The 144179-nt window shown below is 45.9% G+C and overlaps 19 non-coding genes across 19 annotated transcripts; 2 read left to right on the forward strand and 17 right to left on the reverse strand.

Annotated features, from left to right (window-relative positions):
* The first annotated feature begins 28217 nt into the window (after positions 1 to 28217).
* On the forward strand, positions 28218 to 28289 carry trnae-cuc (transfer RNA glutamic acid (anticodon CUC)). The gene has a single exon. It is a non-coding gene; the product is annotated as a tRNA-Glu (tRNA).
* Positions 28290 to 30906: 2617 nt separating this feature from the next.
* trnaq-cug (transfer RNA glutamine (anticodon CUG)) lies at positions 30907 to 30978 on the reverse strand. The gene has a single exon. It is a non-coding gene; the product is annotated as a tRNA-Gln (tRNA).
* A 2638-nt stretch (positions 30979 to 33616) lies between these two features.
* On the reverse strand, positions 33617 to 33688 carry trnah-aug (transfer RNA histidin (anticodon AUG)). The gene has a single exon. It is a non-coding gene; the product is annotated as a tRNA-His (tRNA).
* Positions 33689 to 34293: 605 nt separating this feature from the next.
* Positions 34294 to 34365, reverse strand: trnaq-uug (transfer RNA glutamine (anticodon UUG)). Its single transcript has one exon. It is a non-coding gene; the product is annotated as a tRNA-Gln (tRNA).
* A 597-nt stretch (positions 34366 to 34962) lies between these two features.
* Positions 34963 to 35034, reverse strand: trnaq-cug (transfer RNA glutamine (anticodon CUG)). The gene has a single exon. It is a non-coding gene; the product is annotated as a tRNA-Gln (tRNA).
* Positions 35035 to 35640: 606 nt separating this feature from the next.
* Positions 35641 to 35712, reverse strand: trnaq-cug (transfer RNA glutamine (anticodon CUG)). Its single transcript has one exon. It is a non-coding gene; the product is annotated as a tRNA-Gln (tRNA).
* A 1959-nt stretch (positions 35713 to 37671) lies between these two features.
* trnaq-uug (transfer RNA glutamine (anticodon UUG)) lies at positions 37672 to 37743 on the reverse strand. Its single transcript has one exon. It is a non-coding gene; the product is annotated as a tRNA-Gln (tRNA).
* Positions 37744 to 38340: 597 nt separating this feature from the next.
* On the reverse strand, positions 38341 to 38412 carry trnaq-cug (transfer RNA glutamine (anticodon CUG)). The gene has a single exon. It is a non-coding gene; the product is annotated as a tRNA-Gln (tRNA).
* A 2638-nt stretch (positions 38413 to 41050) lies between these two features.
* On the reverse strand, positions 41051 to 41122 carry trnaq-cug (transfer RNA glutamine (anticodon CUG)). The gene has a single exon. It is a non-coding gene; the product is annotated as a tRNA-Gln (tRNA).
* A 2641-nt stretch (positions 41123 to 43763) lies between these two features.
* trnaq-uug (transfer RNA glutamine (anticodon UUG)) lies at positions 43764 to 43835 on the reverse strand. The gene has a single exon. It is a non-coding gene; the product is annotated as a tRNA-Gln (tRNA).
* A 1285-nt stretch (positions 43836 to 45120) lies between these two features.
* On the reverse strand, positions 45121 to 45192 carry trnaq-uug (transfer RNA glutamine (anticodon UUG)). The gene has a single exon. It is a non-coding gene; the product is annotated as a tRNA-Gln (tRNA).
* A 605-nt stretch (positions 45193 to 45797) lies between these two features.
* Positions 45798 to 45869, reverse strand: trnaq-cug (transfer RNA glutamine (anticodon CUG)). The gene has a single exon. It is a non-coding gene; the product is annotated as a tRNA-Gln (tRNA).
* Positions 45870 to 51218: 5349 nt separating this feature from the next.
* Positions 51219 to 51290, reverse strand: trnaq-cug (transfer RNA glutamine (anticodon CUG)). Its single transcript has one exon. It is a non-coding gene; the product is annotated as a tRNA-Gln (tRNA).
* A 7379-nt stretch (positions 51291 to 58669) lies between these two features.
* trnaq-uug (transfer RNA glutamine (anticodon UUG)) lies at positions 58670 to 58742 on the reverse strand. The gene has a single exon. It is a non-coding gene; the product is annotated as a tRNA-Gln (tRNA).
* Positions 58743 to 59348: 606 nt separating this feature from the next.
* On the reverse strand, positions 59349 to 59420 carry trnaq-cug (transfer RNA glutamine (anticodon CUG)). Its single transcript has one exon. It is a non-coding gene; the product is annotated as a tRNA-Gln (tRNA).
* Positions 59421 to 64098: 4678 nt separating this feature from the next.
* Positions 64099 to 64170, reverse strand: trnaq-uug (transfer RNA glutamine (anticodon UUG)). Its single transcript has one exon. It is a non-coding gene; the product is annotated as a tRNA-Gln (tRNA).
* A 28949-nt stretch (positions 64171 to 93119) lies between these two features.
* Positions 93120 to 93192, reverse strand: trnak-cuu (transfer RNA lysine (anticodon CUU)). Its single transcript has one exon. It is a non-coding gene; the product is annotated as a tRNA-Lys (tRNA).
* Positions 93193 to 103487: 10295 nt separating this feature from the next.
* On the forward strand, positions 103488 to 103560 carry trnav-cac (transfer RNA valine (anticodon CAC)). Its single transcript has one exon. It is a non-coding gene; the product is annotated as a tRNA-Val (tRNA).
* A 3154-nt stretch (positions 103561 to 106714) lies between these two features.
* trnak-cuu (transfer RNA lysine (anticodon CUU)) lies at positions 106715 to 106787 on the reverse strand. The gene has a single exon. It is a non-coding gene; the product is annotated as a tRNA-Lys (tRNA).
* Between the last annotated feature and the right edge of the window lie 37392 nt (positions 106788 to 144179).

Genomic DNA, 144179 nt, shown 5'->3' on the forward strand with positions numbered 1-144179 from the left:
ACTCACTCTCTCACACACTGTCTCTCTCAGACTCTCACACTCACACACCATCTCTCTCAGACTCACTCTCTCACACACTGTCTCTCAGACTCACTCTCACACACACTCTCTCTCAGACTCACTCTCACACACTGTCTCTCTCAGCCTCACTCTCTCACAAGCTCCCTCTCAGACTCACTCTCTCACACACTGCCTCTCTCAGACTCACTCTCTCACACACTGTCTCTCTCCGACTCACTCTCTCACACTTTCTCTCTCAGACTCACACTCTCACACACTGTCTCTCAGACTCACTCTCACACACACTCTCTCTCAGACTCACTCTCACACACTGTCTCTCTCAGACTCTCTCTCTCACACACTCTCTCTCCGACTCTCTCTCTCTCACACTGTCTCTCTCACACACTGTCTCTCAGACTCACTCTCACACACACTGTCTCTCTCAGACTCACTCTCTCACACACGGTCTCTCTCAGACTCACTCTCTCACACACGGTCTCTCTCAGACTCTCTCTCAGACTCACTCTCTCACACACTGTCTCTCTCAGACTCTCTCTCACACACTGGCTCTCTCAGACTCACTCTCTCACACAATGTCTCTCTCAGACTCACTCTCTCACACATGGCCTCTTTCAGAATCACTCTCACAGTTTCTCAGAGTCACTCTCTCACACACTGTCTCTCAGACTCACTCTCTCACACACTGTCTCTCAGATTCACTCTCTCACACACTGTCTCTCTCAGACTCATTCTCTCACACACTGTCTCTCTCCGACTCACTCTCTCACATGCTCCCTCTCAGACTCACTCTCTCACACACTGACTCTCTCAGACTCACACTCTCACACACTGTCTCTCAGACTCACTCTCTCACACACTGTCTCTCAGACTCACTCTCTCACACACTGTCTCTCTCAGACTCACTCTCTCGCACACTGTCTCTCAGACTCACTCTCTCACACACTGTCTCCCACAGACTCACTCTTTAACACATGGTCTCTTTCAGACTCACTCTCTCACACAGTCTCTCAGAGTCACTCTCTCACACACTGTCTCTCAGACTCACTCTCTCACACACTGTCTCTCTCAGACTCACACTCTCACACACTGTCTCTCCCTGACTCACTCTCTCACATACTGTCTCTCCCTGACTCACTCTCTCACACACTGTCTCTCTCAGACTCACTCTCTCACACACTGTCTCTCTCAGACTCTCTCTCTCACACACTGTCTCTCTCAGACTCACTCTCTCACACACTGTCTCTCTCAGACTCACTCTCACACACTTTCTCTCTCAGACTCACACTCTCACACTGTCTCTCTCAGACTCACTCTCTCACACACTGTCTCTCAGACTCACTCTCACACACACTCTCTCTCAGACTCACTCTCACACACTGTCTCTCTCAGACTCACTCTCTCACAAGCTCCCTCTCAGACTCACTCTCTCACACACTGCCTCTCTCAGACTCACTCTCTCACACACTGTCTCTCTCCGACTCACTCTCTCACACTTTCTCTCGCAGACTCACTCTCTCACACACTGTCTCTCAGACTCACTCTCACACACACTCTCTCTCAGACTCACTCTCACACACTGTCTCTCTCCGACTCTCTCTCTCTCACACTGTCTCTCTCACACACTGTCACTCAGACTCACTCTCACACACACTGTCTCTCTCAGACTCACTCTCTCACACACGGTCTCTCTCAGACTCACTCTCTCACACACTGTCTCTCTCAGACTCTCTCTCACACATTGCCTCTCTCAGACTCACTCTCCCATACAATGCCTCCCTCAGACTCACTCTCTCACACACTGGCTCTCTCAGACTCACTCTCTCACACATGGCCTCTTTCAGAATCACTCTCTCTCACAGTTTCTCAGAGTCACTCTCTCACACAGTCTCTCAGACTCACTCTCTCACACACTGTCTCTCAGATTCACTCTCTCACACACTGTCTCTCTCAGACTCATTCTCTCACACACTGTCTCTCTCCGACTCACTCTCTCACATGCTCCCTCTCAGACTCACTCTCTCACACACTGTCTCTCTCAGACTCACACTCTCACACACTGTCTCTCAGACTCACTCTCTCACACACTGTCTCTCAGACTCACTCTCTCACACACTGTCTCTCTCAGACTCACTGTCTCGCACACTGTCTCTCAGACTCACTCTCTCACACACTGTCTCTCAGACTCACTCTCTCACACACTGTCTCTCAGACTCATTCTCTTGCACACTGTCTCTCTCAGACTCACACTCTCACACACTGTCTCTCCCTGACTCACTCTCTCACATACTGTCTCTCCCTGACTCACTCTCTCACACACTGTCTCTCTCAGACTCACTCTCTCACACACTGTCTCTCTCAGACTCTCTCTCTCACACACTGTCTCTCTCAGACTCACTCTCTCACACACTGTCTCTCTCAGACTCACTCTCTCACACACTGTCTCTCTCAGACTCACTCTCTCACACACTGTCTCTCTCAGACTCTCTCTCACACACACTGTCTCTCTCCGACTCACTCTCTCACACACTGTCTCTCTCAGACTCACTCTCTCACACACTGTCTCTCTCCGACTCACTCTCTCACACACTGTCTCTCTCAGACTCACTCTCTCACACACTGTCTCTCTCAGACTCACTCTCTCACACTCTCTCTCAGACTCACTCTCTCTCACACACTGTCTCTCTCAGACTCACTCTCACACACACTGTCTCTCTCAGACTCAATCTCTCACACACTGTCTCTCTCAGACTCACTCTCACACACACTGTCTCTCTCAGACTCAATCTCTCACACACTGTCTCTCTCAGACTCTCTCTCTCTCACACTGTCTCTCTCAGATTCACTCTCACACACTGTCTCTCTCAGACTCACTCTGTCACACACTGTCTCTCTCAGACTCACTCTCTCACACACTGACTCTCTCACGACTGCCTCTCAGACTCTCTCTCTTGCACACTGTCTCTCTCAGACTCACACTCTATAAACACTGTCTCTCTCAGACTCACACACTGTCTCCCTCAGACTCTCTCTCTCACACATGGTCTCTTTCAGACTCACTCTCTCACACACTGTCTCTCTCAGACTCACTCTCTCACACACTGTCTCTCTCAGACTCACTCTCTCACACAATGTCTCTCTCCGACTCACTCTCTCACACATTGCCCCTCTCAGACTCACTCTCTCACACACTGTCTCTCCAGACTTCCTCTCTCACACACTGTCTCTCTCCGACTCACTCTCACACACTGTGTCTCTCAGACTCAATTCAATTCAATTCAAATCGCTTTATTGGCATGATAAGGTACATCTTATGTTGCCAAAGCATCGAAAAACATTCATGGTTGAACATATAAATGCAGATCTATCCATACAGTGTATAAACAGATATATCCCTGAGTGTATAAATATACATTCGTATAATTTGTATATACTCTTTTCTTAGGTTTACTGGTTGTCCCTCTGTTTATGCCAAGCTGTAACATAGTGTGCCGCTAAGGTTACACAATTTCTCTGTTCCCCTAGTAGGTATGGGAGTTTTTGGTCGTCATTCAAATTTCTGAATTCAGGGCATATTTTTGTGAATTTTGGGTAGAAATTCTCCCTTAAGCCCTGATATTTTCCACAAGCTGTGAGGAAGTGCATCTCTGTCTCCACCACTCCCTGACTGCAGTGAGAGCATATCCTGTCCTCTCTTGGCAGCCGGGTCTGTCTGTGTCTGCCTTTTTCGATGGCCAGGCTATGTTCACTAAGTCTGTACCTTGTCAAGGTTTTTCTCAGTTTGCTATCCTTTACCACGGTCAGGTATTCAGCCATGTTGTATTGTCTGTTTAGGGCCAAGTAGCAAATGAGTTTTTTGGGTTTTTGTTGTTTCTGCCCAAAATGACAGGTATTTTTCCTTTTGCTCAGTGACAATTGTGTTGGGTCGAATTCTCTGCGCTACGATGTCACTCTCCTGGGGCTGGCTAGTGTTAGTAGTGTTAGTAGTTACTTCACTGAGTCCCAGGACTAGTTGACTGAGGGTATTCTTCTTTATGGTCCTCTCTTGGCATTTCAGGGCTTCGTAATGATAGCAGTGGGAGTTGCTCATTTTTAGGCGTTTCCAAAATTTGGTGGCTCTTTTTTGGATAGTAATTATTAATGGATATTGGCCTAGTTCTGCCCTGCATGCATTGTTTGGTGGCTCTTTTTTGGATCGTAATTATTAATGGATATTGGCCTAGTCTGCCCTGCACGCATTGTTTACGGTTTTCCTTTGAGTCCGGAGGATACTTTTACAGAATTCTGCATGTAGGATCTCAATTAGGTGTTTGTCCCATTTTCTAAATTCTTGTTGTGTTAGCGGTCCCCACACCTCACTGCCATAGAGTGCAATTGGTTCAATTACTGATTTAATAATTTTGAGCCAAATGCTAATCGGGATTTCTATTTGGATTGATTTTTTTATGGCATAGAAAGCCCTTCTAGCTTTCTCTTTCAGTTCATTCGCAGCCAGATGAAAATTTCCCGTAAAGCTGATTTTTAAGCCCAAGTATGTGTAGTTAGTGGTTTGTTCAATTTTAGTTGTTCCTAGTGTGAAATTTATTCTGGGTCCCTGATGTCTGGATCTTTGCTGGAACACAAGGACTTTGGTTTTTGGGGGGTTTATTGTCAGGGCCCAGGTCTGACAGAATGACTCTAGCAGATCCAGGTTCTGCTGTAGACCCTCCTTAGTTGGTGAAAGCAGAACCAGGTCATCTGCATAGAGGAGGAATTTAACCTTGGATTAACATAGGGTGAGGCCGGGTGCTGTAGATTGTTCAAGTAGTTTTGCCAATTCATTTATGTAAATATTAGAGTGTCGGTGAGATGGGTGAGCCCTGCGTCACACCACGCCCCTGTGGGAAGTATTTTGTTTGTTTGTCTCCAATTTTAACTGCACATTTATTGTTTGTATACATTGATTTAATTACATCATATGTTTTTCCCCCTACACCACTTTCAATAAGTTTCAAGAATAGACCGTCGTGCCAGATGGAATTGAAAGCCTTCTGGAAATCTATAAAGCAGGCAAAAATTTTGCTTTTGTTTTGATGAACATGTTTGTCAATAAGGGTCCGCAGGGTGAAGATATGATCTGATGTTCTGTAGTTTGGTAGGAATCCAATTTGGCTTTTACTCAAGACATTGTGCTCCTCAAGGAAGTTTATAAGTCTTTTGTTTATGATACTACAGAAAACCTTCCCCAGGTTACTGTTTACACAGATGCCTCGATAGTTATTTGGGTCAACTTTGTCTCCACTTTTGTATCTGGGCGTTATGAGTCCTTTGTTCCAGATATCAGGGAAGTAACCGACACTCAGAACCAAGTTGAAGAGTTTCAGTATAGCCAATTTCATTTTATCGTCCGTGTGTTTAATCATCTCGCTTAGGATGCCGTCTGCACCGCAAGCTTTTCCTGGTCGCAGGTCCTTGAGTTTTTCAAATAGCTCTTTTTCAGATATTATGGGGTCTATCGGGTTTTGGTTATCTTTTATGGCAAATTCGAGCTTTTCCAGTTTTTCGCATATTTGGTATTGCTCTGGGCTTAGTGTGTTTTTCTGGTATAATTTTTCAAAATGGTTTTCCCATGTGTCTCCATTTTGAATGGCCAATTCGTTGTGTTGTTTTTTGTGTAATGTATTCCAGTTGTCCCAGAAACAATTGGAATCAATGGATTCCTCAATGGAGCTGAGTGTATTCTTAATATACTGCTCTTTCTTGGTTCTGAGTGTGTTTTTGTATTGTGTTAGTGCCTGACAATAAGTAAGGCGTAATTCCTCGTTTTCTGGTTGTCTGTGTTTTTGGTTTGATGTTTTTCTGAGTTTTTTCCTCGTGTTCTGGCAATCGGAGTCAAACCATTTTTCGTAGTTTTTTGTTTTGGGTTTGTTCTTGTGAACTTTCAAGTTTGACATTGATGCCAAATTATCAAAAATATTTTTTAGGTCATTCACTGCCCGGTTTACGCCTTCTTTATTGTGTGTGTATGTATTTTCCAGAAAGGTGTCCAAGAGAGCTTGAGTTGATTGATTGCTAATTACTTTCTGGTATTTTTCCATGCTGTTTTTGGCCCATCTGTAGGATTTTTTAATGTTGTACAGCTTACTGGGTTGTGTTTCTGTGTTGGTTGTTTCTGTCCTTTTAAGATATGCAGTAATTTGACTGTGATCTGACAGTGTTGTTTGTGGTTTGACTGTGAATGCTTTGAAAGAGGATGGGTCCAGATCCGTAATCATATAGTCTACGGTGCTGAAGCGAAGAGGTGAGCAATAGGTGGATCTTCCTAGGTAGTCTCCCATGAACCTACCATTGACAATGTACAGACCCAGGCTTCGACAGAGCTGCAGGAGCTGTTTTCCATTAGCATTTGTCTGTTTGTCGCAGTTATGCCTGTGTGGATGGGAAGGGAGATCAAAGTGGTTATTCCCAAATATGTAATTATTCCCCTGTCTCTCAGACACACTCTCTCTCACACTGTCTCTCTCAGTCTCACTCTCACACGCTGTCTCTCTCAGACTCACTCTCTCACACACTGTCTGTCTCCGACTCACTCTCTCACACACTGTCTCTCTCAGTCTCACTCTCACACACTGTCTCTCTCAGACTCTCTCTCACACCGTCTCTCTCAGACTTACTCTCTCACACATTGTCTCTCTCACACGTTGCCCCTCTCAGACTCTCTCTCTCAGACTCTCTCTCTCTCTCTCAGACTCTCTCTCTCTCTCAGACTCACTCTCTCACTCTCTGTCTCTCAGACTCATTCTCTCACACACTGTCTCTCTCAGACTCTCTCTCTCACACCGTCTCTCTCAGACTTACTCTCTCACACACTGTCTCTCTCACACACTGTCTCTCTCACGCATTGCCCCTCCCAGACTCACTCTCTCAGACTTTGTCTCTCTCAGACACTCTCTCTCTCTCTCTCTCTCTCTCTCTCAGACTCACTCTCTCACACTCTGTCTCTCTCAGACTCACTCTCACACACTGTCTCTCTCAGACTCACTCTCTCTCACACTGTCTCTCTCAGGCTCATTCTCTCAAACACGGTCTCTCTGAGATTCACTCTCACACACTGTCTCTCTCAGACTCACTTTTTCACCCACTGTCTCTCTCAGACGCACTCTCTCATACACTCTCTCTAACTCAGTCTCTCACACACTGTCTCTCTCAGACTCACTCTCACACACACTGTCTCTCTCAGACTCACTCTCACACACATACTATCTCTCTCAGACTCACTCTCTCACACTGTCTCTCTCAGACTCACTCTCACACACTGTCTCTCTCAGACACACTCTCTCACACAATGCCTCTCTCAGACGCACTCTCTCACACACTGTCTCTCTGAAACTCACTCTCTCACATACTGTGTCTCAGACTCTCGCACACACTCTCTCAGACTCACTGTGACACACACACTGTCTATCTGACTCACTCTCTCACCCGCTGTGTCTCTCTGACTCACTCTCTCAGACTCACTCTCTCACCCGCTGTGTCTCTCTGACTCACTCTCTCATATACTGTCTATCTCAGACTCACGCTCTAACACCCTGTCTCTATCAGACTCACTGTCTCACTCAGACTCACTCTCTCACACACTGTCTCTCTCACACTCACTCTCGCACACACTGGCCCCGATTTTCGGGCAGCTGTCGGGCGGCTTTTCATGCGGCCGTGGTCCGAAAATCGCGGAAAAAGTGAGTCGGGACCCCTCCCCCGTCTGATTCCACGCACCCCGCTTCAGTCCCGCCCGCCGCTGGCGGGACTGCTCGTCGGAGCACTAATCACCAATGATCACCTTGTTAAGGACGATTTTCCGGGGCCGTTGCGACTTTGGGGCTTTCCCCACCTGAAACCCGCCTGCGGGGAACCCCGCCGATGAGAGCTGGCGTGAAAACAGCTGGCTTGCTTGCTTGCAGCAGCAGGTCGCTGAGGGCTGAAGATATTTAAAGAGGCAGCATTTGCAGGCTGCAGGACCTTGTTGATCAAGGCTTGGGGGAACTATTTGAAGCCTTAGGAGCAGCTGCAGAAAGTTGGAGCCTCACACACTTCTCCAGTGTGAGCTCCTGGGAAGCCCCTCTCACCACCCTAACTCAGGACCTCCTCAACCGAGGCATCTGCTAGAAGCATGGGAGGCCTTTGGCATCTTCCCTTCCTGGCATTAGAGGATCTCCAACAGCAGAGGCGGCAGCAGCAGAACCAGGAACAGCAGAATGATTACCAGGAGCACCAGGCTGCTACTCACTCACCTGAAGCTGCACAAGCCAGAAGGGGCCAGCGCTTGGAAGTGGCTTGAGAGCACCTTGCTGCGCTTTAGGGGGCCAGTGGGACCCGTATCTGCACTGGCAGTCCTACTCAGAAGGACTTCCATGAAGATCTGGTTTCTCTGTTCAACAGATGGCCAACGCTCCTCAAGAGATGTCATTCTCTTATGAGCACTCACCATGTTTCCATATGCTGGCGAGTTATCTCCTCCATGGAGGTTGCCAACCTTTCCATGGTGCTGCGTTCATGCACCAGTGACTCCACAAAGGCTCTGCTCATGGTCGCTATGGACTCCTCCATTCGCTCCACATTCGCAGCGACCCTGGAGACAAAACCTGCCAGAGACTCCTGCATCTGTGCATGGCGATCCATCAACTCTTCTCTTGCGGATGGACCCAGAGGCAGAGGGTCGAGATGCAGCGCAGCTGAGCTGAGCTGGCAGAGCCCTGTGCCCTCCGACGAGGACTCTCCACTGCTGTCCCTGTCTCCAGAATCTGCTGAGGCTCACTTGTCAGCTGTGAAACACCAGGTGACAACACTACTCTATGTCCCAAAGGTCCCCCCGAGGTGTGAGTGTCTGCGCTGGTGCTGGGTGCGCTTACTTCTGCTGACGCTGCACCCTCAGAGGTTGGAGCTTCCTCTGAGGAATCTGGCTGCACAGCCTCTTCCTCCTCCATAGTGAGGACGGGGGCTCTGGATGGTACTGTGGGGGAGTCAAGGAAGGAGTTACAGATGTAATGCCAAGGTTCCTCTGGTGACTCCCAGCGAGTTGGCATCTGCTGACACCTGCATCCATGCAGCATTGGTCTCAGTGGGAGGCCTCTTCCTCCCTGACCTAGGGAAGAAGACCTCCCTGTGGGCCCTAGCCCCATCCAATAATGCCTGCAGTGAAGCCTCCTCGAATTTTAAGGCAGCTCGGGGTCTGGCACTGGCCACAGCTGCTGCAGGCTCCTCTGCCATCCTGTATGGTTCATTTGGAAGCCTTCAGAGGATGCAGTGCTTACCATGGACCTTGAAAGCACCACGAATGATGACATCATACTGTGGGGATTTCTGACTCGATTTAGACAATTAGCAAGGCTTCCCACATGCTTGGAATTAATTGGCCAATTGAGGGAAAATTGCATGGGGCGGGCTGACACTTTATTATGTGTGTCAGAAACCCCACATTCGGGGAAATCCGACCATTTCCCACACAAGCCGAAAATCGGGGCCACTGTCTCTCTCAGACTCACTCTCTCACCCACTGTCTCTCTGACTCACTCTCTGATACACAGTCTCTCTGATACACAGTCTCTCTGACTCTCTCTCTGATACACTGTCTCTCTGACCATCTCTCTCTCTCTCTCTCACACTCTCTCTCAGACTCACTCTCTCACACACTGTCTCTCTGACTCACTCTCTCACACACTGTCTCTCTCAGACTCACTCTCTCACACACTGTCTCTCTCAGGCTCACTCTCTCGCACACTGTCTCTCTCAGACTCACTCTCTCACACACTGTCTCTCTCAGGCTCACTCTCTCACACACTGTCTCTCTCAGACTCTCTCACACACTGTCTCTCTCAGACTCTCTCACACACTGTCTCTCAGACTCACTCTCTCACACACAGTCTCTCTCAGACTCACTCTCTCACACACTGCCTCTCTCAGACTCACTCTCTCACACACTGTCTCTCAGACTCACTCTCTCACACACTGTCTCTCTCAGACTCTCTCACACACTGACTCTCTCAGACTCTCACACACTGTCTCTCAGACTCACTCTCTCACACACAGTCTCTCTCAGACTCACTCTCTCACACACTGCCTCTCTCAGACTCACTCTCTCACACACTGTCTCTCTCAGGCTCACTCTCTCATACACTGTCTCTCTCAGACTCACTCTCTCAGACACTGTCTCTCAGACTCACTCTCTCACACACTGTCTCTCTCAGACTCACTCTCTCAGACACTCTCTCTCTCAGACTCACTCACACACTGTCTCTCTCAGACTCACTCTCTCACACACTGTCTCTCTCAGACTCACTCACACTGTCTCTCTGACTCACTCTCTGATACACTGTCTCTCTCTCACTCTCTCTCAGGCTCACTCTCTCATACACTGTCTCTCTCAGACTCACTCTCACACACTGTCTCTCTCAGACTTTCTCTCACACTGCTTCTCTCAGACTCAATCTCTCACACTGTCTCACTCAGACTCTCTCTCTCTCACACACATAGAAACACAGAAGCTAGGAGCAGGAGTAGAACATTCGGCCCCTCGAGCCTGCCCCGCCATTCAATGAGATCATGGCTGATCATCCAAATTCAGTACCCTGTCCCTGCTTTCTCCCCATATCCCTTGATCCCTTTAGCCTTAAGAAATATATCCAACTCCTTCTTGAATATATTTAATGAATTGGCCTCCACTGCCTTCTGTGGTAGAGAATTCCACAGGTTCACCACTTTCTGGGTGAAGAAATTCCTCCTTATCTCAGTCCTAAATGGCTTACCCCTTATCCTTCGACTGTGACCCCTGGTTCTTTACTCCTTGGCCATCGGGAACATCCTTCCTGCATCTAGTCTGTCCAGCCCTGTTAGAATTTTATATGTTTCAATGAGATCCCCTCTCGTTCTTCTAAATTGCAGCGAGTATAAGCCCAATCGATCCAATCTCTCCTCATACGTCATTCCTGCCATCCCAGGTAGCAGTCTGGTGAATCTTCACTGCACTCCCTCCATGGCAAGAACATCCTTCCTCAGATAAGGCGACCAAAACTGCACACAATACTCAAGGTGAGGTCTCACCAAGTCCCGGTACAACTGCAGCAAGACATCTTTGTTCCTGTACTCGAATCATCTCACTACGAATGCCAACATACCATTTACCTTCTTAACCGCATGCTGCACCTGCATGCTTACCTTCAGCGACGGGTGCACAAGGACACCCAGGTCTCGTTGCACTTCCCCTTCTCCCAATCTATTGCCATTCAGATAATCTGCCTTCCTGTTTTTGCCACCAAAGTGGATAACCTCGCTTTTTTCCACATTGTACTGCATCTGCCATGCTTCTGCCCAATCACCCAACCTGTCCAAATCATACTGGAGATTCTCGGCATCCTCCTTACAGCACACATGCCCACCCAGCTTTGTGTCGTCTGCAAACTTGGAGATATTACATCTAGTTCCCTTGTCTAGCTCATTTATATATATTGTGAATAGCTGGTCTCTCACGGTCTCTCTCAGACTCACTCTCACACACTCTCTCTCTCAGACTCACTCTCTCACACACTGTCTCTCTGACTGACTCTCACACACTGTCTGACTCTCTCTCACACACAGTCTCTCTCAGACTCTCTCTCTCATGCACTGTCTCTGTCAGACTTACTCCCTCACACACAGCCTCTGGGTCTCTCTCTCACACACGGTCTCTCTCAGACTCTCTCTCTCACACACGGTCTCTCTCAGACTCTCTCTCTCTCACACTGTCTCTCTCAGACTCTCTCTCTCTCACACTGTCTCTCTCAGACTCTCTCTCTCTCACACTGTCTCTCTCAGACTCTCTCTCTCTCACACTGTCTCTCTCAGACTCTCTCTCTCTCACGCACTGTCTCTCTCAGACTCTCTCTCTCACACTGTCTCTCTCAGACTCTCTCTCTCTCACACTGTATCTCTCAGACTCTCTCTCTCTCACACTGTCTCTCTCAGACTCTCTCTCTCTCACACTGTCTCTCTCAGACTCTCTCTCTCTCAGACTCTCTCTCTCTCACACACTCTCTCTCTCAGACTCACTCTCTCACGCACTGTCTCTCTGACTGACTCTCACACACTGTCTGACTCTCTCTCACACACAGTCTCTCTCAGACTCACTCTCTCACACACTGTCTCTCTGACTCTCTCTCACACACAGCCTCTCTCAGACTCACTCTCTCACACACTCTCTCTCTCAGACTCACTCTCTCACGCACTGTCTCTCTGACTGACTCTCACACACTGTCTGACTCTCTCTCTCACACTGTCTCTCTCAGACTCTCTCTCTCTCACACTGTCTCTCTCAGACTCTCTCTCTCTCAGACTCTCTCTCTCTCACACTCACTCTCTCACGCACTGTCTCTCTGACTGACTCTCACACACTGTCTGACTCTCTCTCACACACTGTCTCTCTCAGACTCACTCTCTCACACACTCTCTCTCAGACTCACTCTCTCACACACTGTCTCTCTCAGACTCACTCTCTCACACACTGTCTCTCTGACTCTCTCACACACAGCCTCTCTCAGACTCACTCTCTCACACACTGTCTCTCTGACTCTCTCTCACACACAGTCTCTCTCAGACTCACTCTCTCACACACTGTCTCTCAGACTCTCTCTCTCTCACACAGTCTCTCTCAGACTCTCTCTCTCATGCACTGTCTCTGTCAGACTCACTCTCTCACACACAGCCTCTGGGTCTCTCTCTCACACAGCCTCTGGGTCTCTCTCTCACACACGGTCTCTGTCAGGCTCTCACTTCTTCTTAGGCAGTCCCTTGGAACAGAGGATGACTTGCTTCATTACTGATAATTAGTTCTCAAGTGACTGATGAGTCCAATGCAGGACCTACAGTCTCTGTCACAGGTGGGGCAGACAGTGCTTGAAGGGGTGGGTGGGTGTGTGTGGTGCCTGGGTTGACGTGCACTCCTTCCACTGTTTGCTCTTGGCTTCCGCTTGCTCCCGTCGAAGAGACTCGAGGTGTTTGGCGCCTTCCCGGATGCTTCTCCTCCACTTTGTGTGGTTTTGGGCCAGGGATTCCCAGGTGTTGGTGGGGATGTTGCACTTTTTCAAGGAGGTTTTTAGGGTGCCCTTGAAGCGTTTCCTCTGCCCACCTGGGGCTCTCATGCCGTGTTGGAGCTCCGAGTAGAGCGCTTGTTTTGGGAGTCTCGTATCGAGCATGCGGACAATGTGGCCCATCCATCGGAGCTGATCGAGCGTGGTCAAAGCTTCAATACTGGGGATGTTGCCTGAGCGAGAGCACATACATTCATGCGCCTATCCTGCCAATGGATTTGCAGGATCTTGCGGAGGCAGCGTTGGAGGTACCTCTCCAGGGCTTTGAGTTGCCTGTTGGACATGGTCCATATCTCTGAAGCATACAGGAGGGCGGGAATCACGACTGCTCTGTAGACCATGAGCTTGGTGCCGGGTTCGACGCCCTGGTCTTCAAACATGCTCTTCCTCAGGCGACCGAAAACTGCACCGGCAAACTGAAGGTGGAGTTGGACTTCATCACTGCCTCTGAGTCTCACTCTCTCACACACCGTCTCTCAGACTCACTCTCTCACACACTGTCTCTCTCAGACTCACTCTCTCACACACTGTCTCTTTTAGACTCACTCTCTCACACACTGTCTCTCTCAGACTCACTCTCTCTCACAGTCTCTCTCAGACCCACTCTCTCTCAGAAGGTTGTGATTTCAAGTCCCATTCCAAAGACTTGAGCACATAAAGCTATGCTGACACTCCAGTGCAGTGCTGAGGGAGTTCTGCACTGTCGGAGGTGCAGTCTTTCAGATGAGACGTTAAACCGAGATCACGTCTACTCTCTCAGGTGGATGTAAATGATCCCATGGCACTGTTTCGAGGATGACCAGCGGTCTTGGCCAATATTTATCCCTCAACCAACATAACAGAAACAGATTATCTCGTCATTATCACATTGCTGTTTGTGGGAGCTTGCTGTGCACTAATTGGCGGCTGCGTTTCCCACATTACAACAGCAACTCCACTTCAAAAGTACTTCAAGGTACTTTCATTGTTATTATTGCTATTGTCATATATTCCTATCGCACTTTTACCCTGAATTACATTGAATTTACAGCACGGAAACAGGCCATTGGGCCCAACTGGTGTATCGCGGTGTTTGTGATTGACACAAGCCTCCTCCCAGCCCTCTTCACCTCACCTTTCAGCATCTCCTTCTATTCCTTTCACCCTCAGCTGCTGATCAAGCTGCCCCTCAAATGGGCCTGTGCTGTTCACCTCAACTACTCCTTGTGGGAGCGAGTTCCACATTCTAACCACTCTCTGGGCAAAGAAGTTTCTCCTGAATTCCTGGTGGGATTTATTAATGGCCGGCTTGTATTTATGGAGCCTAGTTCTGGTCTCCCCCCACAAGTGGAAGAACCTCTCCACGTCTACCCTATCAATCCCTTTCATAATCTTATAGAACTCTGAGCTCACCCCTCAGCCCTCTCTTTTCTACAGGCCTGTTCTGCCTTTCCTGATAATTATAACCTCTTAGTTTTGGTATCAACCTTGTAAATCTTTTTTGCATCTTCTTCAGTGTCTCTCCATCCTTTTTATAATATGGAGACCAGAACTGTGAAATTAAAGTTAAATGTGGTCTAACCAAGGTTCAATACAAGTTTAACAAACCTTGTCTGCTTTTCAATTCGATCCCTTTAGAAACAAACTCAAGGGGTTGGTTTGCTTTTTTTGGCCTTATTCACCTGGGTCGCTACTTTTAGTGATTTGAGTATCTGTCCCCCAGATCACTTTGATCATCTGCCCCAGTTAAACTGTTAATTTCCAAGCAGTCTGTGGCCTCCTTATTCTTCCTATGAAAATGTAAAATCTCTCACTTATCTCTGTAGAAATTTGTTTGCCAATTACACGCCCATTCTGCAAGTTTATTAATGTTCTCTTGTATTTTGTCGCAGTCTTTCCCAGTATTAACTAAACTCCCCCAATTTGGTGTCATCTGCAAATTTTGAAATTGTATTTCCGATTCTCAAGTCCAAACCGTTTGTGTAAATTGTGAACAGTGCTCCCAGCACCGATCCTTGTGGAACACCACTTCCCAACATTTTCCAGTCAGGGTAGCTCCCCTTAACCCTGACTCTCTGTTTTCCATTCTGCAGCCAGCTTGCTATCCATTCTGCTACCGGTCCCCTGACTCCACATGCTCTGACCATAGTCATGAGTCTACGATGCGGTACCTTATCGAAGGCCTTTGGAAAATCCTAATCTATTACATCTACTGTATTATCCTTGTCTTCTCTTTGTTACTACTTCACAGAATTGAATAAGGTTAGTCATGCATGACCTTCCCTTTTGAAATCCATCCTGACTATTCTTTATTACATTTTCTGTTTCCACATGTTTTTCTACTGTGGGTACATTGCAGGATATTGTCATACATGCTTAGTGGCCGCATGTGGGGGTATCATAGATATTGTTGACATGAATCAACTGAGCGGCCTGCAGTTGGCGCTGTCCAGGGAGAGTATGAAAACTCGGGCACGGGCCCAACTTGCGCAGGACATACTTAACAGGAACTAATGAAGGACACAACTGGACCTTCATCTTGTAAAACATTTGATTAAAGCTTTGTTTAATGCTTAGACCAAGTGCCCAGTAGTTTTCTTACGTCTTTCCCTGTTCTGTGGAGGTATTGTATGATATGGGATATACCTCAAACATCCATTGCCTTTATTACCGCTACAATTGATGATTTCAACGCTCTCCTGGCCAGCGTCCCACCTTCTCCATTCCGTAAACTGCAGGTCAACCAAAACTCTGCTGTCCGTGTCCAACTCGCACCAAGTCCCGTTCACCCATCACCCCTGTGCTCGCTGACCGACATTGCCTCCCGGTTAGGCAATGGCTCAATTTAAAATTCTCATCCTTGTTTTCAAATCGCTCCAGGGCCTCGTCTCTCCCTATCTTTGTAATCTCTTGCAGCCACACAAAACTCCCTCCGAGGTATCTGTGCTCCTCTAATTCCGACCTCTTGAGCATCCCTGATTTTAATCACTCCTCCATTAGTGGCCGTGCCTTCAGCTGCCTCGGCCCTAAGCTCTGAATTTCCTCTCTAAACCTTTCTACCTCTCTTTCCTCCTTTAAACCTTTGAACAACATTTTGGCAATCTGCCCTAATGTGCCTCGTTGTCAAATTTTGTCTGAAATGCTCCGGTGAATCATCCTGGGACTTCTTACCATTTTTAGTACATTAAAGACGCTATATAAATACAAGTTGTTGTTGTATTACCCTCATGTCGAAGCTTTGTAGGACAATGTCACATATCCCTATTGCCCTTATTGAGGTACTGTAGGATATTGTCATATAAATCTCTATTGCCCTTTTTGAGATATTGGAGGATATTGTCATATATTCCTATTGCCCTTATTGAGGTATTGTAGGATATTGTCAGATATCCCTATTGCCCTTATTGAGGTATTGTAGGATATTGTCATATATTCCTATTGCCCTTATTGAGGTATTGGAGGATATTGTCATATCACACAGACAGAATATCCCTATTGCCCTTATTGAGGTATTGGAGGATATTGTCATATATCCCCATTGCCCTTAGAGATATTGTAGGATATTGTCATATATCCCTATTGCTCTTATTGAGGTATTGGAGGATATTGTCATATATCCCTATTGCTCTTATTGAGGTATTGGAGGATATTGTCATATATTCCTATTGCCCTTATTGAGATATTGTAGGATATTGTCATATATCCCTATTGCCCTTATTGAGGTATTGGAGGATATTGTCATATATCCCTATTGCCCTTATTGAGGTGTTGGAGGATATTGTCATATATCCCTATTGCCCTTATTGAGGTATTGGAGGATATTGTCATATATCCCTATTGCCCTTAGAGATATTATAGGATACTGTCATATATCCCTATTGCCCTTATTGTGGTATTGGAGGATATTGTCATATATTGCCATTGCCCTTAGAGATATTGTAGGATATTGTCATATATCCCTATTGCTCTTATTGAGGTATTGGAGGATATTGTCATATATCCCTATTGCCCTTATTGAGGTATTGGAGGATATTGTCAGATATCCCTATTGCTCTTATTGAGGTATTGGAGGATATTGTCATATATCACTATTGCCCTTATTGAGGTATTGGAGGATATTGTCATATATCCCTATTGCCCTTATTGAGGTCTTGGAGGATATTGTCATATATCCCTATTGCCGTTATTGAGGTATTGGAGGATATTGTCATATATCCCTATTGCCCATATTGAGGTATTGTAGGATATTGTCATATATCCCTATTGTCCTTATTGAGGTCTTGGAGGATATTGTCATATATCCCTATTGCCGTTATTGAGGTATTGGAGGATATTGTCATATATCCCTATTGCCCTGATGTGGAATATGAGAAGCACAGGACATAGAAACAGGAAGAGGCCCTTCAGCCCATCGAGCCTGTTCCTTCATTCAATGAGATCGTGGCTGATCTGTGTCCTAACTCCATCCACCCGACTTAGCTCCAGATCCCTTAATAATCTTAGCGATGATAAATCTATCGAACTCAGATATGAAATTATTATTTGAGCTGACTTCTACTGCTTTTTGTGGGAGAGGGTTCCACACTTCTACCACCCTTTGTGTGAAGAAGTGTTTCCTAAATTCTCTCCTGAATGGCCTGGCTCTGATTTAAAGGTTATTACCCGTTGTCCGAGACTCCTCCACCAGTGGAAATAGTTTTTCTCTATCTATCCTATCAATTCCTTTCAAAATCCTGGAAACCTCAATCAACTCACCCCTTAACCTTCTATATTCCAGGAACAGAAGCCAGGTTTATGTAATCTCGCCTCATACTTTAACCCTTGGTCCCAGTTAACATGCTCCAAGTCCAGGATATCCTTTACAAGGTGCGGTGCCCAGAACAGTACACAGTGCTCCAGATGAGATCTAACCAGGGCTTTGTAAAGCTCTAGCAATCCCCCTTGTATTCTGGCCCTCTCGATATAAATTGGGTGAGTAGCGCCACCTGTTAGCACCTAAAGAGGCAGGCAGTGGCTGTAGCGCCACTGGCTGCACCTCCCGCGATATTCAGGAGGGGCGCTAGTGGTGGCGTTAGCCTGTTGCTCTGCGCCGCCACCGATGACGTCATCGATGTGCGCAGTGCCCCGTTCGCGATATTTGGTAGCGAACGGCGCAGTTGCGCCGTTCGCTACCCGCGCCCGGTTCACGGGGCCTTACTGTGCCAGCAGCGGCGCAAGTTAAGGTGGAGGTGCAGGGCGGCCGCCTGTCAGCACCTCCGTCCCTGGCCTCCTAACCCCACCCCCCGCGGCATTGCCGGCTGTTTCCTGAGAGCCCGGCACTTCTCCTTGGTGCCGGGCTCATTTCCCAGCACTCGCGATTGGTGTTCGCGCTGTTGCAGGCACCTCCCCCTTAACAGTGGGAGGAAGGCCTGCAGTACCGCAACGTGCTGTGCTGCAGTGTGTGGCGCTGCGGCACGTTGCGCTGCGATAATCAGTTTCAGCGCCCTAAGAGGGACGCGGAGCGCCTCGAGTCTCGCCCCGTGTCCCTCGAGGGGCACTGAAACTGAATTTCTGGCGATCGGTAGCACTCCGACCGCTGCGCTAAATCCTGCGCTCAGGCGACTTTTGCGCCACTTTGGTGCCACAACCCAATTTCTAGGCAAAGGCTCACATTCCATTGGCTTTGTTGATTATTTTTTGTACCTGATCACTATATTTTAGTGATCTCTTCACACAAACCCCTAAATGTCTTTGGACCTTCACTGCTCCCAGCTTTCCACCATTTAAACAATACTCACATCTGTCTCTCTTTGGTCCAGAATGGATGACCTCACATTTAACTGTGTTGAAATCCAGCTGCCACAGTTTTGCCCACTCAGTTAATCGATCAATGTCTCTTTGTAATTTTATGCTCCCCTCTGCACTACTTACTGTGCCACCTATCTTTGTGTCATCGGCAAACCTGGATATATGGCTCGCTATTATGTTATCCCTGTCATTAATAAATATAGTGAATAGTTGACCCCCCAGCACAGATTCTTGTGGACACCACAAGGCACTTCCTTCCAATTCGAGTACATTCCCATTATCCCTACTCTCTGTCTTCTACCACCTAACCAATCTCCTAACGAGCCCAATAATTTGCCTTCAATTCCATGACCTTTAATTTTAGCTAACAGTCTCTTATACGGAACCTCATTGAATCCATTCTGGAAGTCCATATACAACATATCCACAGACATTCCTCTGTCTACTACTTCAGCTAATTCCTCAAAGTTCAATGAGGTTCGTTAGACATGACCTTCCCTCTACACATCCATATTGCCTCTCTCTAATCAACTCACATTTCTCTCAGTGCTCAGTCACTTTGTCCTTGGCTGTAGGAGATTGTCATATATTCCTATCTCCCGTGTGGATGTATTACAGGATATTGTCAAACATCCTTTATCTCCAATACAAGTTCGAGGTGAAAGGAAACAGTGAAAAAACCTTTGACTTCGTTCAATAAAGTTATAATCAATCAGATACTGAAATATAACCCCTTCCATGCAGTGTATATGTGATATCGGTACCAATAAAACTCACACACCCCAGAGATACCGGCTTTGCTCCTCAAAGAGTCGATTTGAAGAGTTCCCCTTTTTTTATTACTCTGAGCTTCAGATTGCTGCATTGTTATATTTTTCATATTGGGACACGTGTGGGAATCATAAACCATCACTCCCTCCCTGTGTGTATCCTGATGATACAGTGGTTCTCATTTGTTCTGGAAGCCTTGGATGTTTGATCGCTTCCAACCTTTATTGCAAAGACAACGTTTGTCTCTTCTCCACACGAGCAGTCGAAATTCCTGCTTCACACTCCCCCCTGCTGTGATAAAAGTCTGTCCCTTTCAGTGTGTGTCTTTCTCTCGTGTGTTTTAAACTTGCTCCATCCGGAGGGACCATCTGGCATCGACCTCGGCACCAGCTAAGAACAGGGCAATGGCACACCCAGCCCCGTCGACCCTGCAAAGTCCTCCTCACCAACATCTGGGCAATTGTGCCAGAATTGGGAGCGCTGTGACACAGACTAGTCAAGCAACAGCCTGACATAGTCATAATCACAGAATCCTACCTTTCAGCCAATGCCCCAAACTCCTCCATCACTATCCCTGGGTATGTCCTGTCCCACTGGCAGGACAGACCCACCAGGGGTGGCGGCACTGTGGTATACAGTCGGGAGGGAGTGGCCCTGGGAGTCCTCAACATTGACTCCGGACCCCATAAAAGTCTCGTTGCTTCAGGTCAAGCATGGGCAAGGAAACCTCCTGCTGATTACCACCTACCACCTACCTCCCACCCTCAGCTGATGAATCAGTGCGACTCCATGTTGAACACCACTTGGAAGAAGCACTGAGAGTAACAAGGGCACAGAATGTACTCTGGGTGGGGGACTTCAATGTCCATCACCATGAGTGGTTCGGTAGCACCACTACTGACCGAGCTGGCTGAGTCTGGAAAGACATATCTGCCAGTCTGGGCCTCCGGCAGGTGGTGAGAGAACCAAAATGAGGGAAAAACCTACTTGACCTCGTCCTCACCAATCTACCTGTCGCAGATGGATCTTTCCATGACAGCATTGGCAGCAGCGACCACCGCACAGTCACTGAGGAGACGAAGGCCCGTCTTCACACCAAGAACACCCTCCATCATGTTGTGTGGCACTACCACCGTGCTAAATGGGACAGATTCAGAACAGATCTAGCAGCTCAAAACTGGGCATCCATGCGGCGCTGTGGGCCATCAGCAACAGCAGAATAGTATTCAACCACAATCTGTACCACCAAGGCCTGGCCTGGTTCAATAAGGAGTGCAGAAAACCATGCCAGGAGTAGCAGCAGGCATACCAAAAATGAAGTGCTAAAAAGCGGAAGCAGCATGTTATAGACAGGGTGAAGTGATCCCACAATCAATGGATCAGACCAAAGCTCTGCAGTCCTGCCACATTCAGTCGTGAATGGTGGTGGACAATTAAACAACTAACGGGAGGAGGAGGCACCATGAATATCCCCATCCTCAATGATGGCGGAGCCCAGCACGTGAGTGCAAAAACACGGCTGAAGCGTTTACCACCACGTTTATCACCATCTCACCCCCTCTCACTCTCTCTTCGCTCTCTCTCTCTCCCTGCCCTCTCTCTCTCCCTCCCCTCTCTCTCTCTCCCTGCCCTCTCTCTCTCCCTGCCCTCTCTCTCTCCCTGCCCTCTCTCTCTCCCTGCCCTCTCTCTCTCCCTGCCCTCTCTCTCTCCCTGCCCCCTCTCTCTCCCGCCCCTCTCCCGCCCCCTCTCTCTCCCGCCCCCTCTCTCTCCCGCCCCCTCTCTCTCCCGCCCCCTCTCTCTCCCGCCCCCTCTCTCTCCCGCCCCCTCTCTCTCCCGCCCCCTCTCTCTCCCGCCCCCCTCTCTCTCCCGCCCCCCTCTCTCTCCCGCCCCCGCTCTCTCCCGCCCCCCCTCTCTCCCGCCCCCCCTCTCTCCCGCCCCCCTCTCTCCCGCCCCCCCTCTCTCCCGCCCCCCCTCTCTCCCGCCCCCCCTCTCTCCCGCCCCCCCTCTCTCCCGCCCCCCCCTCTCTCCCGCCCCGCCTCTCTCCCGCCCCCCCTCTCTCCCGCCCCCCCTCTCTCCCGCCCCCCCTCTCTCCCGCCCCCACTCTCTCCCGCCCCCACTCTCTCCCGCCCCCCCTCTCTCCCGCCCCCCCCTCTCTCCCGCCCCCCCTCTCTCCCGCCCCCCCTCTCTCCCGCCCCCCTCTCTCCCGCCCCCCCTCTCTCCCGCCCCCCCTCTCTCCCGCCCCCCCTCTCTCCCGCCCCCCCCTCTCCCGCCCCCCCTCTCCCGCCCCCCCCTCTCCCGCCCCCCCTCTCCCGCCCCCCCTCTCTCCCGCCCCCCCTCTCTCCCGCCCCCCCTCTCTCCCGCCCCCCCTCTCTCCCGCCCCCCCTCTCTCCCGCCCCCCCTCTCTCCCGCCCCCCCTCTCTCCCGCCCCCCCTCTCTCCCGCCCCCCCTCTCTCCCGCCCCCCCTCTCTCCCGCCCCCCCTCTCTCCCGCCCCCCCTCTCTCCCGCCCCCCCTCTCTCCCGCCCCCCCTCTCTCCCGCCCCCTCTCTCTCCCGCCCCCTCTCTCTCCCGCCCCCCCTCTCTCCCGCCCCCCCTCTCTCCCGCCCCCCCTCTCTCCCGCCCCCCCTCTCTCCCGCCCCCCCTCTCTCCCGCCCCCCCTCTCTCCCGCCCCCCCTCTCTCCCGCCCCCCCTCTCTCCCGCCCCCCCTCTCTCCCGCCCCCCCTCTCTCCCGCCCCCCCTCTCTCCCGCCCCCCCTCTCTCCCGCCCCCTCTCTCGCTCATCCTCTCTCTCACTCCCTCCCCACTCCCTCTCTTTCTCTCCCTCCCCCCTCCCTCTCTTTCTCTCTCTCTCCCTCGCTCCCCCCCTCTCCCACCCTACGATTCACACTGTTGTCTCCCTATTAATGTGTCCAGTTTTAGATGTGGCCGTGTAATAATACTGTGTAATGTCGATGTAATGAGTACAGACTCTGAACACAAAGCTTCCTGTGGGTAATTGGGGAGAGGAACACCAGCAGACTCTGCAGGAATTCCCACTGGGAGCACAAATTCATAACATCAACTAGTTTATGTCGATTAGATTTGATTGGCTTTCAGGGAAATATTTTTACATCAATTTAAACATCAACCCACAGCTGTACGATGGGGTTAATTATGAGGTCATTGTGATGAAATATTCCATTCATCACTGCCTGTGACTGTGGTTGGTTTCAGGTTCCCCCTTACCATTGTATTGCCTGTGACTGTGGTTGGTTTCAGGTTTCTCCTCACCATTGTATTGTGTATTGGAATGTATTGAATGTGTTGTGTGTAGGGCTCCGCCCATACCTGGCCTCTATGTAAGCCAGCTCAGTCTGGCCTCACAGCCAGTACTGCAGACCTCCAGGGAAGATACCTCTCTCCACTGCGTGTTATCTTCTAAGTTAATAAAAGCCTTGTTTTGTTTTGCTAACATCGAGTCTCGGGATTATTGAGGCACATCAATTTTATTAACTTATTTTTCAACACAATGGATCAACTCCTGAAACCCGAACGTTTGGATTTGGATCAGCATGCTCCGGACGCATCAGCACGCTTCGGACACTGGTTTATGTGTATGGAATTCTTCCTGGACAATTCCGCAGCCGTCAAAGACGCTACGGACGCTGCGAGTATGAAACTCGGAATTCTGCGGAATTGGGTAAGCCACCGGGTTTACCCCCTCATCCAAGACGCCGACACGTACCTGGCCGCCTGCGACATCTTAAAGGTGCATTACCAGCAGCCTACGAATGAGGTGTATGCTAGGCATCTGCTCGCCACTCGCGCACAGCGACCTGGGGAATCGGTGGAGGAGTTCCTAGGCAACCTGAAAATGCTTGGCAAAGACTGCAAGTGCCGAGATGTAAAAGCCGCAGTGTACACCGACGAGCTTGTTCGCGATGCCTTTATCACAGGCCTCAGCTCCACTTACATCCGGCAAAGACTGCTGGAAAAAACGGGATTGGACCTGAAACAGGCTGCGGACACCGCGCGATCACTGGATGTGGCCCAGAGAAACTCGGACGCCTACTCTTCAGCCCGTGCCGTCCACGCCGCCACGTGTGCACCAAGGGCGCCGCCATCTTGGAAGGCATCTTCCCCGCCCGGCAGCCCGACACCGTCGGGGCCCCGCTCTCCCCCCCAGAAGCCCTACGACAGCCGCGACGCGTCGGGGACCCAACTGCTACTTCTGCGGGCAGCCAAAGCACACCAGAAACCTGTGCCCGGCGAAAGGCACCACCTGCTTTAAGTGCGGTAAGAAGGGGCACTTTGGGATGGTGTGCAGAGGGAACCCCGCTGGAAAACCAAAACCCGCCACCGCCGCGTGTGCGCCGTGGGAGCGGCCATCTTGGACGCCATCTTGCCCGACCTCGTGGGGTCGCCATCTTGTGAGCAGACAGCGCGGACGCCATCTTGTCTCGATCAGGGCCCTACAGTGGCATCGGTCACAGTGGACCAGACCAGACCCCACCCGCTATCCAAATCAATGGTGGACATCGAGGTAAACGGGTGCGGGGTTAAATGTTTAATTGACAGTGGAAGCACGGAGAGTTTTATCCACCCGGAACTGGCACGACAACTCTCCCTAAAGGTGGTCCCTACTCGGGGTACCATCTCTATGGCTGATAAAACCCAGACATCGACCATTCTGGGTTACTGCACGGTACAATTGTCCGTTAACGGGACTGTATACGATAATTTTAAAGTATTAATCATGAAGAATTTATGCGCGAGCGTGATCTTGGGCCTGGATTTCCAGTGCAACCACCAAAGCATCACGCTCAAGTACGGTGGGTCCCAGCCGCCCCTCACAGTGTGTGGCCTGGCTACCCTGAAGGTAAAGCCACCTTCGCTATTCGCGAACCTCACCCCTAACTGCCGGCCAATAGCGACCAAAAGCAGGAGGTACAGCTGGGAGGACAGGCGGTTTATCGCAACCGAGGTAGACAGGCTCCTGAAAGAGCGCATTATTGAATGCAGCAATATCCCGTGGCACGCCCAAGTGGTGGTGGTAAGGGGTAGCGAGAAGAAATGGATGGTGATCGACAATAGCCAAACGATCAACAGGTACACCCAACTAGACGCCTACCCGCTACCCCGCATATCAGAAATGGTGAACCAAATCGCCCAATACCGGGTGTTCTCCACCATCGACCTCAAGTCAGCGTACCACCAGCTCCCTATCAGACCAGAGGACCGCCCGTACACCGCCTTCGAGGTGAACGGACGCCTCTACCAATTCCTCAGAGTCCCCTTTGGGGTGACGAATGGGGTCTCGGCCTACCAGAGGGAGATGGATCGCATGGTCGATGACCACCACTTGCAGGCAACCTTCCCCTACCTCGACAACGTCACCATCTGCGGTCACAACCAGCAGGATCACGACTCGAACCTCGAGAGGTTCCTGAAAACCGCACAAAAACTCAACCTCACCTACAACGAGGACAAGTGCGTTTTCAACACCACGCGCCTCTGCATACTAGGCAGCGTGGTGGAGAATGGGGAAATCGGACCAGACCCCGACCGATTGCGCCCCCTACGGGAGCTGCCCCTGCCCAACACTCCCAAAGCCCTGAAAAGGTGCCTGGGGATATTTTCTTATTATTCCCAATGGGTCCCCAACTACTCCGACAAAGCCCGCCCCCTCTTGAAAGCATCCTCTTTTCCGCTCTCTGCTGTGGCCCACGCCGCCTTCAAAAGCATTAAGCAGGATATTGAGCGGGCCACGCTACAGGCAGTGGACGAGAACACTCCATTTCAAGTGGAAAGTGATGCGTCTGACTTTGCCTTGGCGGCCACCCTCAACCAGGCGGGGCGGCCCGTAGCTTTCTTCTCGAGGACCCTCCAAGGGCCCGAGATCAGACACTCCTCCGTGGAAAAGGAGGCCCAAGCCATCGTGGAGGCAGTGCGCCACTGGCGCCACTACCTAGCCGGCAAACGCTTCACCCTACTTACCGACCAGCGGTCGGTAGCGTTTATGTTCAATAACAAACAGGGGGAAGATCAAAAATGATAAGATTCTTAGGTGGCGGATCGAGCTCTCCACCTTCGAGTATGACATCATTTACCGGCCAGGGGCCCTTAACGATTCCCCAGATGCCCTCTCACGAGGGATGTGTGCCAGCGCCACCGGGGATCGGCTACAGACCCTCCACAACGACCTCTGCCACCCAGGGGTCACGCGGCTGTTCCACTTCATAAAGTCCCGCAACTTACCCTACTCGATTGAGGAAGTTCGGTCTCTGACCAGGAACTGCCGCACTTGCGCCGAGTGCAAGCCTCGGTTCTACCACCCTGATAGAGCCCACTTAATCAAAGCTACACGGCCCTTTGAGCGGCTCAGCTTAGATTTCAAGGGCCCCCTCCCGTCCGTCGACCGCAATGTTTACTTCCTGAACATTGTGGACGAATACTCCCGGTTCCCATTCGCCTTCCCCTGCCCAGACATGACCAGCGCCACGGTCATTAAATGCCTCAACAGCCTGTTCTGCCTGTTCGGTATGCCGAGCTACATCCACACAGATAGGGGGGCGTCCTTCATGAGTGAAGAGCTACGCCAGTACATGCTGTCCAGGGGTATCGCCACGAGCCGTACCACCAGCTACAACCCCCGGGGTAACGGTCAAGTGGAGCGAGAGAACGGGACAGTATGGAAAGCAGTCACTCTAGCTCTAAGGACCAAGGGCCTCCCTATCTCCCGCTGGCAGGAAGTCCTCTCATATGTGCTCCATTCGATACGGTCGCTATTGTGTACTGCCACTAATGCCACGCCTCATGAACGAATGTTTAGCTTCCCCCGGAAATCCACCTCAGGCGTATCCATGCCATCATGGCTCTCCACCCCGGGTCCGGTATTCGTGCGAAGGCATGTGGGGGGCCATAAGACGGACCCTCTCGTGGAGCCAGTGCACCTACTCCACACCAACCACCAATACGCGTATGTCCGGCACGCCGACGGAAGGGAGGACACCGTGTCAATAAAAGATGTCGCCACAGCCGGTAACAACAACAACCACGGCAATAGCAGCAACAACGACCACAGCAACTCTTACCCACCCACTACTCATTCATCACCCCCGGAAGAACATCGACCAACGGCACCCCCACCAACTACCCCTTCAACAACCCTGGCGGCACCCCCGGCAGAGACCCAGGAGGCCACCGGGGACACCCAGCCGACACCCGCGACACTACAACAGCCACGACGGTCGCAGAGGACTACCAAACCCCCGAACAGACTAAATCTATGGAAGGGGTGAATGTGATTAAATATTCCATTCATCACTGCCTGTGACTGTGGTTGGTTTCAGGTTCCCCCTTACCATTGTATTGCCTGTGACTGTGGTTTCTTTCAGGTTTCTCCTCACCATTGTATTGTGTATTGGAATGTATGGAATGTGTTGTGTGTAGGGCTCCGCCCATACCTGGCCTCTATGTAAGCCAGCTCAGTCTGGCCTCACAGCCAGTACTGCAGACCTCCAGGGAAGATACCTCTCTCCACTGCGTGTTATCTTCTAAGTTAATAAAAGCCTTGTTTTGTTTCGCTAACATCGAGTGTCGGGATTATTGAGGCACATCAGTCATCATCAGCAGTGAGGTCATCAGCTGGCAGGTCAGGTGACCGCTTGAGCCACAAGGCATCACAACCCGATCTGTGACTGGATTCAGAGCCCAAACCCTGTCACAATGGCCTTTTCAAATCAACTTACTGGCTGCTGGAAAACACAGCAGGTAAACTTTGTGTTTGACCGCGAGGAGAGCGAGTGAGAGATTTACAAAACACAATCAACTCTTGTGAAGATCAGTGAGTAAAGGCTGAGAGCTCTGTGCTCGAGCAGACCGTGAGTTTATCAATAGGAGATAGGCCGAGAAATTCCTTTCCCCGAGAATGGGTGCGGGGATCGGGATGGGCTCGCAACACAGGTCCGTTCGGAGGACTGCAGGCAGTTTGCCAACTTCGTGCTGCCGACTCTGCTGAGCACTGAGCACGGGGGGGGTGAATAACGCCAAGGGCGCGGGTCCGATCCCCGTACGGGCCATCAGCCTAATTTTATGGTCTTTCCGAAAATATAAAATACAAACTTTAGAAGGAAGCCAATGCAGACAGAATCTCACGGGGGATTTATTTGGATTAACATCCACTGCACCTTTGCCACAGGGGCTGAGAGAACACATCTTTCTGTTTATTTGTCTTTCTGGGTTTGCTGATGAAATTGAACAGGCGGCCTGTTCCCGATAATGGTCACAAGCAGGTAAGAGACAGACAGAGCGGCTCTGACCCCGCGAGATGGGCAAAAGGCTTCAGTTCAGGAGAAATGCATCAATGAATTGTTCGCCCAGCACCGAGAGAGACAACATCCAGAGAAAAACACAGGAGGACATCGATTTCAAGTGGATGCCTACCCGCACTTGGTGCCGTGCTTTTGTGAACACGTCTTTTGTGTGCTCGTCTAAAAAATGTCATTTTGTCCGAACAGTTTGCCTGTCGCGAAAGGATCTGAATTGCAAAGGAGCAGGCAGGAACAACTGCATTGCTGTGCTTGCTGCAGCTTCCCTGGTGGTCTACTGGTTAGGATTCGGTGCTCTCATCGCCGCGGCCCGGGTTCGATTCCCGGTCAGGGAACAGTGCGTTTTGGGGCTGTTTGAATTGCCCGATTTGTAGAGCCTCTCAATCGAGCTTGAGCGCACCACAGTCCGGAAGGGTCAGCGCGCCACCTGCTTCCAGCACGATTCGCTGGAACCACAGTCTCTCCCGCAATTCTCCAAACACCGATGGATTCTTTGGGCGGTTGCCCTCGGTCGGCGCCCGTTGCTCAGACTACGACCTTCCAGGACCTTCCTTTCAGGTGAGATCCCCATGAGATGATGCCACACTGCAGGTGAGTTCGAACTTACTCGTCGCCACTGTAAAGTCTGCACCTCAATAATACACGCACTTCGGGAGAACAGTTTAACAGGTACTTTACTGAACAAGAGGGCAGCTTGAAACTGAAACTACAGAAGCCTGCTAGGGCCTTTTATACAGGGGTGGTCACTGCCAGTACTGCAGTCTAAGACCAGTTATTCCCTTAAAGGTACATACACAACAGAGAACAATAAATCAACCGTCATTGATTCAGGCAGCAAACGGTCCAGCAACCGTGGTTGGTACGCAGATGCCTTCACCCTGTATGTCCAAAATTTCCAGCAACTGGGACAACAAGAATTCAGGTTCCACCGAGATTTGAACTGTAATTGCTGGATTCAGAGTCCAGAGTGCAAACCATTACACCATGGAACCGTTGCTGAAGATTTCATTAGCTCTTTTCTCAAAATCAACAACATTAACGTCTCCACCATTCAACTTTGTCTCGGCCTGGTCTCATCCTTAACTTCAGCTTGCCCAATTGCCCCTCTGCTAAGCCTCGGTTCTGAGCAAATCACACAGCCGCCTTGATGGATCTTGGTTCTCAAAACGCTGCTTCTTTCTCACACTGCTCAGAGCAGCTTGTATTACAGTCCTGCCTGATAAAATGTGTATAAACCTTGCAAGGCACTGCTGCACTAAAGAAAAGCAATTGTTAACTTTTTTCGAGAATACGAAGTGCAATGCCTACGTTTCAAGAAGCTCTGCTTTCAATTACAACAAGTATGCCAGCCGAATGCAGCTTGCAAAGAAAATGTTGAGCAATCTGCTGTGGAATCAAATGAAGCACTGAACAACACATCTCTTTCTGCTCCGCTCATTTGGAACAGGGAATGAGAGGTTCAGCCTATCATCTAATGTTGAGAACAATAAATCAACCGTCATTGATTAAGGCAGCAAACGGTCAGGTAACCGTGGTTGGTATGCAGATGCCAAGCTTGTATGTCCCAAATTTCAGCAGCTGGGACAACAAGAATTCAGGTTCCACCGAGATTTGAACTCGGATCGCTGGACTCAAAGTCCAGAGTGGTCACCATTACACCATGCAAACGTCGCCGAAGAATTCATTAGAATCTTTTCTTAAAATCAACAACATTACCGTCGCCACCATTATACTTTGTCTCGGTCTGGTCTCATCCTTAACTTCAGCTTGCCCACTTGCCCCTCTGCTAAGCCTCGGTTCTGAGTAAATCACACAGCTGCCTTGATGGCTATCGGTTTACAAATCTCAGCTTCTTTTTCACACTGCTCATGGCAGATTGCATTGCAGTCCTGCCAGGTAAAATGAGTATAATCATTGCAAGGCACTGCTGCACGAAAGATGAGCAATTGTTAACTTTTTTCTAGAATATGAAGTGCAATGCCTACGTTTCAAGAAGCACTGCTTTCAATTTCAGCAAGTATGCCATCCGAATGCAGCTTGCAAAGAAAATGTTGAGCATTCTGCTGCGCAGTCAAACGAAGCACTGGACAACACACATCTTTCTCCCCCTCTTATTTGGAACTGGGAATAAGAGGTTGAGCCTATCATCTGATGTCGAGAACAATAAATCAGCCGTCATTGATCCAGGCAGCAAACGGTCCCATAACCGTGGTTGTTATGAAGATGCCAAGCTTGTATGTCCCAAATTTCCAGCAGCTGGGACAACAAGAATTCTGGGTCCACCGAAATTTGAACTCAGATCGCTGGATTCAGTGTCCACAGTGCTTACCATTACACCATGGAACATCTCCTGAACAGTTCCTTAGATTCTTTTCTCAAAATCAACAACATTACCATCTCCACCATTATACTTTGTCTCGGCCTGGTCTCATCCTTAACTTCAGCTTGCCCACTTGCCCCTCTGCTAAGCTTCGGTTCTGAGCAAATCACACAGCTGCCTTGATGGCTATCGGTTCACAAATCTCAGCTTCTTTTTCACACTGCTCATGGCAGATTGCATTGCAGTCCTGCCAGGTAAAATGAGTATAATCTTTGCAAGGCACAGCTGCACGAAAGATAAGCAATTGTTAACTTTTTTCGAAGGATACGAAGTGCAATGCCTACGTTTCAAGAAGCACTGCTTTCAATTTCAGCAAGTATGCCAGCCGAATGCAGCTTGCAAAGAAAATGGTGAGCATTCTGCTGTGCAGTCAAACGAAGCACTGGACAACACACATCTTTCTCCCCCGCTTCTTTGGAACTGGGAATGAGAGGTTGAGCCTATCATCTGATGTCGAGAACAATAAATCAACCGTCATTGATTCAAGCAGCAAACGGTCCCGTAACCGTGGTTGGTATGCAGATACCAAGTTTGTATGTCCCAAATTTCAGCAGCTGGGACAACAAGAATTCAGGTTCCACCGAGATTTGAACTCGGATCACTGGATTCAGAGCCCAGAGTGCTTACCATTACACCATGGAACCTTCGCTGAACCGTCCCTAGATTCTTTTCTCAAAATCAACAACATTACCATCTCCACCATTATACTTTGTCTCGGCCTGGTCTCATCCTTAACGTCAGCTTGCCCACTTGCCCCTCTGCTAAGCTTCGGTTCTGAGCAAATCACACAGCTGCCTTGATGGCTATCGGTTCACAAATCTCAGCTTCTTTTTCACACTGCTCATGGCAGATTGCATTGCAGTCCTGCCAGGTAAAATGAGTATAATGTTTGCAAGGCACAGCTGCACGAAAGATAAGCAATTGTTAACTTTTTTCTAGAATACGAAGTGCAATGCCTACGTTTCAAGAAGCACTGCTTTCAATTTCAGCAAGTATGCCAGCCGAATGCAGCTTGAAAATAAATGTTGAGCATTCTGCTGTGCAGTCAAACGAAGCACTGGACAGCACACATCTTTCTCCCACTCTTATTTGGAACTGGGAATAAGAGGTTAAGACTATCATCTGATGTCGAGAACAATAAACCAACCGTCATTGATCCAGGCAGCAAACAGTCCCGTAACCGTGGTTGTTATAAAGATGCCAAGCTTGTATGTCCCAAATTTCCAGCAGCTGGGACAACAAGAATTCAGGTTCCGCCGAAATTTGAACTCGGATTGCTGGATTCAGAGTCCAGAGTGCTTACCATTACACCATGGAACCTTTGCTGTACAGTTCCTTAGATTTTTTTCTCAAAATCAACAACATTACCATCTCCACCATTATACTTTGTCTCGGCCTGGTCTCATCCTTAACTTCAGCTTGCCCACTTGCCCCTCTGCTAAGCTTCGGTTCTGAGCAAATCACACAGCTGCCTTGATGGCTATCGGTTCACAAATCTCAGCTTCTTTTTCACTCTGCTCATGGCAGATTGCATTGCAGTCCAGCCAGGTAAAATGAGTATAATCTTTGCAAGGCACAGCTGCACGAAAGATAAGCAATTGTTAACTTTTTTCGAAGAATACGAAGTGCAATGCCTACGTTTCAAGAAGCACTGCTTTCAATTTCAAAAAGTATGCCAGCCGAATGCAGCTTGCAAAGAAAATGTTGAGCATTCTGCTGTGCAGTCAAACGAAGCACTGGACAGCACACATCTTTCTCCCCCTCTTATTTGGAACTGGGAATGAGAGGTTGAGCCGATCATCTGATGTCGAGAACAATAAATCAACCGTCATCGATTCAGGCAGCAAACGGTCCCGTAACCGTGGTTGGTATGCAGATACCAAGCTTGTATGTCCCAAATTTCAGCAGCTGGGACAACAAGAATTCAGGTTCCACCGAGATTTTAACTCGGATTGCTGGATTTAGAGTCCAGAGTGCTTACCATTACACCATGGAACCATTGCTGGTAAATTTATTTGAATCTTTTCTTAAAATCAACAACATTACCGTCTCCACCATTATACTTTGTCTCGGCCAGGTCTCATCCTTAACTTCAGCTTGCCCACTTGCCCCTCTGCTAAGCCTCGGTTCTGAGTAAATCACACAGCTGCCTTGATGGCTATCGGTTCAGAAATCTCTGTTTCTTTATCACACTGCTCATAGCATCTTGTATTGCAGTCCTGCCAGGTAAAATGTGAATAATCTTTGCAAGGCACTGCTGCACGAGAGATAAGCAATTGTTAACTTTTTTCGAGAATACGAAGTGCAATGTCTACGTTTCAAGAAGCACTGCTTTCAATTTCAACATGTATGCCAGCCGAATGCAGCTTGCAAAGAAAATGTTGAGCAATCTGCTGTGCAGTGAAACGAAGCACTGAAAAACACACATCTTTCTCCCCCGCTTATTTGGAATTGGGAATGAAAGGTTGAGCCTATCATCTGATGTCGAGAACAATAAACCAACCGTCATTGATCCAGGCAGCAAACAGTCCCGTAATTGTGGTTGTTATGAAGATGCCAAGCTTGTATGTCCCAAATTTCCAGCAGCTGGGACAACAAGAATTCAGGTTCCACCGAAATTTGAACTCGGATCGCTGGATTCAGAGTCCAGAGTGCTTACCATTACACCATGGAACCTTTGCTGAACAGTTCCTTAGATTCTTTTCTCAAAATCAACAACATTACCATCTCCACTATTATACTTTGTCTCGGCCTGGTCGCATCCTTAACTTCAGCTTGCCCACTTGCCCCTCTGCTAAGCTTCGGTTCTGAGCAAATCACACAGCTGCCTTGATGGCTGTCGGTTCACAAATCTCAGCTTCTTTTTCACACTGCTCATGGCAGATTGCATTGCAGTCCTGCCAGGTAAAATGTGAATAATCTTTGCAAGGCACTGCTGCACGATAGATAAGCAATTGTTAACTTTTTTCGAGAATACGAAGTGCAATGTCTACGTTTCAAGAAGCACTGCTTTCAATTTCAGCAAGTATGCCAGCCGAATGCAGCTTGCAAAGAAAATGTTGAGCATTCTGCTGTGTAGTGAAACGAAGCACTGGACAACACACATCTTTCTCCCCCTCTTATTTGGAACTGGGAATGAGAGGTTGAGCCTATCATCTGATGTCGAGAACAATAAATCAACCGTCATTGATCCAGGCAGCATACGGTCCCATAACCGTGGTTGTTGTGAAGATGCCAAGCTTGCATGTCCCAAATTTCCAGCAGCTGGGACAACAAGAATTCAGGTTCCACCGAGATTTAAACTCGGATCGCTGGATTCATAGTCCAGAGTGCTTACCATTACACCATGGAACCTTTGCTGAACAGCTCCCTATATTCTTTTCTCAAAATCAACAACATTACCATCTCCACCATTATACTTTGTCTCGGCCTGGTCTCATCCTTAACTTCAGCTTGCCCACTTGCCCCTCTGCTAAGCCTCGGTTCTGAGTAAATCACACAGCTGCCTTGATGGCTATCGGTTCACAAATCTATGTTTCTTTTTCACACTGCTCATAGCATCTTGTATTGCAGTCCTGCCAGGTAAAATGTGAATAATCGTTGCAAGGCACAGCTGCACGATAGATAAGGAATTGTTAACTTTTTTCGAGAATACGAAGTGCAATGTCTACGTTTCAAGAAGCACTGCTTTCAATTTCAGCAAGTATGCCAGCCGAATGCAGCTTGCAAAGAAAATGTTGAGCATTCTGCTGTGTAGTGAAACGAAGCACTGGACAACACACATCTTTCTCCCCATCTTATTTGGGACTGGGAATGAGAGGTTGAGCCTATCATCTGATGTCGAGAACAATAAATCAACCGTCATTGATTCAGGCAGCGAACGGTCCCGTAACCGTGGTTGGTATGCAGATACCAAGCTTGTATGTCCCAAATTTCAGCAGCTGGGACAACAAGAATTCAGGTTCCACCGAGATTTGAATTCGGATCGCTGGATTCAAAGCCCAGAGTGCTTACCATTACACCATGGAACCTTTGCTGAATAGTCCCTAGATTCTTTTCTGAAAATCAACAACATTACCATCTCCACCATTATACTTTGTCTCGGCCTGGTCTCATCCTTAACTTCAGCTTGCCCCTCTGCTAAGCTTCGGTTCTGAGCCAATCACACAGCTGCCTTGATGGCTATCGGTTCACAAATCTCAGCTTCTTTTTCACACTGCTCATGGCAGATTGCATTGCAGTCCTGCCAGGTAAAATGAGTATAATCTTTGCAAGGCACAGCTGCACGAAAGATAAGCAATTGTTAACTTTTTTCGAAGAATACGAAGTGCAATGCCTACGTTTCAAGAAGCACTGCTTTCAATTTCAGCAAGTATGCCAGCCGAATGCAGCTTGCAAAGAAAATGTTGAGCATTCAGCTGTGCAGTCAAACGAAGCACTGGACAACACACATCTTTCTCCCCCTCTTATTTGGAACTGGGAATGAGAGGTTGAGCCGATCATCTGATGTCGAGAACAATAAATCAACCGTCATTGATTCAGGCAGCAAACGGTCCCGTAACCGTGGTTGGTATGCAGATACCAAGCTTGTATGTCCCAAATTTCAGCAGCTTGGATAACAAGAATTCAGGTTCCACCGAGATTTGAACTCGGATCGCTGGATTCAGAGCCCAGAGTGCTTACCATTACACCATGGAACCTTCGCTGAACAGTCCCTAGATTCTTTTCTCAAAATCAACAACATTACCATCTCCACCATTATACTTTGTCTCGGCCTGGTCTCATCCTTAACTTCAGCTTGCCCACTTGCCCCTCTGCGAAGCTTCGGTTCTGAGCAAATCACACAGCTGCCTTGATGGCTATCGGTTCACAAATCTCAGCTTCTTTTTCACACTGCTCATGGCAGATTGCATTGCAGTCCTGCCAGGTAAAATGAGTATAATCTTTGCAAGGCACAGCTGCACGAAAGATAAGCAATTGTTAACTTTTTTCGAAGAATACGAAGTGCAATGCCTCCGTTTCAAGAAGCACTGCTTTCAATTTCAGCAAGTATGCCAGCCGAATGCAGCTTGCAAAGAAAATGTTGAGCATTCTGCTGTGCAGTCAAACGAAGCACTGGACAACACACATCTTTCTCCCCCTCTTATTTGGAACTGGGAATAAGAGGTTGAGCCTATCATCTGATGTCGAGAACAATAAGTCAACCGTCATTGATCCAGGCAGCAAACAGTCCAATAACCGTGGTTGTTATGAAGATGCCAAGCTTGCATGTCCTAAATTTCCAGCAGCTGGGACAACAAGAATCCAGGTTCCACCGAGATTTGAACTCGGATCGCTGGATTCAGAGTCCAGAGTGTATACCATTACACCATGGAACCTTTGCTGAACAGTTCCTTAGATTCTTTTCTCAAAATCAACAACATTACCATCTCCACCATTATACTTTGTCTTGGCCTGGTCTCATCCTTAATTTCAGCTTGCCCACTTGCCCCTCTGCTAAGCTTCGGTTCTGAGCAAATCACACAGCTGCCTTGATGGCTATCGGTTCACAAATCTCAGCTTCTTTTTCACACTGCTCATAGCATCTTGCATTGCAGTCCTGCCAGGTAAAATGTGAATAATCTTTGCAAGGCACTGCTGCACGATAGATAAGCAATTGTTAACTTTTTTCGAGAATACGAAGTGCAATGTCTATGTTTCAAGAAGCACTGCTTTCAATTTCAACAAGTATGCCAGCCGAATGCAGCCTGCAAAGAAAATGTTGAGCAATCTGCTGTGCAGTGAAATGAAGCACTGGACAATACACATCTTTCTCCCCCGGTTATTTGGAACTGGGAATGAGATGTTGAGCCTATCATCTGATGTCCAGAACAATAAATCAACCGTCATCGATTCAGGCAGCAAACGGTCCCGTAACCGTGGTTGGTATGCAGATGCCAATCTTGTGTGTCCCAAATTTCCAGCAGCTGGGACAACAAGAATTCAGGTTTCACCGAAACTTGAACTCGGATCGCTGGATTCAGTGTCCAGAGTGCTTACCATTACACCATGGAACCTTTGCTGAACAGATCCCTAGATTCTTTTCTCAAAATCAACAACATTACCATCTCCACCATTATACTTTGTCTCGGCCTGGTCTCATCCTTAACTTCAGCTTGCCCACTTGCCCCTCTGCTAAGCTTCGGTTCTGAGCAAATCACACAGCTGCCTTGATGGGTTTCGGTTCACAAATCTCAGCTTCTTTTTCACACTGCTCATGGCAGATTGCATTGCAGTCCTGCCAGGTAAAATGAGTATAATCTTTGCAAGGCACAGCTGCACGAAAGATAAGCAATTGTTAAGTTATTCGAGAATACGAAGTGCAATGCCTACGTTTCAAGAAGCACTGCTTTCAATTTCAGCAAGTATGCCAGCCGAATGCAGCTTGCAAAGAAAATGTTGAGCATTCAGCTGTGCAGTCAAACGAAGCACTGGACAACACACATCTTTCTCCCCCTCTTATTTGGAACTGGGAATGAGAGGTTGAGCCTATCATCTGATGTCGAGAACAATAAATCAACCGTCATTGATTCAGGCAGCAAACGGTCCCGTAACCGTGGTTGGTATGCAGATACCAAGCTTGCATGTCCCAAATTTCCAGCAGCTGGGACAACAAGAATTAAAGTTCCACCGAAATTTGAACTCGGATTGCTGGATTCAGAGTCCAGAGTGCTTACCATTACACCATGGAACCTTTGCTGATAAATTTATTTGAATCTTTTCTTAAAATCAACAACATTACCGTCTCCACCATTATACTTTGTCTCGGCCAGGTCTCATCCTTAACTTCAGCTTGCCCACTTGTCCCTCTGCTAAGCCTCGGTTCTGAGTAAATCACACAGCTGCCTTGATGGCTATCGGTTCACAAATCTCTGTTTCTTTTTCACACTGCTCATAGCATCTTGTATTGCAGTCCTGCCAGGTAAAATGTGAATAATCTTTGCAAGGCACTGCTGCACGATAGATAAGCAATTGTTAACTTTTTTCGAGAATACGAAGTGCATGTCTACGTTTCAAGAAGCACTGCTTTCAATTTCAACAAGTATGCCAGCCGAATGCAGCTTGCAAAGAAAATGTTGAGCAATCTGCTGTGCAGTGAAATGAAGCACTGGACAACACTCATCTTTCTCCCCCGCTTATTTGGAACTGGGAATGAGAGGTTGAGCCTATCATCTGATGTCGAGAACAATAAATCAACCGTCATTGATTCAGGCAGCGAACGGTCCCGTAACCGTGGTTGGTATGCAGATACCAAGCTTGTATGTCCCAAATTTCAGCAGCTGGGACAACAAGAATGCAGGTTCCACCGAGATTTGAATTCGGATCGCTGGATTCAAAGCCCAGAGTGCTTACCATTACACCATGGAACCTTTGCTGAATAGTCCCTAGATTCTTTTCTGAAAATCAACAACATTACCATCTCCACCATTATACTTTGTCTCGGCCTGGTCTCATCCTTAACTTCAGCTTGCCCCTCTGCTAAGCTTCGGTTCTGAGCCAATCACACAGCTGCCTTGATGGCTATCGGTTCACAAATCTCAGCTTCTTTTTCACACTGCTCATGGCAGATTGCATTGCAGTCCTGCCAGGTAAAATGAGTATAATCTTTGCAAGGCACAGCTGCACGAAAGATAAGCAATTGTTAACTTTTTTCGAAGAATACGAAGTGCAATGCCTACGTTTCAAGAAGCACTGCTTTCAATTTCAGCAAGTATGCCAGCCGAATGCAGCTTGCAAAGAAAATGTTGAGCATTCAGCTGTGCAGTCAAGCGAAGCACTGGACAACACACATCTTTCTCCCCCTCTTATTTGGAACTGGGAATGAGAGGTTGAGCCGATCATCTGATGTCGAGAATAATAAATCAACCGTCATTGATTCAGGCAGCAAACGGTCCCGTAACCGTGGTTGGTATGCAGATACCAAGCTTGTATGTCCCAAATTTCAGCAGCTGGGACAACAAGAATTCAGGTTCCACCGAGATTTGAACTCGGATCGCTGGATTCAGAGCCCAGAGTGCTTACCATTACACCATGGAACCTTCGCTGAACAGTCCCTAGATTCTTTTCTCAAAATCAACAACATTACCATCTCCACCATTATACTTTGTCTCGGCCTGGTCTCATCCTTAACTTCAGCTTGCCCACTTGCCCCTCTGCGAAGCTTCGGTTCTGAGCAAATCACACAGCTGCCTTGATGGCTATCGGTTCACAAATCTCAGCTTCTTTTTCACACTGCTCATGGCAGATTGCTTTGCAGTCCTGCCAGGTAAAATGAGTATAATCTTTGCAAGGCACAGCTGCACGAAAGATAAGCAATTGTTAACTTTTTTCGAAGAATAAGAAGTGCAATGCCTCCGTTTCAAGAAGCACTGCTTTCAATTTCAGCAAGTATGCCAGCCGAATGCAGCTTGCAAAGAAAATGTTGAGCATTCTGCTGTGCAGTCAAACGAAGCACTGGACAACACACATCTTTCTCCCCCTCTTATTTGGAACTGGGAATAAGAGGTTGAGCCTATCATCTGATGTCGAGAACAATAAGTCAACCGTCATTGATCCAGGCAGCAAACAGTCCAATAACCGTGGTTGTTATGAAGATGCCAAGCTTGCATGTCCCAAATTTCCAGCAGCTGGGACAACAAGAATCCAGGTTCCACCGAGATTTGAACTCGGATCGCTGGATTCAGAGTCCAGAGTGTATATCATTACACCATGGAACCTTTGCTGAACAGTTCCTTAGATTCTTTTCTCAAAATCAACAACATTACCATCTCCACCATTATACTTTGTCTTGGCCTGGTCTCATCCTTAATTTCAGCTTGCCCACTTGCCCCTCTGCTAAGCTTCGGTTCTGAGCAAATCACACAGCTGCCTTGATGGCTATCGGTTCACAAATCTCAGCTTCTTTTTCACACTGCTCATAGCATCTTGCATTGCAGTCCTGCCAGGTAAAATGTGAATAATCTTTGCAAGGCACTGCTGCACGATAGATAAGCAATTGTTAACTTTTTTCGAGAATACGAAGTGCAATGTCTATGTTTCAAGAAGCACTGCTTTCAATTTCAACAAGTATGCCAGCCGAATGCAGCCTGCAAAGAAAATGTTGAGCAATCTGCTGTGCAGTGAAATGAAGCACTGGACAATACACATCTTTCTCCCCCGGTTATTTGGAACTGGGAATGAGATGTTGAGCCTATCATCTTATGTCCAGAACAATAAATCAACCGTCATCGATTCAGGCAGCAAACGGTCCCGTAACCGTGGTTGGTATGCAGATGCCAATCTTGTGTGTCCCAAATTTCCAGCAGCTGGGACAACAAGAATTCAGGTTTCACCGAAACTTGAACTCGGATCGCTGGATTCAGTGTCCAGAGTGCTTACCATTACACCATGGAACCTTTGCTAAACAGATCTCTAGATTCTTTTCTCAAAATCAACAACATTACCATCTCCACCATTATACTTTGTCTCGGCCTGGTCTCATCCTTAACTTCAGCTTGCCCACTTGCCCCTCTGCTAAGCTTCGGTTCTGAGCAAATCACACAGCTGCCTTGATGGGTTTCGGTTCACAAATCTCAGCTTCTTTTTCACACTGCTCATGGCAGATTGCATTGCAGTCCTGCCAGGTAAAATGAGTATAATCTTTGCAAGGCACAGCTGCACGAAAGATAAGCAATTGTTAAGTTATTCGAGAATACGAAGTGCAATGCCTACGTTTCAAGAAGCACTGCTTTCAATTTCAGCAAGTATGCCAGCCGAATGCAGCTTGCAAAGAAAATGTTGAGCATTCAGCTGTGCAGTCAAACGAAGCACTGGACAACACACATCTTTCTCCCCCTCTTATTTGGAACTGGGAATGAGAGGTTGAGCCTATCATCTGATGTCGAGAACAATAAATCAACCGTCATTGATTCAGGCAGCAAACGGTCCCGTAACCGTGGTTGGTATGCAGATACCAAGCTTGCATGTCCCAAATTTCCAGCAGCTGGGACAACAAGAATTAAAGTTCCACCGAGATTTGAACTCGGATTGCTGGATTCAGAGTCCAGAGTGCTTACCATTACACCATGGAACCTTTGCTGATAAATTTATTTGAATCTTTTCTTAAAATCAACAACATTACCGTCTCCACCATTATACTTTGTCTCGGCCAGGTCTCATCCTTAACTTCAGCTTGCCCACTTGTCCCTCTGCTAAGCCTCGGTTCTGAGTAAATCACACAGCTGCCTTGATGGCTATCGGTTCACAAATCTCTGTTTCTTTTTCACACTGCTCATAGCATCTTGTATTGCAGTCCTGCCAGGTAAAATGTGAATAATCTTTGCAAGGCACTGCTGCACGATAGATAAGCAATTGTTAACTTTTTTCGAGAATACGAAGTGCATGTCTACGTTTCAAGAAGCACTGCTTTCAATTTCAACAAGTATGCCAGCCGAATGCAGCTTGCAAAGAAAATGTTGAGCAATCTGCTGTGCAGTGAAATGAAGCACTGGACAACACTCATCTTTCTCCCCCGCTTATTTGGAACTGGGAATGAGAGGTTGAGCCAATCATCTGACGTCCAGAACAATAAATCAACCGTCATTGATTCAGGCAGCGAACGGTCCCGTAACCGTGGTTGGTATGCAGATGCTATTCTTGTATGTCCCAAATTTCCAGCAGCTGGGACAACAAGAATTCAGGTTCCACCGAGATTTGAACTCGGATCGCTGGATTCAGAGTCCAGAGTGCTTACCATTACACCATGGAACCTTCGCTGAACAATCCCTAGATTCTTTTCTCAAAATCAACAACATTACCATCTCCACCATTATACTTTGTCTCGGCCTGGTCTCATCCTTAACTTCAGCTTGCCCACTTGCCCCTCTGCTAAGCTTCGGTTCTGAGCAAATCACACAGCTGCCTTGATGGCTATCGGTTCACAAATCTCAGCTTCTTTTTCACACTGCTCATGGCATATTGCATTGCAGTCCTGCCAGGTAAAATGAGTATAATCTTTGCAAGGCACTGCTGCACATAAGATGAGCAATTGTTAACTTTTTCGAGAATATGAAGTGCAATGCCTACGTTTCAAGAAGCACTGCTTTCAATTTCAGCAAGTATGCCATCCGAATGCAGCTTGCAAAGAAAATGTTGAGCATTCTGCTGTGCAGTCAAACGAAGCATTGGACAACACACATCTTTCTCCCCCTCTTATTTGGAACTGGGAATAAGAGGTTGAGCCTATCATCTGATGTCGAGAACAATAAATCAACCGTCATTGATCCAGGCAGCAAACGGTCCCATAACCGTGGTTGTTATGAAGATGCCAAGCTTGCATGTCCCAAATTTCCAGCAGCTGGGACAACAAAAATTCAGGTTTCACCGAAACTTGAACTCGGAGCGCTGGATTCAGTGTCCAGAGTGCTTACCATTACACCATGGAACCTTTGCTGAACAGTTCCTTAGATTCTTTTCTCAAAATCAACAACATTACCATCTCCACCATTATACTTTGTCTCGGCCTGGTCTCATCCTTAATTTCAGCTTGCCCACTTGCCCCTCTGCTAAGCTTCGGTTCTGAGCAAATCACACAGCTGCCTTGATGGCTATCGGTTCACAAATCTCAGCTTCTTTTTCACACTGCTCATAGCATCTTGTATTGCAGTCCTGCCAGGTAAAATGTGAATAATCTTTGCAAGGCACTGCTGCACGATAGATAAGCAATTGTTAACTTTTTTCGTGAATACGAAGTGCAATGTCTACGTTTCAAGAAGCACTGCTTTCAATTTCAACAAGTATGCCAGCCGAATGCAGCTTGCAAAGAAAATGTTGAGCAATCTGCTGTGCAGTCAAACGAAGCATTGGACAACACACATCTTTCTCCCCCTCTTATTTGGAACTGGGAATAAGAGGTTGAGCCTATCATCTGATGTCGAGAACAATAAATCAACCATCATTGATCCAGGCAGCAAACGGTCCCATAACCGTGCTTGTTACGAAGATGCCAAGCTTGTATGTCCCAAATTTCCAGCAGCTGGGACAACAAGAATTCAGATTCCACCGAGATTTGAACTTGGGATCGCTGGATTCAGAGTCCAGAGTGCTTACCATTACACCATGGAACCTTTGCTGAATAGCTCCTTCTATTCTTTTCTCAAAATCAACAACATTACCATCTCCACCATTATACTTTGTCTCGGCCTGGTCTCATCCTTAACTTCAGCTTGCCCACTTGCCCCTCTGCGAAGCTTCGGTTCTGAGCAAATCACACAGCTGCCTTGATGGCTATCGGTTCACAAATCTCAGCTTCTTTTTCACACTGCTCATGGCAGATTGCATTGCAGTCCTGCCAGGTAAAATGAGTATAATCTTTGCAAGGCACTGCTGCACATAAGATGAGCAATTGTTAACTTTTTTCGAGAATATGAAGTGCAATGCCTACGTTTCAAGAAGCACTGCTTTCAATTTCAGCAAGTATGCCTTCCGAATGCAGCTTGCAAAGATAATGTTGAGCATTCTGCTGTGCAGTCAAACGAAGCATTGGACAACACACATCTTTCTCCCCCTCTTATTTGGAACTGGGAATAAGAGGTTGAGCCTATCATCTGATGTCGAGAACAATAAATCAACCATCATTGATCCAGGCAGCAAACGGTCCCATAACCGTGCTTGTTATGAAGATGCCAAGCTTGTATGTCCCAAATTTCCAGCAGCTGGGACAACAAGAATTCAGATTCCACTGAGATTTGAACTCGGAATCGCTGGATTCAGAGTCCAGAGTGCTTACCATAACACCATGGAACCTTTGCTGAACAGTTCCTTAGATTCTTTTCTCAAAATCAACAACATTACCATCTCCACCATTATATTTTGTCTCGGCCTGGTCTCATCCTTAACTTCAGCTTGCCCACTTGCCCCTCTGCTAAGCTTCGGTTCTGAGCAAATCACACAGCTGCCTTGATGGCTATCGGTTCACAAATCTCAGCTTCTTTTTCACACTGCTCATGGCAGATTGCATTGCAGTCCTGCCAGGTAAAATGAGTATAATCTTTGCAAGGCACAGCTGCACGAAAGATAAGCAATTGTTAACTTTTTTCGAAGAATACGAAGTGCAATGCCTACGTTTCAAGAAGCACTGCTTTCAATTTCAGCAAGTATGCCAGCCGAATGCAGCTTGCAAAGAAAATGTTGAGCATTCAGCTGTGCAGTCAAACGAAGCACTGGACAACACACATCTTTCTCCCCCTCTTATTTGGAACTGGGAATGAGAGGTTGAGCCTATCATCTGATGTCGAAAACAATAAATCAACCGTCATTGATTCAGGCAGCAAACGGTCCCGTAACCGTGGTTGGTATGCAGATACCAAGCTTGTATGTCCCAAATTTCCAGCAGCTGGGACAACAAGAATTAAAGTTCCACCGAGATTTGAACTCGAATTGCTGGATTCAAAGTCCAGAGTGCTTACCATTACACCATGGAACCTTTGCTGATAAATGTATTTGAATCTTTTCTTAAAATCAACAACATTACCGTCTCCACCATTATACTTTGTCTCGGCCAGGTCTCATCCTTAACTTCAGCTTGCCCACTTGTCCCTCTGCTAAGCCTCGGTTCTGAGTAAATCACACAGCTGCCTTGATGGCTATCGGTTCACAAATCTCTGTTTCTTTTTCGCACTGCTCATAGCATCTTGTATTGCAGTCCTGCCAGGTAAAATGTGAATAATCTTTGCAAGGCACTGCTGCACGATAGATAAGCAATTGTTAACTTTTTTCGAGAATACGAAGTGCATGTCTACGTTTCAAGAAGCACTGCTTTCAATTTCAACAAGTATGCCAGCCGAATGCAGCTTGCAAAGAAAATGTTGAGCAATCTGCTGTGCAGTGAAATGAAGCACTGGACAATACTCATCTTTCTCCCCCGCTTATTTGGAACTGGGAATGAGAGGTTGAGCCAATCATCTGATGTCCAGAACAATAAATCAACCATCATTGATCCAGGCAGCAAACGGTCCCATAACCGTGCTTGTTATGAAGATGCCAAGCTTGTATGTCCCAAATTTCCAGCAGCTGGGACTACAAGAATTCAGATTCCAACGAGATTTGAACTCGGAATCGCTGGATTCAGAGTCCAGAGTGCTTACCATAACACCATGGAACCTTTGCTGAACAGTTCCTTAGATTCTTTTCTCAAAATCAACAACATTACCATCTCCACCATTATATTTTGTCTCGGCCTGGTCTCATCCTTAACTTCAGCTTGCCCACTTGCCCCTCTGCTAAGCTTCGGTTCTGAGCAAATCACACAGCTGCCTTGATGGCTATCGGTTCACAAATCTCAGCTTCTTTTTCACACTGCTCATGGCAGATTGCATTGCAGTCCTGCCAGGTAAAATGAGTATAATCTTTGCAAGGCACAGCTGCACGAAAGATAAGCAATTGTTAACTTTTTTCGAAGAATACGAAGTGCAATGCCTACGTTTCAAGAAGCACTGCTTTCAATTTCAGCAAGTATGCCAGCCGAATGCAGCTTGCAAAGAAAATGTTGAGCATTCAGCTGTGCAGTCAAACGAAGCACTGGACAACACACATCTTTCTCCCCCTCTTATTTGGAACTGGGAATGAGAGGTTGAGCCTATCATCTGATGTCGAGAACAATAAATCAACCGTCATTGATTCAGGCAGCAAACGGTCCCGTAACCGTGGTTGGTATGCAGATACCAAGCTTGTATGTCCCAAATTTCCAGCAGCTGGGACAACAAGAATTAAAGTTCCACCGAGATTTGAACTCGAATTGCTGGATTCAAAGTCCAGAGTGCTTACCATTACACCATGGAACCTTTGCTGATAAATTTATTTGAATCTTTTCTTAAAATCAACAACATTACCGTCTCCACCATTATACTTTGTCTCGGCCAGGTCTCATCCTTAACTTCAGCTTGCCCACTTGTCCCTCTGCTAAGCCTCGGTTCTGAGTAAATCACACAGCTGCCTTGATGGCTATCGGTTCACAAATCTCTGTTTCTTTTTCACACTGCTCATAGCATCTTGTATTGCAGTCCTGCCAGGTAAAATGTGAATAATCTTTGCAAGGCACTGCTGCACGATAGATAAGCAATTGTTAACTTTTTTCGAGAATACGAAGTGCATGTCTACGTTTCAAGAAGCACTGCTTTCAATTTCAACAAGTATGCCAGCCGAATGCAGCTTGCAAAGAAAATGTTGAGCAATCTGCTGTGCAGTGAAATGAAGCACTGGACAATACTCATCTTTCTCCCCCGCTTATTTGGAACTGGGAATGAGAGGTTGAGCCAATCATCTGATGTCCAGAACAATAAATCAACCGTCATCGATTCAGGCAGCAAACGGTCCCATAACCGTGGTTGGTATGCAGATGCCAATCTTGTATGTCCCAAATTTCCAGCAGCTGGGACAACAAGAATTCAGGTTCCACCGAGATTTGAACTCGGATCGCTGGATTCAGAGTCCAGAGTGCTTACCATTACACCATGGAACCTTCGCTGCACATTCCCTAGATTCTTTTCTCAAAATCAACAACATTACCATCTCCACCATTATACATTGTCTCGGCCTGGTCTCATCCTTAACTTCAGCTTGCCCACTTGCCCCTCTGCTAAGCTTCGGTTCTGAGCAAATCACACAGCTGCCTTGATGGCTATCGGTTCACAAATCTCAGCTTCTTTTTCACACTGCTCATGGCATATTGCATTGCAGTCCTGCCAGGTAAAATGAGTATAATCTTTGCAAGGCACAGCTGCACGAAAGATAAGCAACTGTTAACTTTTTTCGAAGAATACGAAGTGCAATGCCTACGTTTCAAGAAGCACTGGTTTCAATTTCAGCAAGTATGCCAGCCGAATGCAGCTTGCAAAGAATATGTTGAGCATTCTGCTGTGCAGTCAAACGAAGCACTGGACAACACACATCTTTCTCCCCCTTTTATTTGGAACTGGGAATAAGAGGTTGAGCCTATCATCTGATGTCGAGAACAATAAATCAACCGTCATTGATCCAGGCAGCAAACAGTCCCATAACCGTGGTTGTTATGAAGATGCCAAGCTTGCATGTCCCAAATTTCCAGCAGCTGGGACAACAAGAATTCAGGTTTCACCAAAACTTGAACTCGGATCGCTAGATTCAGTGTCCAGAGTGCTTACCATTACACCATTGAACCTTTGCTGAACAGTTCCTTAGATTCTTTTCTCAAAATCAACAACATTACCATCTCCACCATTATACTTTGTCTCGGCCTGGTCTCATCCTTAATTTCAGCTTGCCCACTTGCCCCTCTGCTAAGCTTCGGTTCTGAGCAAATCACACAGCTGCCTTGATGGCTATCGGTTCACAAATCTCAGCTTCTTTTTCACACTGCTCATAGCATCTTGTATTGCAGTCCTGCCAGGTAAAATGTGAATAATCTTTGCAAGGCACTGCTGCACGATAGATAAGCAATTGTTAACTTTTTTCGAGAATACGAAGTGCAATGTCTACGTTTCAAGAAGCACTGCTTTCAATTTCAACAAGTATGCCAGCCGAATGCAGCTTGCAAAGAAAATGTTGAGCAATCTGCTGTGCAGTGAAATGAAGCACTGGACAATACACATCTTTCTCCCCCGGTTATTTGGAATTGGGAATGAGATGTTGAGCCTATCATCTGATGTCCAGAACAATAAATCAACCGTCATCGATTCAGGCAGCAAACAGTCCCGTAACCATGGCTGGTTTGCAGATGCCAATCTTGTTTGTCCCAAATTTCCAGCAGCTGGGACAACAATAATTCAGGTTGCACCGAGATTTGAACTTGGATCGCTGGATTCAGAGTCCAGAGTGCTTACCATTACACCATGGAACCTTTGCTGAATAGCTCCTTCTATTCTTTTCTCAAAATCAACAACATTACCATCTCCACCATTATACTTTGTCTCGGCCTGGTCTCATCCTTAACTTCAGCTTGCCCACTTGCCCCTCTGCTAAGCTTCGGTTCTGAGCAAATCACACAGCTGCCTTGATGGCTATCGGTTCACAAATCTCAGCTTCTTTTTCACACTGCTCATGGCAGATTGCATTGCAGTCCTGCCAGGTAAAATGAGTATAATCTTTGCAAGGCACTGCTGCACATAAGATGAGCAATTGTTAACTTTTTTCGAGAATATGAAGTGCAATGCCTACGTTTCAAGAAGCACTGCTTTCAATTTCAGCAAGTATGCCTTCCGAATGCAGCTTGCAAAGATAATGTTGAGCATTCTGCTGTGCAGTCAAACGAAGCATTGGACAACACACATCTTTCTCCCCCTCTTATTTGGAACTGGGAATAAGAAGTTGAGCCTATCATCTGATGTCGAGAACAATAAATCAACCATCATTGATCCAGGCAGCAAACTGTCCCATAACCGTGGTTGTTATGAAGATGCCAAGCTTGTATGTCCCAAATTTCCAGCAGCTGGGACAACAAGAATTCAGATTCCACCGAGATTTGAACTCGGAATCGCTGGATTCAGAGTCCAGAGTGCTTACCATAACACCATGGAACCTTTGCTGAACAGTTCCTTAGATTCTTTTCTCAAAATCAACAACATTACCATCTCCACCATTATACTTTGTCTCGGCCTGGTCTCATCCTTAACTTCAGCTTGCCCACTTGCCCCTCTGCTAAGCTTCGGTTCTGAGCAAATCACACAGCTGCCTTGATGGCTATCGGTTCACAAATCTCAGCTTCTTTTTAACACTGCTCATGGCAGATTGCATTGCAGTCCTGCCAGGTAAAATGAGTATAATCTTTGCAAGGCACAGCTGCACGAAAGATAAGCAATTGTTAACTTTTTTCGAAGAATACGAAGTGCAATGCCTACGTTTCAAGAAGCACTGCTTTCAATTTCAGCAATTATGCCAGCCGAATGCAGCTTGCAAAGAAAATGTTGAGCATTCTGCTGTGCAGTCAAACGAAGCACTGGACAACACACATCTTTCTCCCCCTCTTATTTGGAACTGGGAATGAGAGGTTGAGCCTATCATCTGATGTCGAGAACAATAAATCAACCGTCATTGATTCAGGCAGCAAACGGTCCCGTAACCGTGGTTGGTATGCAGATTCCAAGCTTGTATGTCCCAAATTTCCAGCAGCTGGGACAACAAGAATTAAGGTTTCACCGAAATCTGAACTCAGATTGCTGGATTCAGAGTCCAGAGTGCTTACCATTACACCATGGAACCTTTGCTGATAAATTTATTTGAATCTTTTCTTAAAATCAACAACATTACCGTCTCCACCATTATACTTTGTCTCGGCCAGGTCTCATCCTTAACTTCAGCTTGCCCACTTGTCCCTCTGCTAAGCCTCGGTTCTGAATAAATCACACAGCTGCCTTGATGGCTATCGGTTCACAAATCTCTGTTTCTTTTTCACACTGCTCATAGCATCTTGTATTGCAGTCCTGCCAGGTAAAATGTGAATAATCTTTGCAAGGCACTGCTGCACGATAGATAAGCAATTGTTAACTTTTTTCGAGAATACGAAGTGCAATGTCTACGTTTCAAGAAGCACTGCTTTCAATTTCAACAAGTATGCCAGCCGAATGCAGCTTGCAAAGAAAATGTTGAGCAATCTGCTGTGCAGTGAAATGAAGCACTGGACAACACACATCTTTCTCCCCCGCTTATTTGGAACTGGGAATGAGAGGTTGAGCCAATCATCTGATGACCAGAACAATAAATCAACCGTCATCGATTCAGGCAGCAAACGGTCCCGTAACCGTGGTTGGTATGCAGATGCCAATCTTGTATGTCCCAAATTTCCAGCAGCTGGGACAACAATAATTCAGGTTCCACCGAGATTTGAACTTGGATCGCTGGATTCAGAGTCCAGAGTGCTTACCATTACACCATGGAACCTTTGCTGAATAGCTCCCTCTATTCTTTTCTCAAAATCAACAACATTACCATCTCCACCATTATACTTTGTCTCGGCCTGGTCTCATCCTTAACTTCAGCTTGCCCACTTGCCCCTCTGCTAAGCTTCGGTTCTGAGCAAATCACACAGCTGCCTTGATGGCTATCGGTTCACAAATCTCAGCTTCTTTTTCACACTGCTCATGGCAGATTGCATTGCAGTCCTGCCAGGTAAAATGAGTATAATCTTTGCAAGGCACTGCTGCACATAAGATGAGCAATTGTTAACATTTTTCGAGAATATGAAGTGCAATGCCTACTTTTCAAGAAGCACTGCTTTCAATTTCAGCAGGTATGCCATCCGAATGCAGCTTGCAAAGAAAATGTTGAGCATTCTGCTGTGCAGTCAAACGAAGCATTGGACAACACACATCTTTCTCCCCCTCTTATTTGGAACTGGGAATAAGAGGTTGAGCCTATCATCTGATGTCGAGAACAATAAATCAACCGTCATTGATCCAGGCAGCAAACGGTCCCATAACCGTGGTTGTTATGAAGATGCCAAGCTTGTATGTCCCAAATTTCCAGCAGCTGGGACAACAAGAATTCAGGTTCCACCGAGATTTGAACTCGGAATCGCTGGATTCAGAGTCCAGAGTGCTTACCATAACACCATGGAACCTTTGCTGAACAGTTCCTTAGATTCTTTTCTCAAAATCAACAACATTACCATCTCCACCATTATACTTTGTCTCGGCCTGGTCTCATCCTTAACTTCAGCTTGCCCACTTGCCCCTCTGCTAAGCTTCGGTTCTGAGCAAATCACACAGCTGCCTTGATGGCTATCGGTTCACAAATCTCAGCTTCTTTTTCACACTGCTCATGGCAGATTGCATTGCAGTCCTGCCAGGTAAAATGAGTATAATCTTTGCAAGGCACAGCTGCACGAAAGATAAGCAATTGTTAACTTTTTTCGAAGAATACGAAGTGCAATGCCTACGTTTCAAGAAGCACTGCTTTCAATTTCAGCAATTATGCCAGCCGAATGCAGCTTGCAAAGAAAATGTTGAGCATTCTGCTGTGCAGTCAAACGAAGCACTGGACAACACACATCTTTCTCCCCCTCTTATTTGGAACTGGGAATGAGAGGTTGAGCCTATCATCTGATGTCGAGAACAATAAATCAACCGTCATTGATTCAGGCAGCAAACGGTCCCGTCACCGTGGTTGGTATGCAGATACCAAGCTTGTATGTCCCAAATTTCCAGCAGCTGGGACAACAAGAATTAAAGTTCCACCGAGATTTGAACTCGGATTGCTGGATTCAGAGTGCTTACCATTACACCATGGAACCGTTGCTGATAAATTTATTTGAATCTTTTCTTAAAATCAACAACATTACCGTCTCCACCATTATACTTTGTCTCGGCCAGGTCTCATCCTGAACTTCAGCTTGCCCACTTGTCCCTCTGCTAAGCCTCGGTTCTGAGTAAATCACACAGCTGCCTTGATGGCTATCGGTTCACAAATCTCTGTTTCTTTTTCACACTGCTCATAGCATCTTGTATTGCAGTCCTGCCAGGTAAAATGTGAATAATCTTTGCAAGGCACTGCTGCACGATAGATAAGCAATTGTTAACTTTTTTCGAGAATACGAAGTGCAATGTCTACGTTTCAAGAAGCACTGCTTTCAATTTCAACAAGTATGCCAGCCGAATGCAGCTTGCAAAGAAAATGTTGAGCAATCTGCTGCGCAGTGAAATGAAGCACTGGACAATACTCATCTTTCTCCCCCGCTTATTTGGAACTGGGAATGAGAGGTTGAGCCAATCATCTGATGTCCAGAACAATAAATCAACCGTCATCGATTCAGGCAGCAAACGGTCCCGTAACCGTGGTTGCTATGCAGATGCCAATTTTGTATGTCCCAAATTTCCAGCAGCTGGGACAACAAGAATTCAGGTTCCACCGAGATTTGAACTCGGATCGCTGGATTCAGAGTCCAGAGTGCTTACCATTACACCATGGAACCTTCGCTGAACAGTCCCTAGATTCTTTTCTCAAAATCAACAACATTACCATCTCCACCATTATACTTTGTCTCGGCCTGGTCTCATCCTTAACTTCAGCTTGCCCACTTGCCCCTCTGCTAAGCTTCGGTTCTGAGCAAATCACACAGCTGCCTTGATGGCTATCGGTTCACAAATCTCAGCTTCTTTTTCACACTGCTCATGGCAGATTGCATTGCAGTCCTGCCAGGTAAAATGAGTATAATCTTTGCAAGGCACAGCTGCACGAAAGATAAGCAACTGTTAACTTTTTTCGAAGAATACGAAGTGCAATGCCGCCGTTTCAAGAAGCACTGCTTTCAATTTCAGCAAGTATGCCAGCCGAATGCAGCTTGCAAAGAATATGTTGAGCATTCTGCTGTGCAGTCAAACGAAGCACTGGACAACACACATCTTTCTCCCCCTTTTATTTGGAACTGGGTATAAGAGGTTGAGTCTATCATCTGATGTCGAGAACAATAAATCAACCGTCATTGATCCAGGCAGCAAACAGTTCCATCACCGTGGTTGTTATGAAGATGCCAAGCTTGCATGTCCCAAATTTCCAGCAGCTGGGACAACAAGAATTCAGGTTCCATCGAGATTTGAACTCGGATCGCTGGATTCAGAGTCCAGAGTGTTTACCATTACACCATGGAACCTGTGCTGAACAGTTCCTTAGATTCTTTTCCCAAAATCAACAACATTACCATCTCCACCATTGTACTTTGTCTCGGCCAGGTCTCATCCTTAACTTCAGCTTGCCCACTTGCCCCTCTGCTAAGCCTCGGTTCTGAGTAAATCACACAGCTGCCTTGATGGCTATCGGTTCACAAATCTATGTTTCTTTTTCACACTGCTCATAGCATCTTGTATTGCAGTCCTGCCAGGTAAAATGTGAATAATCTTTGCAAGGCACTGCTGCACGATAGATAAGCAATTGTTAACTTTTTTCGAGAATACGAAGTGCAATGTCTACGTTTCAAGAAGCACGGCTTTCAATTTCAGCAAGTATGCCAGCCGAATGCAGCTTGCAAAGAAAATTTTGAGCATTCTGCTGTGCAGTCAAACGAAGCACTGGACAACACACATCTTTCTCCCCCTCTTATTTGGAACTGGGAATGAGAGGTTGAGCCTATCATCTGATGTCGAAAACAATAAATCAACCGTCATTGATCCAGGCAGCAAACGGTCCCATAACCGTGGTTGTTATGAAGATGCCAAGCTTGTATGTCCCAAATTTCCAGCAGCTGGGACAACAAGAATTCAGGTTTCACCGAAACTTGAACTCGGATCGCTGGATTCAGTATCCAGAGTGCTTACCAGTACACCATGGAACCTTTGCTGAACAGTTCCTTAGATTCTTTTCTCAAAATCAACAACATTACCATCTCCACCATTATACTTTGTCTCGGCCTGGTCTCATCCTTAATTTCAGCTTGCCCACTTGCCCCTCTGCTAAGCTTCGGTTCTGAGCAAATCACACAGCTGCCTTGATGGCTATCGGTTCACAAATCTCAGCTTCTTTTTCACACTGCTCATAGCATCTTGTATTGCAGTCCTGCCAGGTAAAATGTGAATAATCTTTGCAAGGCACTGCTGCACGATAGATAAGCAATTGTTAACTTTTTTCGAGAATACGAAGTGCAATGTCTACGTTTCAAGAAGCACTGCTTTCAATTTCAACAAGTATGCCAGCCGAATGCAGCTTGCAAAGAAAATGTTGAGCAATCTGCTGTGCAGTGAAATGAAGCACTGGACAATACACATCTTTCTCCCCCGGTTATTTGGAATTGGGAATGAGATGTTGAGCCTATCATCTGATGTCCAGAACAATAAATCAACCGTCATCGATTCAGGCAGCAAACGGTCCCGTAACCGTGGTTGGTTTGCAGATGCCTATCTTGTATGTCCCAAATTTCCAGCAGCTGGGACAACAATAATTCAAGTTCCACCGAGATTTGAACTTGGATCACTGGATTCAGAGTCCAGAGTGCTTACCATAACACCATGAAACTTTTGCTGAATAGCTCCCTCTATTCTTTTCTCAAAATCAACAACATTACCATCTCCACCATTATACTTTGTCTCGGCCTGGTCTCATCCTTAACTTCAGCTTGCCCACTTGCCGCTCTGCTAAGCTTCGGTTCTGAGCAAATCACACAGCTGCCTTGATGGCTATCGGTTCACAAATCTCAGCTTCTTTTTCACACTGCTCATGGCAGATTGCATTGCAGTCCTGCCAGGTAAAATGAGTATAATCTTTGCAAGGCACAGCTGCACGAAAGATAAGCAATTGTTAACTTTTTTCGAAGAATACGAAGTGCAATGCCTACGTTTCAAGAAGCACTGCTTTCAATTTCAGCAAGTATGCCAGCCGAATGCAGCTTGCAAAGAAAATGTTGAGCATTCTGCTGTGCAGTCAAACGAAGCACTGGACAACACACATCTTTCTCCCCCTCTTATTTGGAACTGGGAATGAGAGGTTGAGCCTATCATCTGATGTCGAGAACAATAAATCAACCGTCATTGATTCAGGCAGCAAACGGTCCCGTAACCGTGGTTGGTATGCAGATACCAAGCTTGTATGTCCCAAATTTCCAGCAGCTGGGACAACAAGAATTAAGGTTCCACCGAAATTTGAACTCGGATTGCTGGATTCAGAGTCCAGAGTGCTTACCATTACACCATGGAACCTTTGCTGATAAATTTATTTGAATCTTTTCTTAAAATCAACAACATTACCGTCTCCACCTTTATACTTTGTCTCGGCCAGGACTCATCCTTAACTTCAGCTTGCCCACTTGTCCCTCTGCTAAGCCTCGGTTCTGAGTAAATCACACAGCTGCCTTGATGGCTATCGGTTCATAAATCTCTGTTTCTTTTTCACACTGCTCATAGCATCTTGTATTGCAGTCCTGCCAGGTAAAATGTGAATAATCTTTGCAAGGCACTGCTGCACGATAGATAAGCAATTGTTAACTTTTTTCGAGAATACGAAGTGCAATGTCTACGTTTCAAGAAGCACTGCTTTCAATTTCAACAAGTATGCCAGCCGAATGCAGCTTGCAAAGAAAATGTTGAGCAATCTGGTGTGCAGTGAAATGAAGCACTGGACAATACACATCTTTCTCCCCCGCTTATTTGGAACTGGGAATGAGAGGTTGAGCCAATCATCTGATGTCCAGAACAATAAATCAACCGTCATCGATTCAGGCAGCAAACGGTCCCGTAACCGTGGTTGGTATGCAGATGCCAATCTTGGATGTCCCAAATTTCCAGCAGCTGGGACAATAATAATTCAGGTTCCACCGAGATTTGAACTTGGATCGCTGGATTCAGAGTCCAGAGTGCTTACCATTACACCATGGAACCTTTGCTGAATAGCTACCTCTATTCTTTTCTCAAAATCAACAACATTACCATCTCCACCATTATACTTTGTCTCGGCCTGGTCTCATCCTTAACATCAGCTTGCCCACTTGCCCCTCTGCTAAGCTTCGGTTCTGAGCAAATCACACAGCTGCCTTGATGGCTATCGGTTCACAAATCTCAGCTTCTTTTTCACACTGCTCATGGCAGATTGCATTGCAGTCCTGCCAGATAAAATGAGTATAATCTTTGCAAGGCAGTGCTGCACGAAAGATAAGCAATTGTTAACTTTTTTCGAAAATACGAAGTGCAATGCCTAATTTTCAAGAAGCACTGCTTTCAATTTCAGCAAGTATGCCAGCCGAATGCAGCTTGCAAAGAAAATGTTGAGCAATCTGCTGTGCAGTGAAACGAAGCACTGGACAATACACATCTTTCTCCCCCACTTATTTGGAACTGCGAATGAGAGGTTGAGCCTATCATCTGATGTCGAGAACAATAAATCAACCGTCATTGATCCAGGCAGCAAACGGCCCCGTAACCGTGGTTGTTATGAAGATGCCAAGCTTGTATGTCCCAAATTTGCAGCAGCTGGGACAACAAGAATTCAGGTTTCACCGAGATTTAAACTCGGATTGCTGGATTCAGAGTCCAGGGTGCTTACCATTACACCATGGAACCTTTGCTGAACAGTTCTTTAGATTCTTTTCTCAAAATCAACAACATTACCATCTCCACCATTATACTTTGTCTCGGTCTGGTCTCATCCTTAAATTTAGCTTGCCCACTTGCCCCTCTGCTAAGCTTCGGTTCTGAGCAAATCACACCGCTGCCTTGATGGCTATCGGTTCACAAATCTCAGCTTCTTTTTCACACTGCTCATGGCAGATTGCATTGCAGTCCTGCCAGGTAAAATGTGAATAATCTTTGCAAGGCACTGCTGCACGAAAGATAAGCAATTGTTAACTTTTTTCGGGAATACGAAGTGCAATGTCTACGTTTCAAGAAGCACTGCTTTCAATTTCAACAAGTATGCCAGCCGAATGTAGCTTGCAAAGAAAATGTTGAGCAATCTGCTGAGCAGTCAAACGAAGCACTGGACAACACACATCTTTCTCCCCGGCTTATTTGGAACTGGGAATGAGAGGTTGAGCCTATCATCTGATGTCGAGAACAATAAATCAACCGTCATTGATTCAGGCAGCAAACGGTCCCGTAACTGTGGTTGGTATGCAGATGCTAAGCTTGTATGTCCCAAATTTCCAGCAGCTGGGACAACAGGAATTCAGGTTCCGCCGACATTTGAACTTGGATCGCTGGATTCAGAGTCCAGAGTGCTTACCATACAGCATGGAACCTTTGCTGAACAGTTCTCTAGATTCTTTTCTCAAAATCAACAACATTACCAACTCCACCATTATACTTTGTCTCGGCCTGGTCTCATCCTTAACTTTAGCTTGCCCACTTGCCCCTCTGCTAAGCTTCGGTTCTGAGCAAATCACACAGCTGCCTTGATGGCTATCGGTTCAAAAATCTCAGCTTCTTTTTCACACTGCTCATGGCAGATTGCATTGCAGTCCTGCCAGGTAAAATGAGTATAATCTTTGCAAGGCACTGCTGCACGAAAGATGAGCAATTGTTAACTTTTTTCGAGAATATGAAGTGCAATGCCTACGTTTCAAGAAGCACTGCTTTCAATTTCAGCAAGTATGCCAGCCGAATGCAGCTTGCAAAGAAAATGTTGAGCATTCTGCTGTCCAGTCAAACGAAGCACTGGACAACACACATCTTTCTCCCCCTCTTATTTGGAACTGGGAATAAGAGGTTGAGCCTATCATCTGATGTCGAGAACAATAAATCAACCGTCACTGATCCAGGCAGCAAACGGTCCCCTAACCGTGGTTGTTATGAAGATGCCAAGCTAGTATGTCCCAAATTTCCAGCAGCTGGGACAACAAGAATTCAGGATCCTCCGAGATTTGAACTTGGATCGCTGGACTCAAAGTGCAGAGTGGTCACCATTACACCATGCAACCTTCGATGAAGAATTCATTCGAACCTTTTCTTAAAATCAACAACATTACCGTCGCCACCATTATACTTTGTCTCGGTCTGGTCTCAGCCTTAACTTCAGCTTGCCCCTCTGCTAAGCCTCGGTTCTGAGTAAATCACACAGCTGCCTTGATGGCTATCGGTTCACAAATCTCTGCTTCTTTTTCACATTGCTCATAGCATCTTGTATTGCAGTCCTGTCTGGTAAAACGTGAATAATCTTTGCAAGGCACTGCTGCACGAAAGATAAGCAATTGTTAACTTTTTTTCGAGAATACGAAGTGCAATGTCTACGTTTCAAGAAGCAGTGCTTTCAATTTCAACAAGTATGCTAGCCGAATGCAGCTTGCAAAGAAAATGTTGAGCAATCTGCTGTGCAGTGAAACGAAGCACTGGACAATACACATCTTTCTCCCCCGCTTATTTGGAACTGGGAATGAGAGGTTCAGCCTATCAACTGATGTCGAGAACAATAAATCAACCGTCATTGATTCAGGCAGCAAACGGTCCCGTAACCGTTGTTGGTATGCAGATGCCAAGCTTGTATGTCCCAAATTTGCAGCAACTGGGACAACAAGAATTCAGGTTCCACCAAGATTTGAACTTGGATCGCTGGACTCAAAGTCCAGAGTGGTCACCATTACTCCAAGCAACCATCGCTGAAGAATTCATTAGAATCTTTTCTTAAAATCAACAACATTACCTTCGCTACCATTATACTTTTTCTCGTTCTGGTCTCATCCTTAACTTCAGCTTGCCCACTTGCCCCTCTGCTAAGCCTCGGTTCTGAGTAAATCACACAGCTGCCTTGATGGCTATCGGTTCACAAATCTCTGCTTCTTTTTCACACTGCTCATAGCAGCTTGTATTGCAGTCCTGCCAGGTAAAATGTGAATAATCTTTGCAAGGCACTGCTGCACGAAAGATAAGCAATTGTTAACTTTTTTCGAGAATACGAAGTGCAATGTCTACGTTTCAAGAAGCACTGCTTTCAATTTCAACAAGTATGCCAGCCGAATGCAGCTTGCAAAGAAAATGTTGAGCAATCTGCTGTGCAGTCAAACGAAGCACTGGACAACACACATCTTTCTCCCCGGCTTATTTGGAACTGGGAATGAGAGGTTGAGCCTATCCTCTGATGTCGAGAACAATAAATAAACCATAATTGATTCAGGTAGCAAACGGTCCCGTAACCGTGGTTGGTATGCAGATGCCAAGCTTGTATGCCCCAAATTTCCAGCAGCTGGGACAACAAGAATTCAGGTTCCACCAAGGTTTGAACTCGGATCACTGAACTCAAAGTCCGGAGTGCTTACCATTACACCATGGAACCTTTGCTGAACAGTGCCCTAGATTCTTTTCTCAAAATCAACAACATTACCATCTCCACCATTATACTTTGTCTCGGCCTGGTTTCATCCTTAACTTCAGCTTGCCCACTTGCCCCTCTGCTAAGCTTCGGTTCTGAGCAAATCACACAGCTGCCTTGATGGCTATCGGTTCACAAATCTCAGCTTCTTTTTCACACTGCTCATGGCAGATTGCATTGCAGTCCTGCCAGGTAAAATGAGTATAATCTTTGCAAGGCACTGCTGCACGAAAGATAAGCAATTGTTAACTTTTTTCGAGAATACGAAGTGCAATGCGTACGTTTCAAGAAGCACTGCTTTCAATTTCAGCAAGTATGCCAGCCGAATGCAGCTTGCAAAGAAAATGTTGAACATTCTGCTGTGCAGTCAAACGAAGCACTGGACAACACACATCTTTCTCCCCCTCTTATTTGGAACTGGGAATGAGAGATTGAGCCTATCATCTGATGTCGAGAACAATAAATCAACCGTCATTGATTCAGGCAGCAAACGGTCCCGTAACCGTGGTTGGTATGCAGATGCCAAGCTTGTATGTCCCAAATTTCCAGCAGCTGGGACAACAAGAATTCAGGTTCCACCAAGATTTGAACTCGGCTCGACTGCATTCAAAGTACAGAGTGCTCACCATTACACCATGGAACCTTTGCTGATAAATTCATTTGAATCTTTTCTTAAAATCAACAACATTACCGTCGCCACCATTATACTTTGTCTCGGTCTGGTCTCATCCTTAACTTCAGCTTGCCCACTTGCCCCTCTGCTAAGCCTCGGTTCTGAGTAAATCACACAGCTGCCTTGATGGCTATCGGTTCACAAATCTCTGCTTCTTTTTCATGCTGCTCATAGCAGCTTGTATTGCAGTCCTGCCAGGTAAAATGTGAATAATCTTTGCAAGGCACTGCTGCACGAAAGATAAGCAATTGTTAACTTTTTTCGGGAATACGAAGTGCAATGTTTACGTTTCAAGAAGCACTGCTTTCAATTTCAACAAGTATGCCAGCCGAATGCAGCTTGCAAAGAAAATGTTGAGCAATCGGCTGTGCAGTCAAACGAAGCACTGGACAACACACATCTTTCTCCCCGGCTTATTTGGAACTGGGAATGAGAGGTTGAGCCTGTCCTCTGATGTCGAGAACAATAAATCAACCATAATTGATTCAGGCAGCAAACGGTCCCGTAACCGTGGTTGGTATGCAGATGCCAAGCTTGCATGTCCCAAATTTCCAACAGCTGGGACAACAAGAATTCAGATTCCACCGAGATTTGAACTCGGATTGCTGGATTCAGAGTCCAGAGTGCTTACCATTACACCATGGAACCTTTGCTGTACAGTGTCCTACATTCTTCTCTCAAAATCAACAACATTACCATCTCCCACATTATACTTTGTCTCGGCTTGATCTCATCCTTAACTTCAGCTTGCCCACTTGCCCCTCTGCTAAGCCTCGGTTCTGAGTAAACCACACAGCTGCCTTGATGGCTATCGGTTCACAAATCTCTGCTTCTTTTTCACACTGCTCATTGCAGCTTGTATTGCAGTCCTGCCAGGGAAAATGTGAATAATCTTTGCAAGGCACTGCTGCACGAAAGATAAGCAATTGTTAACTTTTTTCGAGAATACGAAGTGCAATGTCTACGTTTCAAGAAGCACTGCTTTCAATTTCAACAAGTATGCCAGCCGAATGCAGCTTGCAAAGAAAATGTTGAGCAATCTGCTGTGCAGTGAAACGAAGCACTGGACAATACACATCTTTCTCCCCCGCTTATTTGGAACTGCGAATGAGAGGTTCAGCCTGTCATCTGATGTCGAGAACAATAAATCAACCGTCATTGATTCAGGCAGCAAACGGTCCTGTAACCGTGGTTGGTATGCAGATGCCAAGCTTGTATGCCCCAAATTTCCAGCAGCTGGGACAAAAAGAATTCAGGTTCCACCAAGATTTGAACTCGGATCACTGAACTCAAAGTCCAGAGTGCTTACCATTACACCATGGAACCTTTGCTGAACAATGCCATAGATTCTTTTCTCAAAATCAACAACATTACCATCTCCACCATTATACTTTGTCTCGGCCTGGTCTCATCCTTAACTTCAGCTTGCCCACTTGCCCCTCTGCTAAGCCTCGGTTCTGAGTAAATCACACAGCTGCCTTGATGGCTATCGGTTCACAAATCTCTGCTTCTTTTTCACACTGCTCATAGCAGCTTGTATTGCAGTCCTGCCAGGTAAAATGTGAATAATCTTTGCAAGGCACTGCTGCACGAAAGATAAGCAATTGTTAACTTTTTTCGAGAATACGAAGTGCAATGCCTACGTTTCAAGAAGCACTGCTTTCAATTTCAACAAGTATGCCAGCCGAATGCAGCTTGCAAAGAAAATGTTGAGGAATCTGCTGTGCAGTCAAACGAAGCACTGGACAACACATATCTTTCTTCCCCGCTTATTTGGAACTGGGAATGAGAGATTGAGCCTATCATCTGATGTCGAGAACAATAAATCAACCGTCATTGATTCAGGCAACAAACGGTCCCGTAACCGTGGTTGGTATGCAGATACCAAGCTTGTATGTCCCAAATTTCCAGCAGCTGGGACAACACGAATTCAGGTTCCAGCGAGATTTGAACTCGGACTTGGTGGATTCAAGAAGTCCAGAGTGCTCACCATGACACCATGGAACCGTTGCTGAAGATTTCATTAGATTCTTTCCTCAAAATCAACAACATTACCGTCTCCACCATTATACTTTGTCTCGGCCTGGCTCATCCTTAACTTCAGCTTGCCCATTTGCCCCTCTGCTAAGCCTCGGTTCTGAGTAAATCACACAGCTGCCTTGATGGCTATTGGTTCACAAATCTCTGCTTCTTTTTCACACTGCTCATAGCAGCTTGTATTGCAGTCCTGCCAGGGAAAATGCGAATAATCTTTGCAAGGCACTGCTGCACGAAAGATAAGCAATTGTTAACTTTTTTCGAGAACACGAAGTGCAATGTCTACGTTTCAAGAAGCACTGATTTCAATTTCAACAAGTAAGCCAGCCGAATGCAGCTTGCAAAGAAAATGTTGAGCAATCTGCTGTGCAGTCAAACGAAGCACTGGACAACACACATCTTTCTCCCCGGCTTATTTGGAACTGGGAATAAGAGGTTGAGCCTGTCCTCTGATGTCGAGAACAATAAATCAACCGTCATTGATTCAGGCAGCAAACGGTCCTGTAACCGTGGTTGGTATGCAGATGCCAAGCTTGTATGTCCCAAATTTCCAGCAGCTGGGACAACAAGAATTCAGGTTCCACCAAGGTTTGAACTCGGATCACTGAACTCAAAGTCCAGAGTGCTTACCATTACACCATGGAACCTTTGCTGAACCGTGCCCTAGATTCTTTTCTCAAAATCAACAACATTACCATCTCCACCATTATACTTTGTCTCGGCCTGGTTTCATCCTTAACTTCAGCTTGCCCACTTGCCCCTCTGCTAAGCTTTGGTTCTGAGCAAATGACACAGCTGCCTTGATGGCTATCGGTTCACAAATCTCAGCTTCTTTTTCACACTGCTCATGGCAGATTGCATTGCAGTCCTGCCAGGTAAAATGAGTATAATCTTTGCAAGGCACTGCTGCACGAAAGATAAGCAATTGTTAACTTTTTTCGAGAATACGAAGTGCAATGCGTACGTTTCAAGAAGCACTGCTTTCAATTTCAGCAAGTATGGCTGCCGAATGCAGCTTGCAAAGAAAATGTTGAACATTCTGCTGTGCAGTCAAACGAAGCACTGGACAACACACATCTTTCTCCCCCTCTTATTTGGAACTGGGAATGAGAGGTTGAGCCTATCATCTGATGTCGAGAACAATAAATCAACCGTCATTGATTCAGGCAGCAAACGGTCCCGTAACCGTGGTTGGTATGCAGATGCCAAGCTTGTATGTCCCAAATTTCCAGCAGCTGGGACAACAAGAAATCTGATCCATCGAGATTTAAACTCGCATCGCTGGATTCAAAGTCCAGAGTGCTCACCATTACACCATGGAACCTTTGCTGAAAAAATCATTAGAATCTTTTCTTAAAATCAACAACATTACCGTCTCCACCATTATACTTTGTCTCGGTCTGGTCTCATCCTTAACTTCAGCTTGCCCAGTTGCCCCTCTGCTAAGGCTCGGTTCTGAGTAAATCACAAAGCTGCCTTGATGGCTATCGGTTCACAAATTTCTGCTTCTTTTTCACACTACTCATAGCAGCTTGTATTGCAGTCCTGCCAGGGAAAATGTGAATAATCTTTGCAAGGCACTGCTGCACGAAAGATAAGCAATTGATAACTTTTTTCGAGAATACGAAGTGCAATGTCTACGTTTCAAGAAGCACCGCTTTCAATTTCAACAATTATGCCAGCCGAATGCAGCTTGCAAAGAAACTGTTGAGCAATTTGCTGTGCAGTCAAACGAAGCACTGGACAACACATATCTTTCTCCCCGGCTTATTTGTAACTGGGAATGAGAGGTTTAGCCGATCATATGATGTCGAGAACAATAAATCAACCGTCATTGATTCAGTCAGCAAACGGTCCCGTAACCGTGGTTGGTATGCAGATACCAAGCTTGTATGTCCCAAATTTCCAGCAGCTGGGACAATAAGAATTCAGGTTCCACCGAGATTTGAACTTGGATCGTTGGAATCAACGCCCAGAGTGCTTACCATTACACCATAGAACCTTTGCGTAACAGTTCCCTAGATTCTTTTCTCAAAATCAACAACATTACCATCTCCACCATTATACTTTGTCTCGGCCTGGTCTCATCCTTAACTTCAGCTTGCCCACTTGCCCCTCTGCTCAGCTTCGGTTCTGAGCAAATAACACAGCTGCCTTGATCGCTATCGGTTCACAAATCTCAGCTTCTTTTTCACACTGCTCATGGCAGATTGCATTGCAGTCCTGCCAGTTAAAATGAGTATAATCTTTGCAAGGCACTGCTGCACGAAAGATAAGCAATTGTTAACTTTTTTCGAGAATACGAAGTGCAATGCCTACGTTTCAAGAAGCACTGCTTTCAATTTCAACAAGTATGCCAGCCGAATGCAGCTTGCAAAGAAAATGTTGAGCATTCTGCTGTGCAGTCAAACGAAGCACTGGACAACACACACCTTTCTCCCCCTCTTATTTGGAACTGGGAATGTGAGGTTGAGCCTCTCATCTGATGTCGAGATCAATAAATCAACTGACATTGATCCAGGCAGCAAACGGACCCGTAATCGTGGTTGTTATGAAGATGCCAAGCTTGTATGTCCCAAATTTCCAGCAGCTGGGACAACACGAATTCAGGTTCCAGCGAGATTTGAACTCGGACTTGGTGGATTAAAGAACTCCAGAGTGCTCACCATTACACCATGGAACCGTTGATGAAGATTTCATTCGATTCTTTCCTCAAAATCAACAACATTACCGTCTCCACCATTATACTTTGTCTCGGCCTGGTCTCATCCTTAACTTCAGCTTGCCCATTTGCCCCTCTGCTAAGCCTCGGTTCTGAGTAAATCACACAGCTGCCTTGATGGCTATCGGTTCACAAATCTCTGCTTCTTTTTCACACTGCTCATAGCAGCTTGTATTGCAGTTCTGCCAGCTAAAATGTGAATAATCTTTGCAAGGCACTGCTGCACGAAAGATAAGCTATTGTTAACTTTTTTCGAGAATACGAAGTGCAATGCCTACGTTTCAAGAAGCACTGCTTTCAATTTCAACAAGTATGCCAGCCGAATGCAGCTTGCAAAGAAAATGTTGAGGAATCTCCTGTGCAGTCAGACGAAGCACTGGACAACACATATCTTTCTTCCCCGCTTATTTGGAACTGGGAATGAGAGGTTGAGCCTATCATCTGATGTCGAGAACAATAAATCAACCGCCATTGATTCAGGCAGCAAACGGTCCCGTAACCGTGGTTGCTGTGCAGATGCCAAGCTTGTATGTGCCAAATTTCCAGCAGCTGGGGCAACAAGAAATCTGGTTCCACCGAGATTTAAACTCGCATCGCTGGATTCAAAGTCCAGAGTGCTCACCATTACACCATGGAACCTTTGCTGAAAAAATCATTCGAATCTTTTCTTAAAATCAACAACATTACCGTCTCCACCATTATACTTTGTCTCGGTCTGGTCTCATCCTTAACTTCAGCTTGCCCACTTGCCCCTCTGCTAAGGCTCGGTTCTGAGTAAATCACAAAGCTGCCTTGATGGCTATCGGTTCACAAATCTCTGCTTCTTTTTCACACTGCTCATAGCAGCTTGTTTTGCAGTCCTGCCAGGTAAAATGTGTATAATCTTTGCACGGCACTGCTGCACGATAGATAAGCAATTGTTAACTTTTTTCGAGAATTCGAAGTTCAATGCCTGAGTTTCAAGAAGCACTGCTTTCAATTTCAACAAGTATGCCAGCCGAATGCAGCTTGCAAAGATAATATTGAGCAATCTGCTGTGCAGTCAAACGAAGCACTGGACAATACACATCTTTCTTGCCCCGCTTGTTCGGAACTGGGAATGAGAGGTTGAGCCTATCATCTGATGTCGAGAACAATAAATCAACCGTCATTGATTCGGGCAGCAAACGGTCCAGTCACCGTGGTTGGTATGCAGATGCCAAGCTTGTATGTCCCTAATTTCCAGCAGTTGGGACAAGAAGAATTTAGGTTCTGCCACGATTTGAACTCAGATCGCTGGATTCAGAGTCCCGATTGCTCACCCTTACACCATGGATCCGTTACAGAAAAGTTATTTAGATTCTTTTCTCAAAATCAACAACGTTACCATCTCCACCTGATGTGCCTCAATAATTCCGAGACTCGATGTTAGTGAAATAAAACAAGGCTTTTATTAACTTAGAAGGCAACACGCAGTGGAGAGAGGTATCTTGCATCTGGAGGTCTGCAGTACTGGAAATGAGGCCAGACTGAGCTTGCTTACATAGGGGCCAGGTATGGGCGGAGCCCTACACACAATACATTACAATATACAATACAATGGTGAGGAGACGGAACTGAGGTAAGGGAACTGAAACCTGAAACCAACCACAGTCACAGGCAGTGATGAATGGAGTATTTCATCACACCACCATTATACTTTGTCTCGGCCTGGTCTCATCCTTAACTTCAGCTTGCCCACTTGCCCCTCTGCTAAGCCTCGGTTCTGAGTAAATCACACAGCTGCCTTGATGGCTATCGGTTCACAAATCTCTGCTTCTTTTTCACACTGCTCATTGCAGCTTATATTGCAGTCCTGCCAGGTAAAATGTGAATAATCTTTGCAAGGCACTGCTGCACGAAAGATAAGCAATTGTTAACTTTTTTCGAGAATACGAAGTGCAATGTCTACGTTTCAAGAAGCACTGCTTTCAATTTCAACAAGTATGCCAGCCGAATGCAGCTTGCAAAGAAGATGTTGAGCAATCTGCTGTGCAGTCAAACGAAGCTCCTGATTCTTATGTAACTTATGTAACAGGTTACGGAGTTGGGGATAATTGGTGTAGGGCTTCCAGACATCATTGGGTCCCCATTTTAAAATCCCCACATTGTGGTTTACAACAAAGCTTAGAGTAATATGCCAGGTAGCTACAGTGGGTTGAACCAGAGAATGTTGGACAATGAGAAGCTGGGGCAGGTAAATCTGGACGGCTGCAGTGGCACCAACTGGTGACATAGAGAGTTGCCTTTATCATTATTATTATTGACAGAGCAATTTATTACAGAAAAGTTGGCACAGAAGTGTGACAAAATAGGGACAGGAGGTTTTGTAATAAGGAACTGGCGCAGATGAAATGTTTTTATTACATTTTATTGAACCGATACATATATGGAATGAGTGATACAGTAATTTGATACATTTGAACATATATAAAGTGCACGTGGGGATATTGAGAGTATTTGGATATAATCATTCTTGCATATTATGGACATTGTGCCCGGGTACGAGAACTAATTCAAGCAGGTTATCGTTCCTCAACATGTAAAGGAAATCAAATGTAATTAGTCCTGCCTCTCGTCAGAAGTCAATTCAAAGTGGATTTTTGTCATACATATGTGTGTATATATAAATCAATTTAATATTTACTTAATAGTTGTTTCATGACCAGCAAAACACAGAACACTGGGCATAACGGCATGAGATCATGGGGCAACCGTAACTTACAGGATATAATAGTTAATCCATCCTAGGATCACAGCCATCTAACAACTCTGCCCAGAACTGAATACAATACTCCATCTGAGGCCTAAACAGGGCTTTGTATAGCTGCAGCATTACTTCTGCCCCGTTGTATTCTAGCTTTCTAGATATTAAGGCCAGCATTCCATTTGCCTTTTTGATTATTTTCCATACCTGTTAATGAGATTTTATTGATCTATGTACATGGAACCTCGAGTCTCTTTGGACAGCAAAGGGGTGCAAAAACACTGTAAAAGGGAATGCAAGAATAAACCTGTGAAAAGTTTTTACTGGTATAGTATGATAAAGAGGGAGGCGAAGGAGAATGTGGGCCCCTTAAAGACAGAGTCCTTTCTACAAAACTTCCTATCACTTTTTTGTTACACTTCTGTGCCAACTTTTCTGCAATAAATTGCTCTGTCCATAAGAATAATGGCAACTCTCTATGTCACCACTTGGTGCCGCTGCAGCAGCACAGATTTACCAGCCCAGCTTCTCAGTGTGCACTCGTCTCTGGTTCAACCCACTGTAGCTACCTTGCATATTACTCTAAGCTTTGTTGCAAACCACAATGTGGGGACTTTAAAATGGAGAACCAATGAAGTCTGGAAGCCCTACTCCAATTAACCCCAACTCCCTAACCCTGTCATGTAAGAAACTTAAGAATCAGGAGCAGGATTAGGCCTTTCAGCCCCTCAAGCCTGCTCCGCCATTCAATTAGATCATGGCTGATCTTCGACCTCAACTACACTTTCCCACCCGATCCCCATATTTCCTGATTCCCTCAGGGCCCAAAAGCATTGACAATTGCAGGGATGAGAGACTTACTCCTCACTTTTATATTCCAAACCCCTTGCAATAAAGGCCAAAATGCATCCAACTTCCTAATTTTTTGGTGTACCTTCATATTGTAGGCAGGCATTCTTTACCTGCTTTATGGCAATTTACCTTCCTTTACCTGGTTTACGGTACTTTACCTGGTCAGACAGCCTTTTTGCCACTGCACTTTGACCAGCTCCAAACAGCGGTCTCGAATCGCTATAGCCCTCCTTCGAGTTCTGACGGGAGGAACTTATAATTAATGATATATTAAAACGGACAAATGGTCTGGATGCAAGAAAGTCAAACTTTATTAAAACTAAGAAACTACACCACACGATCTTGTAATCACGCTAAAATTGCTTAAAGAGGGGAGGAAAAAAACGGACACAACGAGGGAAATCGACTAAAATACAATTCTAATGAAATCCCCACTTTACTCCCACCCCTCAGCCTATCCTAAGTTGCCTTGTGGAAGACCAGAAAAATATATGCTCACCACTGCAGTGCCAGCTGCGTGTCCCACGAGATCTTCACTGTCCTGAAGTAAAGAAACACCCCAGTGTTTTAAAAGCAAACTGCTGGTGTTACTTCTTCTGACAGACTGCCACACTGTAGAGAGCACATGGAGGCAAGCCAGAGAGAGAGAGATGCCTCTGAGAAGCTATCTCTTACACATCAGTTTTGGGGCCGAAATGTTCCCGCCCAGATCCGGAAGTTTCTGGGCTAAAGCAAAAGTGATCCAACTGTCCCCATTGTCCAGAAATGGGTGCTTCAAACCCATTCATTTTAAACTGTTCCCTTCCTCAGTTTAAGTGTTTCTTTTCAAATGTCTGTGCTGAGCCTTCGAACCATCTCCATTCACCCTGATGGGTTTTGAATGGAGTTGTATTACTATGTAAACAGAAACCCATTATCTTGTGGTCACTGCAACCGCAGTCAATTGGTTTAATCCCTTGTGCAAATAGCCTTTTGCAGTTTCTGTAAACAAACATCGATTGTCTCTGCAGTGAGGGAACCTCCCCTTCTGATTGACAGAATTTGACTGCCGTTGCTTCACAGACACAGAAAGCTGCTTCCAGGCCCTTTGTCCTTGGCCACGCAGTCTGACGGCCATTTTATCCCTGGGCAATTTACCAAACTCAAGAGTACCTTTTTTTAATAAAAATGTGCTGTCTTAAGGTGTGCGATTTTTTTACAAAGTTCTTTGATTCCGGTGTTGTCCAAGTGCTGCCTAGCTTAACGCAGACTTCTTGCGGTTCTGGGTATGTTATAAAAAAAATCCAACCCAGAGACAATTTAAATCACGCAAACTCTTCGTCCACGATGTGGGTTAATATTTCCCGATCTTCGGGGGCTGAGGGGATTTTGCAAACCCCTACATTCGCACCTTGGATACTTCCAACTTGCTTGTAGTATCCTCTTGAAGAAGTGAGCAAAGATTTCTGACACCCGACAAACAACCATCCCTTGTATTTACCTATAGCTACCTATCACTGATTCCCCGACCTGTCTAATCCCCTCAAATCCGAGAAAACCGTGGTACGGTAGGCATCTACAGATACATCAATTACAAAATGTTACAATAAGGGTCTCATACCCCTGCACCACTTGTTACATTATAACATATTACAAAATGTTGCAATCTTGGTTATACAATGTAATCAGAATGATTTCAAGCACGTAGAGTGTCCTACGCCTCTGCAGCACTTGGAACTGTAAAACAAAATACAAAAATCTCCATTAAACATTTGAAACAAAATGCTGAAAAAAACCCGGACCATCACGTGCCAATGAAGGGCCACGAAATTCGAGTGAGTATTGCTCCTCCCACCCGGGCAGTAAATGTTCCTTCCACCCCCCCTTTTAATGGTCTTAAACTTTTAAAACATACAGAATGGATTTTACAGAACAGTCTGCTCCGCCAGCCCCAAGCCATTCCCTTCTCCCTTTGTGGAGGCGGGGTACCCCTCATGTTTCACAGACCGAGACCGGGGAGTATGGGATCGCAACTCCCAGTCCCTCCCCCTCCCATCTTCCCTTGACTGGCTGCAGAAAATGATGGGTGCCTGTGTGGCGTCTCTCACTGGCCCCACACTCAAACTTGGATCCCAGATCCTGCCACTCACTCATCCTTCCCAGCCACAGTTAGACTCCAACTTTGCCTGTGGGCCCCGGGTGAGTTCCTCCCTTCCCCGAATGCACCCATGCGACTCTTGAGTCTCCCCCTCCCCTTTACAATCTTTCCCGGGCCATCACCACCCAGTCCCCGGGGAATGCGTCCCTATCTGACAAGGCGCCTGTGCTTCCCCACCATGACTCCTCAATAGCGAGGTCTCCAGCAAGTGAAATTCGGTCAGGATAGTGCTGGGTTGCGGCTGTGCCCCACCTAGCTGGGGCCATCACTACCACGTAGGATGAATCACACACAGAATCTACAGTGCAGATAGAGGCCATTTCAGCCCATCGAGCCTGCACCGACACATATCCCACCCTATCCCCGTAACCCCACGTATTTAATCCCCTAACACTAAGGGTCAATTTATCATAGCCAGATCAACCTAACCTGCACATCTTTGGACTGTGGGAGGAAACCGGAGCACCCAGAGGAAACCCACGCAGACACAGGGAGAATGTGCAAACTCCACACAGACAGTCGCCCGAGGCCAGATATGAACCCGGGTCCCTAGCGCTGTGAGGCAACAGTGCTAACCACTATGCCACCGTGCCCCCCTTGAGTAGGCAGGTTCCACCGGACTCTGTCCGGTTTCTCCCGAAGGTCACTGTGGGTCTCCTTCTGGATTTGTCCAATGGCGAGGTGATCACCAGCATTCTGTATAACCATATCTTCATTCGATGCCCAGCTCGGGCTGGGCGAACAGGTCTGCTCCTTTGTCCACTCTCCTGCAAAAGAACTTAAAAGGACATGCAGCCAAGTCTCTCACTGACCTGCTGCCTTAGGTGGAGACATGGTCGGGTCCCTTGACCTCGGACCAAAATACAAATATTTGGCACACTTACAAGCTTAAACTTTAAACTACTAGTTACATTCTAAACTTAAAATTTAAACACCTTAAAAGCAAGCTATAAACACTGGTAACTTAACACAAAGCTATAATACAAATGCCGCCCGTCTCCGGACGGCCAGGCTAATCTCTGGTGTCACTGTCGCAGATTACTGCTGCCTGCAGTGAAGCTGGACTGCCTCCTGCTTCTGGTCCCTGGCAGCTTATGGCTGCTAGTTGGGGACCTCTGTGATCTGTTTCCTCCCGGCTCGGAAGATTGCTCTTTGTGACAGGTACCCTGGTGACCATCTTATATTAGGCTTGTGGACCCGCTGAGACTTTCTGAGGGTCGTCTCTGCGGGGAAACATTGGCTGACAGACCCTGAGCCTGGGTCACAGCCCTAGCTGGCTAGGAACTTTTTCCCCCTGATGCAAACAGACCGCACTGTTTAATATACCTGGCAGCCTGCCAGTAATCCGGGTTTGTCTCCTTTTCCCTACCCACTCCTGTACTGGGGGCAGGCATCCCCTCACCACCCGCTGCTGGTGACTGAAAATCTTCCTCTCCAGGTCCAAAACCTGGTACCGGCTCCTTCCATATGTCCCCCACAAGAGGAATTTCAATCCTTTCCTCCCCAGAGTTCCACACCATAGGGGGAACCACTCTAGAAGCGGGCTGGGAAGTTTGTCCCTTGAAACAGGCAACTGCGCCTGCACGAACCTCCTCCCCTGAGTCCCCCGGCAGAGGCTGTGAAATCTCTGTATTCAAACAGGCGACAGCGCCTGCGTGGGAAAACTGAAGAGGAGCCGCTGGGGTCACAGGCTGGGGAACTGCACCTGTGCGAACCTGGTGTTGGGAAACCTCTCCCCGTGAACCTCCTGTTCAAAAGACTGGGGAATTCCTGCCTCCAGACCAGCGACTACACATGTGCGGGCAGTCTCTTCTGGGAATGAACTCGCAGCACCCTGCAGATTTTTACTCTCTGGTGGCTGTTTCTCTGTTTCTGAACTAGATAACTGGTTCAAATTTAAACTTAGGCCAAAACTTAGGTCCCACTGGGGCGGGGAAGTGTCCCAGTTGGTGGGCCGGACAACTTGTCCCTTGGAACAAGCCACAGTGCCTGTCTTTACAGCCTGTGAACTTGAACTTGTTACAATTTACATTGGTTGGCGTGGAACTACTTTGTGCACCGGGGTAGTTTTACTGCATTGACCATGGGGCTGTCCCTATCAACTATAATAGTATAGTCCCATGTAGAGTGGCTCTAAACTTCCCACCTGGGCATTGTATCTTACCATCACTCGGTCTCCTATCTCCCACTGGTGGCTCCTGCTAGGCTCCAGCAGCAGCCGGTTATTCCAATGCTGCTTCCTCATGCTGTCTGCTGCCTGCAGAAAAAATTCCCTTTTCCCATCTATCGCTCCTAGGGCTGCTGCGGTCTGCAGGTCTCCCATTAACTTAACAAATGCTGCCTGGCATCCCTCAACCCAGGACCACTCCACTCCCTTGTGTAGGAGATGGAGCAGAGGGGCCGCTGTGGCTGCATAGTCCTCTATAAATTCCCTGCAGTACCCCGTCAATCCCAGGAACGACCTCAGCCCTCTTACTGATTTGGGAATCGGTAACTCCTGGACCGCTTCCATCCTTGCCTTATCTATCGACCTCTCTCCTGTGCGGACAGTCAGACCCAGGAATTAAACTTCTTGCTGACCCATCTGCGCCTTCTTGGGGTTGACTTTAAACCACTTTGTCTGCAGCAGCTCAGCCAGCAGTGGGCCATGCTCCCCGACCGAGTCGGTAAATAAGAGCAGATCATCCACATACTGCAGTAAATGAGTGGTTTGACTGAACTCCTTTAAACTATCCTTCATGCATTGGTGGAAGATGCCGGGGCTGTTGTAGAAACCCTGTGGCAGACAGGTCCAGGTATACTGCTGTCCCTTAAAGGTGAAGGCAAACTTATATTGCACCTCCCATTTTAAAGGGATGGACCAGAACCCATTCGAAATTTCCAGCACCGTGAATGTGTTTGCGGATTCTGGAATACTGCTAATAATATTAGCCACTGCTTCTACTGTGGGGGCACACACGGGGATATTGCTGTTAAGCACCCGATAGTCCACCGTGGCTCTCCATGAATTATCCGGTTTCCTAACCGGCCAAAGTGGAGAATTAACATGAGTGGCTATGGGCCTCAACACTCCCTGTTTAACTAAGGAGGTGATGGCTGCCTCCATGTCGGGTTCTGCCTCCTTGGGGAAATTGTACTGCTTCTGTGGTCGGGTCATGGGTTCCCCATTTATTTTAAATTCAAACCCTGTGATCCTTCCGCAGACGTGTTTATGGGTGGCAAAGGCTGTGAGGTTTGCCTGCACGACTGCCTGCAGTGCCTCCGGGACACCATTTACCATGAGCCTGAGGTCGTAACCTTCTTTGGGCTTCACAGTACACAAGGTCCCCTTACCCTCCTTGGCCGGGATGACCACTACACCTTCTTCCCTGTCTGTGCTAGCCCCCCAAAGGCAATGGTTGCGGAGATCCACGAGGATCCCGTGGCCCACCAGGAAGTCGGCTCCTTGGATCCCGTTTCCTTCCTCCTTATTCCACTTTGCCAGGATGCACGTCCACTTAGTTAGGAGCGTGCCCAGATGGACGGAGAGGGATCTGGAGTATACCCCCGCCTGCTACTGACTGGTGAATTCCGATAGTATGTTTGGAACCCCATCAAACAGAGGTGTGGTGGTGGGATTATCCGTATGGATCACGATGCATGATGCCCCCGTATCCAATAGATAAGTCCCTGTAACCTTCTCTGTCTCCATCTGTACGAGCGGTCTCTTCCATTCATCTTACCGGAGATTACACAGACGGACAGGCTGCGCGTGCTCCAGTCATTGTGGGGAGGCAAAGGTGGGCAAGGGGTTTGCAGCACCACTGATGGCTGCTACCTTTCCCTGATTGGCCCTGAGGAACGGTTTTATCGACTCCATGATGGACTCGACTGTATCGGGAGGAGTTTCTGTCTCTGCCTTCTGAGTTGGGGCTGCGGGGGTGCTGGCTTTATCGTCTCTCCAGGCTTTTTACAATCCCTGCGCCAGTGGCCATCCTCCCCGCTCCTGTAACAAGTGACCTTGTTCTTGGAGGGTCGGCTCCCCTCCTGGCGACGCTATTTCTTGAATTGAGTCCCAGGTTTAACCTCGTGGACCTTACCCTTTTGCTGGGGCTCCCACTATTCCTACTGTTCCTATATGCTACTGTGAGCTGCCGGATTACAGTCTCTTCGGTTGCTCGGGGGTCTCGATGGTCAAACCAAGTATCAGCCTTTGCTTTTATCTGGGGCAGACAATTGGACACCAGGCAACAAAGCCATTGGGTCCGCTGCTGCGGGTTCAGGCGTGCTCTATTTTGTCCCCCTGTACATGCACTGTTGTAGACTGGCTACCGCCTGTCTGCAAATGTCTGTGGGGTCTCCCCTTCCTTCTGCGGTGTTTTTCCTATGCGATCGAACGGACTGCCGTCGTTCGCACCCATGGCTTCCAGTATTTCCTCCTTTAGGTCCTCAAAACCATTCTGCCCTCTCTTAGCCTCATCTGAAAGGGTCTGATAGAGCTTAGTATCTACAGAGAAAAGGAACATTTTGGCTTTCTCTTCATCATCACAGCCATTAACACAGGCTGCCTGTTCTATCCCTTGCAAGTGCACTGAGGGGTCTCTCTTTTCGGAGAGCAGGGGAATATGTTTCACCAGGCCTCTGAGCTGTGGGGTATCATAGGGCACCAGATAGGTATGCTGAGCAGTCCCTGGGTCTTTATCGTTCACGGGCGGCCCGTACCTCCGTTGTGGGAGGGGGTACACTGGTCCTGATCCCCGCCTGCCTAGCGGGACCTGCTGGCGTTCTCCTACCACCCCATTGTCCACCCCTTCTTGCTGCCAGAGCTCCTCAAAACTCGGTGCTGTGGGCTGCTGTCTTGGGATCTCTAATTCCCTAGCAAGCTCTGTTCTGGGTGCTGCCTGTGGGGCGGTTTTATTTGGGCTGCTGGTACTGTCCAATGGACTTCCCTTCGGACTTATGAGACATTCCATCCCTTCAGTCCTTAATAACTCCATACCCAAACTCTCAATCATTCTGTTACATGGGGTATGATCTGCTCCACTAAACCTTTGGTCGCAGGCCAGCTTATAAGCTGCCTTTACCTCCTTAACCTTTTCCTCCTGCTCTGTTACTTCTGAGGTGAGGTGGGTATTCTCTTCCCGCAGTCTCATCTCGTTCCTCCTTGCTTCTGTAATTTGGCACTTTAGGAACTCTATCTTGTGCCTCGCGTGGCTTTTGCCATCACTAGTTTCTTGGGTGAGGTGTGCGTTTTCCTCCTGTAGCTTCATCTCACTGTCCCTAGCCACTGTGGCTTCCTGCACAAAGCGCTCTATCTCAGCCTGGCATTTCATGACCTCTAGTGTAAGGCGTGCATTTTCTTCCCGCACCCTCATCCCACTATCTCTGGCCTTATTCACCTCTCTTATGAGGCATTCTACCTCCGCCTGGCATTTTTCAAACTCTGACTCCCGATTCTTGGCCTCTTTAACCTCCTCCCGCACCCTCATCTCACCCTTCTTAACCCAGCCACCTATACCATAAACGGTGAGCTTACACACTGCCGCTAACTTCTGCAGGGCTACCTACAGACTAAAAGCAAGAAAAGCAAGCGCTGGTGCTTTCTCCAGATCCAGACCACTTATCATATCAAAAACTGCCTCCAGTCCTGCCACGGTCGCAAATTTGAAGGGGGCATTCTTTACCTGGTTTACGGTAACTTACCTTCCTTTACCTGGTTTACGGTAATTTACCTGGTCAGGCAGCGTTTTTGCCACTGCACTTTTTGCACTGCACAGCGGTTTCAAATCACAAAACCCCTCCTTCCAGTTCTGACTGGAGGAACTTATAATTAATGATATATTAAAATGGACAAATGGTCTGGATGCAAGAAAGTCAAACTTTACTAAAACTAAGAAACTACAACACACGATCTTGTAATCACGGTAAAATTGCTTAAATAGGGAAGGAAAAAAACGGACACAACGAGGGAAATCGACTAAAATACAATTCTAACGAAATCCCCACTTTACTCCCACCCCTAAACTTATCATAAGTTGCCTTGTGGAAGGCCAGAAAAATATATGCTCACCACTGCAGTGCCAGCTTCTTGTCCAACGAGATCTTCACTGTCCTGAAGTAAAGAAACACCGCAATGTTTTAAAAGTAAACTGCTGGTGTTCTTACTTCTTCAGACAGACTCCCACGCTGCAGAGGGCACACGGAGGCAAGCCAGAGAGAGAGAGATGCCTCTGAGAAGCAATCTCTTATACCCCAGTTTTGGTGCCGAAATGTGCCCGCCCAGATCGGGAAGTTTCTGGGCTAAAACAAAAGGGATCCAACTGTCCCCATTTTCCAGTAATGGGTGGTTCAAACCCATTCATTTTAAACTGTTCCCTTCCTCAGTTTAAGTGTTTCTTTTCAAATGTCTGTGCTGAGCCTTCGAACCATCTCCATTCAACCTGATGGGTTTTGAATGGAGTTGTATTACTATGTAAACAGAAACCCATTATCTTGTAGTCACTGAAACCGCAGTCAATTGGTTTAATCCCTTGTGCAAATATCCTTGTAGCAGTTTCTGTAAACAAACATCGATTGTCTCTGCAGGGAGGGGAAACTCCCCTTTTGATTGACAGAATTTGACTGCCGTTGCTTCACAGACACAGAAAGCTGCTTCCATGCCCTTTGTCCTTGGCCACGCAGCTTGACAGCCATTTTATCCCTGGGCAATTTACCAAACTCAAGAGTTCCTTTTTTTAATAAAAATGTACTGTCTTAAGGTGTGCGATTTTTTTACAAAGTTCTTTGAATCCGGTGTTGTCCAAGTGCTGCCTAGCTTAACGCAGCCTTCTTGCGGTTCTGGGTATGTTTTAAAACATTGTCCAACCCAGAGACAATTTAAATCACGCAACGTCTTCGTCCACGATGTGGGTTAATATTTCCCGATCTTTGGGGGCTGAGGGGATTTTGCGAACCCCTACAATGTTACCTCTCTGTGTTTCGTGTACAAGGCAGACAAAGTCCTCTGAGCACCAACATTTAACAGTTCCTCGCCGTTTAATAAAATGTTCTGTTTTCTGATTTTTCCTACCAAAGTGAATAACCTTACATTTCCCCACAGTATACTCCGTCTGCCACCTTATTGCACACTCACTTAACCTGTCTATATCCCTTTGCAGGTTCTTTGTGTCCTCCTCACAGCTTACTGTCCCACCTATCTTTGTATCGTCAGCAAACTTGGGCACATTACACTCGCTCCCTTCATCTAACTTATTGATATAGAGTGTTTCGCCTTAATACCACACCTAGGGGGGAAATTCAGTTGTTTGCACCTCCCGTTAGCGCCTTAAGAGGGCACTAAATGGGCGTAAAGCAACTAGTGCCCGGGCGCGGCGATGCTTGCGCCACTCGCGAAATTAACTAGACTTTTGCGGCGGCACTAAACACTACCGCCATGATCTCTTGGGCCGGCAGATCATGACATCAGTCAAGTGCACAATGCCCCGGTAGTGCCCCGGACCAGATATTTAGTGGCGCCCCCTGCCTTACCGCCTGCCGCTAGCAACAACAGTTTGAGGAGAGCGTTATGCAGTCAGAAAGGGACTGGGGGAGCGCTACTTAAAGGCGACCGCTTCCTGCCTTTTTTTGTTGGTGACATTTTTGCACCACGCATTCTGAGAGAGAGAGCGAGAGAGACTTCTGGAGAGATTCAATGCTGTGTGAAGGAGTTTTGGGTACAGAGCAGCACTTTGCAGGTTTATTTTAGTTTGCCCTTCCTTGCTTCGCCAGCGCTCTGAGGTACCGCATCACTCCTCGGGCTTTTTGCCTTAAGACTGGTGTGAAGCACCTGATTTAGCGCTCCAATCACCTCCAGGGGCAATAAAAGCCAAGTTTGCCGTCGGAGGTGATAATTAGTGCGCCAGGCACTAAATTTTGCGCATGGCCGATAATGCCGCCCCAAACGGGGCGATACTGAACTTTTCCCCCCTAGTCACAGTGCCCCGTGTGTGGCACTAATGGAGATTAACTGATAATAATAGAATGCTATTGAAAGATATAAATATAGTCAGTATCCTAAGGTACTGCACATGGCAAGGTTCCTCTTCGCTGTGTGTGCTATTTCTCTCTGTCTCCTCCTTTGCTTCTTTCTCCCTATTTCCCTTCTCTTCAATCCTCAATTCCTATGTTTGCTTCTCTTTTTCTCCTTTTCTCCCCCTACCCTTTTTCTTTTTTCCTTTCGCATGGGAGCTGCTGGTTTGCATCGTGTGGTGGTGCACAATAAGCAGCCGCCAATGTGTTCCGGAAGCAATTTGTGGGTAGGACTTGGCCGGAATTCCCTCCCGACCCATCCCCAAACACTCACGCCTCCCACCCCTCATTCCCATTGCATCCCCTGTACCGTTACCTTCCCACTGACCCCGCCCATTATCTTCCCCTCTCAAGAACATGAGAAATAGTAGCAGGAGTCAGCCATATGGTCCCTCAAGCCAGCTCCGCCATTTAATAAGATCATGGCTGATCTTCGACCTCAACTCCACTTTCCCACCTGATCCCCATATCCCTTGATTCCCCTAGAGTCTAAACAGCTATCGATCTCAGCCTTGAATATACTCAACGATTCAGCATTCACAGCCATCTGGGGTATAGAATTCCAAAGATTCACCACCCTCAATGAAGAAATATCTCCTCATCTCAGTCGCCCCCTCCTTCTGGACTCTCCAGCCAGTGGAAACAGCTTCTCAGCATCTACCCTGCCAAGCCCCTTAAGAATTTTACACGTTTCAATGAGATCACCTCTCATTCTTCCAAACCCCAGAGCGCATAGTCCCAATCTACTCAATCTCTCCTCATAGGACAGCCCTCTCACCCCAGGAATCAATCTGCTGAACCTTCATTGCACTCCCTCTAAGGCAAGTATATCCTGCTTTAGGAAAGGAGACCAAAACTCTGCACAGTACTCCAGGTGTGGTCTCAGCAAGGCCCTCTACAATCGCAGCGACACTTTCCTCACTCTTACATTCAAACCCATTGAATTTCGTCTGCCATGTGCTCGCCCATTCCACCAGCCTGTCAATGACCTCCGTGTACACAGGGAAAAATAAACATAGAAACATAGAAGATAGGAGCAGGAGTAGGCCATTCGCCCCCTCGAGCCTACTCCGCCATTCAATGAGATCATGGCTGATCATCCAAACACAGTACCCTGTCCCTGCCCTCTCCCCATATCCCTTGATACCTTTAGCCTTAAGAAATATATCTAACTCCTTCTTGAATATATTTAATGAATTGGCCTCAACTGCCTTCTGTTGTAGAGAATTCCACAGGTTCACCACTCTCTGGGTGAATAAATTCCTCCTCATCTCAGCCCTAAATGGCTTACCCCTTATCGTTAGACTGTGACACCTGGGTCTGGACCGCCCCGCCATCGGGAACAGCCTTCCTGCATCTAGTCTGTCTAGTCCTGTTAGAATTTTATAAGTTTCAATGAGATCACCTCTCATTCTTCTGAACTCCAGCGAGTATAAGTCCAATATAACTCATACGTCATTCCTGCCATCCCAGGTATCAGTCTGGTGACTCTTCGCTGCACTCCCTCCATGGCAAGAACATCCTTCCTCAGATAAGGCGACCAAAACTGCACACAATACTCAAGGTGTGGTCTCACCAAGGCCCTGTACAACTGCAGCAAGACATCCTTTTTCCTGTACTCAAACCCTCTCGATATGAAGGCTAACATACCATTTGCTTTCTTAACCGCCTGCTGCACCTGCATGCTTACCTTTAGCGACTGGTGCACAAGGACACTCAGGTCTCGTTGCACTTACCCTTCTCCTAGTCTATTGCCATTCAGATAATAATCTGCCTTCATGTTTTTGCCAGCAAAGTGGATAACCTCAAATTTATTCACATTATACTGCGTATGCCATGCATCTGCCCAATCAGCCAACCTGTCCAAATCATCCTGGAGTTTCTCGGTATCATCCTCACAGCACACACACCCACCCAGCTTTGTGTCGTCTGCAGACTTGGATGTGTTGGTTGAAGGATAAACATTTGTCAAGGAGAATACCCCGGTGTTCTTCCAAATACAACTGTGGAATCTTTTACGTCCACCTGAGGTGGAAAACAGAGCCTCGGTTTAACATCTCATCCAAAAGACGACACCTCCGACAGTGCTGCGCTCCCTCTACTATTTCACAGGAATTTGTGCTTCAGTCAAGTGGAGCTTGCACCTACGACTCACGTGAGCACGCGAACAACTGAGCCGAGGCTGACACCCAACATCAACCAGAAAGCCCCCTTAGAACAGAATAACCTAAGAATTAGGAGCAGGAGTCAGCCATACGGCCCCTCGAGCCTGCTCCACCATTCAATGAGATCATAGCTGATCATCGAGCTCAACTCCACTTTCCCGCCCGATCACCATGTCCCTTGATTCCCCTACAGTCCAAAAATTATATCTATCTCAGTCTTGACTATGCACAAAGACTCAGCATCCACAGCCCTCTGGGGCAGAGAATTCCAAAGATTCACCACACTCTGAGTGAAGAAATTCCTTCTCATCTCAGTCTTAAATGGCCGACCCCGTTTCCTGAGACTATGCCTAGTTCTATACACTCCAGCCAGGGGAAACAACCTCTCAGTGTCTACCCTGTCAATCCCCATGGAACATAGGAACAGGAGGAGGCTATTCAGCCCCTCGAGCCTGTTCCGCCATTCAATGAGATTATGGCTGATCTGTGATCTAACTCCATCTATCCGCCTTTGCCCATACCCCTTATTACCTTTGGTTAACAATTATCGATCAATCGCAGATTTAGTTTTAACAATGGACCCAGCATCAGTTGCTGTTTGTGGAAGAGAGTTCCAAACTTCTACCACCCTTTGTGTGTAGAAATGTTTCCTAACTACACTCCTGAAAGGCCTGGATCTAATTTTTAAGCTATGTTCCCTAACCCTAGACTCCCCAACTGGGGGAAATAGTTTCTCTCTACCTACCCTATCAGTTCCCCCTTAAATATCAAACCAAACTTGGGGGTGTGGCAAACATTGAGGTTGATACCAATCGACGGCAACAGGAAATAGAAAGGCTAGCAGAATGGGCAGATGGAATTTAATACAGAGAAGTGTGAGGTGATGCATTTTGGCAGAAGGAACAGGGAGAGGCAATATACACTTAATGGCACAGTCTTAAAGAGTTTTCAGGGACAGAGGTACCTGGGAGTTAATGTACATAGGACACTATGGAGGGATTTTCTAGATTTAATATGATAATTTCTAGCAGGCATTTGAGAAGATTTCACACAAGCGACTGTTAGCAAAAATTTAATTCTACGTTAAATTAGTAACTGTTAATAATATATTGCATTGATAACTTTAATTAGGTACATCTTAGTCTTAATATTCTGTAAAGTTAGTTAATAGTCGAATAAATAAAGGCAGGGCAGCTCAGTCCCACGGAATGTGCATCCTGTGCCATGTGGGAAATCCAGGACGTATCCCATGTCCTGGACAACCACGTGTGCAGGCCGTGTCGTCAGCTGGAGGAGCTCGCGGTTTCGGAGCTTGATCAGCAGCTGGCGTCACTGCAGTGCATCCGCGAGGCTGAGAGCTACGTGGACAGCACGTTTCAGGAGGTGGTCACCCCGCAGCTAAGGAGTGTACAGGCAGAGAGGGAATGGGTGACCGTTAGACAGACGAGGAGAACAGACATGACTCCAGGATGGGGAGACAGGGACTGAATTTATATGGCTAGAGTTAAGATATAATAGAGGGGCCGTTACACTACTAGATGTATTCTATAGGCCACCAACTAGTGAGAAAATATGGAGAAGCAAATTTGCAGAGAAATTACAGAGAGATGTAAGAACTATTCAAGAAAGGCTGTAAGGATAATTCTAGTAACTACAGGCTGGTCAGTTTAACATCAATGGTGGGTAAAGTTCTAGAAACAATAATCAAGGAAAATATTAACGGCCAGTTGGAGAGGTTTAAGCTAATTAAGGAGAGCCAACATGGATTTGTAAAAGGCAGATCGTGTTTGACTAATATAATTGAATTTTTTGATGAAGTAACAGGGAACATTGATCAAGAGAATGCAATGGATGTTGTCTGCATGGATTTTAGGAAGGCGTTTGATAAGGTACCACGTAGAAGGCTGGATAACCAAATTGAGGCTCATGGAATAGATGGGTCAGTGGCAGCTTGGAGAAGGAATTGGCTTAAGGATAGAAAACAGCGAGTTGTGGTAAATGTGTGTTTTTTCAGACTGGAGGATGGTAGACAGTGGTGTTCCCCAAGGGTCAGTGCTGGGACCACTGCTTTTTATGATATATATGTAATTGACCTGGATATTGGAATACAGAGTAGAATTTCTAAATTTACCGATGACAACAAACTTTGGGGTGTGGCAAACAGTGAGGATGATACCAGTCAAATACAGCAGGATATAGAAAGGCTAGCAGAATGGGCAGACAAATGGCAGATGGAATTTAATACAGAGAAGTGTGAAGTGATGCATTTTGGTAGAAGGAACAGGGAGAGGCAATATACACTTAATGGCACAGTTGTAAAGAGTGTGCAGGGACAGAGGGACCTGGGAGTTAATGTACATAGGTCTCTGAAGGTGGCAGGACATATTGAGAGAGTGGTTAGCAAAGCATATGGGATCTTGGGCTTCATAAATAGAGGTATTGCGTACAAAAGTAGAGAAGTTATGCTGAACCTTTATAAAGCGCTGTTTAGGCCACGACTGGAGTATTGCGTCCAGTTCTGTTCACCACACTTTAGGAAGGATGTGAAGGCCCTTGAGAGGGTGCAGAGGAGATTTACCAGTATGGTTCTGGGGATGGAGCATCTTAGCTACAAGGACAGGTTGGAGAAGCTGGATTTGTTTTCATTACCACAACAACAACAACAACAACCTCTATTTATATAGCACCTTTAACGTAGTAAAACGTCCCAAGGCGCTGGACAGGATGATTTTAAGGCAAAGGAGGTTGAGGGGTGATTTGATAGACGTGTACAAGATTATGGCGGGTTTGGATACACGAGACGGGAAAACGCTGTTCCCACTAGTTCATTGTACAAGGACTGATGGACACAGATTTAAGGTTTTGGGCAAGAGATACAGGAGGGATGTGAGGAAAACTTTTTTACTCAGCGAGTGGTGAGGACTTGGGACTCGCTGCCAACGGAAGTCGTAGAAGCAGAGACACTCAATGTTTTCAAGGGGAGACTGGTTAGAAACTTGAGGGAAATAGGCTTGCAGGGCTATGGGGATAGAGCGGGGGAATGGGACTGAATGGATAGCTCCACAGAGAGCTGGAACAGAATCAATGGGCCGAATGGCCTCCTTCTGTGCCGTTACGACTCTATGACAATGAAGTATAGACTAGTGATAATGGGGGCTTCAACTATCCTAATATATCTGACTATAGAGAGTTCAGATTAGAAGTGAAAAGGAAAATAAGAGGGGCAAAGAGAGGGTCTGAGAAAAGAATGGCAGCTAACATAAAAGGTAATCCCAAAGTCTTCCATAGGCATATATTACCAAGTTTAACGACACTAAGTTAGTGGCAGAGTAAGTAGTGCGGAAGGGAGCAGAAAATTGCAAAGGGACATTGGTTGAGTGGGCAAAACTAGAGACGTCAGATTCAGAGGGAAGGAAATTCGGGATTTAATGAGTTTGAATGGAACATTTTTGACTTGTGCAGTTCGGTCAGAGAAATGCCAGTGAAAGGAAATCATTGCAGAAAGAGCGATTCTGTAGTGTCCCTTCTGTCTGAACAGTACTTTGTCGATAATTAACTAAGCAGAGGTCTCCAGAGTGTAGCGGTTATCACGTTCACCACACACGTGAAAAGTCCCTGGTTCGAGCCCGTGCGGAAACATTATGTTCCTGATGATTTTTTCTCTGTAATAAATTTAATAGGTTTCTTGAGTCAGGAAAAATGAACAATTTTAAACAGACTCCTAAAATACAGAGTGCGTAAATTCTGATAGGGTATAAATCTTCGTCAATGAATAAACTTTCACAAATTAATAAAGTTAAATTACTCAACTTTTGACTGTCCCTTACTGTGAGCATTTCTTTCATTCTGCAAAACAACGCTTTCGGTTAATGAATGTTGATTAAAACAATTAAACCACTAAACTACCAGAACACACATTAAAGAGTTGAACACAATTGCTGATATTTCTTATCTTTTTTCTTGTGTTTTTTCAGCTCTTGGTCCTTTTCAGCTACTGACTGCGGATATTCCTCTGATTAAACGTGAACAAAATGAAATATCTCGCAGCCCCGGCCTCGGTTAATACCAACAGATCTAAGCCGCATTTCAGGCCAGAAAACAAAGCCATTAATTATTCGCTCTTCCCCAGCTCCAGAGTTCAGAATGTTACTGCCCATCCCTGGAGCTGCAAGATACCAGGGACCCAGGGCAAACCACCCCATGCACCGAGCACAGGCTCAGGAAAACCCCGGGGGAGAAGATATCCCGGTGACTGAGGCTTCAACATCATTGAACAAGCACCTGGACTGAAACGTTCTTCATGTGGAAGTGATGAGATGCGCAAATTAATCAAATAAGTCAGGATGACCGAGTGGTCTAAGGCACTGCGGTCAGGTCGCAGTCTCCTCTTGGAAGCGTGGGTTCGAATCCCACTTCTAGCAGTCTTTACTTTTAATTACGAAGCGGAACTGATTTATTTTCACACCACTGTCAAGCACTTTGGGACATCCCTTAAAAGTGGGATTCAGCGGTTCACCTGCTCCATTCACATAGAAACATAGAAGATAGGAGCAGGAGTAGGCCATTCGGCCCCTCGAGCCTGCTCCGCCATTTAATGAGATCATGGCTGATCATCCACATTCAGTACCCTGTCCCTGCTTTCTCCCCATATCCCTTTATCTCTTTAGCCTTAAGAAATATATCTAACTCCTTCTTGAATATATTTAATGAATTGGCCTCAACTGCCTTCTGTGGTACAGAATTCAACAGGTTCACCACTCTCTGGGTGAAGAAATTCCTCCTCATCTCAGCCCTAAATGGCTTACCCCTTATCCTTAGACTGTGACCGCTGGTTCTGGATTCCCGCACCATCGGGATCATTCTTCCTGAATCTAGTGTGTCTAGTCCTGTTAGAATTTTGTAAGTTTCAATGAGATCCCCTCTCATTCTTCTAAACTCTAGCGAATATAAGCCTAATCATCTCAATCTGTCTTCATACGTCATTCCTGCCATCCCATGTATCAGTCTGGTGAATCTTCGCTGCACTACCTCCATGGCAAGAACATCCTTCCTCAGATAAGGTGACCAAAGCTGCACACAATACTCAAGTTGTGGTCTCAGCAAGGCCTTGTACAACTGCAGCAAGACATGCTTGCTCCTGTACTCGAATCCACTCACTATAAAGGCCAACATTTGCCTTCTTAACCACCTGCTGCACCTGCATGCTTACCTTCAGCGATTGGTGCACAAGGACACCCAAGTCTCATTGCAGTGCCCCTTTTCCTAATCTATTGATGTTCTGATAATAAGCTGTCTTCCTGTTTTTGCCACCAAAGTTGATAACCTCACGTTTATCCACATTATACTGCGTCTGCCATGCATCTGCTAAATCACCTAACCTGTCCACATCATACTGGAGTTTCTCTGCATCCTCCTCACAGCACACATGCCCACCCAGCTTTGTGTCGTCTGCAAACTTGGAGTTATTACATCTAGTTCAACCTTCTACATCATTAATATATATTGTGAGTAGCTGAGGTCCGAGCACTTATCCCTGCCCTACCCCACTAGTATCTGCCTGCCACTTGGAAAAAGACCCGTTTAGACATACTCTTTGCTTCCTGTCTGCCAACCAGTTCTCTATCCAAGTCAGTACCTTACCCCCGATCCCATGTGCTTTAACTTTGCACGCCAATCTCTTATCTGGGACCTTATCGAAAGCCTTCTGAAAGTCCAAATACACCACATCCACTGGTGCTCCCTTATCTATTCTACCAGTTACATCCTCAAAATTTTTTAACATTTCCATGACTGGTGATGCGCTATCAATTACTCAAAAGACTGAGGTTAAGCGAGTAACTAACAGGCTTTTATTAACAAGAGAATGAAGGTGTGCCTCGAGTGGTCGACCAGTCCAGAATACAGAGGGACTGTGGAGCAGTCACCTTTATACCTGGACTCGTGGGAGAAGTCAGCCGAGGCATGTACAGACATGTACACAGTGGAATACAAACACCCACACAGGCAGGTATAACAGTGGTTTACCACATTCACCCCTTGTTTAAGAATGAGTCCAGCGGGGTGAAGTGTACTAAAAGTTTGTGTATTGGAGTCTCTCCGGAGGTCTTGTCTGCCGCTGTGATCGACGTGGCGATGGCAGGGGTAGTGAAGCTTCCAGCGTCGACTCCCGCGTAGGCTGGGGCACTGGTGTGTAGTCCTCGTGGGTGTCGAGCGGGTCGCGGGGCCCAGGCATGCCATCTGCTGGGGTTGGATATTGGATCGTGGGGGGGGCGGTGGTAGTGGGTAGTGGGTTACTGGGACCACCGAGGGTGCGAAGTCTCGTATGGAGACTGTGTCTTCCCGCCCGTCCGGGTACGCAATGTATGCATACTGGGGGTTGGCGTGGAGGAGGTCGACCCTCTCGACCAGGGTGTCCGTTTTATGGATCCTCACGTGTCTTCTCAGTAGGACCGGTCCTGGGGACGTCAGCCATGGCAGTAGCGATGTCCCCGATGTGGACTTCCGTGGGAAGACAAACATTTTCTCATGAGGGGTGGCATTAGTGGCAGTGCAGAGCAGTGACCGAATAGAGTGGAGCACATCGGGGAGCACATCCTGCCAGTGGGAGGTCAGAAGGCCCCTAGACTTTAAGGCTAGCAGGGCGGCCTTCCAAACTGTCGCATTCTCTCTTTCCATCTGTCTGTTCCGCCGGGGGTTGTAACTGGTGGTCCTGCTTGTGGCAATACCCCTAGCCAACAGGTACTGGTGGAGTTCGTCGCTCATAAACGATGAGCCCCGGTCGCTATGGATATAGCTGGGGAAACCGAACAGGGTGAAGAGGTCGTTCAGACATTTAATGACGGTGGCACTGGTCATGTCCGGGCAGGGGATGGCGAATGGGAAACGGGAGTGCTCATCAATAATGTTGAGGAATTACACATTGCAGTCGGAGGAGGTGAGAGGCCCTTTAAAATCAACACTCAGGCACTCGAAGGGGCGAATGGCTTTTATTAGGTGAGCCCTGTCTGGTCTATAAAAGTGCGGTTTGCACTCAGCGCAGACTTGGCAGTTCCTGGTCATGGTCCTTACCTCCTCAATGGACTAAGGCAGGTTGCGGGCCTTGATGAAGTGGAAGAACCTGGTGACCCCCGGGTGGCAGATGTCATTGTGGAGGGCCCACAGTCTATCAATCTGCGCGCTGGCGCAGGTGCCACGCGATAGAGCATCCGAGGGTTCATTGAGCTTCCCGGGCTGGTGCAAGATCTCGTAATTGTAGGTGGAAAGTTCGATTCTCCACCTCAAGATCTTGTCGTTTTTGATTTTGCCCCTCTGCTTGTTGTTAAACATAAAAGCAACTGAACGCTGGTCAGTGAGCAGGGTAAATCGTTTTCTGGCCAGGTAGTGCCTCCAATGACGCACAGCCTCCACAATAGCCTGTGCCTCCTTCTCAACAGTGGAGTGTCTGATCTCCGGGCCCTGGAGGGTTCGTGAAAAGAAGGCCACGGGTCTCCCTGCCTGATTAAGAGTAGCGGCCAGGGCAAAGTTGGACGCGTCGCTTTCCACCTGGAAGGGGATGGATTCATCCACTGCGTGCATGGTGGCTTTGGCAATGTCTTCCTTGATATGGTGGAAGGGTAAGCGGGCCTCTGCCATCAAGGGGAAAGAGCTGGACTTGATCAGCGGACGGGCCTTGTCCACATAGTAGGGGACCCACTGGGCATAATAGGAGAAAAACCCGAGGCACCTCTTCAGGGCCTTGAGGCAGTGGGAGTTCCATAAGGGGACGCATCCGGTCGGGGTCGGGACCGATGACTCCGTGTTCCACAACGCAGCCAAGGATGGCGAGGCGGGTTGTGCGGAATATGCACTTCTCCTTGTTATACGTCAGGTTCAGGAGTTGGGCGGTGCAGAGGAATTTTTCGAGGTTTGCGTCATGGTCCTGCAAGTCATGGCCGCAGATGGTCACATTGTCCAGGTATGGGAAAGTGGCCTGCAACGCATTTTGATCGACCATCCGGTCCATCTCCCTTTGGAAGACGGAGACCCCGTTGGTGACGCCAAAGGGAACCCTAAGGTAGTGATAGAGGCGGCCGTTTGCCTCAAAGGCAGTATACTGGCGGTCCTCAGAGCGGATAGGGAGCTGGTGGTACGCTGATTTCAGATCAATGGTGGAGAAGACGTGGTACTGCGCGATCTGGTTGACCATATCAGCTATGTGGGGGAGTGGGTAAGCCTCCAGCAGGGTGTAGCGATTTATTGTCTGGCTGTAGTCGATGACCAGGCGCTGCTTCTCGCCGGTCTTAATGACCACAACCTGGGCTCGCCAGGGGCTGGTGCTGCCCTCAATAATCCCCTCCTTCAGGAGCCGCTCCACTTCGGTTTTAATGAAAACCCTGTCCCCGGCACTTTATCGCCTGCTCTTTGTGGCGATGGGCTTACAGTCGGGGGTGAGGTTAGCAAACAGTGGGGGTGGGGGTGACTCTGAGTGTGGAGAGGTTGCACCTGGTGCGCAGCGGGCAGTTTGGAAGCTGCTGGCTGTGGACTGTGAGTGGGGGGAGGGGTCCACCGTACGCCATCGTAACACTTTTAAGGTGGCACTGAAAATCTAGCCCCAGTAGAACGGCAGTGCAGAGGTGGGGCAGGACCAGAAGATTAAAATGCTCATACACAGTCCCGTCTACTAAGAGTGTCACCATGCAGTAGACGCCAATGTCCGCCGACTGGGACTCGGAGGCCATAGAAATCCGCTGGTGCGCAGGCAGGACTGGGAGAGAGCAACGCCGCACCATGTCGGGGTGGATGAAGCTCTCCGTGCTCCCAGAGTCAAAAAGGCAGGTTGTTTTGTGACCATTTACCTTAATGTCCATTGTGGACCGGGCCAGTTGGTGCGGTCTCGCTTGGTCCAGCGTAACGGAGGCCAGCGTAGGGGTCGGTGTGTCGCTGCGGGTATCAGATGAGGCGGTGTTGGGGGCCTGCTGCGTCCCGGCTGGCATCCAAGATGGCGGCGTCCATGATCCCCATGTGGCTGGAGGCGTCCAAAATGGCTGCTGTTCCGGTGGTTCGCACATGGCTGGGGAGGCCCAAGATGGCGGCCCGCACGGCCCACACACGGCTCTGCTGGGGTTCGGGGTGGCTTTGGCACTGCAGACGCTGGCGTAGTGTCCCTTCTTCCCGCAGCCCGAGCAGATCTCATTTTTCGTCGGGCAGCGCGCTCTGGGGTGTCTGGCCTGGCCACTGAAGTAGCATTTCTGGCCTTGGGACACTGCTGCGGTAGTTGGGCCGTTGCTGGAATGTGGCTGGTGTGGCACGGCGCTATGAGACGGTCCTACAATGTCCCAGGCTGTCGTTCCCCGCGGCGTCCACGGTGCAGAGGAGTAGGCATCCATGCCCCGTTAGGCTGCGTCCAATGATAGTGCGAGTTAGGAGGCCTTGTTGAGGTCGAGGTCACTCTGCTCCAACAGTCGCTTTCGGGTGTAATTCGACCTGTGGCCCGCTACAAAAGCGTCCCGGATAAGTTCCTCTGTGTACACGGTGGCCTTTACATCCTTACAACCACAGGCCCGGCCAAGCACAGACAGTGCCTGAAGGTATTCCTCGGTCGATTCCCCAGGTTGTTGTTTACGACTCCCCAGGAGGTGCCTGGCACACAGCTCGTTCACTGGGCACGTGTACTGGTCCTTGAGGAGCTTGAGAGCAGCCGTGTATGAGGTCGCATCCTGGATGACCGAGTATGCTCGGTGGTTCACTTTGGAGGTCAGGACATCCAGTTTGTCCTCATCCGATTTGACCGATGCAGCGGAGTCGATCAGGAATCTTTCAAAGCACCTAAGCCAGTGAGCAAACTTGGTGGATGCGTCCGCCTCCTGATGGTCTAAATCGAGGCATGCTGGTGTGAGGATCTTCTCCATTATAAAAAATCTTGTTAATAAAATTGATGCGCTATCAATTACTCAAAAGACTGAGGTTAAGCGAGTAACTAACAGGCTTTTATTAACAAGAGAATGAAGGTGTGCCTCGAGTGGTCGACCAGTCCAGAATACAGAGGGACTGTGGAGAAGTCACCTTTATACCTGGACTCGTGGGAGGAGTCAGCCGAGGCATGTACAGACATGTACACAGTGGAATAAAAACACCCACACTGGCAGGTATAACAGTGGTTTACCACACCTGGTACTGAAAGTGGAGACGGTTCCACAGTATAGCAGTTATCCCGTTTGCGGAATCATTTTGTTGGAACTTGCTCCTTCTGCTTGTCCAGGGGCGAGATTGCTCTCCTGTGTGAGGAAATAACAACTAAGAACAAAAGAATTAGGAGCTGGAGTAGCCCATATATTGTGTAAAATGAGATATGGGTAACAGTTAACAGTTAACATGCAAAGCACAAAACATGCTGACAAGGGTGGTGCTGTTGCTGTTTGGCGAACCGACCTCTACCTAGTGGAAGCTGTACGCCAACTCTCCAACACCTCCTCCTACCTCCGCCTGGACCATGACCCCACTGCCGAATATCAAGCCACCATTTGCAAGACTGTCACTGACCTCGTATGAGAAGAGATTGAGTAAACTAGGCCTGCAATCTCTTGAATTCGGAAGAATGAGAGGGGATCTCATTAAGCATGCAAAATTATTACATGGTTTGATTGGTTGGATGCTGGGAGAATGTTTCCCTTGGCTGAGGAGTCTAGAACCAGGGGCCACAGCCTCAGGATAAAGGTTAGGCCATTCAGGATTGAGAGGAGAATAAATTTCTGCACACAGAGGGTGGTGAATATTTGGAATTCTCTACCCCAGAGGGCTGTGGAGGCTCAGTCATTGGGTATGTTCAAAACAGAAGTCGGTAGATTTCTGACTGGTAAGGGCATCAATGGATATGGCGATAGGGCCGGTGAATGGAATTGAGGCAGGAGATCAGCCATGATCTCATAGAATCCCCTACACTTGCTTAAAAATCTGTTCCATTACCACTTTTTTCCAGTTCTGACGAAAGGTTATCGACCTGAAACGTTAACTCTGTTTCTCTCTTCGCAGAAGCTGCCTGACCTGCTGAGTACCTCCAGCATTTTCTGTTTCAATTCAGATTTCCAGCATCTGCAGTATTTTCTCAGTTCGCATTTCTTTCATTGTGCAAAACAAGGTTATCGCTCAATTAATGGGCCAGAAATTCGTGAGCAAATGCGTGAGTACGGTCGGGGTACTCACGCATCTGGCCGTTGGAAATGCCAGCGTTCAGCATGCACAGCGCATGCGGGGAACGCCGGCATTTCCAGTGCTCAGAACGAAGGGGTTCATAGGCACAGCGCGTGCGACTGCACAGGCAGCACTTGCGCAGTGAATTTCGTAGATTTCATTCATGGATTCAGTGAGGGTAAGTCCTTACAAGTTACACTTGAAAAAAGCAGGTGTAATGTTGTTCCAAGGCTGCGGAGGAAGATATATTTTATCGTGGAGCTTCTGAAAGGCAATATTTTTGTTTGGGAAAGGGAGGGAAGTTATTTTAAGAAATTTTAAGTAAGTTTTAAAGATAAAAAAAATTTTTTAAACGTCTTTTCAGAACGGTAGGTAGAAGGAGCAATTGTGGCTGTGTGAATGGAATGTGAAAATGAGTGTTCTAAAATGAGTAATGTAACATTTCCAGCACTTTTGGAAACAAACTTTTCATCAGTAATAAGTAATTCTGTATGTATGTCCGCATATATTCCTTTACATATATGTATGTGTGTTTTATATTCCTTTACTTATGTGTATGAATGTATGTTTTTAATTATGATTTTCCAATAAGTTACTTTCTCTGAAAGTCATAATTAAATAATACATTCATACACATAAGTAAAGGAATATATACATAACACGCAAAGGAATATATACAGACATACATACTTTCAGAAGCTCCACGATAAGAAATATCTTCCTCCGCAGCCTCTGGAGCAACTGTACCCATGCTTTTTTCATGTGTAAGTTGTAAGGACTTGACCTCACTGAAAGCATGAATGAAAGCGGCGAATTTTACTGCGCACGCGTTCTGCCTCTGAACCCCTTCGTTCAGAGGACAGGAAATGCCGGTTTTCCCCGCATGCGCTGTGCATGCTGAAAACCGGCATTTCCTCCGGCCAGACGCGTAAGTACCCTGACCGTACTCGCGCATTTGGAAGGGAATTACTGGGCCAACATTTTACATGTAAATAAAATGAAAAATTTAACAATTGCACGATTTGCCCCGTCGCATCTGCGACTGAGGGTCCAAGGAGGTGCATTGCGCAAGAGGTCATCGTCGTACGTATCCTCACACTGTTCCCTTTCGGGAACTGTATGAAGTGGTGGAAGGATTTATGGCCGTGATTAACGCTCATTCCGTGACCGTAACCATCTTTGAACCAGCCATTAGGGTGGTTAGTCCTATGGCGTGAGGGTTTTACAGGCTCCCACAACCCATCTGAGGTGGGGGGGGGACCCACACCCACGGACGCAAGTATCCCGCTGGATGTCCACCCAGAATTTATAGTTGGAGCTCCGACTCCACTTGCCGGGACTGTTTGGAGTGGGGTTCGAAACCCTACTCCTTCTGGCCCAGCGGCGGGGATGCTTACTGCTACGCAAAAGGCCCACTCCACACAAAAGGTGACACCCATACGTTTCCTGTGCCTTTTCCCTCCCCGTGACTGGAGCCCTATGCTGCCACTTGAAAGACCAAGCTATCATCTGCCCTTTTTGCGGCGCCTTTGACTTCTCATTACCAATGATGAGCAGGCGCTGCGCCTCCACCTCCTTGAGGGGATTGCTGAGGTCATCATCAGTTCAATTGTGAGTTCTTTTAATGCCGTGAATTGTGCTCATTCCAGCCATTTCACATTGCTCATTGGATTGGGCCTTTGGCATAGCGGTAGGATCCCCGCCGCTAAACCAGATCAGGATCGCGGTTTCAAACTCTGCTCCAGACAGTCCTGGCAAGTGGAGTCGGAGCTCCAGCTCTAAATTCTGGGTTGACATCCAGTGGGATATTTGTGTCCGTGGGTGTGGGTGGCCCCTCCTCCTTGTATAGCTTGTGGGAGCCTGTAAAACCGTCCTGCCATAGGATTAACTGCCCTAATGGCTGGTTCAAAAATGGTTACTGCCACAGAATGAGCGTTAATCATGGCCATAAATCCTTCCACCACTTCATACAGTTCCCCAAAGGGAACAGTGTGAAGACACGTATGATGACGACATTGCTAAATAAATAAATGGAATTAAAAAAATTCTTTTAGGTCTTTAAATTGCTTTAATTCTGTTTAAAACTACTTCAGATTCTTCAAAATAATGTAAACATTTTTAAAAGTTTATAAAAGTTACCAAAATCTTCAAAAAACTTCCAAAAACCTATTTAAACTGCTGCTTTGCATGTAAAAATGCTTCGCAGCTTGGCAGAAACATTGGGGGCGTGTGCTGTGAAACTGAGACCTCAAGGGGCGTGTCTCAGTTGCACTGCGCGCTCCAGGCTTCGCGCTGGCTGCACTCCTGGGCGGCGTGACGTCATACGCTGCCCGGGATTCTTCTTTTTGAAACACGAATTCCAGGCGTCCCTGGAGGTGATCGGCAGGAGCATCGGGTAAGTGCATATACGGGGCTTGCACGCGCGGCAAGCCCCGTTCACGAATTTCTGGCCCAATGACGCTTTGAAAGCAACATAAAAGTTTAACAAAATAAATACCGCCCAACGTGGGGCTCGAACCCACGACCCTGACATTAAGAGTCTCATGCTCGACCGACTGAGCTAGCCGAGCCCGTTGGAGCTGTATTTCTTTGTCGCTGATTGCAGTCAGGTACCTGGTGGCTCCGGCCCGGTCACAACAGCATGTCTGAGCCGCGTTTCTGCAAACTACAAAACAAGTTCTCCAGAAGCCCAAGGCGTATAAGGAACTCAAGCAGCATAATCCCTTTCATTAACCACAGGGGTTCAGGCAATTTTCTGATCGCAAAGCGCTTTAGTCCTTGTCAATATCTCTTGTCTATTTCCCGGAGATTCCCGGTTCTGTCTTTCTCTCTGGCTCTGTTTATTGTGTCTGTGGCCACCTGCGGGTTGATTTTGAAGGAATACCTGTGTTTGTGTCTGCTTGTTACGTTAAACAAATGAGGGCATCAGGCGCTTCTGTGCATGACACTGAGGAATCAGGAGAAGGCAGGAGGAATGAAAAAGTGTTTGTGGAACGTTTACATTGTAGGACCTCGTGGCGCAACGGTAGCGCGTTCGACTCTAAATCCGAAAGCTGTGTGTTCAAATCACGTCGAGGTCACTGTTCTTCCGGGTAATTCCAGAATTGTTGTTTTCTTTGCCGTTTCACAATAACCAGACACGTGCTCCAAAGACTGTCTCACTCTTTCCCCAGTGTCAGGGAGAGAAGCGCCACAATTCCTCATTTATTTAAAGTGACAAGACACAAGCACAGGTATTCGCTAAAAATCAACCTGCAGGTGGTCACACAGAATAAACAGAGCCAGAGAGACAGGCAGAATCGGGAAACACCGGCAAATAGACGTGAGATATTGACAAGGTGAGAAAGCGCTTTGCGATCAGAAAATTGCCTGAATCCCTGTGGTTAATGAAAGGGCTTTTGATGCTTGATTTCCTTACACACCTTGGAATTCAGGTGAACGTGGTTCATGGTTTGCAGAACAATTTAAACCCCTGGGTTAAACCAGAGGGAAGGAAATTCGGCAGTTTAATGAGTTTGAAAGGAAAATTTTTGACTTGTGCAGTTCGGTCAGAGAAATGCCAGTGAAAGGAAATCAAAGCAGAAAAAGCGATTCTGTAGTCTCCCTTCTGTCTGAACAGTGCTTTCTCGAGCGCATTTAAGCAGAAGTTTCCGTAGTGTAGCGGTTATCACGTTTGCCTTATACACGCAATAGTTCCTGGTTCGAGCCCAGGCGGAAAGATTATTTTTCTGTGAAGTAAATTTAACAGGTTTCTTGTGTCAGAAGCAACGAACAGTTTAAAGCAGACTCCTAAAATACACAGTGCGTAAATTCTGACAGAGTATAAATCTTCGTCAATGAATAAACTTTCACAAATTATTAAAGTTAAATTACTCAACTTTCGACTGTCCCTTACTGTGAGCATTTCTTTCATTCTGCAAAACAACGCTTTCGGTTAATGAATGTTGATTAAAACAATTAAACCACTAAACTACCAGAACACACATTAAAGAGTTGATCACAATTGCTGATAATTCTTATCTTTTTTCTGGTGTTTTTTCAGCTCTTGGTCCTTTTCAGCTCCTGACTGCGGATATTCCTCTGATTAAACGTGAACAAACTGAAATATCCCGCAGCCCCGGCCTCGGTTATTACCAACAGATCCAAGCCGCATTTCAGGCCCGAAAACAAACACATTAATTATTCGCTTTTCCCCAGCTCCAGAGCTCAGATTGTTACTGCCCATCCCTGGAGCTGCAAGATACCAGGCACCCGGGACAAACCTCCCCATACACCGAGCACAAGCTCAGGAAATCCCCAGGGGGAGATGATATCCCGCTCACTGAGCCTTCAACAGCATTGAACAAGCACCCGGACGGAAACGTTCTTCATGCGGAAGTGATGAGATGTAGAAATTAACGGAGCAGGTCAGGATGGCCGAGCGGTCTAAGGCGCTGCGTTCAGGTCGCAGTCTCCTCGAGAGGCGTGTGTGCGAATCCCACTTCTGACAGTCTTTACTTTTAATTACCAAGCGGAACTCATTTATTCTCACACCACTGTCAAGCACTTTGGGACATCCCTTAAAAGTGGGATTCAGCATTTCACCTGCTCCATTCACATAGAAACATAGAAGCTAGGAGCAGGAGTAGGCCATTCGGCCCCTCGAGCCTGCTCCGTCATTTAATGAGATCATGGCTGATCATCCACATTCAGTACCCTGTCCCTGCTTTCTCCCCATATCCCTTTATCTCTTTAGCCTTAATAAAAATATCTAACTCCTTCTTGAATATATTTAATGAACTGGCCTCAACTGCCTTCTGTGGTACAGAAGCCAACAGGTTCACCACTCTCTGGGTAAAGACATTCCTCCTCATCTCAGCCCTAGGTGGCTTACCCCTTATCCTAAGACTGTGACCGCTGGTTCTGGATTCCCGCACCATCGGGATCATTCTTCCTGCATCTAGTGTGTCTAGTCCTGTTAGAATTTTGTAAGTTTCAATGAGATCCCCTCTCGTTCTTCTAAATTCTAGCGAATATAAGTCTATTCATCTCAACCTGTCTTCATACGTCATTCCTGCCATCCCATGTATCAGTCTGGTGAATCTTCGCAGCACTCCCTCCATGACAAGAACATCCTTCCTCAGATAAGGTGACCAAAGCTGCACACAATACTCAAGGTATGGTCTCACCAAGGCGTTGTACAACTGCAGCAAGGCATCCTTGCTCATGTACTCGAAACCTCTCACTATAAAGGGCAACATTTGCCTTCTTAACCACCTGCTGCACCTGCATGCTTACCTTCAGCGATTGGTGCAAACGGACACCCAGGTCTCATTGCAGTTCCCATTTTCCCAATCTATTGTCATTCTGATAATTAGCTGTCTTCCTGTTTTTGCCACCAAAGTTGATAACCTCACATTTATCCACATTATACTGCATCTGCCATGCTTCTGCTAAATCACCTAATCTGTCCATATCATACTGGAGTTTCTCTGCATCCTCCTCACAACACACATGCCCACCCAGCTTTGTCTCGTCTGCAAACTTGGAGTTATTACATCTAGTTCAAACTTCTAGATCATTAATATATATTGTGAGTAGCTGGGGTCCTAGCACTTATCCCTGCCATACCCAACTAGTAAATGCCTGCCACTTGGAAAAAGTCTCGTTTAGACATACTCTTTGCTTCCTGTCTGCCAACCAGTTCTCTATCCAAGTCAGTACCTTACCCCCGATCCCATGTGCTTTAACTTTGCACGTCAATCTCTTATGTGGGACATTATCGAAAGCCTTCTGAAAGTCCAAATACACCACATCCACTGGTTCTCCCTTATCTATTCTACCAGTTACATCCTCAAAATTTTTTAACATTTCCTTCTGGCCTGGTACTGAAAGTGGAGACGGTTCCACAGTGTAGCAGTTATCACGTTTGCGGAATCATTTGGTTGGAACTTGCTCCTTCTGCTTGTCCAGTGGCGAGATTGCTCTCCTGTGTGAGGAAATAACAACTAAGAACAAAAGAATTAGGAGCTGGAGTAGCCCATATATTGTGTAAAATGAGATATGGGTAACAGTTAACAGTCAACATGCAAAGCACAAAACCTGCTGACAAGGGTGGTTCTGTTGCTGTTTGGCGAACCGACCTCTACCTAGCGGAAGCTGTATGCCAACTCTCCAACATCTCCTCCTACCTCCGCCTGGACCATGACCCCACTACCGAATATGAAGTCACCATTTGCAAGACTGTCACTGACCTCGTATGAGAAGAGATTGAGTAAACTAGGCCTGCAATCTCTTGAATTCGGAAGAATGAGAGGGGATCTCATTAAGCATGCAAAATTATTACAGGGATTGATCGGTTGGATGCTGGGAGAATTTTTCCCTTAGCTGGGGAGTCTAGAACCAGGGGCCACAGCCTCAGGATAAAGGTTAGGCCATTCAGGACTGAGAGGAGAAGAAATTTCTTCACACAGAGGGTGGCGAATCTTTGGAAATCTCTACCCCAGAAAACTGTGGAGGCTCAGTCATTGGGTATGTTCAAAACAGAAGGCAGTAGATTTCTGACTGGTAAGGGCATCAAGGGATATGGCGATAGGGCCGGTGAATGGAATTGAGGCACGAGATCAGCCATGATCTCATAGAATCCCCTACACTTGCTTAAAAATCTGTTCCATTCCATCTTTTTTCCAGTTCTGACGGAAGGTTATCGACCTGAAACGTAAACTCTGTTTCTCTCTTCGCAGAAGCTGCCTGACCTGCTGAGTATCTCCAGCATTTTCTGTTTCAATTTAGATTTCCAGCATCTGCAGTATTTTCTCAGTTCGCATTTCTTTCATTGTGCAAAACAAGGTTATCGCTCAATTAATGACGCTTTGAAAGCAACATAAAAGTTAAAAAAAAAAAATACCGCCCAACGTGGGGCTCGAACCCACGACCTTAAAATTAAGAGTCTCGTACGCTACTGCTTGATCTTGCCGGGTCTCGTTAAAACTGCCTTTCGCTGTCGCTGATTGCAGTCAGGTACCTGGTGGCTCCTGCCCAGTCACAACAGCATGTCTGAGCCGCGTTTCTGCCAACTACGAAACAAGTTCTCCAGAAGCCCAAGACGTATAAGGAACTCAAGTAGCAAAATCCCTTTCATTAACCATAGGGGTTCAGGCAATTTTCTGATCGCAAAGCACTTTAGTCCTTGTCAATATCTCTTGTCTATATCCCGGAGATTCCCGATTCGGTGTTTCTCTCTGGCTCTGTTTATTGTGTCTGTGGCCACCTGCGGGTTGATTTTGAAGGAATACCTGTGTTTGTGTCTGCTTGTTACGTTAAACAAATGAGGGCATCAGGCGCTTCTGTGCATGACACTGAGGAATCAGGAGAAGGCAGGAGGAATGAAACAGTGTTTGTGAAACGTGTGTATATTAAAACAGCGTGGTTTAAACTGTAGGATCTACTGGCGCAACGGTAGCGTGTTTGATTGCAGATCAGAAGGCTGCGTGTTCAAATCACGTCGGGGTCACTGTTTTTCCGGGTAATTCCAGAATTATTGTTTTCTTTGCCGTTTCACAATAACCAGGCACTTGCTCCAAAGACTGTCTCACTTTTTCACCAGTGTCAGGGAGAGAAGCGCCACAATTCCTCATTTATTTAATGTGACAAGACACATCACAGGTATTCGCTCAAAATCAACCTGCAGGTGGTCACACAGAATAAACAGAGCCAGAGAGACAGGCAGAATCGGGAAACACCGGCAAATAGACGAGAGATATTGGCCCAGTAATTCGGGTCGGGGGCTTGCCGCGCCTGCAAGCCCCGGATCTGCACTTACCCGACGCGCTGACATTTCAGCTCCAGGGATGCCTGGAATTCCTGTTTGAAAGAGAAGAATCCCGGGCAGCGTCTGACGTCACGCCGCCCAGGAGTGCAGCCAGCGCGAAGCCTGGAGCGCGCTGTGCAAGTGAGATACGCCCCTTAAGGTCTCATTGTATAGGACACGCCCCCAATCTCTCCAAGACGCTGCAGAGGACTTTGTAGTTACACAGCTGCAGGGAAAGTAAGGTATCTGCTATTTTATGAATGTTTTGTGAACTTTTATTAAATTTTAAATACGTTTAAATGATTTTGATGACTTTTAGAAAGTTTTAAAGAGAATTGAAGCTATTTAAGCATTTTTTAAAGCCTTGAAAACATTCTATTAATTCTTTTCAGTTAATTAGCAAAGTGAAATGGCTGGAATTCGCACATTTCACGTGATTAAAAGAACTCAGATCTTCACTGATGATGACCTCAGCAATCTCCTCAACGAGGTGGAGGCGAGGCACCTGCGCATCATGGGGAATGAGCAGTCGAGAGCTCCACGAAAATGTCAGATGGCAGCGTGGTCGGAAGTTGCACAAGCTGTCAGCGCGACCTCCACCATTCCACGTACAGCGGAACAATGCCGCAAGAAATTCAGTGACTTACTCCGATCTGTCAGGGTTTGTACAGTTATTACAATAGTGTACTGTAACATTGCTTAGAATTTAAGTTAGCTAGATTTATACAGGCTTTCTCAATGCATTTACTGCAGTCAATTTACTTCTTGGTAAAGTCACCTGAGGTAGCGATAAAACTTTATGGCTTTGGGGCCAGCTCAGGGATACCTACTGTTCTCTTATCTTGATTCCATTGCTTGGAGCTGTAAGACTTCAATCAAAGATGTAAAGAAACACCCAACCCAGTCTTCAAAGCCTTCGCTGTCCATGTCAGAAATGCAGCTGTGTGATTCTCTTATTTCTGCTGCAATTTCAGAGTAAAAGTGCTCACAACTCCAGGGAACGCACACTCACAGGCGGTGGTGTTGCCATGCTGAGGGTTTTGACCAAACATGAGGAACGGGTCCAGCAGATGTACGAATTTGCTAGCAATCGCCCCGCGGATGCATGTGAAACAGACATTGCTGACCCTCAATGTGAGTTGGCCTGGGCAGCTATATGTTAAATAAGGTTAGGTGTGTGCTGAATATCTGTGATGTGGCACATCGTGCTTTACCTTAGCAAATGTTTTCTGCCTCCTTCCCACAGCTGGACAGAGTACCTCTCACACACGGGATGAGCAGTGCGTGGAGTCAGCGGCCACAGAGGGCATTGGGGAAGGTTTTTCTGATGCAATGGCAGCAATTACTGAAGAGGCTGAGGTGGTTGAGGAACAGGAGCAACCTGTCCTATGTCAGCAAGTGCAGCAGGAGTGTATAGACCCTGTGTCGCTGGCCACTATCTCACCATCTCCTGGCCCTTGTGGCTCTGTGCTAGACACTGATGACGGTAACTCCACAGGCAGACACCATATGGACAATTCAGTGCAGGTGGGAGTAGCAGAAGTACAGCAGCACCTACAAGATGAGCAGCAAGATATTGCAGGTTTCAGGCAATTGCTGAGCTCTCTCACTGAGAAGGAAGTACACGCTAGAGACTATCAGGCAGGGAATGGAGAATATTGTCATTACACTAAATCAGATATCATCGCAGTTAGGGGTGCTTAATGATAATTCTCTTAATCAGATATCATCGCAGCTGGTGATGCTTAATGAAACTATGATTGTACTACTTAATTCGCTTGTATCTATCACTACTGGCATAACGCTGACTCCAGCACAAATGCCCTCCCCAGGTCACAGTGCAGAGCCACTTTGGTCCCAGGAGCCAGCAGCTGCGCCAGTCATGATGCAGGACAGCATAGAATTGCCTCAGCAACAACCCTTTCCTCAAGCCGCTGCTGAAGAGCAGGAACAATCTGACAGGGCCCTTGCAAATAGATCTGGAGGGCTCCAGTCACGGGTAGTGAAAAGGCGCAGGAAGCGTTAGAGTGTCACCGTCAGCTCACTCCACCACCTTCAACCCTCAGTCACACAGGCCAGTTGGCAAATCGTTAAATTGTTATATTTTTCACTTTATTTAAATGTTAAATGTTTTCTTACATATTTAAATTCAAGTGTTTATTTATGAAGGAAAGGATAGGTAACCTTATCGTTTCAGCAGTACACCCAGTAATCAATGTATAAAGAATTTAAACTTTTATTTAACTTCAAAAACTTTTACAACAAATGTTACAAAATTGTAAAATAGCTAGTTTGCGCTTTGAATGTCTGTATTGCAGTAAGAAAGTAAAAATTACTGTAAAATGTTTACATTTTCTTTTCTAACAGTCACCATTTTGCACATGTTTCAAAACGTTAAAAGAGGTAGTTAGCATCTTAATTTTTTTAATTTCACTAAGAATCAAACACAAATTAGTTAAACATGTTTACAAAGTGATTTCAAAACTGTTAACGTTAACATTTTTAAATTGCATAAAATAGGTCATTAACATCCTTGAACGAAGAAAGAAAGACAAGTAAAGACGAACTCTTTCCAATAACACTTCCTCACTGTTCCTGTCCATAAATTTTTTAAAAGTTCATAACTGTTACTTGAAATTTACAAGTTATTCACTTTAAACATTGAAACTGAATCTGAAAAGTGTTTGATTATGCAATAAAAGGTAACTGTTTCACTTCAATATGTGTCTGCTTCTGTCTTTGCCTTGCGGGGGGGAGGGGTAGGTACAGGGCGTAACTACCGCGTGAAGGTGTTGGCTACCAGCAGTTCGCGAGCAGCCTTAGATTCGGCGGCACTTGGCTCCTCCCCATGAGGCCTGGCAACATGTACAATGCCATCGTCTTCATCCTCCACTTCAACAGGCAGCTGTTCCTCATTGTTAAGGGTCAGTCCTTCCTGCAGGGCAAGGTTGTGCAAAGCACAACAGGCCAGCACAATCCTTGCCACTTTCTGGTGAGAGTACTGCAAAGTCCCCACTGACCTATCCAGGCACCGGAAGCGTGATTTCAGAACTCCTATTGTCCTCTCCACCACTTGACGTGTAGACACGTGTGCATGGTTGTATCTCTCCTGAGGCTCATTAATGGTATTGCGGTAGGGGGTCATCAGCCATGGTTTTAGCGGGTAGCCCTTGTCGCCCAATATCCATGCGGATCCTGTAGGCAATTTGCTGAGAGAATCATACAATTTAGAGTTACGGAGGACGAAGGAGTCATGATTACTCCCCCGATGCCCTGAATTAACGTTTAGGATCCTCAGGTGCGCATCACATAATATCATTACATGCAATGAATGATACCCCTTCCTGTTAATGAATGTCACAGGTGCATCCTTGGGTGCCTTCAATGCAATATGTGTTCCATCGACAGCCCCAATCACTTTGGGGAATCCAGCAATGCGATGAAATGCTAAGGCCATCTCCTTCTGATGACGAGCGGACAAGTCATACATAATGAAATCAGAAATCCTACGGCAAATGGCTGCTGTGAACTGGTGAATGCAGACCCTCGCAGCATTCTTAGAGATGTTGATTATGTCACCGGTGCCTGCTTGAAATGATCCACTTGCAAAGAAGTTCAATGCTGTGGTTACCTTCATGTTCACTGACAAGGCAGTACGGGTCTTTGAGCGTGGTTCCAAGTCTGCCTTCAACATGTCACATAGTCGTCCAATTGCCTCTTTACTGAAGCGCAGCCGCCTGATACACAACTCCTCGGACAGCATTTCAAATGATCGCCTCTCCCTGTAAACTCTGTGGGGTGGGTAGTTGTTCCTTCTGATCAGGAGAGGTTCATGGTTCCTAAATCTTCTACGTTGCTCCCTGGCATTCCTATTTCTTTGAAGCAAATACACAAATAGCATCACGGCAAAATTTTTACACCAGGGCATGTTCCTCGCTGACAGGACTACTCCTCACACAGACGTACCTGTACGGAGTAAATGGAAATAGTTGTTACACTTATTTTAATAAACTGAGTGCCTTTTACATCAACTCGGCCTATGACAGGAAGCATGCTTTAACGGCTTGCAAACACATCCTTCCCGCCTGATAAATATCACAGGCCTACATATTTTTCTAAATTGCATACATAAATACATTCATCCATGTACTGAAAGGAATACATACATAAATGCACATCCTAAATGGAAAATATAAATACATACATACAATCATACATACATACTTACGAAATATTACTGATGACAATAACATTTTGTAAGCATTTTATTATTATTAAAACATTAAATTTCACATTTTATAAAAATAAATTCAATGAGGCCTTGGCCACAGCCACAGTTGCTCCTTCTAACTACAGTTCTGAAAACCCGTTTTAAACAAAAATAAATTTTTAAACTTACCTCAGCCTTTCTTAAAATTACTTTCCTCCCTTTCCCAAACAGAAATTGAAGACTTTCAGAAGCTCCACGATGACAGACTTCTTCCTCCGCAGCTTCTCGATAGCTTTACTCCTGCTTTTTTCATGTGTAAGTTGTCAGGACTTACCCTCACTGAATCCATGAATGAAATCGACGAAGTTCACTGCGCATGCACTGCCTGTGCAGTCGCACGCGCTGTGCCTCTGAACCCCTTCGTTCAGAGGACAGGAAATGACGGTTTTCCCCGCATGCGCTGTGCATGCTGAACACGAGCAGTTCCTCCGGCCAGACGCATGAGTACCCCGACCGTACTCACGCGTTCAGAGACGAATTACTGGGCCATTGACAAGGTGAGAAAGCGCTTTGCGATTAGAAAATTGCCTGAATCCCTGTGGTTAAGGAAAGGGCTTTTGATTCTTGATTTCCTTACACACCTTGGAATTCAGGTGAACCTGGTTCATGGTTTGCAGAACAATTTAAACCCCTGGGTTAAACCAGAGGGAAGGAAATTCGGCAGTTTAATGAGTTTGAAAGGAACATTTTTGACTTGTGCATTTCGGTCAGAGAATTGCCAGTGAAAGGAAATCATTGCAGAAAGAGCGATTCTGTAGTGTCCCTTCTGTCTGAACAGTGCTTTCTCGATGCGTAATTAAGCAGAGGTTTCCGTAGTGTAGCGGTTATCACATTCGCCTCACACGCGAAATGTCCCCAATTCGAGCCCGGGCGGGAACGTTATTTTTATGTGAAATAAATTTAACAGGTTTCTTCTGTCAGAAGCAACGAATAATTTAAAGCAGACTCCTAAAATACGCAGTGCGTAAATTCTGATAGGGTATAAATCTTCGTCAATGAATAAACTTTCACACATTATTAAAGTTAAATTACTCATCTTTCGACTGTCCCTTACTGTGAGCATTTCTTTCATTCTGCAAAACAACGCTTTCGGTTAATGAATGTTGATTAAAACAATTAAACCACTAAACTACCAGAACACACATTAAAGAGTTGATCACAATTGCTGATATTTCTTATCTTTTTTCTGGTGTTTTTTCAGCTCTTGGTCCTTTTCAGCTCCTGACTGCGGATATTCCTCTGATTAAACGTGAACAAACTGAAATATCTCGCAGCCCCGGCCTCGGTTAATACCAACAGATCTAAGCCGCATTTCAAGCCCGAAAACAAACTCATTAATTATTCGCTTTTCCCCAGCTCCAGAGCTCAGATTGTTACTGCCCATCCCTGAGAGCTGCAAGATACCAGGGACTCCCCATACACCGAACACAAGCTCAGGAAAACCCCGGGGGAGATGATATCCCGGTCACTGAACCTTCAACAGCATCGAACAAGCACCCGGACGGAAACGTTTATCATCCGGAAGTGATGAGATGCAGAAGTTAATGAAACAATCAGGATGGCCGAGCGGTCTAAGCCGTCTGCGTTCAGATCGCAGTCTCCTCTATCGAGACGAGGGTTTGAATCCCACTTCTGACAGACTTTACTTTAAATTACCAAGCGGAACTCATTTATTTTCACACCACTGTCAAGCACTTTGGGACATCCCTTAAAAGTGGGATTCAGCAGTTCACCTGCTCCATTCACACAGAAACATAGAAGATAGGAGCAGGAGTAGGCCATTCGGCCCCTCGAGCCTGCTCCGGCATTTAATGAGATCATGGCTGATCATCCACATTCAGTACCCTGTCCCTGCTTTCTCCCCATATCTCTTTAGCCTTAAGAAATATATCTAACTCCTTCTTGAATATATTTAATGAATTGGCCTCAACTGCCTTCTGTGGTACAGAATTCAACAGGTTCACCACTCTCTGGGTGAAGAAATTCCTTCTCATCTCAGCCCTAAGTGGCTTACCCCTTATCCTTAGACTGTGACCGCTGGTTCTGGATTCCCGGATTCCCGCACCATCGGGATCATTCTTCCTGCATCTAGTGTGTCTAGTCCTGTTAGAATTTTGTAAGTTTCAATGACATCCCCTCTCGTTCTTCTAAACTCTAGCGAATATAAGCCTAATCATCTCAATCTGTCTTCATACGTCATTCCTGCCATCTCATGTATCAGTCTGGTGAATCTTCGCTGCACTCCCTCCATGGCAAGAACATCCTTCCTCAGCTAAGGTGACCAAAGCTGCACACAATACTCAAGGTATGGTCTCACCAAGCCCTTGTACAACTGCAGCAAGACATCCTTGCTCCTGTACTCGAAACCTCTCACTATAAAGGCCAACATTTGCCTTCTTAACCACCTGCTGCACCTGCATGCTTACCTTCAGCGATTGGTGCACACGGACACCCAGGTGTCATTGCAGTTCCCCTTTTCCCAATCTATTGACATTCTGATAATAAGCTGTCTTCCTCTTTTTGCTACCAAAGTTGATAACCTCACATTTATCCACATTATACAGCATCTGCCATGCTTCTGCTAAATCACCTAACCTGTCCATATCATACTGGAGTTACTCTGTATCCTCATCACAGCACACATGCCCACCCAGCTTTGTGTCGTCTGCAAACTTGGAGTTATTACATCTAGTTCAACCTTCTAGATCATTAATATATATTGTGAGTAGCTGGAGTCCTAGCACTTGTCCCTGCCCCACCCCACTAGTAGCTGCCTGCCACTTGGAAAAAGACACGTTTAGACATACTCTTTGCTTCCTGTCTGCCAACCAGTTCTCTATCCAAGTCAGTACCTTACCCCCGATCCCATGTGCTTTAACTTTGCACGCCAATCTCTTATGTGGGACTTTATCGAAAGCCTTCTGAAAGTCCAAATACACCACATCCACTGGTTCTCCCTTATCTATTCTACTAGTTACACCCTCAAAAAATTTTAACATTTCCATCTGACCTGGTACTGAAAGTGGAGACGGTTCCACAGTGTAGCAGTTATCACGTTTGCGGAATCATTTTGTTGGAACTTGCTCCTTCTGCTTGTCCAGGGGCGAGATTGCTCTCCTGTGTGAGGAAATAACAACTAAGAACAAAAGAATTAGGAGCTGGAGTAGCCCATATATTGTGTAAAATGAGATATGGGTAACAGTTAACAGTTAACATGCAAAGCACAAAACCTGCTGTCAAGGGTGGTGCTGTTGCTGTTTGGTGAACCGAACTCTACCTAGCGGAAGCTGTACGCCAACTCTCCAACACCTCCTCCTACCTCCGCCTGGACCATGAACCCACTACCAAATATCAAGTCACCATTTGCAAGACTGTCACTGGCCTCGTATGAGAAGAGATTGAGTAAACTAGGCCTGCAATCTCTTGAATTCGGAAGAATGAGAGGGGATCTCATTAAGCATGCAAAATTATTACAGGGTTTGATCGGTTGGATGCTGGGAGAATGTTTCCCTTGGCTGGGGTTTCTAGAACCAGCGGACACAGCCTGAGGATAAAGGTTAGGCCATTCAGGCCTGAGAGGAGAAGACATTTCTTCACACAGAGGGTGGTGAATTTTTGGAATTCTCTACCCATGAGGGCTGTGGAGGCTCAGTCATTGGGTATGTTCAAAACAGAAGTCGGTAGATTTCTGACTGGTAAGGGCATCAAGGGATATGGTGATAGGGCCGGTGAATGGAATTGAGGCAATAGATCAGCCATGATCTCATAGAATCCCCTACACTTTCTGAAAAATCTGTTCCATTACCTCTTTTTTCCAGTTCTGAAGAATGGTTATCGACCTGAAAAGTTACCTCTGTTTCTCTCTTCGCAGAAGCTGCCTGACCTGCTGAGTATCTCCAGCATTTTCTGCCCAATTCAGATTTCCAGCATCTGCAGTATTTCCTCAGTTCGCATTTCTTTCATTGTGCAAAACAAGGTTATCGCTCAATTAATGACGCTTTGAAAGCAACATAAAAGTTAACGAAATAAATACCGCCCAACGTGGGGCTCGAACCCACGACCCTGAAATTAAGAGTCTCATGCTCTACCGACTGAGCTAGCCGGTCCTGTTGAAGCTGTATTTCATTGTCGCTGATTGCAGTCAGGTACCTGGTGGCTCCGGCCCGGTCACAACAGCATGTTTGAGCCGCATTTCTGCAAACTATGAAACAAGTTCTCCAGAAGCCCAAGGCATATAAGGAACTCAAGCAGCAAAATCCCTTTAATTAACCACAGGGGTTCAGGCAATTTTCTGATCGCAAAGCACTTTATTCCTTGTCAATATCTCTTGTCTATTTCCCAGAAATTCCCGATTCTGTCTTTCTCTCTGGCTCTGTTTATTGTTTCTGTGGCCACCTGCGGGTTGATTTTGAAGGAATACCTGTGTTTGTGTCTGCTTGTTACGTTAAACAAATGAGTGCATCAGGCGCTTCTGTGCATGACACTGAGGAATCAGGAGAAGGCAGGAGGAATGAAACAGTGTTTGTGGAACGTGTGTATATAAAAACAGCGCGACTTATATTGTAGGACCTCATAGCGCAATGGTAGCGCGTCCGACGTCCAGATCTAGAAGGCTGTGTGTCCAAATCACGTCGGGGTCACTGTTCTTTCGGGTAATTCCAGAATTATTGTTTTCTTTGCCGTTTCACAATAACCAGACACTTGCTCCAAAGACTGTGTCACTCTTTCCCCATTATCAGGGAGAGAAGCGCCACAATTCCTCATTTATTTAATGTGACAAGACACAAGCACAGGTATTCGCTCAAAATCAACCTGCAGGTGGTCACACAGAATAAACAGAGCCAGAGAGACAGGCAGAATCGGGAATCACCGGCAAATAGACGAGAGATATTGACAAGGTGAGAAAGCGCTTTGCTTCGCAGCACCACCTACTTTCTAAGTTCGAACTCTGTCTCACTGCGGGCGCAGTTTGGGCTTTTTATTGTCATTTTCAATCCCCTTCTTCAACAGCGAAACACATTATAGCAGTGATTTTAATTTAGCACTGTGACATTTTTCGATGGCATCATAACGCATATTCAATAACGTATTCCTATCAGCGCTGCGAGATGGTTTCGATTCCCAGTTAGGGAAGAAATTTTGGTATCACCATTTTTTATTCATGAATGCGATGTAATTTTATTAAATTAATTACATGCATCTAATGTGAATAAATAAGAACTGCTTTAATCACCATTAATTAACCGGTAACTTTATTTTGCAGAATGAAAGACATGATATTATGGTTACTGAGGGACAGTCGAAACTTCATTCATTTATTTTGCTCTTTGCATCTCCTGAACTGTTAACCCATATCTGATTTTACACATTGCATTTCAGGAGAATGGTTTAAAATGTTCATTGCTTGAGAGAGCAGCGATCTGGGGCAATATTTGTTAAATTTAATGGGACCGGCTATTTCACTGAATAAAGACCTATTTCTGACATGATGTTTTCAGACCACACACTGACCCATCTTTGCTAGGCCCCAAGTGGATGATCTGACACTTGCCGGCGTTGAACTCCATTAATCACTGGTCAGGGGAGATTTAATAGAGGTGATCAAAATTTCACTGGCAGGAGTGTCAGCAGGTCTATGGGGGAAGAGCAGCGGAGTGGGACTGATTGGTTAGCTCTTTCAAAGATGCAACATGAATTGCTCATTTTAACCTGCGATTGATAGATTTTAGTTAACCAACAGTATTAAGGGATCATTGAAGTCTGTGAGACACTTCATAATTGTTTCTATTATCATTAATCAACCCACAACATTTTGTTGCGCACTGCAGGAATTGCTAACATGTTTACCGGATGACAGTCAAACTTTAATAACTTTTTATAGAATCATAGAAAATTTCCTGAACTCCTGTGGTTAATGAAAGGGATTTTAATGGTTGAGTTCCTTATACACCTTGGAATTCTGGAAAACATGGTTCGTAGTTTGCAGAAACGTGGCTTAGATCTGCTGTTGTGAACCGAAGTAAAGCTGCAGGACCCTTGAATAATCTTTCACAATTCAACTGAAAGCAGCCGGAATGTGTAGCTTTGAGAGGGGCTGCCTGCACGGTCAGAGCTGGAAACGGGAGTGAGCGAGCGACACTGTAGTGCTTTGAGTGAGTGCAGAACTGTACAGAGAAACACAAATGTAGCAGGATTTTGTTACATTGCATTAGAAATGCGAATTGTTCCATTTTTTCTACTATTTAAATGAACACGATTTACATAATGTTTCCACCCGGTTTCAAACCAGGGACTTTTCGCATTAGGCGAACCTGATAACCACTACACTACGATAACACTGGACCAAATAATCGGCGTCTGTCATAAATCTCTGATTCTATAAAAAAGGTTATTAAAGTTTGACTGTCACCCAGCAAACATGTTAGCAATTCCTTCATTGTGCAACACAATTTTTGTCGGTCGATTAAAACATATTTTTTTTAATGATATAAACATACATACATTTAAAATTACTTTAGGTAAATTCTGGCCTGCTTTAAAATGTTCAAATTTATATTTCATAAAATTAAATTATATTTTAAATCTTTAATTAATTTCATTACGTTTGAACAAGTGACCATTTATTTTTATTTCCGTGGTGTGAAATGCTCTTTATTTGGAGATTTCTAATATGCTTATGGGGATTCCGTACATAAATGGAATCCCAATTCGCCTCATAGGAATCCCCCTTTTTGATTGGTTGGTCTGGCCCATGTGATCCCAGGGATGAAACAGGGAAACATAGAAGATAGGAGCAGGAGTAGGCCATTCGGCCCCTCGAGCCTGCTCCGCTATTCAATGCGATCATGGCTGATCAGCCAATTTCAGTACCCGGTCACTGCTTTCTCCCCATACACCTGGCTCCCTTTAGCCTTAAGAAATATATCCAACACCTTCTTGAATATATTTAATAAATTGGCTTCTACTGCCTTCTGTGGTAGAGAATTCCACAGGTTCACCACTCTCTGGGAGAAGAAATTCCTCCTCATGTCTGTCCTAAATGGCCTACCCCTTATCCTTAGACTGTGACCCCTGGTTCTGGAGTCCCCGACCATCAGGAACATCCTCCCTGCATCTAGTCTTTCCAGTACTGTCAGAATTTTATAAGTTTCAATGAGATCCCCCCTCATTCTTCTAAACTCCAGCGAGTACGAGCCCAATCCTCCCAATCCCTCCTCATATGTCATTCCTGCCATCCCAGGTATCAGCCTGGTCAATATTCGCTGAACTCCTTCCATGGCAAGAACATGCTTCCTCAGATAAGGCGACCAAAACTGCACACAATGCTCAAGATGTGATCTCACCAAGGCCCTGTACAACTGCAGCAAGGCATCCTTGCTCCTGTACTCGAATCCTCTCGGTACGAAAGCCAACATACCATTTGCCTTCTTAACCGCCTGCTGCACCTGCATGCATATCTTCAGCGACTGGTGCACAAGGACACCCAGGCCGATTGAATTTCAGGAGTCTGGTTTAAAATATTCATTGCTTAAGTCACCAGGAATCTGGGGCAACTTTTGTTTAATTTAATGGGACCAGTTATTGCACAGGATAACATTTTCTGTAACACATAATTTCTGCAGTTGTGGCCGAACCAGTGTTTTATAAAGGTTCATCATAACGTCCTTGCTTTTGTACTCTGCGCCTTTATTTATAAAGCCCCGGTTACTGTAAGCTTTTTAAACTGCTTTCTCAACCTGTCCTGCCACATTGAACGATTTGTGTACATACACCACCAGGTCTCTCTGTTCCTGCAACCACTTTGGAAATGTATCCTTTAGTTTATATTGCCTCTCCTCATTCTTCCGACCAAAATGTATCAATTTGCACTTTTCTGTTTTTAACTTCATCTGCCACATGTCCGCCCATTCCACCAGCCTATCCATGTCCTCTTGAAGTCTATCACTACACTCCTCACTGCTCACTATACTTCCAAGTTTTGTATCATCTGCAAATTTTGAAATTGTGCCCTGGACACCTAACTCCAAATGATTAATATATGTCAAGAAGGGCCGTGGTCCTAGTACCGACCCCTGGGGAACACCACTGTGTACCTTCCTCCATTCACAGAAACAACAGTTTAGCACTACTCTCTGTTTCCTGTCACTTCGCCAATTTGACACCCATGCTGCCACTGTCCCTTTTATTCCATGGGCTTCAGATTTACTGGCAAGCCTGTTCCGTGGCACTTTATCAAATGCCTTTTGGAAGTCCATGTCCACCACATCAACTGCATTTCCCTCATCAACCCTCTCTTTCACCTCATCAAAAAATGCAATCAGGTTGGGAAAAGACGATTTGCATTTAACAAATCCGAGCAGACTTTCCTTAATTAATCCACACTTGTCCAAGTGACTGGTCATTTTGTGCAGGCTTACCCTTTCTAAAAGCTTCCTCACTACCGACGTTAAGCTGACTGGCGTGTAGTTGCTGAGTTGAACTTTATACACTTTTATCAACAAGGGTGTAACATTTGCGATTCTCCAGACGTCTGGCACCACCCCATATCCAATGAGTATTGGAAGATTATGGTCAGCACCTCCGTAATTCCCACCATTACTCCCCTCAGCATCCTAGGATGCATTTCAACTGGTCCTGGTACAGCCAGCTTTCTAGTACCTCCTCTTTATCAATTTTTATCCCATCCAATATTCAACACAGCTCATTAACTGTAGCAGTGGGCCTGGGCGGCGCTTCAGCAGACAGTTCGAAAAGACAAATTCACTGTTTCGGTCTTAAGTGCTCTGCTCATCAAGAACAACCACACAAACAACCAGTGGGTTTATTTTAAGTGACAAAAGAAAATTATTGCAAATGCTGGGAATCTCAAATAGAAACGGAAAATGGTGGAAATTCTTAAGAGGTCAGGCAGTATATTTGGATAAAGAAGCAGAGTGAACGTTTCAATTCGATTACACTTCTGTTAGAATTGGGGAACGTGAGAGATGTATGGCTAGTTTATTCTCCTGTCAATAGGGCTACAGTGGCTTCTCCCTTGTTCTTTATTTAACTTCACCAATCAGATACGTCTGAGTGAGAGAAAACTGATACACAATGAGGCCCAGTTCATCTTTTGTTCCCTTTTAAACCCTGGAATCTCCGAATCACTGAAGTTCAGAAATGTAATTCATTGATCTGCAGGGTGGCCGTCAGTAAGAAGCCTTTTCTGTCTGGATCCGGGAGTGCAGCTGGAGTCAGGCTGAAGATTGCCGCTACTGGTGATAGATTTTTGTTGGGTAAGGTTATTACGGGTTACGGAAACAAAGCGCGTAGATGAAATGAAGATACAGATCAACCCTGATCTAATTGAATGGCGCAACAGGATCGAGGGGCTGAATGGCCTCCTCCTGTTCCTATTGAGGCGCTACAATGCAATGCACCCAAGTGTTGGAGGGTTTCCGGTGTGTACTGGTGATCGCTTTACGATAACTCAACGGCTCGAAAGTGGGTAGAGGAAATTTAAAGTATTTTCTCCATTCAAGTTTAGTAAATATGAAAACGGGAATAAATTCATGTTTGGTTCAGTATAAATAAAACACGCATTGTCAGGCGAATTATGCCATTGAAATGGCAGCGTTACACTGAGTGAAGTAATTCTCAATGATATTTCCCATAAAGGACACAGTTTGGCTGGCGATACTGTAAGAAGGATTTGGGAAAAGTTGGCGCTGATTTAGGGAGTCTCCCACTCGCGTGTCGCTATTTGAAGAGGTGGGCCTTATTTTACTTAAAAATTGAGGCTGGGAGCATTCTCATTGAGAATATGGAAAGCAGAACAACACAGATTAATAGGAAAACACAAGGTCGGCGACAGGATTGAAATTGCAGTTTCAATCGGTCCGGCTGGCTGTCCATTCAATAAGTAATAAAAAAGCGCGTCTCTAAAAATGTCCCCTCCCTGTTATGATTCAGGAAACTGCACAGGGATAGAGAGAAGAGGAAGAGAGAAGGGGAAAATACTGTTTCCACGGAGAACTAATGCAGAGACTCCTCTGCTGTGCCTGGGGTGGCCTCCTGCAGCCCGGATACATTAGCATCCTAACAGCTCATGAACTGTAGGAGTGGGCCCGGGCGGCGCTTCAGAAGACAGGTCGAAAAGGCAAAGACACTGTCTCGGTCTCCAGTGCTCTGCTCATCAAGAATAGCCACACAAACAAAATGGTTTTACAATGGTCAGCTTCTCATCTGGCTAGGTTTGAAGCGGCGTTCTCGGGGTCCGATTTTCGCTTCGGTGGTTGTTTAAGTTTCCGAGAAGTCTTCGGTTCAAATCCCAAACGAGCGCTCGTGTCGCCGGCCACTATTCAACTTGCAGTTGAATCTTTTGCAATCAGCATTAAATAACCGATTACCATAATTTACAGAATGAAAGAAAGGCGAAAAACATTTCAACAAAGCATTTTGCCCTTTGTAAGTAATGAACTGTTAACCACATCTAATTTTACACATTGTATCTTAGGAACCTCGTTTAAAATATGCATTGCTTATGAAAGCAGAAAAATGGGGCAACATTCGATAAAAATTAACAGGACTGTTCACTGCACAGAATAAAATACTGGCTATTGTAATGTTCCCACCCGCCTTGGCTGGAAGGCGGGACTTTTCGCATGTAAAGCGAATGTGATAGCCACTACACTACGGAAACCTTTGCATTGTTACTCACAGCTAATATAATCAGTAGTGAACAAACTATCCCACGGTGTTCATTTTCAGATTCAAAGCAGTCAGCGTTTACATCAAGTGAAAGAATTTATCAGTGAAACGATTTGGAAGTAAGTGTTACTCGTATTTGTGTCTTTAATTAAAGTTTGTGGCGTCTGACTCTCGTTCATGTCTCTGAATAAGAAAGGAGGGGCTTGACTTTGACCAGACTGCACTGTGCCTGATGTTTGTGAGCTCATCCTTTATATTGAGTGACGCTATTTAAGGTGAGCCAATCAGCACAGATGGAGTTCCCTGGTCCGTTCCCCTCTGTTGATTGGACAAGGCTACATGGAAGGAAGGAGTGTGGTTCCTCTTTTGGTAAGGAAGGAGTGTGGTTTGGAGAAAAGGGAATTGATACTCTGGTTACAAGTTCCGGTAATATAAAGAGAAAATGATGGAAGAACTCAGCAGGTCAGGCAGCGGCTGTAGAGAGAGAATCAGAGTTAACATTTCCGGTCGATGACCATCCATCAGATGTTGGGCAGTTGTGATAGGTAACACAATTAAACGTGCAAATGATCAGGTAGAAGAGGTGAGGAAAGGATGTAAAAGTGGCGTTTGGAACAGATATTTTAGAATCCGATCAATGTTGGATTAACTTGTATATCGAAATCGGAACCATAACGTATTTGAGTTCTCCGGTTAAAATTCGCAAGGATTTGTCTAAATGCTGTTGTTAATTATATGTCTAATTATTGCATGATTAATAACATTAACATTTAATGTTGCGAACACTTATACTGCACTGCGCGTTCTCCAGCTGTGCTTGGAGCGCCGTCCCCTTCAATCCATCGCTCACAGGGACAGTTCCATTCAGCGTTTCAATTCTCTGGCCCTTGGTGAAATGTCATAGATTGAAAGTGACGTGTCTCACCCCAAGCTGGTCACCGACTCGCTAACCGCTGCACAGTGACCACACTCTGCTCCCGTGAGATGGATGCCCAGGAGCTGTTTCAAGCTCGAGTGCAGTTACAAGCAGAACTCATTCTAAGAAAGTCCAAGACATTGAGGAGCCTGAGTCTTTGCACCGAACTCCTTCCCAAAGTGTTCAGATTCATGTGGGGGTCATTTCGGCTCACCTTTCCCCACATTGCAACACTTCAAAGGTACTTCAATGTTTAAAAAGCGCTTTGGGATGTCCTGAGTTCATGAAAAGCGCTGTATCAATGCAAGTCATTCTTTTCAACAGTTTCAACTGCAAGTGCAAAATCCGCGGACAAAAGAAGGGCATGTCGGGGATTTGAACCCAGAATATTGGCCCAGAAATTCGGGTCTCCGGCACTTCCGTTCCCCTGAACGAAGAGGTTAAGAGGTCGAACGCGTGCGTGGGAGAGGCTGCGCGTGTGCTTTGAACTTAGGTTTTTTTTGCAGGTTTTCCCGGGATCGTAAGCCTGCAGCATTTAGTAATGTAAAAACCAGGTGTAAGGCCTGCTTTTTACAAGGTAAGTGGTCAATTAATTAAAATTAAAACATTTTTTCCACAGGTTTATTATTTTTAAATACTTTAAAGCAAGGTAAGTTTATTTTTAGCCCCGTTAGAATATAATATTATTTTTTTCAAAAATTTAATTTATTGTTTAAAATAGTTATTTAATGTAATTTATAGTTTATTTTAAAAAGTGTGATTTTTAAAAAAATTATTTGAAGGTTTAATGCTATTTTGGGGCCGTAGTATTTATAAGTCTTGACAGGTCTTCCTGTCAGATTTATGAATGGGCTTTCCCTCCTCCGATTGGCTGCCCATGGCTCACGTGATCCCAGGGGACACATCGCTCTAACTGCGCCCCTGCAATACGCAAGCACTGCGCGCCGACAGCTGGACCAGGCCCCGGATCGGAATTCCACGGGGCCCTACAGCTCAACTGCCGGCGCGCTAGCTAAGTGCAGGTCGGGGGCTTACACCCACGGGAAGCCCCCGACCCGAATTTCTGGGCCAATATCTCGCAAGTTTCAACCAGCGAGAATCATACCTATCTTGTTTTGCACACTTTGTTCAAAATAATAACTTGCAGGACAATGGAGTATTGCAGTTTAAACTATTTTATGAAGCATTAGGCCTGATCTTACTCACAGCAGTACAGTGGGGACAAGATGGAGTTAGGACCCCTAGCCTGGGTCTTCAAAACAATAGCAGTCCTTACAGATGCCTGCAGGCCAATGACAACTCAGCATGTGATCACATGTGAATATACTAGGTATTCCTTACAGATGCCTGCGGGCCAATGAATATTCAATATGCAAATGTTGCATCCCCTTTCTTTTAAAAGAAAAATGTTATGCTTTACTTTTAAACTTTTCTTCTACATAATGTTCTCAGTAGCATCAACATATAAGTAAACTCAGCATTTAACTAGCAGTGAAAACATCTCAACGTTTCAATAACGATGTACAGTTTTTTTTAAGGCAGCGATCCGCCTACACCCTTTGACAGTTCACAAGTCAAGGATAACTCTAGGCTTGACCTTTCATCCCGACCTTGTGTGGTATGGAACTGAGCATGCCTCTGAATCGGTCAACAATTCAGGTTCAGGTTTAGGTTCAGGTAAGTATGGTATGTTTTGTGTTTTGCTCTGTTCATCACACTCTGTTGAACTGATCCTCTTGTCAGAATGACGGTGTTGTTCCTTGGTGTTCTGGAGGTGCCTGCGATTGCGGCGGTACACCTGTCCTTCTGGGGTGCAGACATGATACGATCCCTCAGTGTCAGCTGGCTGGATGGCGACTGCTGGCTTCCAGTAGTCATGCTCCTGGATTCTGATGGATTCTCCATTTTGCAGTGGCGGCAGTAGTCTAGCTGACCTGTCATAATATTTCTTTTGGTGTTGCTGTCTCTGTACACGTTTTGCATGCACTTGCTTGCAGCTGGCGACCTCTGGCTGCAGCTGCTGGTTGGTGCGTGGAAGGATTGAGCGAGGTCTGTGGCTCATCAACTGATGTGCTGGTGACTTGAAGTTGTCAACCGGAGCGTTGCGGTACTCAAGGAGACTGACGTAGGGGTCTCTTTTGCCCGCTTTGGCTTTGTCCATGAGTGTTTTTGCAATCTGGACAGTTTTTTCAGCAAGGCCATTACTTTGAGGGTAATGTGGCCTTGATGTGACATGTGTGAAATCCCATGCCTTCGCAAACGACTCGAACTCTTTTGATTTATATTGGGGGCCATTGTCTGAGACTAAAGTCTCTACCTTGCCATGCCTGGCAAAGGCTGCCGTTAGCTTGTGGATCACAGCTGCAGATGTGGTGCTGTGAAGCTTGTCCAGTTCAAAAAATCTGCTTTTGTAATCAACAGTCACTATGTAGTCCTCGTTGTTCCATGTGAACAGATCAATTGCCGCGACCTGCAAGGGCCTCTCTGGGATACGGTGAGGTATCATGGGCTCTTTGACATTTGATGGGCGGTGTTCGAGACAAATGGAATATTTTCCGACAATGTCCTCAATATGTTTGCACATTCTGGGCTAAAACATAATGTCAAGTGCTCTTTGTTTGCATTTTTCCATGCCCACATGTCCAGCATGAATTTCTGTCAACATCTCTTCTCTGAGACTGGTAGGAATGATGATTTTCTCCCCTTTGAAGACGATTCTGTTGATTTGTGACAGTTTGTCTCTGTGGTTCCAGAATTCAGATATGCTCTGAGGGCGTTTCCTCCTTTACTCAGGCCATCCTTCATGTATGACTTTGCTCAGCAGTGTGAGTTGTGCATCTTTCTCTGTTTCTGCTCGGATCTCCTTCAGTTTTGAGTCACTCACAGGTTAGCTGTTGTACACCATGTGCAGCTGCACATCCATGCATTCACTGAAGCTGCTGTCCTGGTAGCTAAGAGACTTTCTGGAGAGCGTGTCTGCGACAGGAATGTCTTTGCCTGGACGGTGAATGATTGTGAAGTCATACTTCAGTAGCTGAAGGATCATTCTCTGTAGCCTTGGTGGGGCTGTGGCTAGTGGTTTCCTCATGATTGACTCGAGGGGCTTGTGGTCGGATTCCACAATGACTTGTCGGCCATAGACGTACTGGTGGAAACGCTAACATCCAAACAGAATTGCATATAACTCTTTCTCGATTTGAGCATAGTTGATTTCACTGTCTGTGAGAGATCTGGAAGCGTAGCCAATGGGCTTTCCTTCTTGCAGTAATACAGTGCCTAGTCCATGCTTTTATGCGTCCACTTGTAGTCTGAGCTCTTTGTTGGGGTCGAAGTAGGCAAGAACTGGTCCTGGTTCTCTATTGATTAGGACTTTCATTTTCTGAAATGCTGTGTCATGTTGTTTGTCCCACAGGAACTCATTGGATTGTTTGAGCAACTGACGCATGGGTGCGTTGATTTCGGAGAGACTCGGGGCAAACTTGGCTAAGTAGTTAACCATGCCTAGTACCGTCTCTAGCTCTGCGTGGTTCTTTTGGCGTGTAGACTTTCTTTTACCATCGTAAGGGTTAAAATCAATATTAAAATGGCTGATCATCCAAATTCAGTACCCTTTCCCTGCATTCTCCCCATACCCCTTGATCCATTTAGCCTTAAGAAATATATCTAACACAGTGAAGTGAAATAAAGAGCAATTAAAGAACAAGGTAGAAGCCGCTGTGGCTCTTTTGACAGGAGAATAAATTCGCCTCTGGTTGCCCGTCAGAGCAAGTTTAAAAAATATATGTTTCCAGCCGGGCTCAAGCCTGATAACCGCTACAATGTGGAAATCGCCGGCTCTGCAGCAGCAGCAGAGGGCTACTGAGTCAGTTAACTCCCTCTGTGCTGATCGGCAATGTGTTGCCTCAATTTAAACAGCTTCTGTCCCACACTGAATGCTCTCAGTCCTTCTCCCCCGCTGCCCTTTATAAAAAATTTCACTGATTCCCCCACACACCCCTAACGTGAATCCTTCCACATCCTGACAGTGGAGCCAGCTGAAGCTCCCACTGTCTCCCCGCGATCAGCGATCTCACCCAGTTTGTAAAATTAAACGTGGAACAAATGTCACGCAAAGAGCATTTGTAACCGAAATCTGTAACAGAAAGTAATGGATTTATTAACCAAGATTAAAGCAATTATTACTCGTCTCACAGACTTGAATTATCTTTCTGCAATTTACTGTTCCCAAATCTTTTGTCAACATAAATTCCTTGATTGAGAATCGAAAGCGGGTGAGTGTCATTCGACCACCAGGAACCAGGTATGATACTTCTGTATATATGAACTTGAATACACAGTCAAAGCTGTCTAGATCTCGTGGTGCAACAGTAGCGCGTCTGACTTCAAATCAGAATGCTGCGTGTTCAAATTACGTTGGGGTCACTGTCCTTTTACAGCTCATATCAGTCTGGACAATTAATATCTTATTTGTTAACTCACAACAATGAGTACTTGTATTAGATATAGTTTTTATATTGTTCCTGGGATGTAGGTCTCGCTGGCAAGGCCAGCATTTATTGCCCATCCCTGGGGTGGTGGTGAAACACTGTAGTCGCCTTTCACCACTTACAGATCTACACCTTAGAATCAGAGAATGGATACAGCACAGAAGGAGGCCATTCGGCCCGTCCAGCCCATGCCGGCTCTCTGCAACAGCCCTTCAACTAGTCCCACTCCCCCGCCCGTTCCCCGTAGCCCTGCACATTTTAATCCCTTCAGGCACTTATCCAAGATTTACATTCATCTGTGTTATTGATTTATATATTTGGGTGAATCTGTCTCATTCAAAAAGCATGTTCTGGCTCTTTATGTCTGTATTCCTTTTAAATGCCACGCAAATACATTTATATAGAACACAGATACACACAAATACATTGCGAAATAACACACAGATACAATCACATTTATTCATCACCAGCCCACTGATACACACAAAATCCATTTAGAAGAATCTCTCGTTCAAACACAGATATTTATATATTGATAACCTGATGCAGATGATATAAGTCAAGAAATTAAATGTACAACTGACACACAAAGGGAGACTGGATAAGCACTTGAGGGAAATAAACTTGCAGAGCTACGGGGTTGTAGCGGGTGGAATGAGACTGACTGGATTGCTCTACAGAGAGCTGGCACGGACTGGAAGGGCCGAATGGCCTCCTTCTGTGCCGTTATGATTCTATGACTCAATGACATGCAAAGGATCGCACTCAGGACACAAACACTCGCTTGATATAGAAACGTGCCACCCATGTACACACACTCACAGCTCATATTGTCACACGAAGCTGGTTCCATTTCTGTGAAAAGTCTACACGCCAAAAGTTTAATTGTTTTTCACAAGTTGCCCGCCCTGTTGTGTATTTCGAGCAGTTTCCTACTTTCACAGTGTCGATTCTGGGGCTGGGTGCGTGTCATAAACACTCAACATTTTAAACCAAGGCTCCTAAAATACAATGAGCTAGGGATAAAGGCTCATCACATGCTCAGAGCTAAATAAATGATTGAATTTCTAAAAATAACTTTTCACAGAAATGGAACCAGCTTCGGGTGACAATATGAGCTGTGACTGTTTGTACATGGGTGGCATGTTTCTATATCAAGCGAGTGTTTGTCTTCTGAGTGCGATCCTTTGCATGTCATTGAGTCATAGAGTCATAACAGCACGGAAGGAGGCCATTTGGTCCTTCCAGTCCGTGCAGGCTCTCTGTGGAGCAATCCAGTCAGCCCCATTCCCACCGCTCTATCCCCGTAGCTCTGCAAGTTTATTTCCCTCAAGTGCCTATCCAGTCTCCCTTTGTGTGTCTGTTGTACATTTATGTTCTTGACTTTTATCATATCCATCAGGTTATCAATATATAAATATCTGTGTTTGAAAGTGAGATTCTTCTAAATGGATTTTGTGAATATCAGTGGGCTGCTGATGAAGAAATGTGATTGTATCTGTGTGTTATTTCTCAATGGATGTGTGTGTATTGGTGTTCTGTATAAATGTATTTGCGTGGCATTTAAAGGTAAGACAGACATAAATAGCCAGAACATTCTTTTTGAATGAGGCAGATTCACTCAAATAAATGAATACATAACGCAGATGCATGTAAATCTTGGATAAGTGCCTGAAGGAAATAAAATGTGCAGGGCTACGGGGAGAGGGCGGCGGAGTGGGACTAGCTGAAGGGCTCTTGCAGAGAGCCGGCATGGGCTGGATGGGCCGAATGGCCTCCTTCTGTGCTGTATCCATTCTCTGATTCTATGATGTAGATCTGTAAGTGGTGAAAGGCGACTACAGTGACACACCATCACCTCAGGCATTGGCAATAAATGCCAGCGCGACCTACATCTAACCAATATAAAACATTCATCTGATACAATTTCTCATTGTTGTGAGTTAACAATTAAGATATTAATTGTCCAGACTGATATGAGTTGTAAAAGAAGAGTGACCCCGACGTGATTTGAACACGCAGCCTTCTGATACCAGGTGTACCAATTTGGATACTGTTGAGGGGGATGACTCACCAGGGGAAGGCAGCAGCAGCCAACTTCCTGGCACTGGGGGTGCACCTGTTGCCCAGGAAGGGAGGAAAAAGAGTGGGAGAGCAATAGTGGTAGGGGATTCTATAGTAAGGGGAACAGATAGGCGTTTCTGTGGCCATAGACGTGAATCCAGGATGGTTTGTTGCCTCCCTGGTGCCAGGGTCAAGGATGTCACTGAGCGGCTGCAGGGCATTCTGGCGGGGGAGGGTGAACAGCCAGAGGTCGTGGTCCACATTGGTACCAACGACATAGGTAAAAAGAGGGATGAGGTCCTGCAGCAAGAATTTAGGGAGCTAGGTGGAAGATTAAGGAGCAGGACCTCAATGGTTGTAATCTCTGGATTACTCCCAGTGCCACGTGCTAGTGAGTATAGGAATAGGAAGATAGAACAGATGAATGCGTGGCTAAAGGGATGGTGCAGCAGGGAGGGCTTTTGTTTCCTGGATCACTGGGTCTGCTTCTGGGAAAGGTGGGACTTGTACAAGTCGGACGGTTTATACCTGAACCAGAGGGGAACCAATATCCTTGCGGGGAGGTTTGCTAGCACTGCTGGGGTGGGGGGTTTAAACTAACTTGGCAGGGGGATGGGATACAGAGTGGAGCTATAGTAGGGGGTGATTTACAGCCAAATACGGAGGAAAAAACAAGTCAGCTGGGAAGGCAGAGCAAATATGTGAAGGCAAAATGGAATATGGCTGGGCTGGAAGGCATTTATTTTAATGCAAGGAGTCTTGCAAATAAGGTGGATGAACTGAAGTTGTTGTTGAACACATGGGAGTGCGATATTGTTGCTATCACGGAGACATGTTTGAGGGAGGGTCAGGACTGGGAGCTCAATATTGCGGGGTATAGAATCTTCAGGCGAGGCAGAGGTGGGTGTAAAATGGGAGGGGGTGTTGCAATATTAATTAAGGAGTCAATTACTGCTGTAAGGAGGGACGATATATTAGCGGGTTCCTCTAATGAGGCCATATGGGTACAACTTAAAAACAAAAAGGGGGCAAGCACTTTGCTGGGAGTGTACTATAGGCCCCCAAACAGTCAGGGGGAGATAGAGGAACAGATATGTAGGCAAATCTCAGAGAAGTGCGAAAATAATAGGGTAATAATAGTGGGGGATTTCAACTTCCCCAATATTAATAGGGATAGCCAGAGTGTGACAGGCTTGGAGAGTGCAGAATTCTTAAAGTGCATCCAGGAGAGCTTTTTGAGCCAACATGTAGAAAGTCCTACAAGAGAGGGGGCGGTACTGGACCTAATTCTAGGGAATGTAGCCGGGCAAGTGGTGGAAGTGTCAGTAGGAGAGCATTTTGGCGACAGTGACCATAATTCGGTGAGATTTAAGGTGGTCATGGATGAAGACAAAGACGGCCCGGAAATAAGTGTTCTAAATTGGGGGAAGGCCAATTTTAATATGATAAGGCAGGATCTGGCCAAAGTGGACTGGGAGCAGCTGCTTATAGGAAACTCCACATCAAAACAGTGGGAGACTTTCAGAAGGGAAATAGAGAGAGTACAACGCCAACATGTTCCTGTAAAGGTCAAGGGTGGGACCAACAAGCAAAGGGAACCTTGGATGACAAGGGATATACAAAAATGCATTAGGAAAAAAAGGGGGGCTTTTGGCAATTACAAAATACTAAAGATGGAGGAAGCCCTAGAGGAGTATAAGAAGTGCAGGGGCATACTTAAAAGAGAAATTAGGAGGGCGAGGAGGGGCCATGAAATAACACTGGCGAGCAAAATAAAGGAAAATCCTAAGATGTTTTATAAGTATATTAAGGGCAAGCGGATAACCAGGGAAAGGGTTGGGCCGATTAGGGACCAAAGTGGCAATCTGTGTGTAGAGCCAGATGATGTAGGCGGGGTTTTAAATGAATTTTTTGCATCTGTGTTCACTATGGAGAAAGACGATGTAGACATAGAAATCGGGCAAGGGGACTGTGACATACTTGAACATATTAGCATCGAGAGGGAGGAGGTACTAGCGGTTTTAGCAGGCCAAAAAGTGGATAAATCCCCAGGCCCGGACGAGATGTATCCCAGGCTGTTGTGTGAGGCAAAGGAGGAGATTGCAGGGGCTCTGACACAAATTTTCAGAACCTCTCTGGCCACAGGGGATGTACCAGAGGACTGGAGAACAGCTAACGTAGTACCATTATTCAAGAAGGGTAGCAGGGATAAACCAGGGAATTACAGGCCAGTGAGCCTAACATCTGTGGTAGGGAAATTATTGGAAAAAATTCTGAGGGACAAAATTAGTCACCACTTGGAGAGGCAAGGATTAATCGGGGATAGTCAGCATGGCTTTGTCAAGGGTAAATCATGTCTGACCAATCTGATTGAATTTTTCGAGGGGGTGACTAGGTGTGTGAATGAGGGAAATGCTGTGGATGTGGTTTACATGGACTTCAGTAAAGCTTTTGACAAAGTCCCGCATAGGAGACTGGTCAAGAAGTTAAGAGCCCATGGGATCCAGGGTGCCTTGACGCGTTGGATCCTAAACTGGCTGAGTGGCAGGAGGCAGAGGGTGATGGTCGAAGGTTGCTTTTGTGACTGGAAGCCTGTGTCCAGTGGGGTATCTCAGGGATCGGTGCTGGGTCCCTTGCTGTTTGTGATCTGCATAAATGATTTGGATGAGAATGTAAAAGCTATGATCAGTAAGTTCGCAGATGACACGAAAATTGATGGGGTGGTAAATTGCGAGGAGGAAAGCCTCAGGCTACAGGACGATATAAATGGGTTGGTCAGATGGGCGGAAAAGTGGCAAATGGAATTTAACCCTGAAAAGTGCGAGGTGATGCATTTTGGATGGACAAATAAGGCAAGGGAATACACAATGAGTGGTAGGACCCTAGGAAGTACAAAGGGTCAGAGGGACCTTGGTGTACATGTACATAGATCCCTGAAGGCAGCGGAACAGGTAGATAAGGTGGTTAAAAAGGCATATGGGATACTTGCCTTCATTAGACAAGGCATAGAATATAAGAGCAGGGAGGTTATGATGGAGCTGTACAAAACGCTGGTGAGGCCACAGCTGGAGTACTGTGTGCAGTTCTGGTCGCCTCACTATAGGAAGGATGTGATTGCTTTGGAGAGGGTGCAGAGAAGATTCACCAGGATGTTACCTGGGATGGAGCGCCTCAGCTATGAAGAAAGACTAAACAGGCTGGGGTTGTTTTCCTTGGAGCAAAGAAGGCTGAGGGGGGACCTGATTGAGGTGTACAAAATGATGAGGGGCATAGATAGGGTAGATAAAGAGGAACTTTTCCCCTTAGTCGGGGGGTCAATAACAAGGGGGCATAGATTCAGGGTAAGGGGCAGGAGATTTAGAGGGGATTTGAGGAGGAACTTTTTCTCCCAGAGGGTGGTTGGAATCTGGAATTCACTGCCTGAAAGGGTGGTAGAGGCAGGAACCCTCACAACATTCAAGAAGCATTTGGATGAGCACTTGAAATGCCATTGCATACAAGGCTATGGACCAAATGCTGGAAAGTGGGATTAGACTGGACAGGGATTGATGGACGGCGCAGACACGATGGGCCGAAGGGCCTCTTTCTGTGCTGTAAAGCTCTATGACTCTATGACTCTATGATCTGGAGTCAGACACGTTACCGTTGCGCCACGAGGTCTCGACAACTTTCTTTGTGTATTCAGGTTCATATATACAGAAGTATCATACCTGGTCCGTGGTGGTCGAATGACACTCACTTGCTTTCGATTCACAATCAAGGAATTCACCTTGACATAAGATTTGGGAACAGTGCATTGCAGAAAGATAATTCAAGTCTTTGAGACGAGTAATAATTGCTTTAATCTTGGCTAATAAATCCATCACTTTCTGTTACAGATTTTGGTTACAAACGCTCTTTGCGTGACATTTGTTCCGCGTTTAATTTTACAAACTGGGTGAGATCGCTGATCGCGGGGAGGCAGTGGGAGCTTCAGCGGCCCCTCTCTCAGGATGTGGAAGGATTCATGTTAGGGGTGTGTGGGGGAATTAGTGAAATTTTTTGTAAAGGGCAGTGGGGTAGAAGGACTGAGAGCATTCAGTGTGGGACAGAAGGTGTTTAAAGTGAGGCAACACATTGCCAATCCGCACAGAGTGCGTTAACTGACTCAGTACCACTCTGCTGCTGCTGCAGAGCCGGTGGTTTCCACATTGTAGCGGTTATCAGGTTCGAGCCCGGGTGGAAACATATATGTTTTAAACTTGCTGTGGCGATCAACTGGAGGCGAATTTATTCTCCTGTCAAATGGGCCACAGCGGCTTCTACCTTGTTCTTTAATTGCTCTTTATTTCACTTCACTGAGTTAGATATATTTCTTAAGGCTAACGGGATCAAGGGATATCGGGAGAAGGCAGGGACAGGGTACTGAATTTGGATGATCAGCCATGATCTCATTGAATGACGGAGCAGGCTCCTAGTACCGACCCCTGGGGAACACCACTGTGTACGTTCCTCCAGTCAGAGAAACAACAGTTTAGCACTACTCTCTGTTTCCTGTCACTTAGCCAATTTGACATCCATGCTGCCACTGTCCCTTTTATTACATGGGCTTCAGCTTTGCCGGCAAGCCTGTTACGTGGCACTTTATCAAATGCCTTTTGGAAGTCCATGTCCACCACATCAAATGAATTTCCCTCATCAACCCTCTCTTTCACCTCATCAAAAAATTCAATCAAGTTGGGAAAAGACGATTTGCGTTTAACAAATCCGAGCAGACTTTCCTTAATTAATCCACACTTGTCCAAGTGACTGGTCATTTTGTGCAGGGTTATCCTTTCTAAAAGCTTCTTCACTACCGACGTTAAGCTGACTGGCGTGTAGTTGCTGGGTTGAACCTTATACACTTTTTTCAACAAGGGTGTAACATTTGCAATTCTCCAGACGTCTAGCACCACCCCATATCCAATGAGTATTGGAAGATTATGGTCAGTACCTCCGTAATTCCCACCTTTACTCCCCTCAGCATCCTAGGATCCATTTCAACTGGTCCTGGTACAGCCAGCTTTCTAGTACCTCCTCTTTATCAATTTTTATCCCATCCAATATTCAACTACAGCTCATTAACCGTAGCAGTGGGCCCGGGCGGCGCATCAGTAGACAGTTCGAAAAGGCAAAGTCACTGTCTCGGTCTTAAGTGCTCTGCTCATCAAGAACAAACACACAAACAAAATGGTTTTACAATGCTTACCTCTTATCTCCAGTCAAATTTATCAGTTGGCTCGTTGGTATGATTCTCGCTTCGGTGTTATTGGTTGAAACTTGCGAGAGATCCCGGACGAGCCCTTATTATGCCCGCAAATTATGAACTTGCTGTTCGAACTTCTGGAAAACAAAACATTGGCTTTGATACAGAGCTTTTCACGAACTCAGGACGTCCCAAGGGCTTTACCCCCATTGAAGTCCCTTTGAAGTGTTGTAATGTTGGGAAAATGTGCCCAAATCATCCCCACATTAAACCCAACTCTTTGGGATAGAGTTCGGTGCAAAGACTCAGGCGCCTCAATGATGTGGACTTTCTTTGAATGAGTTCTGCTTGTAACTGCACTCGAGCTTGAAACAGCTCCTGGACCTCCATCTCACGGGAGCAGAGTGTGGTCGCTGTGCAGCGGTTAGCAAGTCGGTGACGAGCTTGGGGTTGAGACGCGTCGCTTTCTATCTATGAAATTTCACCAAGGCCCAGGGAAAAGAAATGCTGAATGGAACAGTCCCTGTGAGCGATGGATTGAAGGGGACGATGCTCCGAGCTCAGCTGGAGAAGGCGCAGTGCAGTAAAAGGGTTCGCAACCGTAAATGTCAGACTTATTAATCATGCGATAAATAGAAGTATAATTAACAACAGCTCTTAAACATATCTTTGCGAATTTTAGCCGAGGAACTCCAACACGTTATAGTTCCGAGTTCGATATACAAGTTAATCAAACCTTTAACGAATTCTAAAGTATCTGTTCCAAACTTTTGATATATTTTCCTTGCCTCTACTACGTGACAATGTGCACGTTTAATAGTGTAACCTAACACAACTGCCCTCCTTCTGAAGGAAGGTTTTCGACTGGAAACGTTAAATCTGCTTCTCTCTCCACAGCTGCTGCCTGACCTGTTGAGTGTTTCCAGCACTTTCTATTTTTATTACCCGACCTTGTTACCAGAGTATCACTTCCCTTATCTCCTTACCACACTCCTTCCTTACATGTAGCCTTGTCCGACAAACAGGCTCCATTCGCACAACGGGATGTTCTGCTTCAGGCATTCATTGGAACTATAAGGGGTACCAGTGGAGGCAGCATATTTGGATTTCCAAAAGGCATTCGATAAGCAAACACGTAAAAGCTTGTTACACAAGATAAAGGCTCATGGGACTGGAGGTAATGTATTAGCAAGAATAGAGGTTTGGTTAATGGACAGAAAATAGAGAGTAGGAATTATCGGGTCATTTTCAGATTGGCAGGCTGTAACTAGTGGGGTGCCACAAGGATCAAGTGCGCATGCTTCAGCTATTTACAGTCGATATTACTGACTTAGATGAAGGGACAGGGTGTAATGTATCCAAGATTTCTGATGATACAAAGCTAGGTGGGAAAGTAAGTTGTGAGAAGGACACAAAGATCCAACAATGGGATATCGACAGATTAAGTGAGTGGGCGGGCAAGAAGGTGGCAGATGGAATATAATGTAGGGAAATGTGAGGTTATTCACTTTGGTAGGAAGAATAGACACACAGAATAATTTTAAATGGTGCAAAGCTATTAATTCTTTCGTTCTGCAAATGAAAGTTATGGGGTAAGTAATGGTAATTTATACAATTCTCATTTTTTCAAATCAGCTGAATGTAATCAATTTCATCAGGTTGTGATTTAAAAACTGTTATAAAAGTCACTTTCCTGACCAGGAATCGAAATCGTGTTGCGGCGGTGAAAGGACTGGTTTTCTGAATCATTTAAAATGATCGCTATGAATCACGCAGCATAGGTTTAAAATCACAGCTACAATTTTTTTCGGTGCAGAAGATTGGATATTGAATATGACTATAAAATCACCATACAACGCCCGTGGTGAGAGAGGGTTCGAGCTTACAATTAAGTTAAGGCTGCGAAGTTACCGCTGAGCTGATGCTGACGCCGATCAAAGGATGAGAAACCGCTCAATATAAAGGATGAGCGCACAAACATCAGGCACAGTGCAGTCTGGTCAACGTCAAGCCCCTCCTTTCTTATTCAGAGACATGAGCGGGAGTCAGACGCCACAAACTTTAATTAAAGGCACAGATACGAGTAACACTTCCAAATCATTTCACTGTAAAATTATTTCACTTTATTTAATGGCTGACTGCATTGAATCTGAAAATGATCACCATGAGATTTCATGTTCGCTGCTGATTCGCTTTTCCGTGGACACTAACGCTCCGGTTTCTGTAGTGCAGCGACTATCATGTTCGCCTCCTACATGAACAGTTCCCAAATCGAGCCCGGGTGGATATGTTCGAGTGGAATATTTTTATTCTGCGCAATAACCGGTCCGGTTATATTGAACAAAATTTGCCCCAGAATCCTGATGTCGTAAGTAATGAACATTTTAAACCAGCCTCCTAAAATAAGACGGGCCTTGAAATTGCGATCAGAGATTTGGCTCCGGCTTGCGCCTCCGAACCAAGAAACAAATCCCAATTAACTGGTGTCTCCGGAGTTTTGCACACTTGCGGTCTTTGGCCTGATAGCGTACCATTGGCGCTCACGGTTCGGCAGCATCCCTGGATTCACGTTGGCCAGGCCAACCAATCTAACAGGGGGATTCCTATGATGCTTTATGTACGGAATCCCATAAGCATAATAGAAATCTCCAAATAAATAACATTTCACACCACGGAAGTAAGAATAAATGGTCACATGTTCAAAATAAATGAATTTAATTAAGCATTCAATGGTCTCATTCTGTGCCGTTATGACTCCTCTCTGTCCCACAGAACAGTGAGAGGGAAATAGAGGGCGAGCACGATTCCAACGAGGAACAGGCGCAGGGACTTTTTATACAGTTATTCATATGCCAGTAAATCTTTTAAAATTATTTCACTTGAACTTTTCCAAGGAGCATTTCAAGGAGCTGGGAAGAACTTTAAAATTGGGGTTGTTAAAAAATAAAATCCTCCCCGTCGGGGAATTGAACGCCGGTCTCCCACGTGACAGGCGGGATACTCACCACTATACTAATGAGGAACTGAGAGCTACGGTGTTTGATCAGAACTAGAATGGACCTGTGAACAGAGTGAGAAAGAGACAGAAGGGACAGACAGACAGAGAGAGAAACAGGGACAAAGAGAGAGGCAGAGACAAAGAGAGAGACAGATAGAAACAAAGAAAGAGAGACAAGCACTAAGAGCGAGTGGTCCCAGGGATGAGTTGACTTCAGTGATGTTGAGAGACTGAGAAGCTGGAATTGTTTCCTGCAGAAGGTTAAGAGGAAATTTAATCGAGGTTTTTAAATTTACAAGATGTTTTGATAAGAGTAAATAAGGAGAATCTGTTTCCAGTGCAGGAGGGTCGGTAACTGGAGGAGACTAATTGAACCTAACCGGCAAAAGTACCAGAGGGGAGATGAGTTTTTTTTTTACCACAGCCAGTTGTTGTGATCGGAAATGCACTGCCTGAAAGGGCGGTGGAGCAGACGCAATAGTAACTTTCCAAAGTGAATTGAATAAATAATTGTAAACGAGAAATTTGCAGGACTATGGGGAAAAGCAGTGGAGTGGGACTATTTGAAGAGCTCTTTCAAAGTGCCAGTGCAGACTCAATGGGCTGCATGACCTCCTTCTGTGCCGTATCATCTATAATTCTATGAATCTAAGATTTAAAATTCAAATTGAATGTTTTGAAATATAAATGTAACATTTTAAAACGTAACAAAATTTACCTAAACGAATTTTAAATGTAAGTGTATGTTTATATCACTTTAAAAATATATTTTAATATTGATTTTAACCCTTACGACGGTAAAAGAAAGCCTTATCCCTGCTATTATCAGGTGTAAGGGTTTTCTGGGCATTCGCTGGACAGCAGTTAGCCCAACTCTGTGACAGCAAAAGTGATGTTGTAGCGGATGCGGTGAATCTGTCAAAGCGAAACTTGACAGATCGCAAATTCTGGGCGTGCGGATACCTGGCACTTGTGTAGTCATTCTGAAGGTGTACAATAGCCTATGCTGTGCATTTGCTGTAGGAAGCACCGTAAAATCCGGGCCATGGTGTAAAATAAGATATGCATAACAGTTCATCACATAGAAAGCACAATATATGTTAGTGAAGTATCTTTAGCATTTATGTCATTCTGTAAATTAAGATTATCGGTTAATTAATAATAATTAAGACAATTTTCCAGGTTAGATGCCTGTTAGAGTTGAAACAAAATTAGTTTAATTTAAGAAAAAAATGTTATAAAAATGACTTCCCTGACCGGGAATTGGAACCCGGACAGTAAGAGTGCCGAATTCTAATCATGAGACTGCCAGGGAACACTGAAGTTAGGTGACGCAATAATCATAATTAGAATGAGTCAATCTGTATTGGATACAAATTAATTTCGCGTGTTTACATGTAAAGCATTTCATGACTCTGCGGCTTATAGATCTATTTACATTATATCTGAAATATTTTGCCATTTATTGGGGTGCATCTATCTTCATTGGAAACCTCATTAAGTGCTCGAACCTCTTCTATTTCCATCATACCGGCTGTACAAGAGCCACAAATCAAATGTAATCTCACACGGCGCGCTGGCATCTTCCAGTTCTATATATGTACATAGAGAATTAATGGTGAAAGGTCATCGACCTAAAGGTTACACATACATGTAAAAATACTGGAGTCAGTTGTACATTTATTTTCTTTATTTTTATAACATACTTCAGGATATTAATATATAAATATCTGTGTTTGAAACTGTGATTGTCGTAAATGGATTTTGGGTGTATCATTGCGCTGGTGATGAATAAATGTAAATGTATCTGTGTGTTATTGATCAATGTATTTGTGTGTATCGGTGTTCGGCATAAAGTCATTTGCGTGTAATTTAAAAGTAAGACAGAAATAAATAGCCAGAACATATTTTTGAATGAGACAGCTTCACCCAAATAAATGAATAAATAATACCGATACATGTAAATATTGGATAAGTAACTGAAGGAATAAAGTGTGCAGGCCTACGGGGAAAGGACGGGGGAGTGGGACTAGCTGAAGGGCTCTTGCAGAGAGCCGGCACGGGCTGGACGTGCCGAATGGCCTCTTTCTATGCTGTATCCATTCTCTGATTCTATGATGTAGTTCTGTAAGTGGTGAAAGGCGACTACAGTGGCTGACCAGCACCTCAGGGATGGGCAATAAATGCTGGCCTTGCCAGCGAGACCTACATCCCAGGAACCAATCTAATAAAATACATCTAATTCAAGTTCTCATTGTTGTGAGATAACCATTAATATATTAATTATCCAGACTCATATGAGCTGCAAAGCAACCATGACCCCGACGTCATTTGAACACGCAGCCTCGGGATCAGGCGCACTACCGTTGCGACACGAGGTCTAGGCAGCTCCCAATCATATTCAGGTTGATATAAAGAATCATAGCTGGTCCCTGGTGGTCGACTGGAACTCACCCGGTTATGATTCTTAATCAAGGAATTCAGCGTGACAAAAGATTTGGCTACAGTTTACTGTATAAAAGTAATTCTAGTCTGTGAGACGAGTTATAATTGCTTGCATCGCCGTTAATAAACCCAGTACTTTCTGTTACAGATTTAGGTTACAGACTCTCTTTGCGGGGTGCTTGTTCTGGGTTTAATATTACAAACTGGGTGACATGGCTGATCGTGATCAGGCAGGGGGAGGCTGAGCGGCCCCACTGTGTGGGTGCGGAAGAGAACACGTTAGGGGTGTGCGGGGGGAATCAGTGACATTTTTTGTAAAGGGCAGCGGAGAAGAAGGACTGAGAGCTTTCAGTGTGGGACAGAAGTTGTTTATAGTGAGGCAACACATTGCCGATCAGCACAGAGGGAGTTCACTGAGTCAGGTCCCCTCTGCTGCCACTATAGAGCCGGGGTGTCCGCAGTGTGGAGGTTGTCACGTTCGAGGTTTGGCGAGCAACCAGAGGCGAATTTATCCTACTGTCAAAAGGGCCACAACGGCTTCTCCCCTGTTCTTTAATTGTTCTTTATTTCACTTCACTGAATAGATATCTTCGAGTGAGAGAAAACCGATCCACAGTGAGACCCATTTCATCTTATGTTCACTTTTAAACACTGGAGTCTCCGAATCTGCAGGGTGGCAGTCAGTAAGAAACCGTTTCTGTCTGGATGCGGGAGAGGTGATGGCTTCCGGCTGAAGATTGCCGGTACTGTCGATAGATTTTTGTTGGGTAAGCCTATTCAGGGTTACGTAACCAAAGCGGGTAGATGGAGTGAAGATACAGATCATCTCTGATTTAATTGAATGGCGCAACAGGCTCGAGGGGCTGAATGGCCTCCTCCTCTTCCTATGGAGTCACTGCAATACAATGCACCCGAGTGCTGGAGGGTTTTCGGTGTGTTGTGGTTATCGCATTCCGCTAACGCACGAAAACTCAATGGTTCGAAAGTGGGTAGATGCCATTTAATGCCTTTTCTCCATTCAAGTTTAGTGATTATGAAAACTGGAATAATTTGCATGCTTGGTTCAGTATAAATAAAATGCGCATTGACAGGCGAATTATGCCATTCAAATGGCAGCGTTACAATGAGTGAAGTAATTCTCAATAATATTTCCCAAAAAGGACACAGTTTGGGTTGCGGTACTGTAAGGAGGATTTGGGGAAAGTTGGCGCTGATTTCGGGAATCTCCCACTCGCGTGTCGCTATTTGACGAGCTGGGCATTATTTTATTTAAAAATCGAGGCCGGGGACTTTCTCATTGAGAATGTGGAAAGCAGAACAACACAGATTAATAGGAAAACACAAGATCAGCGACAGGATTCAAATTGCAGTTTCAATCGGTCTGTCTGGCTGTCCTTTCAATAAGTAATAAAAAAAAGCGCGTCTCTAAAAATGTCCCCACCCTGTTATGATTCAGGAAACTGCACAGGGATATAGAGAAGAGGAAGAGCGAAGGGGAAAATACTGTTTCCAAGGAGAACTAATGCAGGGACTCCTCTGCTGCGCCTGGGGTGGCCTCCTGCAGCCCGGATACATTAACATCCTAACAGCTCATTAACTGTAGGAGTGGGACCGGGCGGCGCTTCAGAAGGCAGGTCGAAAAGGCAAAGTCACTCTTTCGGTCTAAAGTGCTCTGCTCATCAAGAATAGCCACACACACACGATGGTTTTACAATGGTTAGCTCCTCACCTGGCTAGGCTTTGAAGCGGCATTCTCGGTAGTCCGATTTTCGCTTCGGTGTTTGTTTAAATTTCCGAGAAGCCCACGGTTCAAATCCCAAACGAGCACTCGTGTCGCCGGCCAGTATTCAACTTGCAGTTGAATCTTTTGCAATCACCCTTTAATAACCGATTAGCATAATTTACAGAATGCAAAAAAGGCGTAAACGCTCTTCAATGACGCATTTTCCCCTTTGTAAGTTATCAACTGTTAACCATATCTCATTTTACACATTGTATTTTTGGAATCTCGATTAAATTGCTAATTGCTTATGAAAGCAGAAATTTGGCGCAACTTTATTTAAAGCGAACAGGATCGTTCACTGCACATAACGAAATCCTGGCGAATGTAAATGTTTCCCGCCCGGGCTCGAACCCGGGACAATTCGCGTGCGAGGCGAACATGATAACATGTACATTACGCCAACCGCTGCGGCATAGCCCACAGATAATGGAATCAGTAGTGAACAAAATATCGCCCAGGGCACATTTTCAGATTCAACGCAGTCAGCTTTTTCATCAATGAAAGAAGTTTTCAGTGAAACGATTTGGAAGTATGTGTTACTCGTATTTGTAGCTTTAATAAAAGTTTGTGACGTTTGACTCCCGCTCATGTCTCTTCTTCCTCTGTTGAATAACAAAGGAGGGGCTGACGTTGACCAGACTGCACTGCGCCTGATATTTGTGAGCTCCTCCTTTATATTGACTGATGCTGTTTCAGCTGAACCAATCAGCACAGAGGGGCTTCACTGGTCAGTTCCCCTTCTGTTGGAGATACAGACCCAGCGGTTCCCGTAGTGTAGTGGTTATCACGTTCGCTTTACACGCGAAAAGTCTCCGGTTCGAGCCAGGGCGGGCACATTATATTTAATGCTGCTGTGGATGAACAACCAGCGGGTTTATTTTAAGTGACAAAAGAAAATTATTGCAAATGCTGTAAATCTCAAATAGAAACGGAAAATGGTGGAACTTCTCAAGAGGTCAGGCAGTATATGTGGATAAAGAAACAGAGTGAACGTTTCAAGTCGATTACACTTCTGTTAGAATTGGGAAACGTGAGAGATGTATGGCTAGTTTATTATCCTGTCAATAGGGCTACAGCGGCTCCTCCCTTGTTCTTTATTTAACTTCACTAGTCAGATACCTCTGAGTGAGAGAAAACTGATCCACAGTGAGGCCCATTTCATCGTTTGTTCCCTTTTAAACCCTGGAATCTCCGAATCCCTGAAGTTCAGAAATGTAATTAATTGATCTGCAGGGTGGCCGTCAGTGAGAAGCCTTTTCTGCCCGGATCCGGGAGTGCAGCTGGATTCAGGCTCAAGATTGCCGCTACTGGCGATAACTTTTTGTTGGGTAAGTTTATTACGGGTTAAGGAAAGAAAGCGTGCAGACGAAATGAAGATACAGATCAACCCTGATCTAATTGAATGGCGCAACATGATCGAGGGGCTGAATGGCCTCCTCCTGTTCCTATTGAGTCGCTACAATGCAATGTACTCGAGTGTTGGAGGGTTTCCGGTGTGTAATGGTGATCGCTTTCCGAAAACTCAATGGTTCGAAAGTGGGCAGAGGCAATTTAAAGTATTTTCTCCATTCAAGTATAGTAAATATGAAAATTGAAATAGTTTGCATGATTGGTTCAGTATAAATAAAACACGCATTGACAGGCGAATTATGCCATTCAAATGGCAGCGTTACAGTGAGTGAAGCAATTCTCAATGGTATTTCCCATATAGGACACAGTTTGGGTTGCGGTACTGTAAGGAGGATTTGGGGAAAGTTGGCGCTGATTTAGGGTATGGTATCTCCGCCGCGCATGTCGGAATTTGACGAGGTGGGCCTTATTTTATTTAATAATTGAGGCTGGGGACTTTCTCATTGAGAATGTGGAAGCAAAACAACACAGATTAATAGGAAAACACAGGGTCAGCGACGGGATTCAAAGTGTAGTTTCAATCGGTCTGTCTGAGTGTCCATTCAATAAGAAACAAAGAAAACGCGTCTCCAAAAATGCCCCACACCGTGTTATGATTCCGGAAACTGAGCCGGGGGAGAAATAGAGACATAAAAGCACAGGGATATAGAGAGGAGGAAGAGCGAAGGGGAAATTACCGTTCCCACGGAGAACTAATGCAGAGACTCCTCTGCTGCGCCTGGAGCGCCCTCCTGCAGCCTGGATACATTAACATCCTAACAGCTCATTAACTGTAGCAGTGGGACCGGGCGGCGCTTCAGAAGACAGGTCGAAAAGGCAAAGTCACTGTCTCGGTCTCCAGTGCTCTGGTCATCAAGAATAGCCACACACACAAAATGGCTTTGCAATGGTTAGCTCCTCACCTGGCTAGGTTTGAACCGGCGTTCTCGGGGATCGATTTTTCGCTTTGGTTGTTTGAATAAATTTCAGTGAAGCCCCAAATCCCAAACGAGCGCTCGTGTCGCCGGCCACTATTCAACCTGCAGTTGAATCTTTTGCAATCACTAATAAATATCCGATTACCATAATTTACAGAATGAAAGAAAGGCGATACACACTTCAATAACGCATTTTGCCCTTTGTAATTAATCAACTGTTAACCATCTCTCATTTTACACATTGCATTTTAGGAATCTCGTTTAAAATATTAATTGCTTATGAAAGCAGAAATCTGGGGCAACTTTTGCTAAAATTAACAGGACTATTCACTGAACAGAATAAAAATTTTGCGAATGTACTGTGTTTACTTGCGCTCGAACCGGGGACTATTCCGCGTGTGAGGGGAGCGTGATAACCGATACACTACGGACACTGCTGCACAGCTGATCACAGAGAATAGAATCAGTAGTGAACAAAATATCCCACGGTGCTCATTTTCAGATTCAACGTAGTCAGCGTTTACGTCAAGTGAAAGATTTTATCAGTGAAACGATTGTAAGTAAGTGTTAATCGCATTTGTGCCTTTAATTAAATTGTGTGCCGTCTGACTCCGGTTCATGTCTCTTCTTCCTCTGTTTAATAAGAAAGGAGGGTTTTGACGTTAACCAGACTGCACTGCGCCTGATATTAGTGAGCTCATCTTTTACATGAGTGATGCTGTTTAAGGTGAACCAATCAGCAGAGAGTTGCTTCACTGGTCAGTTCCCCTCTGTTAAAAGTCCTTAGCCAGCGGTTGCCTTAGTGTAGTGGTTATCACGTTCGCTTTACACGCGTTAGGTTTCCGGTTCAATCCCAGGCGAGAGCATTATGTTTAAGCTTGCTTCCGAGTTCATTCTCTAACCAAAAGGGCTGCAGCGACTGCTCACTTATTCTTTAATTGCTCTTATTTCACTTCACTAAATAGATAACTTTGAGTGAGAGTGAACTGATTCACCGAGGATCCATCGCGTGTGAGGCGAACACGGTAACCGTCACACTGCAGCCGATCAAAGGGCGAGAAACTCACTCAATATAAAGGATGAGCTCACAGATATCAGGGGCAGTGCAGTCTGGTCAACGTCCAGCCCCTCCTGTTTTATTCAACGGAGGAAGAAGAGACATGAACGGGAGTCAGACGCCACAAACTTGAATTGAAGGCACAAATGCGAGTAACACTTACAATATTTTCACTGTGAAATTATTTCACTTGATTGCAAATCTGACTGCATTAAATCTGAAAGTCAGCACCATTGGAGTTGATATTCATTGCTGATTCTATTTTCTGTGCACAGTAGAAATAACCGGTCCTGTTCAAGTTGACAAAAGTTGGCCCAGATTCCTGGTGTCATCAGCAATGAACATTTTAAACCAGGTTCCTAAAGCACAGTGTGTAAAATGAGATATGGGTAACAGTTAACATGCAAAGCACAGAACAAATGATTGAAGAATCGATTCTCGCTCCGTTAGCATTCCTTTAGTTGTGCAAAAGATAATTATCGGTTAATTAATGATGCTATCCCGTGAAAAAAAGACCACAGTTCAACAAAAGACGTCCGGTGAGTGACAGGTAAGCGCTGCTTCTGCAGCTGTCTGACACCGAGTGGGAGTGGGATTTTAAAGCCCTTTTATTGAGGATCGTTTATATATATAAACATCCCCGCTTGTTGTTGTCGACCTAATGGCGCAACGTTAGCTGTGTGTTCAAATCAGGTCGGGCCACAACTTTTTTGGATCAATCCGGATTTAATATTTTCTTTGCTGCTTCACAATAACCAGACGCTTGCTCGAAATTCTGTCTCACTGTTTCCCCAGAGTCAGGGAGAGAAGAGCCTGATGGCATCTGGTAAATAAGCGGACAAGGCATGATCACAGATATTCGTTCAGAATCAACTTGCAGGTGCCCCGACATAACGTTTAGAAGTCAGGATGGTCGAGCGGTCTCCCCTGGAGGTGTGGGTTCAGATCCCACTTCTGACATTCTTTATTTTTGAATAGGTTTGAGGTGCTGTATTAGTTTGACGTTCTGTATTAGTTTGAGGTGCTGTATTAGTTTGAGGTGCTGTATTAGTTTGAGGTGCTGTATTAGTTTGAGGTGATGTATTAGTTTGAGGTGCTGTATTAGTTTGAGGTGCTGTATTAGTTTGAGGTGCCGTATTAGTTTGAAGTGCTGTATTAGTTTGAGGGGCTGTATTAGTTTAAGGTGCTGTATTAGTTTGAGGCGCTGTATTAGTCTGAGGTGCTGTATTAGTTTGAGATTCTGTATTAATTTGAGGTGCTTTAGTAGTTTGACCCGCTGTATTGGTTTGAGGTGCTGTATTACTTTGAGGTGCTGTATTAGTTTGAGATGCTGTATTAGATTGAGGTGCTGTATTAGTTTGAGGTGCGGTATTATTTGAGGTGCTGTATTAGTTTGAGGCGCTGTATTGGTTTGAGGTGCTGTATTAGTTTGAGGTGCTGTATTAGTTTGCAGTGCTGTATTAGTTTGAGGTGCTCTTTTAGTTTGAGGTGCTGTATTAGTTTGAGGTGCCGTATTAGTTGGAGGGGCTGTATTAGTTTGAGGTGCTGTATTATTTTGAGGTGCTGTATTAGATTGAGGTGATCTTTTAGTTTGAGGTGCTGTATTAGTTTGAGGGTCTGTATTAGTTTGCATTGCTGTACTAGTTTGAGGCGCTGTATTAGTTTGAGGGTCTGTATTAGTTTGAGGTGCTGTATTAGTTTGAAGTGCTGTATTAGTTTGAGGTGCTGTATTAGTTTGAGGTGCCATATTAGTTTGAGGCGCTGTATTAGTTTGAGGCACTGTATTAGTTTGAGGTGCTGTATTAGTTTGAGGTGCTGTTTTAGTTTGAGGTGCCGTATTAGTTTGAGGTGCTGTATTAGTTTGAGGTGCCATATTAGTTTGAGGTGCTTTATTAGTTTTACATGCTCTATTGATTTACCTGGGATGGCAGGAATGACGTATGAGGAGAGATTGGGTCGATTGGGCTTATACTTGCTGGAGTTTAGAAGCATGAGAGGGGATTTCATTGAAACTTAAAAAATTCTAACATGAATAGACAAACTAGATGCAGTAAGGATGTTCCCGATGGTGGGAGACTCCAGAAGCAGGGGTCAAAGTCTAAGAATAAGGGGTAAGCCATTTAGGACTGAGATGAGGAGGAATTTCTTCACCCAGAGAGTGGTGAACCTGTGGAATTCTCTACCACAGAAGGCAGTTGAGGCCACTTTATTAAATATATTCAAAAAGGAGTTACATATATTTCTTAATACTAAAGGGATCAAGGGAAATGGGGAGAAGGCAGGGACAGGGTACTCAATTTGGATGAACAGCCATGATCGCATTGTATGAAGGAACAGGATCGAGGGGCCGAATGGCCGACACCTGCTCCTATCCTCTATCATTCAATGACTTGAGGTGCTACATTAGTTTGATGCCCTCTATTAGTTTAAGGGGCTGTGTTAGTTTGAGGCGCTGTGTTAGTTTGAGGCACTGTATTAGTTTGAGGTGCTGTATTAATTTGAGGTGTTGTATTAGTTTGAGGTGCTGCATTAGATTGAGGGGCTGTATTAGTTTGAGATGCTGCATTAGTATGAGGTGCTGTATTAGTTTGAGGCACCGTATTCATTTGATGTGCTGTATTAGATTGAGGTGCTGTATTAGTTTGAGGCACTGTATTAGTTTGAGGCTCTGTATTAGTTTGAGGTGCTGTATTAGTTTGAGGTGCTGTATTAGTTTGAGGTGCTGTATTAGTTTGAGGCGCCGTATTCATTTGATGTGCTGTATTAGTTTGAGGCTCTGTATTAGATTGAGGTGCTGTATTAGTTTGAGGCGCTGTATTATTTTGACATCCTGTATTAGTTTGATGTGTTTTATTATTTTGAGTTGCTGTATTAGTTTGAGGTGATGTATTAGTTTGAGGTGCCGTATTAGTTTGAAGTGCTGTATTAGTTTGAGGTGCTGTATTAGTTTAAGGTGCTGTATTAGTTTGAGGCACTGTATTAGTCTGAGGTGCTGTATTAGTTTGAGATGCTGCATTAATTTGAGTTGCTTTATTAGTTTGACCCGCTGTATTGGTTTGAGGTGCTGTATTACTTTGAGGTGCTGTATTAGTTTGAGATGCTGTATTAGAATGAGGTGCTGTATTAGTTTGAGGTGCGCTATTACTTTGAGGTGCTGTATAAGTTTGAGGCGCTGTATTGGTTTGAGGTGCTGTATTAGTTTGAGGTGCTTTATTAGTTTGCAGTGCTGTATTAGTTTGAGGTGCTCTTTTAGTTTGAGGTGCTGTATTAGTTTGAGGTGCCGTATTAGTTGGAGGGGCTGTATTAGTTTGTGGTGCTGCATTATTTTGAGGTGCTGTATTAGATTGAGGTGATCTTTTAGTTTGAGGTGCTGTATTAGTTTGAGGGTCTGTATTAGTTTGCATTGCTGTACTACTTTGAGGCGCTGTATTAGTTTGAGGGGCTGTATTAGTTTGAGGTGCCATATTAGTTTGAGGCGCTGTATTAGTTTGAGCCACTGTATTAGTTTGAGGTGCTGTATTAGTTTAAGGGGCTGTATTAGTTTGAGGTGCTGTATTAGTTCGGGGTGCCGTATTAGTTTGAGGTGCTTTATTAGTTTTACATGCTCTATTGATTTACCTGGGATGGCAGGAATGACGTATGAGGAGAGTTTGGGTCGATTCGGCTTATACTCGCTGGAGTTTAGAAGAATGAGAGGGGATTTCATTGAAACTTAAAAAATTCTAACATGAATAGACAGACTAGATGCAGTAAGGATGTTCCCGATGGTGGGAGACTCCAGAACCAGGGGTCACAGTCTAAGGATAAGGGGTAAGCCATTTAGGACTGAGATGAGGAGGAATTTCTTCACCCAGAGAGTGGTGAACCTGTGGAATTCTCTACCAGAGAAGGCAGTTGAGGCCAATTTATTAAATATATTCAAGAAGGAGTTAGATATATTTCTTAAGGCTAAAGGGATCAAGGGATATGGGGAGCAGGCAGGAACAGGGTACTCAATTTGGATGATCAGCCATGATCTCATTGAATGAAGGAACAGGATCGAGGGGCCGAATGGCCTACTCCTGCTCCTATCCTCTATCTTTCTATGACTTGAGGTGCTACATTAGTTTGATGCACTGTATTAGTTTAAGGGGCTGTGTTAGTTTCAGGTGCTGTATTAGTTTGAGCCGCTGTATTAGTTTGAGGTGTTGTATTAGTTTGAGGTGCTGTATTAATTTGAAGCACTGTATTAGTTTGAGGTGTTGTATTAGTTTGAGGTGCTGTATTAGTTTGAGGTGCTGTATTAATTTGAGGCGCTGTATTAGTTTGAGGTGCTGTATTTGATTGAGTTGCTGTATTAGTTTGAGGTGCTCTATTAGTTTGAGATGCTCTATTAGTTTGAGGCGCTGTATTAGTTTGAGGTGCTGTATTAGTTTGAGGTTTTGTATTTGTTTGATGTAGTGTACTATTTTGAGGTGCTGCATTAGTTTGAGGTGCTTTATTAGTTTGAGGGGCTGTATTAGTTTGAGTTGCTGTATTCATCTGAGGTTTTGTATTCGTTTGATGAAGTGTACTATTTTGAGGTGTATGATTTTGAGCTGTTGCATTAGTTTGAGCCGCGATATTATTTTGAGGGGCTGTATTATTTTGAGGTGTTGTATTATTTTGACACAGTGTATTAGCTTGAGGTGTTGTATTATTATGACATAGTGTATTAGTTTGAGAATTTGTATTAGTTGGAGGTAGTGTATTATTTTGAGGTGTGCTAGTTTGAGGTGGTGTAATAATTTGTTGTGCCATATTAGTTTGACCTGTATTTGTTTGAGGTGCTCGATTAGTTTGAGGTGCTGTATTAGTTTGAGGTGCTATATTTTTTTGAGGTGTATTAATTTGAGATAATATATCAGTTCGAGAATTTGTATTAGGTGAGGTGATGCATCCATTTGAACAGCTGTAATATTTTGAGGGGCCGCGTAGAAGAGGCGAGGAAAGGATGTAAAAGTGACGTTTGGAACAGATACTTTAGAATCCGATACAGGTTTGATTAACTTGTATATCGAGATCGGAACTATAAAGTATTTGAGTTCTCCGGTTAAAATTCGCAAGAATTTGTCTAAATGCTGTTGTTAATTATATGTCTAATTATTGCAGGATTAATAACTCTGACATTTAATGTTGCGAACACTTTGGCTGCACTGCGCGTTCTCCAGCTGTGCTCGGTGCGCCGTCCCCTTCAACCCATCGCTCACAGGGACTATTCCATTCAGCGTTTCTATTCTCTGGCCCTTGGTGAAATTTCATAGTTTGAAAGCGACGTGTCTCACCCCCGAGCTCGTCACCGACTCGCTAACCGCTGCACAGCGACCACACTCTGCTCCCGTAAGATGGAGGCCCAGAAGCTGTTTCAAGCTCGAGTGCATTTACAGGCAGAACTCATTCAAAGAAAGTCCAAGTCATTGAGGAGCCTGAGTCTTTCCACCAAACTCCTTCCCAAAGAGTTGAGATTCACGTGGGGGGAATTTGGGCACATCTTTCCCCACCTTACAACACTTCAAAGATACTGCAATGGTTGTAAAGCGCTTTGGGCTGTCCTGAGCTCGTGAAAAGCGATGTGTCAATGGGAGACTTTCTTTGCAATAGTTTCAACTGCAAGTTCAAAATCCGTGGACAAAAGTAGTGCACGTCCAGGATTTCAACCCACAATATCTCGCAAGTTTCAAGCAGCGAGAATCATACCCCCTAGACCAAAGAGCCGACTGATTGGCGGTAATGCAGATAAGAGGTAACCATGCTAAAACCATTTTGTGTGTGTGGCTATTCTTGATGAGCAGAGCACTTGAGACCGACACAGTGTCTTTGCCTTTTCGCCCTGACTTCTGAAGCGCCGCCCGGTCCCACTCGTACAGTTAATGAGCTGTTAGGATGTTAATGTATCCGGGCTGCAGGAGGCCACCCCAGGCGCAGCAGAGGAGTCTCTGCATTAGTTCTCCGTGGAAACAGTATTTTTCCCCTTCTCTCTTACTCTTCTCTATATCACTCTGTTTTTTTTTCTTATTTCTACTTCCGTCCCAGTTTCCTGAATCATAACACGGTGTGGGACATTTTTGGAGACGCGCTTTCTTTGTTAGTTATTGAAAGGACACCCAGACAGACCGATTGAAACTGCACTTTGAATCCCGTCGCTCACCCTGTGTTTTCCTATTAATCTGTGTTGTTTTGCTTCCACATTCTGAACCTCTTTAATGTAGCGACACGCGAGGGGGAGATTCCCTAAATCATGCCAATTTCCCCCAAACCCTGCTTACAGTACCGTAACCCAAACTGTGTCCTATATGGGACATATTATTGAGAATTACTTCACTCACTGTAACGCTGCCATTTGAAAGGTATAATTCGCCTGACAATGCGTGTTTTATTTGTACAAACATGTAAATTATTCCTGTTTTCATATTTAGTAATCTTGAATGGAGAAAAGGCATTAAATTGCCTCTACCCACTTTCGAACCATTGAGTTTTCGTGTGTTAGCGGAATGCGATAACTATTACACACCAGAAACCGTCCAGCATCGAGTACATTGCATTGCAGCGACTGCATAGGAACAGGAGGAGGCCATTCAGCCCCTCGAGCCTGTTCCGTCATTGAATTAGATCAGGGCTAGTCTGTATCTTCACTCCAGCTACCCGCTTTGGTCCCTTAACCCTTAATACCCTTACTGAACAAAAGTCTATCGACAGTACCGGCAACCTTGAGCCTGAAACCAGAACCGCTACCGGATCCAGAGAGAAAAGGCTTCTTACTGACGGCCACCCTGCAGATTAATAGATTATATTTCTGGATCAGTTTTCTCTCACTCAAAGTTATCTATTCATAGAAACAGAGAAACATAGAAGGTAGTAGCAGGAGTAGGCCATTCGGTCTGTCGAGCCTGCTCCGTCATTCAATGAGATCATGGCTGATCATCCAAATTCAGTGCCCTGTCCCTGCCTTCTCCCCATATTCCTTGATCCCTTTAGCCATAAGAAATATATGTAACTCAGTGAAGTGAAATAAAGAGCAATTAAAGAACAAGGTAGAAGCCGCTGTGGCCCTTTTGACAGGAGAATAAATTCGCCTCTGTTTGTTCGCCACAGCAAGGCTCTGTAGCAGCAGCAGAGGGGCACTGAGTCAGTTAACTCCCTCTGTGCTGATCGGCAATGTGCTGCCTCAATTTAAACAGCTTCTGTCCCACACTGAATGCTCTCAGTCCTTCTCCCCCGCTGCCCTTTACAAAAAATGTCACTGATTCCCCCCGCACACCCCTAACGTGAATCCTTCCACATCCTGACAGTGGGGCCGCTGAAGCTCCCACTGTCTCCCCGCGATCAGCGATCTCTCCCAGTTTGCAAGATTAAACGCGGAACAAATGTCACGCAAAGAGCGTCTGTAACCGAAATCTGTAACAGAAAGTAATGGATTTATTAACCAAGATTAAAGCAATTATCACTCGTCCCACAGACTTGAATTATCTTTCTGTAATTTACTGTTCCCA

This window comes from Somniosus microcephalus, unplaced genomic scaffold, assembly GCF_052327205.1.
Source record: "Somniosus microcephalus isolate GS21.2 unplaced genomic scaffold, FLI_Smic_1.0 unresolved_chr4, whole genome shotgun sequence".
Taxonomy (NCBI): domain Eukaryota; kingdom Metazoa; phylum Chordata; class Chondrichthyes; order Squaliformes; family Somniosidae; genus Somniosus; species Somniosus microcephalus.